This window comes from Physcomitrium patens, chromosome 6 (genome assembly GCF_059467195.1).
Source record: "Physcomitrium patens ecotype Gransden chromosome 6, ASM5946719v1, whole genome shotgun sequence".
NCBI classification, from domain to species: domain Eukaryota; kingdom Viridiplantae; phylum Streptophyta; class Bryopsida; order Funariales; family Funariaceae; genus Physcomitrium; species Physcomitrium patens.
In genome coordinates this window covers 18,988,145-19,117,696 of record NC_143415.1, presented here as the reverse complement: position 1 = coordinate 19,117,696, position 129,552 = coordinate 18,988,145, and the positions used below count along the sequence as shown (strand labels likewise).

Sequence of the window (129,552 nt, the reverse complement as noted above, 5' to 3'; positions counted from 1 at the left end):
GGACTCAACTAATAATTATCCAACTTAAAAATTTTATATTAGAAGAAGAATTGCATAGGTATAATTATACCTTTGTTGGTGAAGAAGTATTATAATATAAAGAACCTTCAATCATAGCAAATATGCTTATAATACCTAAAATCCATGATAAAATATGTATACTACATAGTTAGCTTATTCTGCAAGCTATTAACACATGATAAACTTGTTGACAAAGTTTGTAATCTACAAATCAACTACAATCATAGGTAAAGTCAAAACAACATCTATGAAGCTTCTACAAAGCTTTTCTAAAAAATAATATGAAATAAATTTATTTTTATTTATTTCTACTTAATAATATAGATAAATATTAGAATAAATATATATGTCCATGACATTACATCCCCTTCTAGGGATGAGTTCCATGAGGTGTGGTCTTTATATGTTAAAGAAATCCAAAATATGACGAATTTTGTTTACTACATACTTTGATCTTTGTTATCTTTGAAGATGATTGATAGGTCCTTTCACTTATCAATAATATCTCATATCATGGCAAGAAGACCACTTTGTTATTTTGTCATTATTGAGGCGTTTGTAACTTCCTTCAAATAAAATATTTGAAACAATACTAGAAATTGTTTCTACTTCTAATAAAATCTTTAAACATCAAGAGTTTCTTTTAAGGTTGTGATATCAAACATGTTATATTTGGCCACCTATTTGAAGTACGACATGTCATTCTTGAAGATCTTCATTTCAATTACATCGACTTAAAAGTTGTCACAATCATAATATCTTGTCTAATAAATCAGTAATGAAAGCTCTTGAGTTGAATTTGTTGGTTGTTAGATCTCCATCTCTTAAATTTCATAAACATACAGAAGTTATAAATAAGGATAGAAGGTAGAATGCTATCTTCATTAGATCTTATTTCTTTTATAGTAAAGATTTGGTATGCTTTATCTTGGTTTTGCTGGATGTCATCAATAAAAAGCCTCAACTTTCTTTGCTCTATTTACAAGATTCTTTATTGATTCTCATATATATATTTATTAATATTATATCCATGCTAATGAATAAGATATTTGAAACTATTTTGGCGCCGCCTTGAATCTAAGACTTCTTCTACCTCAAATTCTTGATTATTATCTATTTCTATAGAAAGAGGTGTCATTTGTCTTCTTCCAAAGATATTCATTGTCTTATATGGCTCAAGAAGAGACATGTAAAATATGGAATAGATCTTTATAGACTCCAATAGATGTAATTAATAAGCAACAAGATTGATTTATTTAGAAATAAGAAAAGGTCCAAGCGTACAATAGTCCAACTTGTTATAAGAACAAGTAGTCTTAATATTATAATGGAGTAATCATACCTTGCCATTCACATTGAATTGTGGTTGTTCCTTGTAATAGGCATCCGCATTGATTTTTTGTTGTCCATGAGCTCTCTTTAACTATGCCTTCATTATTGTATGTAAATGTGACAAATAATTTGCCAAATCTTCTATCGCACGATTATCAACTTTTAAAAAGTCAAAAATATCAAGTCATGGATGATAACCATAATTAACAAAGAAAGGTGTTTATTGACTAAAAGAGTGTATTGAATTATTATATGCAAATTCTACCAATGATAAAAGCATTTTCCAATCATCTTGATGAAAATTGATGGTACACCTTAAATACTGCTCCAAAACTTAATTCACCTATTCTATTTGCTTATCAATTTGAAAATGAAAAGCTAAAGAGAACTTTATATCTACCTTTAGAATCTTAAAAAGGATTCTTCAAAATCTTGATATAAATTGAGTCCTCCTATTTGATATAATATTCTTATATAATTTATCATATCAATAGATGTTGTTAAAAAAAAGCTTAGCCATTTTTTTATTTGTAATAGATTTTGTACATGGTACAAAATGTGCCATCTTGAAGAAACAATATACTATCACAAATATAGAATCATATAAATCTAAGACCAAAAGATCCATGATAAAATCTATCATATGGAAGACCATGGTTATTCTATAATAGATAATGGCTGAAAAAGTCTATAAGATGATAGCGAGGAGTTTTGGATCTCGAACAAATTTCATATGATTCTACAAAATTTTTGATTGCCTTCCACATTTGAGGCCACCAAAAATCTCTTGATCTTAGCTCCAAAGTCTTATTGTATCTTAAACATCTGGCTATTAGAAATTCATGATGAATTTGAAGTACATGTAATTATGTCCTACCTTTTAGAATGTATAATTTTCTCTTATAATAGAATGGGTTGTTTTTGAACTTGAACTTGGAAATACCATGAAATTTTAAAAAATTATTTTTGATATCATAGATAAGAAGATCACATGACATACTTGATTAAATTTGCTTAACAAAGATTGAATCAACAATCAATGTTGATTTTATTGTTCAAAGATAAAAATGCTTCAACTTCAAAAAAATCATTCTTTATTGATCAAAAGATGCATCTCTTTCTTTTGGTGTAAAATAAGAATGCCTAAAAATGATATCTAATAAATCTTATTTTTTTCTTGATCAATAAGTGATATTGAAATCAAATCTTAAAAAATTCATACTCTAGCAAGCTTAGCAACAATTCAAAACATGTGCCAATATGAACTAATCAAGGTTTTTTTGATTTATATATACAATGATTAGATTTGTAGTAATTTCTAAATAATGATGCCATTCTTGAAATGAATCTACAATTCTAAAAAGCTCTTTATTTTAGATCTCATAATTGATCTCAGTAGTTGAAAATATTTTGAAATAGAAAGCTATTTGATGGAATTTGTTATTTGCTTCTATTAGTGATAATACTGCACCTAAAGCAAAGTCTGATGCATCTATTTTCATAAAAAATGCCATTGAAGAATCAACACAATATAAGATTAATGCAAAAATAAATTCTTTTTTTAAAGCATCAAAAAATGCTTTGGCTTCTTTTCTCCACTCAAGTTTGTCTTTATAAGTCAAACTTGTAAGTAGAGCTGCAACTTCAAAAAACTTCTGTTTATAAAGATCTGATGGTAATTGACAAAGTCCAAAAATCATTACATATGTCTTACTATTTTTTAAATCTTCTAATCTATGATAGTTTGGACCTTCTTTGGATCCATTAATAGTCCTTTGTTAGAAATGATATATCCTAAGAAGTCAACTTGAATAGTATGGAATACTTACTTTTCTAATTTGGCATATAATCCTGCATCTCTAAGTTTTTGTAACACATAGCAAACATAAATTTCATATTTTTTTGTGTTCTTAGAATAGATAAAGATATTGTTCAAATAATAGACAATAAAATAATCAAGAAATTCATAAAAATCATCATTTATTAGATGTTAAAAAGTAACTAGTGCATTTGTGAGTCCAAAAGGCATGATATTATATTTAAAATACCTATACTTCATTCAAATTGTAACTTTTTATTCATCTCATTTATTAATGCATACCAAATTATATGTTCCTTGTAGATCTATTTTTATATAGATCTTTACTTGATTGAGTTGATAAAAAAGTCCTAAAATTAAATGTAGAAGATATCTATTTTTGAGGGTGATCTTGATGAATTCTCAATAATCTATGTATATAAGGCTTCTTCACTCTTGTCAATCCATGTTAGATAGTATATATGGAGGCAAGAATGAAGGCTTCTTCACTCTTGTCAATGCCTTTCTAGTCTTAGTCTTGTTTCAAGACTTTCTAATCTTCTTGTTTTTCGCAATAGCCATTCTAGTTAATATTACATCACCTTTTGAGTGACTTTTTAGTTTTCTTCAATGATAGAAGAGTGTATTGAGGATTTTCTTTCTTCAAGATTCATGTCCTTGATAGTTTCATAAGAGTATTAATATATTATTTCTATCTTTTTCTAGAAGTGAGTGGATTATTCCACTTCTATTATTGTATTTTGAAGGTTGCGGACTACCCACCTTTAAACAAAAAATCTTATTTTTTAACATTGATCTTTTCCTTAAAGAGAGTGGATTATCCCTCTTTGTAGGATTTTTTTTTAGAGGTTGTAGATTACCCTCCTCTAATTTAACTTTTGAATTCATTTGAGTTGTCTATAGAAGGAAAGATTATGGATGCTACTCTCAATAGAAGTGAGAATAGATTTGCAACTATAGCAGATCTTCATGAATTTGTCAACACTCTAAGAAAGAAAATCTCACGTATTTTCAACGTGAATCATAGAAGTACTATGCCTATATTTATGGAAGAAGTTCAGAGTCTGCAGCAAGAAGTTGTGCAGTTGAAAGAAGCAAGTAGATCAATGTCACAACCAAATCTAGGGAGTTTTGCTCCTACAAGTATGGCAGGGACAAGGATTAATATGCCTGAGAAGTTTGATGGAACAAGATCAAAATTTCAAGGATTTTTGCAATAAGTCAAGCTTTATCTAAGGTTACACCCTTTCCAATATCTTGATGGATTTACCCAAGTCGGATTTATAGGTGCACTACTATCAGGAAGTATTCTCTCTTGGTTTGCACCCTTAATAGAAAAAGATTCATGACTCCTTTATGATTTGAATTCATTCCTAGAAGTGTTTACAACCACATTCAGAGAAAGTAATTGAGAACAAGTAGTAGAGACCAAGCTTTTATTCTTATGGCAAGGATCACAATCAACTACTACATATGCTACCGAATTCCAAAATCTTGCTTATGACGTGGACTGAAATGACAAAGCATTTATCAACCAATTCCGATATGGATTGAAAGATAGCATCAAAGATTTGTTATTGACAATGTCGAAAGTAGAATCTTTGGAAAAATTTAATACTCAAGCCATTGCATGCAACAATTATTTATTTGAAAGGCATCAAGAACAAAGATTTGGTTAGAGAGGAACAAGTCAAGTAATGGTGGCAGCTCCCAAGTTTTTTGAAACGTATCCGTCAAAGCTAGAACCAATGCAAATTGATATGATATGTTTTAAACCTCTCACAAAGCAAGAAAAGACTCGACATTGCCAAGAGGGATTATATTTATATTATGGAGAAGCTAAGCACAGTACTCAATATTATTCAAAGAAGCAACACAATTACAAAATGAGGAGCACAATTACCAAAGAAGATAATGTGTCGGAAAATGAGTTTCTCTAGCTACAATAGGGACCATGCGGCTGAAATCATGTGCAACAACTAGTAAAGGTCCTATCATCTCCTCAAAACCCTAACCTTGTTTTATAATAAAAGTATATTTAGGACTTAATAGTCACAAAGTCTTTGCCTTGTTAGATTCAAGACCCTCAGCATGTTTTATAGATGAAGATTTTGCTAAAAATCAAAAAATACCTTTAATGAAGAAAGTTAAATCCATACATTTAGAAGTCATAGATGGTCGTTTGTTGTCTTCTGGAAATGTTATCCATGAAACTATTCCTTTAGATATAGCAATTAAAGATCATAACAACGTAGTAGTATTTAATGTAATAAAATCTCCCTCTAATCTAGTTATTTTAGGATTATCATGGCTAGAAAAATATAATTCTCAAATAGATTGGATTTCTCGTAACCTTAACTTTCCTGATAGTATAATCCAAAATTGTGTTAGCAAAGTAGAAGTATGTAAGTCGAGTATGCCCAAACCTTTACTAGTAGGTGCAAAAGCTTTCATGCATGCTATAAAAGAAGGATCATCTTTTGCTATATATGCTACACCCATTTTCAATGGTGAAACAACGTCGAGTGGTATTCCTAAGCAATAGCAAGAATTCTAAGATGTTTTTGAAAAGAAGAATGCAGATATTCTCTTCGAGCATTGACCTTATGATTGTTCAATTGATCTGCAAGAAAGAACTTAACCACCATTCGGACCAATCTATAGCTTATCGCAGAATGAGTTGGCTGCATTAAAAGAGTACATTGATGAAAATTTGGCAAAGAACTTCATACGCCATTCTACATCTCTAGCCGGGGCTCCTATCTTATTTGTGAAGAAGAAAGAGGGATCTCTGTGAATGTGTGTGGATTATAGAAGACTCAACAAGATCACTATCAAAAATAGGTATCCTTTATCTTTGATTTGAGGACTTCTTGACCAACTCAATCAAGTGAAGATCTATACAAAAATAGATCTATGAGGAGCTTATAACTTAGTTCGTATCAAAGAAAGAGATGAATGGAAGACTGCTTTTCGAACTAGGTATGGACATTTTGAATATAATGTCATGCCTTTTGGACTCACGAATACACCGGTCGCTTTTTAATATCTTATGAATGATGTTTTTCATAAGTTTTTAGAAGATTTTTTTGTTTGCTATTTCGACGACATTCTAATCTTCTCTAAAAATATAGAAAAATATGAGTTTCATGTTCGTCGTGTGTTACAAAAACTTAGAGATACAGGATTATATGCCAAGTTAGAAAAGTGTGTATTCCTTACTACTCAAGTTGACTTTTTAGGGTACATCATTTCCAACGAAGGCCTTATGATGGATTCCAAGAAGGTTCAAACTATTATAGATTGGAAGATTCCAAAAACAGTACAAGATGTGCAATGCTTTTTGGACTTTGCTAATTACTATCAAATCTTTATGAAGAATTTTTCTCAAGTTGCAGCTCCACTTACATGTTTGACTTGTAAAGACAAACTTGAGTGGAATAAAGAAGCAGAAGCATTATTTGATGCTTTAAAAAAGGAATTTATTTCTACATCAATCTTATATTGCATTGACTTCTCCAAGGTATTTTTTATGGAAACAAATGCATCAGATTTTGCTATAGGCACCATATTGTCTCAAATGGAAACAAATGACAAACTCCATCCAACAGCTTTCTATTCAAGGAAATTTTTAGCAGCTGAGATTAATTATGAGATTCACGACAAAGAGCTCCTTGTAATTGTAGATTCATTTCAAAAATGGCGTCATTATTTAGAAGGCACCTCAAGTCCAGTTATAGTATATACAGACCATAAGAACCTCGAATACTTCATGTCAACACGTGTCTTGAATTGTCATCAAGTCCATTGGAGCATATCTTTATCTAGATTCAATTTCAAGATCACTTATCAACCCGAAAAATAATAAGGTCTATCAGACGTTCTTTCTATATGTTTTTATCTTACACCAAAAGAAGGAGATGCATCTTTTGATCAACAAAGATCAATTTTCTTGAAGCCTGAGCATTTTCATCTTCGAGCTATAAAATCAACATTGATTGTTGATTCATCATTTGTGAAGCAAATTCAATCAAGCATGTCCTCTAATCTTCTTGTTTAGGATATCAATGATACTTCTTCTAAGTCCCATGTTACTTCCAAGTTTGAATTCAAGAATAATCTATTATATTTTGAAGGATGCCTATATGTTATAGAACGTGAAGCTCAATTGAGTATTCTTCAAGCTCGTCATAACTTTCTAGCAGTAGAATATTTTGGATACAATAAAACTTTGGAACTAATATTTAGGGATTTTTGGTGGCCGCAAATGTGAAAGGCAGTCAAAGATTTTGTACAATCTTGTGATGTTTGTTCAAGATCAAAAACTCCTCTTCATCGACCTTACAGACTTCTTCAGCCGTTATCTATCTCAGAACAACCATGGTCTTCTGTTTCTATGGATTTCATCACAGATCTTCCAATTTAAGTTCTTATGACTCTATATTTGTGATAGTAGATCGTTTTACCAAGATGGCATATTTTGTACCATGTAAAAAATCTATCACAGGTGAAGAAATAGCTAAGCTTTTCATTGAAAATATCTATCGTTATTATGGATTACCAAAGGATATTTATATTGGATAGGAGGACTCAATTTGTATCAAGATTTTGGAGAACCCTATTCAAGATTTTAAAGGTGGATATAAAGCTTTCTTCAGCTTTTCATCCTCAAAGTGATGGATAAATGGAATGGGTAAATCAAGTTTTGGAGTAGTATTTGAGATGTAACATCGGCTATCATCAAGATGATTGGACAACTCTTTTACCATTGGCAGAGTTTGTATATAATAATTCCGTACATTCTTCTACTCAATAAACACATTTCTTTGCCAATTATGGTTATCATCCATGTCTTGATACTTTTGACTTTTCAAAAGTTGATAATCATGCGATGGAAGATTTAGCAAATTTCTTGTCAGAGCTACATATAACAATGAAGATACAATTAAAGAAAGCTCAAGAACGACAAAAGACCAATGCGGATGCCTATCGCAAGAAGCAACCATAATATAATATGGGTGACAAGGTATGGTTACTTCATCGTAATATCAAGACTACTCGTCCTTGTAATAAATTAGATTATCGTAGGCTCGGACCTTTTCGTATTTGTAAACAAATCAATCATGTTGCCTATCGATTACATCTACCAAAGTCTATGAAGATCCACTCTATATTTCATGTGTCTCTTCTGGAGCCGTATAAGACAGTGAATATCTTGAGAAGAAGACAAATGCCACCTCCCCTTATAGAAGTGGATAATAACCAAGAGTTTGAAGTAGAAGAAGTCTTAGACTCAAGGTGGCACCAAAATAGGTTGGAATATCTTGTTCATTGGCATAGATATGATATTAATGAACGTACATGGGAGCCATCAAAGAATCTTATAAATGCAGTAAAGAAAGTTGAAGTCTTTCATCAACGACATCCATCAAAACCAAGATAAAGAATAGCAAACTTTTGCTATAAAAGAAACAAGATCAAAGAAAAATAACATTCTACCTTCTATCTTTCATTGTAGCTTCTATGTATTTGTGATGAGATGGAGCACCAACAACCAACAGATTCAAGTCAAGAGCTTTCATTTGCGGACTTACCAGACGAGACATTGCAGTTGTCACAACCTTCAAGACAACAGAATTGAGATGAAGATCCTCAAGAATGACATGTCCTTCCTCAAATACATGGTGAGATACAACGTGTTTGATATCACAACCTTGGAAGAGAATCCCGATGTTTAGTCATTTTATTAGAGTTAGGAATTATTCCTTACGGTGTTCCAAATATTTTATTTGAAGGAAGTTATGAAGGCCTTAACAATGATCAAATAATATGGTAGTCTTTTTGTCCTAAGATGGGATACTTTAGATGGTTAAGAAGACCTATCAACCATCTTCAAAGAGAGCAAAGATTGGAGTATGTAGCAAATATAATTCTTTGTATCTTGGACTTCCTCAACATATGAAAACCGCTCCTCGTGGAACTCATTCCTAGAAGGGAGGAAAATATCACGGACATATATATTTACCTCAATAGTTACTTATATGATTAAGTAAAAGTAGGTAAAATAGAATAATTTCATAAAGTCTTCTAGAAAAGCTTCTTAGAAGCTTTATAGATGCGGTTTTCACTTTAGATGTATTTTTAGGTTAAAAACTTGGTCAAAAAGCTAACCATGTATTGGTAGCTTGTGGAACAAGTTACTTCTATGTAGTAGCTTATAGAATAAGCCAACTATGTGGCACATACATAGATAACTTACCTTACAAGATAAGACATGTGGCTAGCAAAGTCAAGACATGTTGGAGGTCCTATAGGACATCGCCACATAGCTCTTAGTTAGATAGTATATGTGGAGGTAAGAGTGAAGGCTTCTTCACTCTTGTCAACGCCTTTCCAGTCTTAGTCTTGTTTCAAGACTTTCTAATCTTCTTGTTTTTGGCAATAGCCATTCTAGTTAATATTATATCATCTTTTGAGTGACTTTCTAGTTCTCTTCAGTGATAGAAGAGTGTATTGAGGATTCTCTTTCTTCAAGATTCATGTCCTTGACATGTTTGGATATATTAAACTTATATATTTCTACTTGATTAATAAGATTTTGGATTAAATTATCAATAAATTAAAGTTATGAAAAATCCAATCTATCTAAGGATTATATTTTTTTAATAAAGATAATCCTAAAATAATCACATTGGATAGAGATCTTATTATGTTAAATATTATTAAGCTATTATGATCTTTAATTGCTATATATAAAGAAACAATTACATATGTAACATATTTAAAAGATAGCAAATAACCATCTATGACTTCTACATGTATAGGTTTAATTTTCTTGACCAACAATATTTCTTATTTTTTGACAAAATCTTTGTTTATAAAATAGGCTAAGACTCTTAAATCTAACAAAGCTAAGACTTTGTAATTTTTTGGTCCTAAATAAACTTCTATTGTAAAATAAGGTGAAAAATCTATAAAAAAAAATAAGTCCTTTACTAGGAGTTACGGAAGATTCTAGCTGCATGATCTTATTGTAGTTGAAAAAACTCGTTTTTTGACACATTATCTTCTTTGGCAGCCATGCTTCTCAGTTTGTGATTATATTGTTTCTTTATACAATGTTGAACAGTGTATTTAACTTGCCTACAATATAAGCATAAGTCTTCTTCACCTTATCAAATCTTTTCTTGCTTTGTGAAGAATTTAAAATGTACTGTATTAATTTGCATGAGTTTTGGCCTTGATGAATAAGTTTCTGAAAATTTAGGAGTTATTATCATTATTTGACTTGTTCTTCTTCAACCAAGTCTTTATTCTTGACGTCTTTCAAGTAATCAATTGTTGTATATAATAGCTTGAGCAATAAACTGTTCCAAAGATTTTGCCTTTGATATTGTCAATAATAAATCTTTGACATTATCCTTCAATCCATATTAAAATTGATTGATAAGGATTTTGTCATTCCAATCTACATGACAAACAAGGATTTGGAATTTAATAGTATATATAGTGGCTGGCCGTACTTCTTCTTGTAAAGATAAGAAATTGGTTTTTATTATTCTTTTTCAATGACTTTCTCTAAATGTGGCTGTAAAAACTTCTAAAAATGAATTCAAATCATAAAAGAATTATAAATCTTTTTTTTATTAAAAGTTCAAATGAAGAGAGAGCACTTCTTGATAGAAGTATGTATATGAATCAAACTTGAATAAATCTATCAAGGTATTGGAAGAGATAGAATCTTAGATAGAACTTGACTTGTTGCAAAAATCCTTGAAATTTTGATCTTATTCCATCAAACTTCTCATGCATACTAATCCTTGTCTCTGTCATTCTTGAAGAAGCAAATCTCTCTAGATTTGGTCATGAGGTTGATTTACTTGCTTTTTTCAACTGTACAACTTTTCAATGCACATTCTCAACTTCTTTCATAGGAATAGGAATAGTACTTCTATGATTCACTTTGAAAATATGTGAGATTTTTATTCTTAGAATGTTCATAAGTTCAGGAAGATCTACAATAGTTATAAATCTATTTTTACTTTTACTAAGAATAGCATACATAATCTTTCCTTCTATAGATAATTCAAATAAATTTAAAAATTAAATTAAAGGAAGGTAATCTACAATCTCTAAAATCAAATAAAAATTTCTACAAAGAAGAATAATCTACTCTCTTTAAGAAAAAGATCAATGTTAGAAAACAAGATTTTTTGTTTAAAAGTGGATAGTCTGTAACCTTCAAAATACAACAATAAAAGTGACAAGAAGGCTATTATCAAAGACTAAAAAGTCTTGAAACAAGACTAAAGACTAAAAAAGTATTGAAAAGAGTGAAAAAGACTTCACACTTGCTTCCATATATATTCTTAATTAGAAACTATGTGGCAATGTCTTATAAGACCTCTAAAACATATTGACTTTGTAAGATACATATGTTAATTTATAAAGCAAATTTTTTATATATTCACCACATAGTTAGCTTATTTTACAAGCTATAAATATGAAATAAATTTGTTGACCAAGTTTCTAACCTACCAATCAACTATAAACACATATATAGTCAAATCAGTGTCTATAAAGCTTTAAGAAAGTTTTTTTAAAAAATATTATGGAATAAATTTATTTTTATCTAGTTCTATTTAATCATATAGATAAATATTAGAATAAATGAGTATGTCCATGACATGCACTTCAATCTTCTTAATAGATTGCACATACAAAATTAACCATATTAATAAGTTGTTATATGTTATTGTTAGCAATATGTATTGCAATACAACCTCCTTTGTAAGCTTTGCTTCATTGAAAACAATACCATTATCAGATTTATGTAGACTCTCATACAAGTTAAAGATTTGTTTTTTAGCAATGACTTTATAAAAATTTTGATTATAGATGTTGATTTAGCACTAGCCAATGTCATCTCAATTTTCTTTCTTAATTCTTATCACGTGCTCTATCAATGGCACATTAATAAAATTATCCTAATCAAGAAGTATTACTTATCTATAAATATATATATATATATATATATATATATATATATATATATATATATATAAGACATTCATTAGAATGTGGATAGTCAACTTTTGCAAAGACATGTTGGCACAATTTGACAAACTACGAAGAAAAGTTTATTTTAATTTTAAAGATATTTAGATAATTCTTTAATATCTAGAAAAAACTTGACTTTTATTAAAACACAATTTTATCAATGCATAGATTGATAACTTCTTCTACCTCAAAAATACCATGATATTATACAAAGAAGAAACACATTTAATGTTCAAATACTTCTTGAAATTTATATGTTTTATAAAAAACAATTGTGAGCATGCTTATCTATGAAGTTGTTAAAATCAAAGAAACTATGGCCAAAAATCACATAAGTATATTGCACACACTATGCATATTACTTTTTGCTCAACATACAAAATATATATTGTATTTTGCATTGAAGTTATTAGATGTTCAAAGAAAATTGGTGATAATTAATGAATTACTTTTAGCAAGCAAGAATACCTTCAAATTGACGATGGACTTATTTAGTACCTATTGAATTTTCATTTTTTAAGACACATCTATCTTGCTAAATGTTATGCATTCACTCTAACATCTACATAATATTATGAGGTAACAAGTGATATACAACAAAATAAGTGATTATATTTTAAAAAAATTATAGTCATCTTTTCTAGCTTAAAGATTAATACCTTCATTGGTGTCTTATCCAACAAGCTATTGCATGCAAAAAAATTACATAACATTCTATAAGATAGATGTTGAATCTTGAAAATATTATTTTCTTACAACTAAAAGGTATGAGCATTGGCACCAAAAACATGGTAGAATTGTTAATCAATTGTAATACATTTGCCTTGAAATATGCAATGAAAAGAGTACAAAGATGTAGATAATGTAATACTTATAATTACAACAAAAAAACATATTCTTGCTACAAAATAAATCATCCAATACTTATAATGACAAATTCAAAAATGTTTGTTGCTTAAATGTCCATTTCTCTTGAACTTGCTCTTTTAATTGTAAACATTTAGGATATTGTAGCCAATAAGAATAATTGAAAGTTATAGACTAATACAATCAAATTTTGGTAAACTTTGTTTGGTTAAAAAAAGTAGATTGTAGTATAGAACATATGATAGATGATAGATTGTAGTGATAGTAGCAAAAACTAAGATATATTGTGGTAATAATAGTAAAAATTATAATAATATTAATAATATAATATATATATATATATATATATATATATATGATTTGATTATTTAAGTGGATTCAAAAGTATGATATTTTATTTTATTTTATTTTATTTTTTAAAACTTAAAAATTGAGTAATCTATAATTTTTATAATTTTATAAAATCATGTATTAAAAAAATAGAAAATTTGAATTTTATGTTTTTTCATATGAAGAAATAAAAATATGTAATAAAAAAATTAATAATATTTAAGAACTTATATTTTTAAAAGTACTAAAAAATATGTAGAAGGTAAAATCTATTTATTGAATATAACACATTCTATAATGTTGCTAAAGAGAAAATAAATTAAAAAGCTAAATTAAAAAAAAATTGAGCAATGAACAACAAAACTATAAAATAATATGAGCAAAACATAAACTCAAGAAATAAGAATAAAGATTTATTTATTTATTTATTTATCTTTATTTTTATCTTTTCTTGTTTCTATTTATATTACTAAAAATAATTAAAATATTTTATAACAATAATAATATTAAAATTATAATTAAATTATAATTTTATTAGATATTTTTAATATTACAAGTAATATTTTTAGATATATGTGTATGTATATATATATATAATTATCTTACAGCAATTTTAAAGATTTATATTGGATATATTAAAGATATATTTAACCAATAATATTATATATTTTATAAATTACTTATTTACCATTATGTTTTTTTTTTAATCAAATTGAAGATAGTAACTGTGTTTTTAAAGTAAAAAATAAAGTCTAACATCAAAATTTCTAGATTATTTATAAATTTCGATGAAATTGGCATATTCTTCTTTATAGCAAATAATATTTGAAAATTTTCTTATTTTCTTAAGTATAGTTTAAATCATAATTTTAAAATTAGAATTATATATATGTATTATTTAATATAAATTCAATCTTAAAATCATTATTAATAAAAAACCATATTATTTTTTAAAAGATATATAATATAAAATATAAAAGAAGCTTTTTTGAATACTAAAAATCTTATAAATCTTTACAACATCTTGAAGGATCTTGATCTTTTATTATTATTGAATAAAAAGAACTTTGAAGTCACTAATACATAGCATTAGCAAGGTTGTTCACAAAGAGAGTATAGAATAAGATGTCTTTGACTTCCATCATCCATTACTTATAAGTAGTGGCTATTGCCTTAAAAGACAACTTTCATGCTTTGATGACTACATCTATCTAATAATCTATCGAAACTTTTCATAGCTATCTTATCTATTATAAGAATATACTTTTAATATATTCTTTATATCTTTAAGATCCTTTGTCCGTTCATCCTTTTTATCTCTTGGCCTTTTTACATAATAAGAGCCAATCCTTAGATCAATAATAATCTATATCTTATAATATAAATTATTCTACTTTTATTTTTATTTATTTATTTTAACACTTCTACTTTGCTATTAGTCAAAGGCTTTTAATCTTATTGCCTTTGTAAATATGTGATGTCTATCCTTTATTAATACCTTTGTTAACAAATTAGCAAGCATATCTTCCGTTGTATAATACTTCATATTAATTACTCCCATTTCAATCTTTTATCTTATGAAGTAATATTAAATGTCAATGTACTTGGTCCTTGAATGATGCTTTGGATTCTTTGCAAATATAAGACATCCTTGTTTGTTACACACTATTAAATTTATTTTTATTTATACTATTTTAATATCTTTCAAAAGTTGTCTTAGCCATATTGGCTCCATTGCACTATGGCTTGCTATCATATATTCTGCCTCCATTGTTGATCTTACAATTATTGGTTGTTTCTTATAATTCCATAAAATAGCTCCTATTCCAACAAAAAAAACATATCTCATTGATGACTTTCTATCATTTGCATCTCCAACTTAATCCGCATCACAATAACTATGTAATATAATGTTATCACTTCCAAAGCATAATTTGAAATGCAAAGTGCCTTTCAAGTACTCCATGATCTTTTTGATAGTTTTCCAATGGAATGATCTAGCTTTTGATATATGTTGCCTCATAATACTCATTGCATATGTAAGATCTATTCTTATGCCAACCATTGCATATATAAGTGAGTCCAATCATGCCTTGTATAGAACACCTTGCATTTGACCTTGAACCCTAATAAACTCTTCATTTGTAAGCTTCATTAACTTCAAATTGCCTTCCAAAGGTATACCTATAGGCTTACATCCTTTTATATTGAATCATTTTAATACCTCTTCAATGTACTTACTTTGATTCATTATAATGGTTTTCTTAGCATAATCTTTTTCAAACTCCACTCTTAAATAATAGTAAAGCTCTCTCAAATCACTCATGTCATATTCTTTTTATTAACTTGGCTTTCAAGCAATCCATCATTTTCAAGATATTGATTAAGATGGTCAAATCATCAATATAAAGAATGACAATCAATATGAATTCATTTGATTGCACCACATACATAGAATAATTGGCCTTACTTCTTTTAAATCCTTCATTCAAGAAGAATTTTTTAATACATTAATATCATACCCTTAGTAATTGCTTGAGCCTATACAAGGATTTCTTCAACTTATAAAAAAGTCATTTTTTGCCTTCTTCAACAAATCCTTAGAATTAATCCATATATATGTTTTTTTTTTTTTTTTCTAATCTTTCATTTAAAAAAGCCATCTTCACATTTGTTTGATGTATTTTCAAATCGATTGCTGCTCCAATTACTACAATAGTTTTAATAGTATTGAATTTGGCCATAAGAGCAAATGTCTCATTGAAATCAATACCACCAACTTATAAGTAGCCTTCGGCAATTAATCTAACTGTTAGGGACATAATCCTTAGAACCTTCTAGAGACAAGTTTCTAGAACCTTCTAGAAGCTTCTTAGTTGATAGAAGATGTTAGAGACATAGTCCTTAGAACCTTCTAGAGATAAGTTTCTAGAACCTTTTAGAAGCAAGTCTCTGGAACCTTCTAGAAGCTTCCTAGTTGATAGAAGTTGCTTGAAAAGCTTCCTAAATAGGAGTATATATTGGAATCGAGGCTGAAGAGTTCTTCAATCTTGACAACACATCTCTTGGAGCTTTAGTTCACCTCTCTGGTGTTGTTCTCATCTGATTAATCTTGTTCTTGCCAGTTCTTCTTGAACTTCTTGTTAGATCTCGAGCATGTATTTCTATGTCCGTGACAGTTTTTCGAGACTTCACTCACCTCAGATATCAGAGCTAGTTTCTTCTTTGTTAGAGTGTGGATTACTCCTCTGCTTGGAAGTGTAGTAGCATTTTAGAGGTTGCGGATTACCCTCCTCTAAACTGATACTTCTTTTGTTACAATATTGGAGTCTTATTCTTCTTGGAGAGAGTGGATTATCCCTTTTCTTGAAGCTCTTAAGGCATTTTAGAGGTTGCGGAGTACCCTCCTCTAAACCAATATTATCTTCTTCTATAGTCATTTCTGTCCTTCTTTTAGAATGGCCGGAGGCCAATACATTAGTATGACGGAAAGTTCAGAGTCCAAGTTGGATGCTATCATGAATGCCCTCACTACGTTATCGCAAAGAACTGCAGAGATTGAAGGAGTCGTGGCAAGGCTTCATAATGATCGAGCATTTGAGATGGCACAATCTAGGTTGCACAAGCCTCAAACTTCTACACTTGGAGAAGCAACTTTGCCTCAGGTTCGACAAGCACCGCTGGTTCTACAACATAAGGAGCCCCGAGTTAGCCTTCCAAATAAGTTCGATGGTACGCGTTCCAAGTTTTGAGGATTCGTCAACCAAATCAGGTTGATAACAGTTTTATAGCCTGAACGCTATCCAATAGAGGAGTCACATATTGGGCTTGTTGGAACCTTACTTACGGGGAAGTTCTATCATGGTTTGTTCCTTTATTTGAGAAACGATCGTCTATACTAAACAACTTTGAAACCTTTTTGGAGGCGTTTGCGAAAGCATTTGGTGAACACGACAAGGTTCGATGGGCTACAATAAAGATCCGGTCACTATGACAAGGGATGTGTTGTATATCAGTCTATGCATCGGACTTCAAGCAATTAGCATACGACATCAATTGGGATGAAGAAGCGTTGATGAGTCAATTCTATTGGGATTTAAGGGACGATGTGAGGGATTTGCTGTTAACTCTTCCTCATCCACAAACGCTCAACGAAGCTATTAGCCAAGTTGTGAAGTACGATAACCGCCTATTCCAACGTCACCAAGATCAACGTTCAAGTCAACATATGGTTTTTCACGTCCCAACTATGTCGGCAAGCAGCGTGAATTCACATTCAGAGGTAGAAGACATGCAAATTGATGCAATACGTGTCAAATCTCTTATTCTAGAAGAAAAAAAGTGGCGTATGGAAGAAGGTCTATGCTTGTATTGCGGTGAAGAAGGCCACAAAGTTGGAAACTGCCCCAAGAAATAAAATTGACGTATTGTCAAGACTAGGGGCGCATTTATTCAGGAAAACGAGGATGCCCAGCCACAATAGGAACCGTGCGGCTAGACAATGAAATATCGCAACAACAACCAGGTTCCTTTCTTTCCGCTCAACCTGCCCTTTGTTTTACAATCCCTTTGCTTATTGGCCCTCAAAAACTGAGAACCTTAGCATTATTAGATTCAAGAGCATCTGCTTATTTTTTAGATGAAGAATTTGCGAAGCGTCATAAGATCCCTTTAGTACAAAAATCCAAACTTGTTCACGTTGAGGTCATAGATGGCCGACCTTTATTGTCTGGTAGTGTCACCCATGAATCAGAACCTATAAAAGTGACGTTTAAGGGCCATAGTAGTCATATTATTTTCAATATTATTAGAACCCCATCAAATTTTGTTATTCTTAGTCTTTCCTGGTTAGAAAAGCATAACCCATCCATAGATTGGAAGTTGCGAAAGATGACCTTTCCCACAAAACCACCCAAGAGCAAGCCTAGTAGAAAACCCCGAATAGAGAAATCCTTATTTATTGGAGCAAGAGTGTTTATAAGATCGTCCAAGGAAGGCACACTGTTTGTCATTTATGCGGCTCCAACTACCGGAGAGAAGATCTCGACAACAAGTATACCGGAGCAATATAAAGATTTTAAAGACGTATTTCAAAAGAAAAATACCGACATGCTATCAAAACACAGACCATATGCTTGCACCATAGACTTATAGGAAGGAGCACAACCACCTTTTGGCCCAATCTACAATCTATCGCAAATACAGTTGGCGGAGTTGTTGAAGTACATCGATGAGAATCTAGCCAAGAACTTCATCTGTCATTCAAAATCGTCAACTGGAGCATCCATCTTATTTGTGAAGAAGAAAGATGGCTCATTGCGGATGTGCATGAACTATCGAAGCTTCAACAAGGTAACAAAGAAGAATCGTTACTCGTTACCCTTGATTTCTGGTCTCTTAGAACAACTTCGACGTGCAAGGATCTTTACAAAAATTGATCTAAGGGGAGCCTACAACCTCGTACAAATCAAACAAGGAGATGAGTGGAAGATAGCGTTCCGTACAAGGTATGGCCATTTTGAGTATAATATCATGCCCTTTGGTCTTACCAATGCTCCAGCAATCTTTCAACATATGATGAATGACATTTTTTGAGAGTACCTTGATAATTTTATTGTCATCTATTTGGATGATATTTTGATATTCTCCAAAAATGAGGAAGAGCATGAAAAGCATGTTCGTTTGGTCTTGGAGAAATTACGCAAGCGAGGACTATATGCCAAGTTGGAGAAGTGTTTATTTCACTAAATAGAAATGGAATTTTTGGAGTTCATTATGACTATAGAAGGCTTGAAGATGGACCCCAAGAAGGTGGAAGCAATCGTGTCCTGGGAGGTTCCGAAGATGGTGAGAGACGTACAATATTTTCTTGGCTTTGTAAACTTCTATCGGATCTTCACCAAGAATTACTCTCAAGTTGCTGCTCCTCTGACTTGGTTGACATGCAAGGATAAGCTGGAATGGGGACCTCTAGCGGAGAAGGCATTTCAAGACCTGAAGACCTCATTTACTACGGCTCCAATCTTAGTACATCCAGACTTTACAAAGGCCTTTTATTTAAAAACTGATGCTTCGGATTTTGCTTTGGGAGCTGTACTTTCACAAATGGGAGAAGACAAGAAGCTCCATCTGGTTGCATTCTATTCTCGAAAGTTCTCTGCTGTTGAAATCAATTATGAGATCCACGATAAGGAACTTCTTGTTATAGTGGATTCTTTCCAAGAATGGCGTCATTTTCTTGAAGGAGCTGCACACCCAGTGACCGTATACACAAATCACAAGAATTTGGAGTATTTCATGTTGGCTCGAGTTCTAAATCGACGTCAAGTTTAGTGGAGTATGTTGCTATCTAGGTTCAATTTTGTTATCACTTATCGACCTGAAAAGCAGTAAGGACTATCTGATGCCTTATCGAGGAGATCATATCTTGTATCAAAGGCTGGAGAAGCAGCGTTTGATCAACAATGTACGACGTTGTTGAAGCTAGAGCAATTTCGACTTTGTGCTACTATTGTGCCAATTGATGTTGATTTGTTGAATCAGGTACGTGCTGCGACCATTAAAGATTCAGTAACCATTGATATCAAGCAGCATGCTAATGACGACAAATTCAAGGTGGAGGGAGATCTTTTATACTTTGAGGAGTGGTTGTATATCCCAAAAGGACCAGCACGACTCCGAGTTCTTCAATCTCGCCACAATTTTCCAGCTACGGGATATTTTGGATTCAATAAGACCTTAAAGCTTATTTCTCAAGATTTTTGGTGGCCCCAAATGTAGAAGGATGTGAAAGATTTTGTCCTCTCCTGCGACATCTGTTCAAGATCCAAGAATCCTCGACATCGCCCTTATGGACTCCTATAGCCATTGCCGATTCCACGTCGACCATGGTCTTCAGTTTCCATGGACTTCATCACGGACCTTCTATCATGAACTCATTTGACAGCATCTTTGTCGTGGTAGATCGGCTTACAAAGATGGCGCACTTTGTCCCTTGCAAGAAGACATCGTCCAGTGAAGTCATAGCAAGGCTCTTTCTCGATAATGTGTATCGATATTATGGACTATGAAATGATATCATATCAGATCGAGGAACCCAGTTCGTATCAAAGTTTTGGAGATCTCTCTTTAAGATACTAAAGGTGGATATCAAGCTTTCTTCTGCTTTTCATCCTCAAACTGACGGCCAAATGGAACGGGTGAACTAAGTCTTGGAACAATACTTACGATGCAGCATCAACTATCAGCAAGACGATTGGACCACATATCTGTTGCTAGCCAAATTTACATATAACAACACCCTCCATGCGTCGACTCAATATACACCATTCTTTTCCAACTATGGATATCATCCGAAGCTTGATTTATTGAACCCATCAACAAATAACAATTCAGCAGCTGAAGGATTTGCGAAACAACTATCAAAGCTTCAAAATACGTTGAAGCTTCAATTACAATCTCCTCAAGAATCCTACAAGGCGTCTGTAGATAGATTTCGGAATCAAGCACTTACTTTCAAAATTAGAGATAAAGCATGGCTTTTTTGACGGAATATCAAGACCAAGCGACCATGTGATAAGTTGGACTATCGAAGATTGGGATCATTTATCATCGAGAAGCAAATCAATCCAGTGGTGTACCGTCTGGAATTACCGACTTCTATGAAGGTACATCCAGTCTTTCATGTTTCTCTATTAGAGCCTTATTGAGAGTCGTCTTTTCTTGAAAGAGTACAATGTCTGCCACCTAGTATTGAGATCGAGAACCACGAGGAATACGAGGTTGAAAAGGTACTAGATTCATGGCGAAAGTGGGGCAAGTTGGAGTATCTTGTTCATTGGTGCGGCTACGACATTAATGAGTGAACGTGGAAGTCAGGTGAAAATCTCGCCAATGCGCCGCAAAAGGTACAGGAGTTTCATCAACAACATCCTCATAAACCTAAGCCGGTTCGATGATAGCTTCCTTCTGAAGCTTGCTCATCCAAGAATATAAGAAAGGGGGAGAGCACCACCAAAATTTGTAGTTGATGTAGTTATTTTCTCCAAGATAAAATAAAATTTTTTCAGTAGCCATAGTTTGGTCTTCTGATATGGATAACCAAGAAATAGATACTATGCCAGTCAGATTATATCAATCGACTAGCTCACGAAGGCAACCTCGAGATGAAGAACCGCCTACACCACAACGATGACGGAGGATACCGAGTAACCGATCACTGGTGATTGTATTTGAGTCCGAGCCTGCTTACGATGGTTAACCAAAAGGCGTGTTTGCAGGACAATTTTACAATGAGGACACGGAAGTTCATGCTTGGACAGAAGTTGAAGGAGTAGGCCACTACCGTTGGCTTCAAGGGCCGATGAACCACTTGCCTCCTGAACAACAGTTGGAGTTCATGGCAGACGTTATGCGACAGATCTTCATTTTCTTGCATTGGTACTGATTAACAACAACATTGCTTCTCAGAGACCTCGAAGCTAAAAGAGGGGGTGATGTTAGGGACACAATCCTTAGAACCTTCTAGAGACAAGTTTCTAGAACCTTCTAGAAGCAAGTCTTTGAAACCTTCTAAAAGCTTCTTAGTTGGTAGAAGATGTTAGGAACATAGTCCTTAGAACCTTCTAGAAGCAAGTCTCTCGAACCTTCTAGAAGCTTCCTAGTTGGTAGAAGTTACTTCAGAAGCTTCCTAAATAAGAATATATATTGGAATCGAGGCTAAAGAGTTCTTCAGTCTCGACAACACATCTCTTGGAGCTCTAGCTCACCTCTCTAGTGTTGTTCTCATCTAATTAATCTAGTTCTTGCCAGTTCTTCTTGAACTTCTTGTTAGATCTCGAGCCTGTATTTTTGTGTCCGTGACACTAACCTTGTATCTCACAATATTATCTATTGCATTCTTCTTGATTTTAAATACCCACTTATAACTATTTGAAGTTTGATTTGATGGAAGTTGAATCATTTTCCATGTTCCATTGTCTATAAGTGATTTATACTCTTCATCTATGACATTCTCCTACTTCAGAGCATTTGTGGACTTCATTACATCACACAAATTCAATGGATCAGGAAAGAATGCAACATTGATATGTTTTTTACTTACTTAAAGAAAGATGTAATTCATCCACCAATCATCAAGTTGTTTTCTATCTTTCAATGGATATATTCTTTCACTTGATCAAGATTCACGTTCTTGCACTCTAAGGTTACTTCCAACCTTCTTCTTTTTTAAAACTTGTCTCTTCAGAATTAATCGTTGTTAATCCTCATTATCATCATCATCTTCAACATCTTGATTGTCTTCATTGTTAGTTCTAGCAATTATAGACATTTGGATCTATCTTCTTTGATTCTTCATCTTCACTCATAACTTTACTATCTTTATTGTCATCATTTTTTTTTTTTTTTTTTTTTTTTTTTTTTTTGTTGGAATTGAAGATGTGTCTACAAATATACCAATACTCCTACTTAGACACATCTCTAAGTACTCACAAGTATTTTTATGCTCCAAAAATTCTACATCACGACTCTTAATGATGTTTTTGGTTTCTAAATATATAAGCTTATATGCCTTGGTACCTTCACAATATCCAATAAACACATATTTTGTATCTTTTGTATCAATTTGGACCTCATATAATTTGGTAATTTTGGATAAGTAATGCATCTAAAAACCTTTATGTGTGAAACACAAGGTTTCTCATCACTTTAAGCTTCTTGTAAAATCATTGATATGAGTACACTTGTAAGGCATCTATTCTTTGTATACAATGTTGTAACTATAGCTTTTGCCTAATATTTATGTCCAAGGTTTTTTCTTGAAGCATACTCCTTGCCATCTCCACAATAATATAATTTTTTCTTTCATCAATTCTATTTTATTGTAGAGTAAAAAATAGAGGTTTGTCTTACAATACCTTGATTCTTTAATAAATCATCAAAATGCTTTGATATATATATTCACTTCTACTGTTTATGTATAATATTTTGATCTCGGACTCACATTGCATATTCATAAGTGTCTTAAATTCCTTAAATCTTGAAAAACATTCATTCTTGGCTTTAAAGTTATAAATTCAAATATTTCTTGAAAAATCATCAATAAATATGACTAAGTATCTTTCTCTTCCAATTGATGGTATCTTCATTGATCCACAAATATTAGAATATATAAGCTCCAATAATTTGCTAGCATATGTTGCAACTCCTCTTAAAAATAAAAGTCTTTCGTTATTTTCCTTGAATACAACCTTTATAAAGAAGTGTCATGGTATTGTAATTGAATTGACTAAGATCTAAGCTACTTACCATGGATTGGATCTCCTTCATACTTTTATCATTCAAATGACCAAGTCATTGATGCCAAATTCTAAACTTATCTTGATTTTATGGAAATTGAGCAAATGCCGCCACTTCAATTCCATTCACCTTCTTATAATTGATAAAGTAGAGGTTTCCATTTTTTAGGCCTTTGACAACATGTTATCTATTGAATATCTTCACAAAACATCCATTCACATTAAATTCAACCTTACAACCATGTGATACAAGTTTGTTCACCAAAAAGAATTTATTCTTTATTTTTGGGACATGTAATACTTCTATCAATTTGATCTTCTTCATTTGATTCTTTATAATGATTTCTATTACAATAGAGCCAATTTCAATGGCTTGTGCTATGTTGTTGTCTCCCAATCATATATTTGTTGCTAGAATTTCTTCATAAATATCAAATAAATACTTATATGGTATCATGTATTTAGTAGCATCCAAATCTATAATCGACTTGCATATGGCAATCATAGAGGCTCCTTTACTTGCCATAAAAGCATAATCATCTCCACCAAAACTATTACTAGCATTATTTGCATTCTTCTTATCTCTTTTCTTGGCTTTGTAGTAATTTTTAGTAAAGTAATATGATTTTTTTATAAATATAGTAATTTTTTATATTACTTTTTAAATTATCACATTGGTGAAAATAGCTACTTTTGCCTTATCTTGAAAATAGAGCCAAATCATCATTTTGAAGCTCCTTTTTTTTTCTTCTTGGTTACTTCATGGACAAGTCTTGATATGGCATAGATTATGGTAAGCTCTTTCATATTGATAGATTTGAATGCCACAATGAGATAGTTGTAGGACTCAAAATGACTTTTAAACCATTGTTGATGAAATTGATCTTTTATTGATCAATTTTTTTCTACTAGTGGTAGAAATTTTTATCTCTAAATTTCTCAATTACTTTCAAACCATCACCCTTACTTAAAACCATGTCTAATGAAGAGGTATATTAAAAAAAATCAAAAGAAAAAAAAAGATAAAGCTTTTTAAATAAGCAAGAAGGTCTTGTCGCCTTAGAAACCTAGAATGCCTCTTTTATGAGTAAATTAATAATTTCACTCTTTAGTCACTTTCAACTCTCAAAAGAATACTTCTAATCTCACAAATATCTTCTTATGACTTAGAAAACCTCTTAAGAAATTCAGCACACAAAAGCACAATACTAGTGCATCAATGATGTAACTCAACAAAAAAAACACAAGACTAGTATTCTATAACATCATTTTAAGGTAATTGATACCTTCTAAGACAATGAATGCTTTTAATAAGTAAGAAGAAAAGTACATCAACAATTAGATGCAAATGGAAGTTTAAAAGATATCAAATCCTAACATCACCAATAACTATAAGATTTACTCTTCACAATAAGAAAGACTTCAAAGAAATTCAAAACTCACAACTAAAAATGAATGGGTCCATAACATATTGAAGAAAAAGAACTTTGAAGTCACCAATACATAATATCAAGAAGGTTGCTCACAAAAAGAGTATGGAATAAGATGTCTCTTACTTCCAACACACATTACTTATAGGTGGTGGCTCTTGTTTTAATGGACAACTTCTATTTTGTGATGACTACATCCATCCAAAAATCTACCAAGATTATCCATAGATATCTTATCTACTATAAAAATATACTTTTATTATATTTTATATATTCTTAAGATCTTTTTTTTGTTCATCTACTTTATTTCTTGGCCTTCTTATATATTAAGAGCCAACCTTTTGACCGATAGCAACTTACATAAAATAATATTTTCTATAATGTAACTTATTCTACCTTCACTTTTACTTATTTATTTTGATAATTATGACTTAATTAATTCTTTTATTTTAAAATTATTTCAATTATTATATAAAATTTTAAAAAAAGATTATTAAACTTTGTAATCATTTTAAAAATTCATAATTTAATTTATAGTATCTATAAGTTATATAATATATTATGTACTTATAAAACTATGTACCTATTAAAAAATATTAACATATCAGATTATTTTCTAAATATATATTTTTTATTATTATTTAAAAAATAATTTAAGAATAAATATTCAATTTTAATATATCTAAAATAAAATTTTATTACATTAATTCTATTTCTTTTTAAAACTAAATAAATATTTTTAAATTTAAAATTAAATACATATGAATTATAAAAAATAAATTTAAAAGATTATTATAATATAATCTATTATTACTTTTATAAACTATATAATCTATTTTATTAATTTTTTTTTTTTTCTTTTTACTTCTTTTTGTCTTGAATTTTTAAATTTTTCTATCTCTCAAAAGCCAATCTCATAGACATTCACTGCAGACTCTAATCTCCTTTTATTAAGGCAGCATCATTCCACATCCTCATCTTTTACTTTCAACATGAAATGCTTCACCACTTTTAATTTGCAATACTACAAATCTTGCCATGAATCACTCACTCACTCACTCACTCACTCACTCACTCAATTGCAATAACAAACATAAAGTTTTTAAGTTCAAATGAATACAATATCTTGCAAGTGGGCTTAAAATCTAAAACATCACATAGCAATCTGTGAAGCTCAAATTCCATGTCAAATGAATAGCAAGCTAGATCAAGTTCCAACACATGTACAATTAGAAGCATGGTTTTTTCTACAAATAATACACTATCTCTAGCTTTGGAAAGACTTGGCTACATAGTTTAATATTGATGGATTTGTTGAATCTTGGAGCACCATGGCTTATCTTTAATGGCACTGCTTATTTACTACCACCACTTGAGTTTCAAAGTAATTGACTTTCAATTTAGTTAATTACATATAAATACTCTTTAATTGTAATTAAAATATTTTATAGCCTACATATGTATAGACACTCTTCAATAGTGATTAAAATATTTTATTTCCTACATACATATAGACACTCTCTAATTGTAATTAGAGAATGTCTATACAAATATATATATATATATATATATATATATATATGTATATATATTATGTATTGAACTCTAAGGTCACTAGCAAATTGATATAAATTGTGATATGTTATATATAAATGAATAAAGATAAGTTTACAATATTATAATATGTATATATGGAAAGTAAAAGAATTATTTTAGGTTATGGATTCTTCCTTGCAAGTACTTTGTGCAGTATTCTAATTTTTTTTTATCAATCTTTCTCTTTCAGATAGACTTTTGCTTAAAGCTATATATTATTCTTTGATTTCTTTATTATTCATTTCTTTAATTCTTCAAAATTTTATTTTTTAAAAAATTTTAAAACCTATAACAAGTAATTATACTCATCTTTCTAGTAATCTCTATTCTTATTTTCTTCTATAAATTTATAATATTTTTTTATCAATATAGATAAAAAAAGACAAGATTTTTGTTAAAATTTTTGATAGCATTTAGTTCTCTAATTCGAAGTATCATTTAGAAATAGTTTTTTAAGCTAAGAAAAGCTTACAAATTGTTTATGATACTAAAAAATGCCATGTTTTTAATTCATCCTATGCCACTGTTGAAGATCAAGGAAGAATAGATATTTGAAATAAAAAGAATGAAAATTCTAGAATGTTTATTAGCAAATTTATTTCTCGTAGAATTCTTGGAAAATTCACAAGCTATTTAACAGCTACTATAATGTATTAGAAATTGTTTTCATTCCATTTGAAGAAAAAAACTCTTGAAACTATTTTTATTCTTCAAAAAAAATATTCTTTGATTACAAGATGCAAAACATTAAAAATATTCAAAACATTATTGAAATAACAATGATTCTTGTTGATTTTAATTATATAATATCAAATAAAATGATAATATCAAAAATTATCTATAGTTTATTTTGAAGATATAATAATATAATTCCAATTTGGTCAAATGTCTATAAAAATTTCTATACAATTGATAATTTAGAAAAACATCTAATTTGATATGAAAGCTTATGTCAATGACATGGCAGTGGTGACATAAAGGATGATCATGCATTCTTTACTCAAGTAACAACTTTACCACCTTGTCCTCTTAATAAGAAAGAATAGCATCAAAAAGACATGAATTAAATTTGGAATTTGAAAGCTTGTACAAAGTATTATAATTGTCATGAGCTAGGTGATTGGTCTATAGACTATGTCAAAGTAAAAATGACTATATAGAAAAAATCCATAGAAGATTAATAATATACTAAGGAATTCAAATCTTATAGAGAGCTTATATTTATCAAGCACCTTTGATGAAGAATCTAAATCAACTTCTAAAAACTATTTTACATTTTTCATTACATCTTCCATCTCAAATCAAGCTTTAATAGTTGATTCCTCTATGGATATATGTTTTATGGATAGTAGTACAAGTAAAAAAATAAAAAATTATTATAATTGATTTGCAATGATTCAATATATTTTCAAAAGCATACATACTATCTAAATTACAGATGATACTAAGCTTTGGATTCAAGGTCACAAAGATATTCAAATTCATTACTTGATTGATGGAAAATTTTAAAAAGGCATAATTAGAGATATTTTTTATATTATTTGATTGAATTTTTTTTAATAAGACTTATATTAAAAAAAATCTAACTTTCATCACTTTTCTTAGCTAATGAAAATTCTATACTCTCAATAGAAAAAAAAATATTACAAAGAATATGATTATGCAAGTTGTACCAACTTTCTCTTCTAATCATATTTCTAACAACTCTATTACATACTACGGAAGATATTCCTTATATTGCCAATAATCAATCCAAATTAATGTCTTTCTTCTTCATTCACTATCACTTTTGCCTACAACTTAAGTTTTACAACTATAAGTTATGCCCTAACAACTCAAAAATCAAAATTTAGCAATGATATTTGAATATAGGATGAATAAATGGACCATGTAAATGTGTCAACCATTCACTAGATGAATAGTCACAATAGCTTGTTGGATTTTAAACTTCATACATATGATTATTTGAATTATTTTTGCAAAGGCTATATGATGAACAAGCAACATAAATTAACATATAAACATGATTTGGCCAAGCAATATTATACTACTCTTAGTCAATTCATCTATAATAATGTTTCAAGAAAGAAAACTCAAGCTTTCTTTCTTAATGGCTTAATACATTATAATCCATATAAAGATGATGCCACCACTTATCATTTTGTTTATTTTACTAAACAAAAACCTGAAGCATTTTTGTTTTTCAAATGCATTGTGAACTTTATCAAGCATGATACTAAATATTTGGTTTAGACAATCGAAATTGATCAAAAACAAGAATTTTGCAATATTTCTTTTAATTAATTTTTGAACAAGTACCATATGATTTTCAAACCAACACAATATATACATGATAATAAAATGGTTATATTAAACAAGATAATTGCACTATATTTGAAATGGCTTATTATCTCCATGCAAAAATATTTTTTATAAAACTTTGGGTGGAAGTTATTGATAGGGTTGTATATCTTTTCAACAAAACAATCAATTGTTATCTCAATAGTTTTATATCATATAAATGCTCCTTTGAAAAGAATTCTTCAATTTAAAATTATTATATTTTTGGCTCACTATCATAGATTTTCATCAATAATAAAGTTTAAGATAAAATGAATTCTATAAATACATAGGCTTATTTTGTTGAATATTCTATTACCAATTTGTACATATTGTTTCTAAGATCATTTTATAGACAAAGTTATTGAAAATTTAGATTTTAAAATTGACAAAAATTTAGGCAACTATATTCTTAATTTTCCACCATATTCATTGAGATAATTATATATATATTTTTTTATCAATCACACAAAAATTGCAAACGATTCAATTTGAAAGCATTAGATTCTTATACTAGTAAAAGATTCAACCACCAACCAAATTAATTCTTTATACAAATGTCTCCACTTTGATTCTATTCTATTATCCAAAAAATTCTTCTAACAATAGAAGTTATAAAACTTTGTGATAAAATGCAAAATGAACTTGCTAGAGAAACACTCGCAGAAGTATCTCTCTCATACAACCTTGCTAAAACAGTATGAGATCCACCTTCACAAGTTCCTATTGTTCATACTTTCAATGATGTCAATATCTACACATTTAATGAATCAATTTATCATAAATAACTCCCCTGCTTCTCCAAAATTATTGGTTGATACTATAAGTAATTTTTTATTATTTCAGTCATTACTTTTTGTAAAAATTAACTATTTCAATGTTTTTTTGGCATCAAAGAGAGAATCAATTCAAGAACCACAAACATAGCATGAAGTTATATCATCTTTCAATTCAAAATTTAGGGAAGAAGCAATGGATTAGGAGTATATTTCCTTGATGGAGAATAAAACATAGAAATTGATACCTAAGCCACTTCATTGCAAACTCATCCAAAACAAATGGATTTATTAGGTCAAATACAAACTTGACTAGAAAATTAATAAATTCAAAGCTTGATTAGTTACCAAAGATTTCACTCAAAAACAAGATATTGATTTCACAAAAATATATTTTCTAATTATTTGATATGATTGAATATGTGCCATTTTTTCAATTAGAATAGCAAAAGATATGTACATTCAATAGTTTGATATTGGAACAATCTTTTTAAATAGAGATTTATCTAAAGAGATCTATCTAGTTCAATTCTAATATTATGAAGATTCTAAACAACCAATATATTGCCATCAATTGACAAAAAGTATCTATGGACTTTATTAATTTGTCCAACTATAGAACCTTCATATTTCTTCTATTTTTAAGTGATTTTAACTTCTTTCTAGTAAAGTTGACTCCTATGTATACTACAATCACAGTGACCTACATACAATTATTGATATCTATGTCAGCTATGGAATCATCATATTACTTCTTCCAACTTATATTGAAGATATACTACAGTACTTAAAAATCACTTTTAAAGTCACTCAAGATCATATAGACTATTTTGTAGGTTTTCAAATTCAACATTGTCATTCTACAAGATCTATTTTGTTTTATCAGCAACAATATATCGAAGATATTTTTCTTTAATTTGGACTTCAAGATGCTCATGAAGGTTGTACACCGTCCAATATATATGCCAAGTAGTAGAAAAATAATGATTTTAATGATCCTAATATTCATGTGTCCTATTGCTAAGGTGTTGGCTCCTTTATATATATATAACAATAATTACTTGACCAAATATTAGTTATATTGTTAATAATATATCATTCTTTCAAGAGCATCTTTAACAAAGTCATTAGACACTTGTCAAATGTATTATGCAATATCTCAAATAAACTTACAACTATGGTCTATATTACAAAGCTTAATCTATATTGCTGCAATTGATTGGCTATATACATGTGGATTTTGGTGGTGATCTAAACAATAAAAAATCAAATTAGATTTTTTTATATGTTTAGTTCAACTACAATTGCTTGAGCTCATCACAAACAAGGATATATGATAACATCAACCATTGTTGCTAAACTAATTGAATCAATTGAATCATTGGCACTTATTGAATCAATCAAAGAAATAATATGGCTTTATCAATTTTTGCATTCTCTTGATGCAACTCAAGAACTCACCACTATTATATATAATGACAATCAAGTCACCATTGCATTTGTCAAAAATCTAGAATATCTTTGTCAAATAAAATATATTGACACAAAATATTTTATAATTCAAAAATACTATAAAAACAATTCTATAGATTTCTAATATATTCATACTAATGAGCAAATAGATGATATTTTAACAAAACCATTACCACATGATGCTTTTCAATGCCTGTGCTCCTTATTGGACCTCTACACATTCTACAAGAATGAGTGGGAGGATAAAAAGCTTTAGCATTCTTTGTAGAATGTGTTTGGATGAGTAGGAGTGTTGGATGAAACATCCGTTCACATTCTACATCCAAAAGATAGTTCACATATTCATCTATTCTGCCCAGAGTGTTTTGAGTGTTCGTGTTCAAGTTGATCTTTACTGTGTTGTTCTATTGTTAGTAGTAGTTGCAATTAGAGAGAGTATGCACGTAAGAGAAAGAATATATTATGTGTTAAGCTCTGAGGTCACTAGAGAATTGATATGGATTGTGACATATGTGTAAATGAATAAAGATAAGTTTACTACATTACAGTGTGTACATGTAGGAAGTAGAAGAATTCTTTCAGACGGCCTTCGATTGAAGCTGCTGGAAACAAACTACACGAGTATCAAAATATTGCGCTGTATCCTCTACAGCGTCGGCGGAGTCCGGACATAGCCTTTGAAGGTGCTGTTGCAATCCAGATCATGTACTATGCGTCGATTTTACGGACATGAGACGATTTTGGAAAGACCGTGAGAAGCCAAGCTCAAGAGAACAGTATTGGGATTAAAGCACAGAGCACATTAGCTGTGAAGGACACGGTATGCGACATCAAGAAATAGAATTGCTCTCGCTCAAATGGGACCAAGAGCTTCGCCTGCTGGGCTGCTCGCAAAAGGTTCCAACAAGTAACAATGATAGGCACACAAGAATGTGAGTATATAGCAGTCGAAATGAAGGCGTCAAACATATTTTTGTTTATTAGCCGATTTACAACTTTTACCACAAGTACTAGAATTCATCAACTGAGCTTGAGATAAGAAAGGAAGCTGCTAGATGCAAAATCCGACAGACTTGCTCTGGAGGGGCTGGGGTTAGGCTCCCCTACAATTTGTTCCACAACGTCCGCTTTGCATGGAGAGAAATTCATCAACAAACCCCCCAGTGATTGTATTGCATCTGAGAACATTTTTCACTTCATTCTTCGTAGAATTCATCTGATTACGCAAGGATCTGGTTTAGACCTTTATCATACACATGCGGTGTCACATTGCCACAAGTATCCAGAGGCAGGCCCTCATCGATGCCGCACATAGGTTGACGCAAGGCCCTCAGCCTCACCGACTGGCGCAGCATCACATTGGAAATGGAGGAACCGCAAACTGGCGCTAAGCCATATCCATCGTTCCAGTCGCTCATCTCCAAAGGAAGAAGCTGCCACATGAGAGCTCCTGATCCAGCGCCGCGCTTCAGCGCACTTTGGTACACTTGGTCGTAGACTATGCCGAAGAATGCGTCTCGCTTCTGTTCGGTGAATCCAGGCTTCTTGTCTGAGAGGCCGAATTCGGCGAAGATCACTGGCATCCGGAGGACCCTCTCGGCGTCGACGATGTGAGCTCTCACCCAGCGGTCGAAAAAGTCTTGAGTCGCGTCAAAATCTCCAGCTGACAGCCTGGCAGTCAAAATCAATAGTCCTTTTCAATTTCTCTGAGAGGTCAATATCGCTAAGTAGGTTGTGAGGACGTTGACAGTGGAGAAGATTGCATAGTATAATACTATGGGAAGATGCAAAAGATCATACAAAAGAGGCAACGCTCTTACCATTGGTCTGGGTACGCGTGGGCGGTTGCGAAATCAATGTAAGGTAGCTGGTGGTGCCGGATGAAATCAGTGCCTACTGTGCCGCTGTAGCTGTTTGGGTTTGAGCTACGGCAACCAACGCTGTCCGTTGCGTAGTAGCCTTCCGTGCCGACTGTCAGAAGGTGCTTATTGTCCAGAGTCTTCACATGAGCAGACATTTCTCCAATCCATGCCTACGGCAAACAAAACCCACAGGGTGAGATCGGTTGAATTGGTTTCATTCTCAGTGTCCTCGATTAAACCCAGCACGTGCATGCACTTTTGTCCATTGGGAGGATTTTATATCTGTTACTGTGAGAAGTTAATGGGAACCTTGAGCGTGTCTCCTGAAGAATCAGATCTGCACTGGGGTTCATTCATAAGCTCCCAACCAAAGATTGTTGGATCATCGCGGTAGGCCACTCCAGTGATAGTGTTGACTCTCGTTAATACAGCCTGCCAAAACTAAACCAGTCAGAAACATAAAACAATCTTTTTGCCCGCTATTGATTGAATAAGTCAAGGCGAACAATTACATAATGTTGAAACTGCTCTTGGGATCGATTTCGTAAACGTTACACTGATTAGTTCAAGCGAATGTATCACCTTGACATGGTTCCTGTAATACTGCCGGCACTTGGCATTCCGGTAAAAGTCATCCTCGTCGGCAACAGCCTCTCCTTCGGCCTTGGCCCATTCCACGTACTTGGCCTTGCCGCCGAAGTCCTTCCAGTTGTTTACTAGACTCAGCAATAACCTCACTCCATTAATCTGAGCTTGATGTATGACGTAATCCAATCCCTACAACATCCAGCATCCTCTCACAAATAAGTTTTGCGATTAAGTATTACCCACACAAAATCCTATGTCCAATCAATGAGGTTGACAGAGGGATGTTTAGGTGCAATGAATTCTCCGGTGTTTGTTTAGATTGAGGAGATGAAGGTGTTATCATTCGGCAAGAGGCAGACGGTCGAGCATGTCATGGTTGAGAGCAGAAGTCATTGGATTATTGGAGCCGATTGTATGTGGAAACTACATGAAGTGAATGGAAAAATGTCCCAAATTATTGATGACAGGAATCTAGAGCGTTGTTAGAGTGGTAACATCCGTCAAGGAGGGTGGAGAATTAATCGCTGGGGTGTCAGATAATAATCCTTAGAGCCACAATCCATCACATATTCATGACAGGAATGGCTGCTTTACCTACTTCAAGCGGCAAAATACGATCTGGATGAATGTACGATTCTCGCGCCACGCCGTCTGGTTTGATCAGGGCGTGTGCGAAAATCATTTATTCACCTGGCATGACAAACACGTGATGAACCTGCTTCCTTTTGAGTCAGTTTACAGCGCAAGCAGCTCTTTAATTTGCTGCGCTGAAGAGGGAATCGACTTTATTATATCGTGGCAAAAGAGAAAGAAAAATTCAACCCTTTGGATCCAAAATTGACACCCTAAAATCGAAGAACTTCACGAAGAGTTAACTTCCCATCACCCTTGATTGAAAGTAGTGACACTGAGAAGCACCTTGATGGAGATGGGGGAAAATGCAGCACCATGGCCAGAAGCTTGCTCGACCATAAAACCAACAAACAGCCGAAAAGAAGCTTGAACCGTACTAGCAAAGGATTGCAAATCGAAGAGGAAGCTCGAAAACTCACCTTGAAAACCTTCTCGTCGTATGTCCCCGGCAACGTCTGCAAAGCGAGGTAGCTGTCGTCGTTGAAGGCCCAGGTGCGGCACAAGGTGAGCCCGAGCGCCGCTCCGTCGCGCAGAATCGCGTCCACTCTCGGCTGCGTGTCGGCCAGCGCAGCATTCACCATCAACCAGTACGAGTTCCACCCATTTAGGTAGAATGGACGGCCCTCCAGCATGAAGGTGTTGCCGGACCGCATCACAAACTGCTGCATCGCCATGGCGATCCCTTCCTTCCTACAAATCGCCGAACTTACTCCACATTCAGCGGCTGTCACAATCATTCCACGTGATCTCTACGCTACGAGCTCCACAAGCTGAACTTGCCATGGCCACTAGACTGGATCGAACAACTTACAATTGATGTTCCTCCCTCTTCGCTGCTTCACAACAAAGCGAGTAGAGAAAGCGATCGAGCTTGGAATTCGGGGAAGCCTATGTGTGCTTTTCTCATGAAAATCAGTCTGCAGCTGCGACCACAGGTGGGTCAGTACAAGGGATCGAGGTCCAAGCTCCACAGCAACAGTGACACGCACAACACGAAACTAGGCAGGATCAAAGCAAGGTGAAGGATCCAGCGGGTGTGGTATCGGGGCTGGAACGATATCAGGTCCACCTTAGAACGATGTGACTGCTTGGGCGATCTAATCATTGTCGTCGCAGGCACCGTTTTATACCGCAACTAGAAGGATAGTGCCGGTGTCTCGTGAGAAATACGCCATCGCTAGGCTCCTGCACGACTAGATCGTGTTGATTTCAGTCTCCTGGTGCCCTTGACAATGCGTCGATACAACGGGGGGGTGCGGGCGGGGTGCGTCCTTGCGTGGTTTCCTTGCGCTTTGCTTCAGGAATGGCTCACCTTGCTGCAGGCATCCGATCGCTTGCAGTGAAAAAAGGCATGTAGATCTGTGTGTCTGTTCTGTATGTCTGTCAGTATGGTCACATGCTTCGTTCATCACGTGCGTCTCTCCTCCGCCCATTGTATTCCTTACATTCCTGCCATCACCTGATCCTGCTGCTGTTCTTTCAGCTTGCTTTGTGCTTGCTCGGAGCTTGAATGCTGCGCTGCAACTCGCAAGGTCTCATGTCTAGAAACAAGATCTCACTGCTGCATCGCCTTCATTGCTAGCTTTGTGATGTTGCTTTTGTAGGCTTTCTACACATTTGCCTCTTCTTTTGATAACACCTTGGTTGCCTCGGCGGAACCAAACCTTACTCCCACTGTTCCAATTCAATGCTCATATACCATACCATACTATATATATATATATATATATGTAGATATATGTTTCTAGAACAACGAAAAGAAATGAATAGAGTAAAGATGTTCAACTACTCTGGAACCATAGAGTTCCATATGTTGTGTATTGGATATAACATGTGGTTGGGGTCATGTGTTTTGGCCAGGAACCTTCTAGATTTAACTTAATGAGGGAGACTTGTGTAGGTATAGAATTTTGTTTCAGTGTCTGTTTCTTAATAAAGTGTTTTGTGCAATCAAGTTAGGTGGGTGGGAGGCTTGAGTTACCAAAAGTTGCACAATCTGCATAATTTTAACCTTGTTATGTAGTGGTTCAATTCATGCAAAAATGAAGTGTAGTTGTGGGTTTGATGTTGAAGTTCGATATATATATATATATATACATACATACATACATACATACATACATACATATATAATAGTTTTGAAGTAAATTGATGATGTTTTAGTATATTGTCAAAAAAGAAAAAAAGTGTGGTCGTTGGACATATTATATTTATCACTAATATTTAAAACGAAAAATAGAGTTTATTATAATAATAATAAAAAATTTTATTATGTTTCAATTTTGAATAGTGCTATTTAAGCATATCATCTTGGGTTTTACGAAAAAAAATAAAAAATAAAAAATAAAAAGATATTTAATATATGGTTGATATTTTAACATTTTTGTTATATATTGAGTAATTTCTTAGAATTATATACATATATGTAGAAATTATTTTTTATTTTTTATTTCACTCTACTAAAAGATTTCATGATTATATATTTGAGTCTATTAAAAAAATACTTAAGATAAAAATATATACTTAAAGATTTGCAGTTTTATGATAAAAACCTAATTCTTGTGTTTCAAGTGGTGTATTATTTGAATGTTTAATAAATTACTTTATAAATAATACTACTTTAGTAACCTGGTCAGTTTATTCCTCATCTCAAAGCATTTTTTTTATCACCTCAAAGTATCCAAGAGTATTCCTTTCCATTCACTTAAAACCATCCTACATGAGCAACAAAAGAAAAAGAAAAAAAAAAAAAAAAAAAAAAAAGTGTTAAATAAAGCATGGCTTTTCATAATTACAGGATTAAATACAAATGACAGCAAACAAGCACAAAGACACGTTTTGTGGTTGGGTGTGATCAAAACACATTTGTAGACATCAAATAAAGAAGATATTTTGTTAAGAAAATGCAAGACAAAGAAAGAATTAGTTCAACAACAAGAATGAGAGATACCATCCATCCAATGTGAAACTCTATCCCACCACTACTAAACCACTCCATGTTGTTACATTCTCCAAAAAACCAATTATTTTTTTTATTCGTTATTTATTTATTCTCTCAATTCCCTTGTCAAATTAACTGAAACACCATCACCATCAAATGATGGATGAATGAATGAATGAATGAATGAATGAATTCACTGCTTTTTTCACTTTGTATTTTTACCATTTCTACAACAATTTTGCACACCACGTGCATATTGTTGCTGCAATTGCAGCGTAGACTGAACGACAACAGCAACAGAAGCTTCTTTATGGAGGATTCGATCACCGAAGAGAGAGCGAGAGAGAGAGAGAGAGCATCGGAGGAATGGCCGTATCAACAACAACACCCACATGAATCCCGGTGCCGCAAATTGCTGCAAGGTATTTCAACTCACAACAAGACAACAAGACAGACAAAGACAAAAGACGGTGAGATTCTAACTGATCAGGGAAGCAAACCAACAACAAGCGAGTGTGTGAGTGAGAGAGCAAGTGAGTGAGTGAGAAAGTGAAGAGAGGGATTTCTTTGTTGCAAGCAACAAAAAGTGACGCAATCTTGCGCCTTTGAAAGATGGCGGTAATGTGGGGCTTCAAACAGTTGCTGTCTTGTCCATCACATCGACTTTTATTATTTTATGTGTATATTATTACGGACATTCAGTAAGTTTTGTTTTTATTTATTTACTTGTTTAGTGTTTTTGAGGTATAGTGGAGATTTGTTTATATGGAGGAGGAGGAGGAGATCGGTGTGAGATGTGCGCAGTGTGATGATGCCTTGATCGATCCCCACGTCTCCGAAGCCGGTGCCACTGGTGCCTCTGATGCTGCCCACACGCTTCGACTCTACGAAGCGCCTGAAGGAAGGAAGCTAGAGATCCCTGTTCCCTGCGACTAAAGCGCGCTTGTTTTGCTGACAAGGCAAAACGCGGGTCCAGGAGTGAGCGAGAGAGAGAGAGAGAGATTCGCCGAGGCTTGACGGTCAGTCGGTCGGTCGGTCCCAGGGCGTTTCTATCGCCGCAAGTTACTTCAGCCTCGATCCACGCTCACGTGCTCATCGCTTGCTCGGTTTTGAAAGGAACCCAGTTCCGAAGAATAGCGTGCAAAATCGAGTGACGGTGGATCCACTCTGCGAGGTCGTTGCGAGCTCTGCGCGCCATCTGTGGCGGTGGATTTGTGTCGGCATTTCTGAAGCTTGCTAACCCATGTCAGCTTTGTTTAATGTTTCTGTTGCTAAGGGAAACCGTTGACTAATGTGTCTAGAGTCAGCTTATCAAAGCATTGTGTGTCAAGAAACAAATCGACTCTGAGCTTTGCTTTGAAATGTGAGATCGCAACCAATTCGGTGTTTTCTCAGTGTCTGTATTGCAATGAGATGCGTTACGAAGGCTGACTTTGTCGACACGAACTCTTTTTCCTGTTGAAACTTTCATGGCGAAATGAGGAACATGGAAAATTAGAGATGGCATTTTTTAGATTGAACTGAAGCCATGGAGTGTGGTGGACTCATAGTCAGTGTCTTCGGTATCTTTAAATATAGTCATTGTAATTTTGCGTAGTTGTGGGAAGCCTTTTACATGATGTGAGCACAGAAGCTGCAATACAATAAAATGATGATTTGAAATTGCATGAAATCGTGTATTAGGATTTCAAGAACATGTTTTTCATGTATTCTAATTCTTTGAATCTTTCTGGCTATTTTTCATAATCTCGGATTGATGAACAAAATATTGAACTAGAGAATTAATCACGTTCATCTCTTAATCTAAGCCTTATATTTTTAACACTTTTTAAATGGAGTTGATCAATATTAGGAAAACCTGAACAAAAAAAAAATAAAATAAAAAAAATAAATCAAGTAGCAAATTTTACAATGAAATATTAGTCGCGTATAATGTAATCGTACAACCTTAACAAGAACAACAGCTAAGAAAAAAAAAAAAAAAAAAAGGGAAGATGGATCAGCAATAACTCAAAATGTTAATTGAAAAACTATCATGACATCATTTTCAAATTTCAACGTTCTGAAAAAATAATAATTTCTGTTTTGTTCTCATCTTTTACAAAGAAATAAAAATAAATAACAACCTGTTTTGTACCAAAACAAAGTACTCCCATATTGCGACATACCCAATTGTTACAGTTCGATAATATTGTAAACCTAAAATCCCTTGTTTGTGGGCAAACACTTGAAAATGAATACAAAAAATTGAACCGAGCATCTCCCTCATCCACAGTATATGGCTCCCTTACGGCCATGTGCAACGAAGAGCATCGAAACCCAACTCTCCGATGCACTGCATCCCATCTTCCAAACATTAAAAACCCACATAACAATATAAACAAATAACACACAAACACATACACACACACACACACACGCACAATAGGTGACCCGAAAAACTGCAAAAAGATTCCGTCGGTGAGCGGAAGAAAGCTGCTGGGAGATGCACAAACTTTTTGACATCGGGAATGGAATTGAAAGGAGAGTGGCCACAGATAGCGAAACAATCTACAACTCACACAACAGGGAAAAGAAAGCAGCAAACAGAATGGCCACAATTCGGGCACAAAGAAGAGGAGGGAAGCAGGAAAGCAAGCAAAAACAGCAACAACAACAGCAACAGAATTTGGTGCTTCAAAACCATGGGCGGAGCTGTTGTTGTTGCTGCTGCAAAGCGGGGTGGTGCTGTTGTTGTAGGCGCTTGGAGAGGGCGAAGCGGGCCACAGTGACGCCGATGCACGCATCCACGAAGTCGTCAGTGATGAAATCCTCGGAGAAGACCTGGATACGGTCGCCGAGCCCCAGCCGGAACGTCTCGGCTAGAAACAGACGAGCGTAGCCGCGAATGCGGTTCGTGACGGGGAAGACGCACCACACGGGGCCGGAGTGCTGCGGCGTGGCCGTGTTCTCGACGCGGTAGAAGTAGGGCCGGGTTGCATTCGGCGCCTGTTTGTGGAGATATTCCAAGTTGGAAGTGAACTTCGTCAACGGGAGATCGGTGTCGATCCAGCTGTCGAGCAAGTAGTCTGAGCTCCAGAGTGGGCTGCCTGGCGCTGGCGCCGGGGCGATGGAGGGCTTCCAGACGCAGAACACTCGGCCCGGAAGCAGCTTCCGTAGGGGCTTGTCTAAGTTGTGCTCGTCTTGCGGGATTAGGTATTCGCCGAGCTGCGAGATGAGGTATTCGTCGAAATCCAAGGGGTCGAACCACTTCCACTCGGTCCGGAACTCGATGAGGAGAAACTCCAGCGATGTCTCGACCAGGAATCGCTTCACGTCGTTGATGACGGAGTCGGCGCTATACGACAGCATCACGCCATGGCACACCCGCCGGTCTTGCTGCACGCGGATATCGAAGACGCGCACGCCGCTCACCAGCTGCTCGTAGATTGAGAGCTTCTGGCACTGGAAGAAGGGACGGGTGAGGAACGGCATCCCGATCCCGTTCGTGGCCGAGTTGTGAGTTCCTGGCCAGACCACGTCGCGAGCCGTGATGTCATCCACATTCAACGTTGCCATCCATTCTCGGTGGTTCGGGTGTTTGTAATCACAACCAGGAAACGACGTCCCTCGGGATTCTTCCAGGTTTCGGAGCTGGTGCTTCTCTATCACCACCTGAATTTGCCGTGATATCTGCGCTCCCATGATGGTACACGCGACGCGGGGGCACACACTGAATTGTCTCCGAATCCCACGCTATCCCTGCACCGCTCTTCGGGCTGATCCTCTTCCTGCTACCGGTTACCGACACGTTCCTTACAATGCGGGTCATCTTTTTCAACGCGGCAATCTGAAGGCTCCATCCCCTTAACACCACCGACTAAGCCCAAATTTCTTCTACCTATCGAACTTTCGCTCATGGCACTCTCACCGCTCCAGTAACGTTCACGAAACCAAATTCAACGACTAACAATCTCTTTTCCTCCCTCTCAGAAACAAACGATACTTCGGAGCATGGCGTTCGTCAGCATGAAATCCAAACCGAACAACAACAACAACAAAAACAGAATCTCTCATGGCGCATGGACGACCGAATTCGCCGCTCGCAAAAGCTGCGGTCTCTTGACAGGAAGCTTCGGCATCATCCAACGACTCTCCTCCCCAGGAATCCACTCCAACAATCTACGCCTCAATCATCAACCTTTCGAGAAAGACCCATCCATACACCCACTCAGGTTTTGGTTTTCGAGACACGAGGTAAAAAGGCGCACGACAGGAATGAGCACGTGCGACAGCCCGAGGCTACAAACGCCACTCCAGGGTAATGAATGCCGAATCCCGACAATATTATCACGACGCAGAGCGAGCGAGCGAGATTGAAACCCTAATTTGGAAGGGAGCTGGAGCTCGAACAGGCCATCTGACGGCGGAAATGGGGGGTTTGGCAATCATTTACCCGCGAAATGGGTTGTTTTTTCTATGCAAAATGATTGAAATGCAAGCGACCATGACGTCGCTTACAGATTTATAGAAGACGATGATGCCTCCCATTGTCGCATTGTTCCGCCAGCATATCCATTCCTTCCTTCCTTCCTACTCATCAAAAAGCAGTGGTGGGCCCGAAAAAGCAAAAGCAACTCTCCTCCGGGTTGCTTTCGCTTTTCTCATCCGCACATGGATGTGTTTGGTGAGACGAATGTGATTTTGACGGATGGATGGATGGATGGAAGTTATGGAGAGGATAGATGTTTGGAATAGTGGGTGAATATGGGATGGATGTTTGGGATGGCTGATTTTTATTTTTTATTTTTTTCTATATTTTTTTTGTTCATTTTGGTATATTGATTCACATACATCTTCAAATAATCGTCTCTGAAGCTTGATTTGTTGGATAGATCCATTCAATAAAAATTTGGATCACTTCATTATTCTCCTAAATAAAACTTGCAAATCACAATATTTGCACAAGTCAAATTAAAATTTCATAAGATTAAAAATGGCCTTAATATCAAACATTTGTTTATTATTTTTATAAAAAATATCCATTATTAAATTTTTAATTATCAAAAAAAAAAAAAAAAAAAAAAAAACTTTTGGCTACATTTTTCATTTATAATTCAATAATCATAATTTATATCATAAAAAATAATAAAAAAATTCTACATATTTCATTGTAATATATCTATGTTTATAAATATAGATCAATAATTAATATCTTCAATGACATAAAATTAGTGAAATTTATATTAGATGCAAATAGACAAAATATACATCTATAATATCTATTTTTATCAAGTATAATAAATTATTAAAAATAAATATTTAATAATGTGTTTAGTAATATTTATAACTTACATTACAATGGTGAGACAAACAATAGAGCCACATTGGTTGTTAATGTGAACGACCTATTTCTAACAAGAAGGAACTTCGACACCATATCTTGGCTAAAGAGAAAACCACATGTTAAATTTGATATAATAGACCTAAAACAAATTTCTAAATATCTAAGAGTAGAATTCAAATTCCTATCCTTAAATATCTTTCTATCATAATACCAATATTTCTTTCACATTATAAAAGAATTTAGGATGAATGAATCAAAACAAGAATATGTACCTTTAGATCTATGCCTAATATTATTTATGGATATAGAATCTCTATAAGTAGATCCTCACAAATATTGCCAAATAGTTGGAAAGCTTGACAATTAATCTTATCTTGACAACCACTGGATCCAACCTTGTATTTGCAATTATGACAGTTTTAAGATTCATGTCAAAATTACAACAAATATATTTAAAAGTTGTTAAATATATTATAAGATGTATTAAAATAACAATTAATTTTGGCCTACTCTATCAATACAACAACTCCTATGTTGTACATGGCTATACAAATGTAGATTGGGTTTCTTGCCTAGAACTAAAAAGTCTAGTAGCACATATTATTTTATACTATCTAGAACAACTATCACTTGGAAAAATAAAAGGCAAGTCAATTGCAAAATCTTCTACAAAATTAAAATATATGAGTTTCTTAATTAGGACATCTGAAGCTATATGGCTTAAGAAATTACTTACTAAGATTGAAACAATAGATGGTTCATCTTCTTTTCTACTTTTTAGCAATGCCAGCAAAAACATCTTATCAAACATGCAAGCATATTGTTCCTTACTCCTACATTGTCACAATTAATCAGCCATCAAATTTACAAAGAATCTTATATTTCATGCAAGGACCAAACATGTAGAAATATACTACCAATTCATAAGAGACATTATGAATTTTGGAGAAATTAGTTTAGATTACCTAAAGATTTTTAATTCCTAAATATCTTTATAAAACTTCTCTTTTAAATAAAATTTGAGCAATATAGAGCAAAATTAGGACTTATTAGCTCTTTTATTATCCTTTAGCCAAAAATATCCTCTATAGTCACTTCAACAAGTAATAACATAGATACCAACTTCTTCTTTTATAGTACTATTCACAATTCTATAATAAATTCTTCTACTCTATTTGTTACCTTTCACAATATTAAAGCACAACTTTCTTATCTCCTAGAAAATATATAGCCTCCTGATAGGATCTAAAATTCTTATACTTTGTCCCTAAAAATCTTCTTATTATTCTTTTACAATCTTCCTAGCTATTATATATTCTAAGAATCATTTCTCGTCTTACAATATAAATTCTTGGATTGCCCAATCTTAACTTAATATTAACATTCTTTGAGTTAGAAGAAGCATAAATCAAGCATACAACCTTTTGACTTAAATTTGTTGTCGTTTCAACAATTGACATCAAATCTCTATCATCTAGCACTTATTGCAAGTACCTTAAAGACAATTCATCTTATTCTTCTTGTGTTATGCAATACACATTCAGCGATTCAACAAAATTCAAAACTAGAATATCAAGCTATCTATGGTGTATCCAAAATAAGCGTACATATAGAGATATGACACAAAATACTATTAAGATGGAAGAAAGATAAACCTTATCAAAGAATCTTCAAGTAATTTGACACTCTAGAAACTTCAAGCACCACTCATACAATCGCTTCAACAGTAGTATATTAGACTAAAGTAAAAGCAAAATAGCTTCAATCTGCAAACAAATATTTAGCAAAGCATGAATTTGTAAGAAAAAATAAATATACAACAAGTTTTATAAAAAAAAAGTACAATACATACCATTAAAGAATTCTTGCCTATCATGAATAATACTTCTTCTTCCACAACTAATGTAGTTCCTTTATAATTGAAGACCTTACTCCACAATTGATATGCTTTCTTTATCAAAATTAACTATTAAAAAACACAACTAGGATTATTTGATTGAAAATTTGATGGGAGGTATTAGAATATCTCATCTTCTATGGATGGAACTTATTCAAGTAATCCATTTATTGACATTAAAACTCTCTCAATTGGCTTGATTAATAATATAATATAATTATATTAGCATCCTAGTACAAATTATTCTAATCATTTCATATATTATAATATCCTTATATAGAATAATTTTAACAATATTGACAATAAGTATAAAGTAATCATATGCCAATTTTATAAAGTATAAGATATCTATAGATTTTTGGATCTTAGTTATTTGCTATAGACTTTGCAAGTGGATTGTATGTATAGTGGAGATGCATTACTTGTATTTGAACAAAAATACAAAATATGGAGACAAAATATGGTATTAGGTTGCACTTTAAGGATTGAAAGCATAAAATGAAGCCATCACTTACATTACTCTATATGATTGAGATATGTTAATTTACATAAGTTTTATACTTAGCTAGTTGTCATTATTTTTTCTATTCTTTTCTATTTATAATTATTATTGCAATTGACTAGCAATGTAGTATTGTCACAATAAATAATTGTTTTACTAGATAGTAGTCTTTAACCTCAATAATCTTTTTATTTGCTCATGTGTTCAAATAAGTGGATTAACTGATGTATTAAATCTGGTGTGTTCGAACACTCTTCCTTTCATCACATTTATCACTCTCTCCTTGTATCTATGATGTTGTTGATTTTTGATATCAATAAGTTATCTTTTGTCAAATTATTTAGAGTTTTTGAGCAGATATTTTGGTTGCTTTTGTGTTAGCTTCTATATGTTGTATTGGATCTTCTTTTGGTCTTTTTGTTCAAAAAGGCAAAGATTAAAGATATAAAGGTAATAGAAACTAGTTTATTACCAGATTTTCCAAACATATTGGTTAGAGAGAAAATATGGCTGAAGTTGAGAATTGATAGAGATTTGTTTTATTATTGCACGTCGATAGAGTGAATAAGTGATGGCATAAAGAAATTAAATCAATGCTTGACTAGTTAGTAGTAGAATATACAATGCTTGACAAAGTTGGATATTTCCAAAATACGCTTAAGAATGTGATTGTTATAGAATTTGTGCATCACCACTTTTATAACAATTTAACATCTTTTGAATATCTTCTTCATGACGATCTTCTACAATTTTCAAAGTCTAAAAGTATGGATAGTATAAAAAATATAATTAGTAGCCTTGGTGATTTGTGTAATAATATTGATGCTATAGTTTGGAAGGCTTGTGCTGAAGCAAAAGTTGTTTAACTATGATTCTGAATTCAATCTTGTTGACCATATGAAACAATGTTGTTCTTTTAAGAAGCTTTGTAAGAATGTTAGTATGTTGCTCTTTATTTGGAATGTATATAATTTTTATTTCCTTTGATGCAGCCTTCTCTTTCACAAAGTAGTGCTGAATTTTGATATGTTTGGTTTGTGCATACAAAATTAAATTCTTGACTAACTTTGTAGCATTAAGATTATTGTAATAAAGAGCTCTTAATGTTTTATTTTGAAGCTGAGGTCATTTAATAGTATTCTTGTCTAAATAATCTCTTTTACAACTTTTATTAGTCTTTTGAGAGTCAATCAAGGAACATTACCAATAGAATGGTACACATGTAAGTCTATTAACCTAAGTACACTCAAAGTTTTTGGCTATACCGCTTATACTCACATGAAAAAATAATTTAAAATGAATATGATGCCACCATAAAACTTTGGACTTTTGTTAGTTATAATATCCAAACTAAGAGATATCACCTGTATGGATGTCAAGTTTGATGAAAGAACTATAGTAACTTAAGGTTAGATTGGTAGCACGTGGATTCCAACAATGACAAGATCACAATTTTCAAGAAATATTCTCTTTGATTGTCTAGTAGAATATAATCAAAATTATTGTCACCATAGCAAAATAGAAATAATGAGGTAAATTATACCTTGATGTCAAGGCTACATACTTGAATGATGTATTAATAGACAAGATGTATATAATCTAGCTTGAAGATTTTAAAGATAAAAACTACAAAGCTTTGTGTGTAAATTGAAGAAAGTCATTTATAAACTATGTCAATTCAAAAGCATATGGTACAACAACATTGATTCATACATCATAATTCTGGGATTGCGCTACAATAATACTAATCAATGTTTGTATATCAAAGTATCAATCTCTGACCTCTATATACTACTTGTTCTTTATGTTGATGATATAATGTTTACATGTGGTGATATCACTAGAATCTAGAATATCAAGGAAATACTAGAAAAAAAATATAAAATATTAGATTTAAGCAAAATGTGGCTATACATGGCAATATAATTTGTTAAAACTCCAAAAAGTCATTGCAACTCCCTCTGGCCATAGCATATGTGGTAGTTATGAGTTGATTGACATGCTTTTTGTCCAATCAAATTCATGACATCCCAATAAGAACGATAATTTTTTTCTCTCTCTTACTCCATTTTGATATGGAGTATGTAATGCCATAAGTCGGCATATAATACTAACTTGATTATAAAATGTAATAAAGTCATGAAACATCAATTTGCTTTCTCAATTGATTTGCAAGCTTCATATTTTTTTTAAGAATTTTTTCTAAGAAACCTCAATAGATTTCAACCATTAAGAAGGAAGCAATTTGAATTCCAATGCAAAAGGGTTTAAAGCCAATGCAAAGTACTCAAAAACATCCCTCAAGAAATTCCTAATTGTCTTATTATTTGTCTTTTTTTTTATAACTTCTAATTATCTCTCCAAACCCTAATCTTAAGTAGTGAGCTTCAACTAGTTGTAGTTCCTAATTTAACAATCCAATTGGTGCAAAATTTTGCATACTAGTGAAACAATGTCTTCTACTTGCTCAAAAGTTATTACAACGTCTTCAATGTCTTCAATCCAATCCAACTTATAAATTATTTAGTTGGAATGTTTTGGAATGTTTTGCACATCTTCATGCCTTCTAAGCTTACCTCAGTTGTGTCTACTTTTTATAGGGTACTATCTCTGTTCTCTAAAATCCAAAAACCAAGGCCTGAAAGTGCTGCGTTGTTTGACGAGAGAGGCGTGCTTCCTCGACAAGTAGTTTTCCTATTAATTTCTCAAAGTTGGGTAGTTCGTCAAGGACTAGAAGGCCTTGGACAAGTCCCTCATACTCCTGCGGTAGTCCGTTGAGGGCGATATGTACTAGTCTCAATTTTGATACTTCCTCGCCTGATGATCGCAGCTCAGTTGTGATTTTGCTGATTTTTTGTAGATAATCTACCATCGAGCTTCTCTCGTCCATTTTGGTTGAGTGCAACTGGTTGAATAATAGCATGGTACATACCGCATTTTTGTTGTCATGGTTGTGTAGTGCTTGCCATCCTTGCGTTGGGTCGTTAAAGTTCGCAATATGGTGGATGATATTGTCCTTTAAAGACATTATTAGAATGGCCATCGCTCTATACTTGTCATGTCGTTATTGTTGGGATGTCGCAGCATTGGTAGGATTGATGACCTCCGTTGTTTCAGTTGTTTGCTGCGAAGTTGTGTTGTGTGGACAAACAATGTGCCAAAGTTTATCTTTCATGAAAAGTATACGCATCTTTACCTTCCATACCAAAAAATTGTTGGCTCCCTCCAACTTGTGTGGTTTGGTCATCGATGAAGTTGATTCTACACTCATGATGCTTGGAACATGGAGCAGCTCTTCCTTCTACTGCGGACTCGCCTGCTCTTGGCTTGTTGGAGTGCTCTGAAGTTCTATCCCTGGCTTGCTTGAGGTTGTACAATGATACAACTTCAACGGGTCGCCATGACTATTCATTCTTGTATTTCTCTTTCTATTGCGAGCGTTTGGAAATGTTGGCTCGATTTCTGCCATCTGGTGCTTTCTATTTCTCATGGTGGGTGCTAGCACGATTTCTGCCATCTAGTTTCGAAAAAATGCTCTGATACCAAAATATGGAAACAAAAGGTGGTACTAAGTCGCACTTCAAGAATTGAGAGTATGGAATGAAGCAATTGCTTGCATTGCTTTGAATGATTGAGTTATGCTCATTTACATAAGTTCGCCACTTGGCTGGTCCCCATGATTTTCTCTACTCTTTGCAATTTACGGTTGTTACTGCAATCCGCTTGCGGTGTAGTGCCTCCGCAGTAACTGTTCTACTAGTGAGTGGTCCCTAACCTCGATAATCTATATGTCCGCTCATGTGTCCAGATAAGCGGATTAACTGACATGTTAAATGTGATGTGTTCCAACAGTTTGAACATCCCCACTTCAATGACCTGACCTACATGACAGCGGCGAAGAACGAAGTCCTGAGTTTCAACATCCTGGTGGGAGGGTTCTTCAGTCCCAAGCGCTGAGCCGGAGCCATTCCAATGGACGCATGGGTGCCCATGAACGACGTCATCCCCTTGTGCAAAGCCATGCTGGAGACATATCGAGATCTTGGAAGCCGTAGGAATCGACAGAAGACGCGCATGATGTGGTTGACAGACGAGATGGGGATTGAGGAGTTCAGAGCCGAAGTGGAGCGGCGCATGCTTTCATGCTTCCCGCATTGGCTCCGACTCGCATTTGGAAGAGCTCGTCGTGTCTAGGGTGCCAGCCACCAAGTTGTTCCCGGTTGTGCAGGATCTGATGATTGAGCATTTCGGAGCCAAGAGGGAAGCGTGAGCCCGTCGTTTTCTAACAGGGCTGGGGGGAATCCAACTGTGCGCCAGTATGTATACTTCAATAATTAATGGTGCCATGTTGTAGTACTGTATAAGTCAGGTAGAAACACTCGTTCGTCGAATGGTTCAAGCACAAGCATCCGCTGTTGTGAGTGACGGCAATCCCAGTGTACAGGTTGTGGTCGAAAATGGGTCTGCGTAATTTTCATATAGGCGCTTATCGCGCTGCATGTGGTGCTTTTCGAATGAAGCTCTAAAATATCGTGCTCAGCTGTGCTTAGATATCGCCACATCCTGTAAGAAATAGTTAACATTTTTGCATTTTAGACGTTCATTGGAAGTAACATGTAACGAAGATCGGATGGAATTATTAGGTGTTGCTTCCCATGTGACACGAGATCTTCTGTATGACACAGCTTACTTAGCACTTCAAAAAGAGGATTCTCTCATTTTTTTAGCACAACCTTCGAGCTCGCCATTCATGTGTAGAATACACAAAATCAAGTCATTCACGGCGTGGTTTTCAAGCTACTCGCACTTTAAACGAAACCTCCAATTCCCAAACACATTGTACACACACAATCTTTGATAAACGTCTAAATTTGGAATAAAATGAAGAAGAGACCGTTGCGGACAGTTTCAACAGACCGATCGGAAAGCGAGCAAAATCTCAGTTCCTTTCCGCGTATTTCCTTCATGTTTCTTCATGTGTGGCACCCCAAAAGACACATCTCTTTGACGGGGAATTACAGCAACACTGTTTTCGTCGTGTCTCTGAAACCATAGACATTCACAGGCATCGGATGCCCTACTACCTGGTGGCGATCACTTTGAGAGACATTGCGTTTAGAGAAGAATGTATGCCATCCTCCGAAGAATCAGCAGAGTAGCAGCGCTCATGCAACAAGTATCATGTCACAGACTCCATGATCTTCGAATTTCAACCATGAAACCGAGCCACAAGTATTAACACAAGAAATTGGCACACAGAAAAGGTGCACAGCGCTAGTCATGGTCTTGTTAGTGGTATGCCCAACTAAGGCTTTCTGATGACGTCTACGCTTCAGTCTTCCAGGGATTGCCTTTTCCACAATGACCCACATAAAGGAGTAACAATGTTCTCAGTATAAGAGTAATCTACAATGTATGTATCCACAAAGTGAACTGATAAACCTAGTGATCAGTAAGTCACAGCAGGCTTAAATTCTAAGATTGAAAAGAGATCCAAAGAATGAGGCAGACATAGGAAGAACACTGGGTTTGCCATCGCATGTGTTCTCAGTCAAGCCTGCAACTCCCTGCGTTTCCCCGCCAGGTCCTCCTGGTGTTGCAGAACTCGCGGATTTAATGTCGATGGGGTAAACGGCGGTGCCATCAGGGTACAAGAGTCCCCAATTTCGCTCACTTGTCGCCCCAGGCTTAGCGTTTTCATTATACAGCGCGAATATGAAAGTCGGGACGAAAATCCCCGGCCTCATAGGGGTGCCCCGCGTGGGACTGCTGAGGATGTGCGTCACAAGATTCTGATTGTATGTCTGTGCGTTGCTGCGGCTGGCGCCAAGCTCGTTGGAATCCCCAACTGATGGCCACCCAGTTTCGCTAATGGCTATGCGCACATTCGGATACCCTACAGTTGCCATGGCCGCCGCCATGGCGTCCAACTGCGCGTCCAGAAGGTTGGCGTATCCATACTGCCCATCAGTTGTGAAGGTGGTGTTGCGGGTGAACAAGGCATAGTCCAAGGGGATATACTGGGAGTTCGTAGACCAGCCGAAGTAAGGGTAGACATTGACAAAGAGGTACGAGTCTGTGGAGTCGAGGTATTTGAGCAACGGAGTCATCACCGAGGCTGCAACGTCCGGCCGGAATGAGCCCTTGGAAGGTGGAAAGGAGACCGCCAGAATGCTATATTCGACTGCCGTGGAGACGCGGATGGCGGACAAGCTGTGGTTCTGGAGGCTGTCGTGAATGTTCTGAATTGCGGGCACAACTTGGAGCCACGTCGCGGCGAGAGTTTGATCGGCGAAGAGCTCGTTGCCAACCATGATGTAGACAATGTTGGTCGCGGGGTAGTACGGGACGACGTTGGCGGCGACCCATGCGTCTGCAGCGCTGGCGTCCTTTGCGAGGGCAGGAATCTCGTCGTTTCCCATTCCGATTATGAACTCCAGCCCTGACCCTGCAAACGCCTTGATGGTTGGCCCATCGTGGTCGAAAATCCGCACCCTTCCTATTCCTAAGTTCTTAATCAGAGTCACTGTCTCGCTCGCGGTCGGCAAATTGTCACCTAGTCTCCCGTAGTTGATACCAATCGTGCGTGCCTCTGCAAAATAGAGTACACACGACATTATTCGCAACGCTAGCTTACGAAGCGGCCGATGACGGAGATGTAGCAGGCGTATCAATTCGCGGTCGGCAACGAAAATAAATAGTAACGAATTTAGGAACGTGGGCACGTAGAAGTCGCAAACGGATGCAGATAGCACGTTGTGCTGATATATCTAGTTAGTCTGTACTCTCGTGTAGGGTATCGACTGCGGAATAAGTGTAACTGTAGATACTGTGCGACGCCTATGACGCTACCAGCGTGCACATTGTTGTGCGCATTGCTGACCCAACTTCGAGAGGGTATAGTTTTCTACGCGCATTACAGAACAATCTTAACCTATGCTCGGTCGCTAGAGAAAGCAATGGAAATTTGGAAGGGCTCTCGCTCATTCTCCACAAGATCTATGTTAAACTGCATTTGTACAACCTCCTCTCAACTCCCCTTAGAAGCGTTCCGACGGTGACTCGACCGTGAACCTAATCCAACTGTCTAAGCTGTGCAAACTGCAGCTAATTGAGCCCCACTCCAGCCATCTCATGTGGGTGAAGTAAGTGCACATCTCGCACCAATTTATAAATGAGTACAGCTGTTCCGGATCATTGTCGATGATCATTGTGGAGGTTTTTCGGCAACTCTTAGTCGCTACGGACGGCATTCACAGAGAGGAGATGAAGAAGGGAGGCTTTTTCGTACCGGTGGGATAAGTCGCGACTGCAGGTGCAATCCAAGTGCACGAAAGTAAAGTCAAGCAGATGCTAATCGCACTCAAATGAACTCTCGAGGCAAATTCCACCCGAGAGTCTGTGTAATAGTGACGACACCGAGGCCGTCTACTTGCGTGACTGAACCGTGTCAACTTCGAATCCTCATTGCGTTGCATCCTTTCATCCTTTCCTTCTTATTCGAGGATCGAGAGCACGAGATCGACACACCTAGATAGCCACGACACACCCGCCTCCAACGCCGAGTTAGTGGAGGCTGTGCACTGACTGATACCAATGCTCACTAATAGATACCAAACCTTGCAACACCCGCACAAAACCTAAGAAAAGTAATGAATCCTGCTCACCCACTGCTGTACAAAGCAAAAATCTCAAAAACTGCAAAGGCAAGAATAGCCAAGGAGCGTGAGACACAGCAAATACCTACGAGATTGCCTCCAGCAAAAGCTACTCGTAAAATCTCTGAAACCGCTCTGTCTCTCGCATAAGTAAGAGAAGCGAAGCGTAGCACGAAAACGTCCACCCAAAGGACTGACCCAATCAACCCAACCTATTCAGCGTGTCAATCTCGACCACAAACGCCGCTCATGACGCAATCCGCCAATCACTTGCTCCAAGAGGGGGTTACAGAACAGGATCAACTCCAGCAACTCGCGAACCGCTTCATAATTCAGCTCCGAATGCCGCCGTTCAGCTCACCACGACCTCACGCCGCTGTTTCAAGCGACACAAGGGCAGAGAGGGATTTGGATCAGCGATATGCACAGCTGAGGAATGCAATGCAGGAGGCGCACACGGTGTATAATTGATTAATTAATTGACTGGAGACTCACGCTGCGTTGATCCCCCCAACAACAACAACAAAAGCACTTACTTGGCTTTGAGCATGCGTGCGTGCCTCGCCGCGACGCGACGCTCTGGTGGAGCTTGCAGCAGCAGCAGCAATCGAGCCGTACAGTTCCTTGGGATACGGTCCCCTGTATTCATGTGTATGTATGTATGAAACGGACATATGTTTCGTATTTACGATCATAATTGGAGTTACTAGTCAAACTCGGTTGTGGTCATAGGTCCGCCGTTCTCCCCCCAGTTGACCGCGGAGCGCCGCTCGTTTTTGTCCAGCCGCTGAATCCAGTAACCGTGGATGAATGTTCTCGCGATGGGTGAATGTAATTTTGGATGAATAGACGGATGTGTTGGTGAATTTTTGGATGTACTCTGGATTCTGTCCATTGCTCGGACGAGTTTTCCTGAATTAATTTCTTAATTGATTAACTAATGAATTAGGTTGTTTATTTGGTAAATATTTTTTTAATTTAATTAATTTTTAATCGTTCACATACACTAAAATTTCAAGTTTGTTGTAAAAAACATAATTTGAGGGAAAAGTATTGATTGTCTAACTTGGGGTGAAGTTAAAAGTAAGCAGAATGATTTAATTTGATAATTGGTGAACGATTGTTTTGATGTTAGTTTCAACGTTGAGCTGATTATTCTCTTTACGTTTATTTTTATTTTTGTTTTTATTTAAATTTTTGTGGGTGAATTTGGGATTTTTGTTGTGGATTTAAAATGAGCACGATTTTACATCAAAGTTATGGATTTGAGATTGATTTTATGTGTAACTTGAACAATTATGAAATGAAAGTAATTGTGATTGTGAAAATGGGATAATGGAAAGGATTTTGAGGATTGATTGACACATAAGTACATGAAATAAAATAAGTAAATAAATATTTCATTCTTTTCTAGTGTATTAGAAATGATTCAGTTAAAACTATGATTTAAGATATGTCAGTAAAAGTTTTAAACGGGGTTATCAAAATTTCAAAGATAAAATTTCAAAATTACCACAACTGATTTGAAAAATGCTCAATTTCAAATTAGACCTTGTAAACTATATCTTTTAATATTAGTAGCACGAATCACTAACGAATATCTTATTTATGAGATAGATAGTTTTTTTACAAAACATGTAAAAAGAACAATACCAAGTATAGATTAGAGTCCATTCAATTTTTTAAGGGCGAGAAAATTCTAATTGATTGTGAAACATTTGCACAAACTAAAGTTTAATTAATGAATCTAGAGTCACATATAATCACATCTAATTTACATTTTGACAAGGCCAAAGTATCTTGTTGCTCAACCTCTATCATGTAAAACACGTATGCAATCGCAATTTCCAAAAATCATTTATGGATATAAAATAAAACATTCAATATAAAGTTCACAATAAAAAAACCCAATTCTTTGACATATTCCCAGATTGAAGAGATTATTCTGAAAGAATAAAAGGAAAAAAAAATTAAAACACTATGAAAATAACAAAACTTCAAGGAAAATCTGAACTTGAATGTTTGATTTATTTAGTCTTTTATCTTTTTTATATCTTTTTTTGAAAAATAGATACTACTGGTGGTGTTCATGTTATTATTATTATTTTTTTTTGTGTGTCTTTAGATTCTATTTTTTCTTTTTCTTTTCATTCCTTTTGAATAATTTTTCCTCTTCTTCAATTTGAGCCAATTCGCTGGCCTCTGCTAATTTTTTTGCTTCAGCTTCTTCAGCAAATCTGATAATATTTCTGGGGCTCTTTGGATCCATTCTCAATAGAAATACAGCTAATTCTTCTAATGGATCATCTGGTCTTTAATTTTTTGACGTTTATTTCATGTGGTCATGAAAATTTGTATAAGTTATTTATTTATTTTCATATGTAGAAATTTAAATATCAAAATTTCCCAATATATATATATATATATATATATATATATATATTTCTTATAATAAGTTAAATCTTCAATTTGTGGGGTTTTGAAGGAATTTTATATACTATCTCAAAACATATTTTTAATAAATATATATTACTCAATTCTACTTAAATCACTTATAAGAATTACCTCTTTTCTGAAATGAGTTGACAACCTTCCTTTAGAAGCGGTATTAATAATTCTCCCTATTGGTTCCCATCAAATAAGTATCATAGAAAGAAATCTTACATGCAAATAAATGATCTATGAATGAAGATTAAGTCAATATTAAATAAAATAGATAGTATTTTGGAATTGAATTACCAAATAATCTCCAACAAGCATGTCTTTAGCATCTTGAATTGGTAAATCTTCATCAAGTTTGTTCTTTTCCTATTGATAAAAAAATGAATACATTGTAAAGAGAATGAGTTATGAACAGAATAGAAAATTATTGATTCAAAATGAACTTCAAGCTTTTAACTTTCTTGATAAAATAGTCTCTAGGAAAATGTGATACTATTCCGATACAATTTATAAAAATAAAAGCGAGAGTGAACACAATTAAAAGTGTGATGTTCAATTTCTTTTGTTATTTTTCCATTCAGTTAATTTCGATAAATAGAAACACACAATATAAGAAATGAAATTAGAAATGATAAAATTCTATTAATTATTGCAGATATCAGCTAACATGTTTAAAAATATGAACAATGAAAATTACCTCTGTTTTATTTTTGAATTGGAAAGTTTGACCATCAAAGAAATGAACAATCCAACATTAAACTTTCTTTCTTTATGGCTCTTTTATACATCAACATCGAGACTATTATATAAATTTTAAATTTTTTTGATGGCACAAATGAATGGAGATTAAAGAAATTTATTACACCACAAAATTCTACTACGTATTTCTATTTATACTCAATTTATTTAGTGATTAGCGTTAAATAATATTTTCATTTGATGTAATTATAGATTTTAAGTCTTAAAATTACCATCTGATTTGTCACTTTTTTTGCTCTCATTTTTACTCTTTTCTTTAAAAGCCATTATGTTTTAGTAATGCTCTATCAATTTTTTAAATCTTAATTAGTAATTTTGATATATTGTTAAAGTATTAAGAAAATCAAAAACAAAGAGAACAAACAAAGAGATCAGTCTTTTTTTATTTCGTTATTATTTAAAACTTTGTTCTATCAACAATACTCTAATACAAACATCGATCAATTGCTTCAAATTAACTTACGAAAAAGAGATGTAATTACATCATTTAAAGAATATATATATATATATATATATATATGACTATTCGATTTAGATGCCATAAGACATTTTTTTAAAGTTGGATTTTTAAAATGGTTTTACAGAAAAGCATCTTCACACCTATTCAATATCTACTGTGAAGCTTAGTTTCTCCAGAATTATATATATATATATATATATATATTTGTTATTACAGTTAAAATATATGCTTTATCTTTTTCCTATTAAATTAAATGCAATGTCATATTAAAACTAAATCAATAATCAAATTCAAATAAAATAAAATAAAAACGATCTTTCTTATGTTTAGTCTCAACTATTTAATTTCACTACTGATAGTTTATTTCAAATCAAGCTTCTAGCATAATAAGCTTGTCAAGTATGAAAAAACTATTTGATTTGAAATCACATATCAATTTGAAAATTATAATTTATAGTAAGTTATACTATGCTTTTATTGTATCAAGGTTTGTAATTCAACCAATTTTATGTATTATTCTTTGATCGTAACAACATCAAAAAAAAAAAATCATATTATTTTGCACTCTTTGCACCAAAAAACAAAATATACATAGTAAGAATTAATTAGAATATTTCATAATATACATTTATAAATAAAAATTTTACTAGATGGTATCTATTAAACTAATTGATTTTGTTTTGTTCCATAGTATGCAAAGTCGTGATAAAACACTAAATACAATTATCAAAAACATAATATCAATTTATACAATTTTCATAATTTTTAATAATTTTATCAATTTATTAGTAATTAAATTTAATAAATTAAATTTATTATCATATATATATATATATATATATATATATATATATATATATATTGAAAAATTGATACAATTTTCGAAAACATAATTTTTGGTCAATATATGTTTTTATTTTTGATTTTTTTATCACTTGATTAAATTTAAGTTTGTAATACCAATGTTAAAAAATAGATGTAATATAAGAAAATAAAGTATTAAAAATATTTTTATAATTTTAAATTTAGTAAAATATACTACTATTAGTTTTCTTAAGTATATTAATGAAAAGCTTAAGTTATAATAAAAAAAATTAAGCAAATTTTTATAATTAAATAAAATGAAATGATTTTAAATATACACTAAGTTTAGGCAAAAGTATAAATATAAAGGTTTTTTCAAAAACAATTTAAACCGTAATAAATAATTTGCATAAAAAATTTACTTTATTTCTAAAAGAATATATATTTATGTATTTTAAATATTAAAATATCATTTATATTACTTCCAGAAAAATTAAACATAAAATAATATAAAAAAAAATTAATTTTAATTTACTTTTGAAATGAAACTAAAATTATAATAGATGCCAAGTATGCATGCTATGTATTTTTATTTTCTACATGCTTCTATGTATATATATTTTTAACACAAATTTATTACATTTACATTATTTATGTTTATTTATAATTCTTTACACAATATCATTCATGGTCAAATATTTTACTGGTAACATCTTTATAATTTCATTTACTTTTTATTTTTAAAATTATTTAAAGCATGTCTAACTATTTGTTGCATTTTATGCAATTATCTAGTAAGAGTGAAGAGAAATAAAACCAAATAAAGTGAGAAAAATCTAATTAATACAAAAAGTATTGTATGAATACTAATCAAATTAGGTAAAAATTAACCAAAAAAAAATAAATTAAATGAAAAATAATTACTTAAATAAGAAATTAATAGATGCATTTTTTACAAATATAATTTTTTTATAAAATTGAAAATATCTATAAGGATGATTTTCTTACATAAACCAAATTACAATTTTTTTTTGTAATAAAACTTAAACTTAAAAATAAAATAATAAAATAATTATAGATTTATTATTTCTTTTGATTTTAAATTTTAAATTATTTTTTCATGTTGTTTATTAATTCTATGGATAAATTTTCAGATATAAAATATATTTTTAGAAATTAAAATAGTATTAATTTAAAAAAAATATAACATTTTTAAACCAACTTTCACAATGATTTTAGACGTGTAAAAATATCAATATCTTAATCTTTGATGTTTTTTTAATAAGTAAATCCTTTCATCACTATGATTACTAAGTTTGAAATATACTTTAAAATAAAAATATAAAACATTTAAAAATATTTTTATATTTTAAATAAATATACGTGCTTATTTTTTATTTCTTTATTTATTTGTACTTATTTTTTTCAATACAGTAAACTTAAATTAATAAAATAAATAAATTGAAAATAATTCAATCATCTTTTAGTCTTTATAATAAATTCTTAAATTTTTTTATTTAAGAGTTTTCTTAAATCTTCATTAATTATAAGTAACATCAAAATTTTTATTAAGAAAAATACTAAATTTTTTTGTATATCATAATTAAATTTTTTTAAATAAAATAATTTTATAAATCCAAGAAATTATTTTTTTAGTAGATGTAAATTTACTTTAGTTTTTTCAACATTGTTATGAACTTCAGAAAGCTTCTTAAGAAGTTTCCATGTTGCTTGAAGATAAATCAACCTTAAAAAGCTTTTTGGACAACTTCCTTAATTTTTTCATAAATTTTTAGAATATGCTAGAATATTCTTAAATTATTTCTAGAATCTTTAATTAGAATATTTTTAAAATCTTCTAGAACCTCATAATAGAATATTTCAAAAATCTTCTTGTTGAATGTTTGTAACAAATACTTTTTTCAGTACTAATAAAGATCATCAATTGCAAAAAACATATATAAGTTATTATAATTTATCAAATATTAGAAAATAAATTGCTTAGTTTTGACTTATGGTTAAAAAGAATTATTAGTTTTTAGCAAGGAGATATCCACTACTAGGTCTCAAGTAAAAAGTATAAAAAGACAACCATATTCTCTATAAAAATGTATCAATTCAATAATTCAATCTTTTACTCATTAAATCCACCCATCCTTAATTTACTATTTTTTTTTCTCTCTATCCCTCTTATGACAAATGCACATCTATATGTGTAGCTAGATTGTATAAATATTTACCTCCATTAATTAATAAAATTCAATAAAATTAATTAAACTATTAGATGTATGAGATTATTAGTTATGCAATATAAAATAAAGTTGGTTATCAATTATTAAAAAATTATTAGTGTTCAAGGAATTAATTATCAGAGGAGATGATAATTCCAAAATATTATAGGAAAACCTTAAAATATGTTTTTTTTAATTAAATAAACTAATCAATTAATATTGCCAATGGTTGTAATACAAAATTAATATATATATATATATATATATATATATACATATTTATATAACTTCAAAGAAACATTTCAACTAATAATATCATATAAATAAATTATAAAGACCACAAACAACAAATAACAAAAAATATATATATAAAAAAAGATATAAAACTTAAAAAGAAACTAAAATTATCATCATGTAAGTTTACTTGTAAATATTAAAGTATTTTTGGATGTTTCATTTCATTTACAGTAGTATTGATACCAAATTTGTGATTGATATCTTTAATTTTTTGGAAAATCTAGAGTTTAGTTTACTATTACGATTAATGTTAAGAAAAATTTGAATTGAACTGTCTTTCGAAATGCATACAAATGTACAGTAAATTTGTCATCATAAAAAATGTTTTCGTAAGAAAAGAGACCAAAACAATTATTAAATTTTAGCAATAGTGATAATGATTTGTTTTATATATAATCAAAGTTGCAACTATTGAAATTATTATTTTATCTTTATTTTTATTTTTTTGTTTCTGGTATCAAACTTCATTTAAATCCATGAATTTGTTAATCATTTATTTTAGTTTTCTGGTTATTTTGGTCAATATAATAAAAATAAACAAGTTAAAAGAAAACTTCATGAAAAGTACTTTAGCAACAATGGAGAAATGTTTGTCTAATGTTTGACTGTTTTATGCATTAAATTAGTTTTAGAATAGAGAATAGAACAAAGTCTTTGAAATTTTACAATCATTGTTTCATCTTTTATTTTGATTTGTAAATTTTACAATCAGTTTCATCTTAAATCGAATATTTTACAAATCAAAATTTTCGAGATCCGTGGTAAATACATTCGAAATTCTAACATGGATGTATTATATCGTTAAAAAAGACATATCTAATCTTACAAACAGCAATTTCAAAGTACTAGCAGAATCCAATACCATTGGAGTTCTTCTAAGACTCATTCAAAACACCTCAAAAACAATTATAAAGCTACATAAAAGAATCATCCACAAACTAAACCAATAAGTATCTAGCCGTGCAAAACAAACACAAATACATACTTCTCAACAAAGTAATATTACCATTCTCAACTTCTCTTCTATGTCATACTCTGTCCAAACTAATATCACGCATACAATTGAATTGTTTGCATATAACAAACTACAGCAGTTGTTTCAAAGCACAAGAAGCTCACCATTAAAATGCTGCAATGCAATAATTCTCTCCATCTCGCAAATCAGGTCGCAATTTACCTTCCCACGGCGATCCTCCGTGTTTGACTCCTTCCGCTCACCTCATCTCCGAGTTCTTAAAATTATTCAGGTTACGAGTCTCGCGCATCGGCCAGCAACGGAAGACAAGTCAAAAGACCTGAGCAACTCATTGGTCCATGCGTCGAGACTTTTTTTTTTTTCCTCTGTGCAAAAGCGGTACACGATGCATGCAATAAAGAGATGCAAAACTGTTCACGCGTGGAGCGACGCCATAGAAACTGAACGAAAAAAAACTAAACTAAACGAGGCGGAGGCATCCTCCATAATGGACAAGCCTATAAATCCTCCTCGTCTTAAAATGGCAACTGGCCACCGAAACAGGACACAGGCCCGCCGTTATATTGGGACAGGGGAACGCCGCGCGAACTTGTTGCACACACGAGAACACGGAAGCCCCTTGAAAAAGACTCGCCTGGATGGATGAAATACGGATACATGAAGTGTCAATGATGGATGAATTTCATATTTATTCATCTATCCCTGGTGTCGTGTCAGAACTGCCCGTTGCGAGGGGTGGTTCATCCGTAGATGGCCTATGTATCTCAAATCTTATTAAAGGGTACATGAAGTAGTGTAATGTCTGTGGAGGGTACAGTTTCTGATCTTGCGGTCCCGTAGAGTGAATTTCGGCGGGTCCTGCAGCATGCAGAGCCACCCACCGCCTCCTCTTCTTCGCTCCCAGCCGAGATCTCGTGGCATTCATTTCTCTCTCGAGCCGCGTTGCAACACGCCTGACTTCTGAAGCGAGCATTTGAGGCTTTCTCTTATGTGCAATTGAGGTTGTGTAGATAGTTTCTGGAAGGGATTAAGTGGAAGGATCAAAGCGCTTGAGTGGCGCAGAAACCGCCATAGTTGCGGAGTGTTGAGTTACTTGGTTTTTGGAAGAACGAGTGGAAGGATCAAGACACGCCCGGTGCTGTGGGGTGTGATTGTTGGACGATTTGGAGTTTTTAATTCGCTTGGAGTTTTTAATTCTCTCGAACATGTCAAGGCCCATCTGAGGCTCAGCCTACTGCTATCTTGGAACCCCTGATTGCCTCGCTTTGTCGCTCTTGGCGTGCGTTTTCCGTGCCAGCGCTCTGCTTTAGTCCGGTTCACTGGGGGACTGTTTTTGTTTGGCAGAGGCGTACAGATCCACACGGTGCCTTGGGCGGGATTTTGTGCTCGGGACGGTGCATCTGTTTGGCCTTGTCAAGGGAGGGGTGGCAGCTGAAGTGTACCACGCTTTTGGAAGTGCTGACGGCCAAGCCTTGGAAGTGTCTCGACCTACTGGTTTGATTTAGTGTTTCGTTGGAGCACTAGAGCTCGTACCTAAGTTCTTGTGTTTGAGAACTAGACATTGTGTTGAAGCCGTCTTTCTCGGAAGTTTTTGTAAAATGGACTCCGCCGTGTTTCTTGCTGGTCAGCAGTCCGGTTATGGAGTTTTCAGAGAGTTTTCAGTTCCTCAGAAACGGCAGTGGAGAAGTAGCGGCCAAAACTTACGTCCCCGGAAGAGGAACAAGACGTCACATCGCGGGGGCGGGGTTTCTGCAACAGGCAGAAGCTACGATCCCCTGAGGCTGTCGGAGTTGCAGCGTCTTAACAAAATCAGAACGTGCAAGCATTTCCCGAAGCGGAGAAAGAGCGTCGCACGGGTTCCTCCAAGGGCACCATTCAACGACAGCTCCTACTTGATGAGAGTTCGTCAGTCGGGAGGCCTGGCCTCTTCCCCTTCCCCTGCCACTCCTGCTACTCCCGCTTTTGTGTCCACCCCTGTGTTTGCTTCCCCTGCTCCTCAGTTTCAGTTCAGAGAGGGTCCCGAGGGATTTCCTGAAGATTATGGCTATGGTTCGATGGAAGGTCTTATTCACCTTAAAGCAGGCTCTGATGAACCTTCGCATGTCAGTAGCCGTTCTAACAATGATGTCGAGGCGGATGTCAAAGATTATGGCTATGGATCTATGGAAGGTCTTATTCGCCTTAGATCACGTCCTGATGAACCTACGCTCACCAGTAGCCATAGACTCAGTCCAGGTGATTTGCAATCTCGTCCCCATTCAGTTCAGCAAGTAGAGCAGCAACTGGACCATGATGTCAGCCGTTTTGAAATGACTTTGCCTCCAGGGAATGGCCTCGGTCGCAGGAGACAGCTTATGGAGGCCCGGCTTGCAGAGCAGGAGAGCCACATAGCGTATTTGGAGGATGAGAACTTAACATTGAAGGAGCGACTCTTTTTGGCGCATCAAGAAGCTAACGAACTTAGGCTAAGATTTCAGAGAAGTGGTTCTTGTTTCAGTGTCGTTGATGAGCATGACGACGCTTGTTCTGACTATGCCAGTTCAGATTGATCAGGCAATCATGTACATTGATGTTATATCTCGTTTGTGTTGTTGACCGATTGAGGTAGCCATCGCCATGGAGCTGCTGGGAAGGTGTAATGCGCTTGAGCGAGCTTCCGTCGCCAAATGGGAGGCTTGGATTGCAGTGGATGTACACTCACTATTCTCGTAAGTGCGGTTGTTACCATTGCTATTCAAGGAGGACGTAATGGTGCATGTATATGGTTCTAAATCCACACTGGTACAGCTCTGTGTTCTCATGAAACTGTCGCTGAGTGTTCGACACTACGTGTAGCAGGACAGCAGTTGTTTCAAAGGAACTTAACGTGTCGAGGTTGTTTGAGTGTGGAGTTCCGGCATTGTATGGGCTTCAGAAAACCTGGAAGTGCCGCGCATGTGGGCTTTGGATCCGCGGAAGATGGAGCAGCGCAATTGCCATGCAGAGGCCCAGTTGTGTAGAGATTGAATTTCTTAAAGGAGCTCCAGTGAAAGAACGCGGCCCTGAATCACTGTACAGATTCTTTCGTTTCACGATGTGAAACTTGACATTCGAGGACAATGTACTTTTGATTACTTCAGTTGCAATAAAACTTGACGTTCAAATGTGACTGAAGGAGTTCTTGTCTATGATATTCTCTTGTTTGATCCGAGAACTTTGACTTGTACTTCGGAGCCAGCATCTGACGCTGTCGATATTGCATGCTTCTTGAGCAAATCCTTCATGTAATTGCATGTCCCTTGTCATCTTCAAAATGTAGATCCCTGAAGCTTGTCAGTTGCAGTGATGATCTTTCTAGAATGAACCATTCGTGACATCGATCACCACAAACTGAAGATGTGTGAAGCGAAGCTGAAAAGGAACTCCCTGAGTGGAACAAGTTGGTCACTATGGTGCTGCACCACATACCCAACTTGTGACCCACACAGAACTTGCATTACCCTTCCGGAGGGCTGACTAATACGTCCATTTTGTAAAGGGTTGAAGAGAATGCCTGTAAGGCCCAACCACCATTCTCTGAGATTAACTGTTGTGTGATCAGGCTCTTGTTTCTGTTTCTGATATGAGTAGATGAAAGGTCGAAAAGCTTTGTAGTGTGCCCAGCCTTGACTTAAAGTGAGTGGAGGTGTGAGATCCATTCTTTGTAGATTTTTAAAACTGATACCACTTTATGGAATGCTAGTGTTGAGAAATAGTGGGTGTGGCCCTGTAATGTGTCTAAGCTCCCTGGGTGGGAGCTTAGATCATTTATTGGTGCCCCTTGAATCCACCCTGTAAAAGCTGTGGTGATTGAGGTCCATGTCTAATGGTCAAAACATATATCATGGAGAAATATTCATCACACCATCTTTTTTATTCATGGGAGCGAAAGTACACCCCAATAATAAAATTGATGGTGTACTGTTCTCCGTTCTTGTTCCTGAATGTCCCTCAGTAAATCGTGGAAAGAGACATGATTTTGACGTTCTGCCAATAGTAATTGATGTGATGATTTTAATAGTTTGCTCCACATCTCTAAAACACTTCATTGGATTCAATTCTTATTAAATGCATTTGTGGTAGACAAAATGTGCCAGCACATATTAACATTTAAGAGAGGGATAACAAGCTTTAGTTGGAAGCATTGCTAGATTCAAAATCTAATTAGTATTGTTAAATGTCATCAGGATTGTATTTTTTTTAAAATGCTACTGTACTTTAACAAGTCATGACATTCAATCAAGAATTACTGATCTTTTAACATAATTTATATGTGTATATAAGTGTCTGTGTGAAAAAATTAAAACATCAAGAATATATATGGCTACTACTAAAACAGTTTTAAAAGCAAAAATTTAGCAACAAAACACAAGGATAATTTGAATACTTCTCATCCTGTGTCAACAATTTGAGACTGATTTGAATGAATTAATAGCTTAACAAAACAAAAAAAATCCAGTTCTTTACGTTGGTAGTAAATATTTGAATAATATAGATGACGTTTTCAAAGGAAACAAAGATGGAAAACATGAAAATGGAACAAAATAACATATTTTGTGTATTCTAAATTATGATATACATTCATATGTATGTAAATGTTTCCTTTCCTATCTACTAACATTATTAAATATTATATTGTAAGGAAGTTTATTTTCAATCTTTCACAAATATACCTAAATTTACAATACTAATTAGATTTTGAATCTATCAATGCTGCCAACTAATTATTCATTTATATGATTGTCCATCTACTTCATTTCTAAAATCCGTAAAATGGCTATTTTTTCAAATTTACAAAAACTTTTCCTCCTCTTGTTAGATTCTTAAAATAGTCATCTTCACTTTGGGTAGAGCTTCTTCATCTTTTTACCACAATTGAGTTTTGTAGTCTTCTGAAATATTACCTTTGCAATTTATGTTCTACAAACAGCAACTTCATTGTTTACACGAAGCAGTTCCTATAATTATCACATTAATTTTATTTTTTCTTCTATTCATTATAAACCCAATAAAATTGAAATATTTGAAGCCTCAGGATATGAATTGGGGATCTATTCCAATAAACTTTGATTCACAAAATAGTATACATGACCAAACATCCATTAAACTATTTCCATGATTTTAATTTACAAATTCACCCTAAAGTTCTAAAACATAATTGTGTACAAAATTTCTCCACTCCTCATCAATGCACTTAAAATCAAAAGTACAAACCCAAGAAATTACAAAAAATAAAATAAAAATAAAATAAAAAGCCAAAGAGTTCCCACAAAATAAAGATACCCGGCATAACGCAAGAACCAGCGACTGGACCGCCAGCTACCAGGGCATCAATCTCAATCGCACATGACTGGATTGAGAACCGGACATACCACGCGGGAGAATGAATGTCATCCAAATACTGAAAACGAACAGAGGTGTGACTCTCCACCGAGTTGCTGGAGAGTCATCCTTGGTGGCTTGCTCACTTCGCGTTGCTCCCTCACTCTCTGGAAAGGGGAGCTCTGCTGCGGCGAATGCATATTCTGCACACGCAGCGAGCGAGCGTAGAGTAGAGTGTAGGTGTGCGAATGAATGGATATTTTGCGAGAGGGTCGAGCAGCTCTTTGCCGTGTCTCGCAAGTCGATGAAAACTCCTGGAGCTAGGATTGCGAGTCATCGGATTTTCGAATTTTACGAGGGAGGGAGGAAATCGGGTGTGGCGATTTTGTCTCCGGTGGCGGACAGGGATTATGTGCTAGAGCAGGTGTTGCGTTTGATGTAGTGAAGGCGACTGCAGTCAGCCACAATGCTCATTAGGGTGATAATTCGGGGAACTGTTGTTGTGTCGAGTGCTGCTGGAGTTTGACGTGTGGTTATGTAGCCTAGTGAGAGAAACCCTAGAAAAGATGAAGTTGGGCCCTCAGGGTCACTATAACCTGAACGGGGAGACTTTAGTAGGGAATGCTCTTCACGACTTGAATACGATTGATTCCAGAAACCCTGAGATTGATGGGATAACGGACACCGACCGGGATGCCCCGACTGGTGATGAACTGGACAACGACGATGATTCTACGTCCAACGGGGTATTTCCCTTCTCTAACCTTCCAATTTTTTATTTTTATTATTTATTATTATTATTATTATTATTATTTTTTCCCCCGTCTCAAGTCACGCGCGTTGCGTTTTATTTTTTTTATTGTGTATATTCATGTATTAGCTAGATCGGTGTCTTTACTTGCTGTATTTCTGAGATTCACCAAGAGCTTTTATTGTATTTAGCCCGCTTTCGGTAAGTCTTGTGATATATTGAACTTAAGATTGTGGACTGCAGGACTATGGCAACCTTGCCCTGCAAAGAACAGGACAGAATTTGGAGCAATCTTTGACTATGGACAATGAAGGATCGCGTTCACCTTATGGTGTGCTCACACTAAACGGTCAGACTTGCTAAATTCGCCTCTAATGTATTTTACACAATGCTACCTGTCTTGGTGTTGGTTGCTTCATATTCTAGTCTGGATTGCACTAGCTGAGATGTGAAACTTGTTTTTCTCTTCGATTTCCACGCGTTAGGTTAGGGTTACAATGGCGTTGGCTCTTGGTCTGTTAGTCTTCTCCTTCAGTAGGCAGATTGCTATCTCACATTACCCCAATCAACACTATTGGGGTTACTACACAATATATATGTCCTGTATTATGTTTGTGAGATGTATTAACACTTTTAGTTGATATGAACAGACGTCATTCCCATCGAATCAACAAGAGCTCGCTTCTTGCAGCTCATCATTGACTACTTCATAAGGTATCATGTTGTTCCGGCCACGGAGGCACCTGAAGGTAACTCTTACAGTCCAAATGGGAAGGATAAATCGAAGAAGCGAAAGTCGAGAGATGTTCAATACGAAGGTGACCCTCGATACTTGCTACCTTTGACCTTCGTGGCCAATCTGTATGAAACATTGATTCGCGAAATAAATCAGCGATTGGCAACTATTGAGGGCCTCCAAGAGAAAACTTTTGGAGTGGCACTTGAAGCTGCTGGTGGACTGTACAGGAGACTCGTGAAGAAGTTTCCCAAATCAGGTATTCCCCTTACTCGCAAAGCAGTATGCATTTTATGTATGTGGCACTCGCACTCACATGGATTCATTTGAGATTATGCCTTTGGCCGAATGAAGTCGCACATTTGTTTTGATTGTGAGAATGCGTGAACCTTGTTAGCTAGGTACTCTAGCTGGATGTTTACGGTGAAGCATGTCGTGCTGTACATGGGCCATGGTTTTGAGAGCGATTTGAGGGCAAACTTGCGAGTCCTTTGAAGAATCGCGTATTTTTGAACCTCTTGGGTCATGTTTCAGCTCTTCGGCAAATCGACTGCGTTTCTTTGTCTACTTTTTCTCATTTTCTAGAATTTTAAGGCTTGGTGATCATTTGCACCCGGAAAAGAGACCCGACTTCTCGCCTATTACCAGGATTTGCAGTAGCTCTCCTCCTAAACTACCCAAAGCAAACTTCGCTAGGCCGTCTGTAGTCTCGTAGCATAACTTTTTCTACCTCAGGGAGCGTAGGGCTAACTTAAGGGAAAACGATAAAGCGTCGGTGGTTGAAGAGGCCGATTCAGGGGAATATTTACTACGTGAGGAAGAGTCGAAATGGAGAAACTTAGCAAGATAGCAGTTTTTATATAGATCCGATACTGAAAATCAACTATACATCCAAAGGCCATCACAATCTTCTTGTCCTGATGGCTGTCATAGAGGTTGCGTATTCATGGGGAGCTGGATTTGATAGTGAAGCACCCTGCTTGTGTGGTGGTGGCTCTATATGGACGAATCGTTCTCTGTATCATAGGTCGTTGATTTGACGCCTGTTCTCTAATTTGACCCTGTATGATACAGAGTCCGAGGAGTCAATGCAGGGATCAAACTGCTTCCCTACATCCCCAAACACATGTAGAGTTGGAAATGGTGCCGTCGGTATGACTTTCCTCTCTATTCCTCTGCTTAACCGTAGGTTTGTTGGGATCACCCAGAGTCTACAACCAAGCAGTCTGAACTGGAACTAGTTGATGGTTGCACGATTTCGGGCTTAACGTTGTGGCGTCGGTCGTTGACGTGGAGATGTCGGATCCTAAATGAATTTCATTAGTTCAATTTGGGCATTAATGTAGATTTTGGGTGTGACTGCAGGAGCGACAATGACCTTTAAGAGGCGCGAGATGGCATCTGCGTTGGAGGCCCGCACAAAATTTCCTCAGTTAGTGACTGGCGAGGAGAAGCGCGTGCGTTTTGTTGTCGTGCATGGTTTAGAGCTGGTGGAGCGACCTAATCTATCCCCGGAAGATGCAGAATGGTGAGCATTCTTGACACAGCAGCGAAGTTTAGCGAGTGATGCTCTGGGCTGTACGCGTTCAGCGTTCTCATCAGTTATGTGTCTTGCAACACAGTTGCTCCAGGTTAACATCCTCATCAGGTGCGTCCATTTTAGAGGATTTAACCAAACCGCTTGAAACGGCATGGCTGCAGGTTCAAGAGATTGACAGGAAGGCACGAAGCACAGATTTATGAGTCGGATTACAAGTATTTTGCTGCCAGAGTGAAGCACCGCCGTGCTCCTCACCATACTTTGTCGTCTATGACACTGCTACAGGTATGTTGTTTGGATACGACTTTTAGAAGCATCTGCGATCTATTTCAGCCACTTGTTTTGTTTATAGTGAAGCAACATTGTGAGATATCGCCGATGGTGTAGCTGTCTCTGTGTTCAAGGATTGTGTCCATGGTGTACTTTTACATGTAGAATGTAGTATCCTTACCGTGAATTGGTGGTGTATGTTGCTCTACAGCCTTATCCAGGTAATGAGCCTCCAACGACTTTGTCCTCTCCCACATTACGTCAGCAGGTAAGACCAGACAAACTCATTAAACCAGTTAGTATTGATACAGCAGTGTGAATCTGCATTTGATTGGGTTCAAGGAAGATATAGATCCTTCTTCTCTAAGACTAGGAGCAACCTTTTAGAAAAGAAAAAATTTGTACGACGTGAACTGCATGGACAATAAATGGACTTGTTTGTTGATGCTGAATCATCTTGTGGCAGGGATTTGAAACCCATGGGATGGAGTGTCAGCCCTATCCGGCTAGAGATCCTGGAGTTTTACCACCGCACGTGGTAAGTGGTAGTTAATGGTAACCATATGAATGTTGATCGCTGTGCATTTCTATAGTCTTTACATTTGGCATTGGACCGAAAGTCCCTGAGTTGCTGCTTGGAATTTTTGGGAGCAGCATTGTTTTGTTTTTATCCATGCTTTTATGTTCAGTCGATTGAACCTTTCTTACAGCTAGTAGCTCTCTGTGGTAAAATTACTGTTGTTGAAGGCCTTTGTTGAGAAGTTGAAACGTATGATACTGAATAGGTGTCATCATGGGCATTTGAACAGCTTCAGCAACAACATCAACTGCAACATCAGCAGCATCAACATTCTCCACACGTTCAACATCAACAGCTTACACAGCATACAGTACATACGCCGCCTCATGTGCCACGAGATTTGGATGCACCCGGAATGCATGGCTCGGTCGTTCAGGTGGGTTTGAACAATTTGTGGTTGGCTCCTATTATACCTTGTTCCGTAGTTTGCAACTGGTTACCTTGCTTTAGTTGTTTCATAAACATTGCTAGAATATGGAAAAGCTTCTATGTAATATGGTTCAGATTGTGAGAACTACATTGTGACACCTTTATCATGGATCAGCATCAGGCGACAGGCCCTTCGAAGTATTGCGACGAATGCGGTTCGGCGTACATTCGGGAGACGTCGAAGTTCTGCTCAGAATGCGGCACCAAGCGACTTGGTGTGATGTAGGCCACATTTCTACATCCGAGGGATGATGTAGCTTTTCATATTCTCACCAGCGTTCTCGTGAGGAAATTAGCTTTCGGGAGGTTAAAAATTTGTACAGTGCACTGTTCTCAGTGCCCATCAGCACTCTGCTTGGGCAATTTTAGACTCATTTGTCATCTTTCGAATGGAGACTTCACTCCTTGCCCTTGAACATCCTGAGAAGTTCCAGATTAGTATGGTTCATTCTGAAGATTTGTCCACGCAGCAGACAGGGCTGCTTTCCAACATGTGTTTGAAGTTGGTAGCAGCAGGTAGGAGTAGTAGCTTCTTCTCATCTAGGACAGATTGAATCATGTATTATAAGGTTTGCTCAAATCTTCGAGCACTTCATTGTACTGTTACATGCAGTCTTCTCAGAGCAAGAGTATTTTGCAGCTCCTCACTGCCATTAGTGTGAAATGCCCTTCGCAAATAGTGTGCTATTGCCTGATATTTTTGTTTTGAATATTTTAGCAATATGTGAACTTTCTTTGCATCGGGTTGGGGATATTTCTTGATGATTGATGTTCCTAGGGATCATTACATTGTCAGGAAAATCTTCTTGGAAGACTGTCATCTGTGTCTTCTAGGTGAGACATATTTTGAATGAGACTTTTAAACAGGGCTTGCAAGATGACAACTCAAAATTTGACATGATAGAAAGGCACTTTGGTTGTGTATGGTCGGTGTTGGGAAATAAAAAAGGATTTATTAAGTCCAATTAGAAGTAACATTTTGACAGTATCATGGGGAACTTCTCCACTTAAAGATTTTACTATATAAAAAATTACAATATCTCTTATTGTTACCAAAGTTTGCACTTGGGGTTGTTTTACTTGGACTCATGCCTAAAGATGTCCTCCAATCCCTACATTCATGTGCTTATTAAAATCTTGAACTTGTAGTGTTGCTCCAATAGCAATTCCCACTTTTGCTCCTAAAGCAAGTTTTGGAGTTAATCATGGGTTCTCCAAGTCCTGTTATGTAGCTCCTACTTTCACGATAGGCATTGAATTTTGATGACGGTTCCTGAATCCTACGTTTCTCAGCAATATTTATGTGACATAAATTTTCTTGTAATATTAAATTGGTGGATAAAATTGGATTTGTTCATGTACAGTCAAGATAAACATCCATTAGTAATGCTTTCGACACATTCATAATTGGTGATAAATATTTGATAAATTGAATATTATTTATTTATTTATTGTTAACTTTTTTATACAGATATAATTAATATTTAAGATTAGAATTTCCAAGTGCTCTACATGATGCATTAACTTAAAAAAGATTTACAATGAAACATATTGCTGCAAATTGTGAGGTTCCACAATCAGAATAAGTTGAAGATCCCTTCATGGATCCTTGCCAACGACACGAGAAGACTGAGCACGAAATAGATTGTTACAGGTTAGAATCAGATAAGGTGGCTTATTGCTCACCTAAGGAAGACAATGTGAAGCATTCCTTGGGAGAATGCCATGACAATAATTAAAATACCATGAACAGTCCATCTTATTGTGGTGTAAACAGGACCTTTCGGAAACACTCCAACTGCATACAGTACAAACATGTAGGTGGACAATGATGCATGAGTACTGTTTATAAGTTACATTAAGAGACATACCTCAAATACGGTTCAGATTCTGTATGCTGCTTTATAGTACACTTCACAAGTACTTGCTCACAATCTACTTGTGTTTCCTGGCACATTGGGATCACCACTTTAATCCTTCAGCTGTAACCACGAGGAATAACTGCCACACCAAAGTACCTGCACGAACGTAGTTGTAATGAATGTGAAGTCATAAGACTACCACAAATGGCAATTAAGACTTACTTTGAGCTAGGTTGGTGTCATGGTCATCTGTGCAACGTAAGAATGAAGACAAGCTCTTGAAAGTTTACAGTTTTCCAAGGCGAAAAGAAACGGATCTGTCGATGCTGATATGTCTCATAAGCAATCTGCCTTAAATTGATTTTTGCTCTAAGCGTAGCATTTTCCTACAAAATTGCATTATCCCGTTCTTCTTTTTCTTGAACCCTGCAGCGTTGTCTAAGATCGGCTTCTTCCATTGTGAAGACGTTGGTCGACAGGCTTGACAGAACGCTAAGTCAACTCCAGGGTTGCCCTGCACAATGATCCCCAAATTTCGGCCGCATGAAGCACAGTCCAGCGTTTTTGGCACTCCACACATACTGTCTGCGTAAACCTGTGCCATCTCCATCACAGCGTCTGCGTGTGCACCACCCTCTCGCATCGAGATGGCCTTTTTCAGCATTGAGTTTGGTGCCGTTTCATTTTGATGGGTGCCGGAATTGTTGTCAATCACATCAAATAGGGGACTAGGGTCAGGTTTCTGGCCTGATAAGCGGCCGTATCTGTGTGATTGCGTTCGCTGCACTCGGCCTCCCAGTGCAGAGTGTAACTTGGGAATCTGCGAATCGCTAAATTGTTTGAAAGAAGTAGAGTTTGAACTGCACCCAGTGTTTGATGCCTTGTTCTTGACCTGCGGAATACAATTTTCAGGAACATGGTCGATAGAAGCTCTTCCTTGTCGGACTTCATACCCATTGTCGCTGAGAATACTTCGCTTCAATGTTTCCAAAGGAGAATCCGCATTTTCCGTTTTTGTCACAGTCTTTGCGCCTCGACCTGGGGTGCCCCCACGATTTTTTTTTCCATCTCTTTTCGGCACCGCTCCATCAACCAATGAGTTTTTCCGCGCATCAAAATCAACAGTGTCATTTCCTTCAATCGTGGTATCTATCTGCGACGTAGGGATCTCTCTATGTACCGACGGCCCAGGATAATAATTCCAATAATTCAAGGAAGCCGCGTGGGCATTGCTCTTTCTCGCACTGGATGTGAGATGTGCATCTAGACTTGTCACAGGTGCTGACCTATAAATGTCAGTCCCGATGCCATACCATCGTTCACTTCGTGTGCCTGCACCTGAATGGCGAAGAGACTGCACCTTCATCAGTGCATCAGCCCAATGCTTTTGCCACGTCTGCCTTTCAATGTCATCCAAGTCCTCCAATGCCGTTCCCAAGAAGTGCTCAGGCATAGACACATCAGCGGAATGCTTGTCCATCAATTGACCCTCCCGAAGTCTTTTGACAGATATGCCTGATGCAGAATTTCCTCTTCGGTGCCGGGGAACACCGTTGTAGATGTTTCCATTCCCTGTGCTGTGGCAAGACTTTTTCTCTCGAACACCTTCCAGCTTGAAGGTTGCCTGAGCCGAGTTCGATGGCGTGTAACGAACTCTTTCCTCTGAGGTGCCAGAACCTACTGTTGGTAATCTTGAGTACCGAGACATTGCTTGGGAGAAATTGCAATTGTTGAAGAAACCTTTGCACTCTGTCATATTCCAACCACTTAGATTATGCGTAGTGCATGATATTACTAAATTCGAACATTTTTCTTGGCTTCGAATGTGGAATTGTCCAGTAAAATGTTAAAAGTGCCTAGCTTTGTTATTGCTTAGCTCAATGCTCAAACCAGGATTTGGTAATACTACCGCTTCATAAATTGAATTCAAACATGACACGTGTACATATCTAGATATTATGTGTCTTTCTTCTCTCTTAATTTGAGCACCGAACGCGAAAGAGATTCTGCAGATGTGATTTAATTTTCCTCAAGTTAAGTGAAGGAATCAATTTATAGGAGAAGAGTTGAGACTTACATTTGATCTGTAATATCGGTGCGCCGATCAAGGCCTAAGAGTCTGCAGGGACTGGCCGACCTCAGCAAGTTATTACCATCAAACATTTCCACCTCATCTCAACATCAAAGCACCGACTTCCTAGATTTTTCCTGTTCCAATGCTTCGTCCAGTAGAGGGTTCCATCAAACTGATTAGCTTTAAGTATTTCGCCAACAATAGAATCTAGCTGAAGTACATCTGTTTTTGAGCCCGTAGCCATAAAGGAAATCCTCTCCGCAACATCCCACGATCACGATGTAGTTTGCGCACATCTGAGAGGAGAAATGATAAATGTCTTCCACGCCCTCTCAAAGAGTCCAAGAATTTCAATGATTTTACAGAACTTGATACTATCCAAGATCGCTCTCCGCGAATGCAGGAAGTACTCCGGCAACATGTTCCGACTCTCCGCAAGTAATACAGACAAGCAGAGAGACGCGGAATGATAGCACTAGATCGCTGCTCTTAATATCTCCAGAAAAACAAACAAAAAAAAAAAAGTATAATCAAGAGAGTTTGTGAGGTCGCACAAAAAGTGGCGATCAAATCCCTCTTACTGATAACTTACGTCCAATCCTAAGTTAGAAGCTAAAAGGGTTTACATATCCATCATCACACGGGTCTCTACAAACAAACAGATTGAAAAGCCTTTTGTTCAGAAAAAGCATATTTCCGAGGACTGTAAAGACTTTCTATTGAAATATCGAATGTCGTCTCCTACCACAACCACATTCTAAGCAGTCGCGATGAACTAACTTCAGACCGCAAACTTCGAAAAGTGATCACTGAGCAGGAACACTCACCGTCACGAATTGTTCTACCTGCAGCTAGTCCATTCCAGTCGTTGCCACACTGCACTTAATCATCGATGACACCGATTCAACACCCGTTGCCTCAGAGGTTTACAAAAATTCACCACACCTCATCCTCTGTCCTCTCCTTTCGCTTCCTCGCCATCGCTGCTCAACTACCGCTGTCATACACCACTCTCGAGTTTTCACACCTTCTTGAACTTCCTTTGTCAACTCAATTTCTACTCGCATTTTCACGTGTGTTCCGATACAGACCATATCAATATATGAAAAAAGAATAGAAAGAAAAATGCTACACAGAAGCAGACAATTTGAAACCAACTACAATCAAGAACTCGGCACACAAGGGGCTCCACCACTCTCTCCCGACGCCACAAGTGCGCCAAGTACACTCGCACAAACGCAGAAATTCCACCAACATCTCTAAAAAAAATCGAAAAAAATCGAAATAAAAAAAAAGGATCTAGAAAAATATTCCTAATCTAAACCTTAGCGCGCGTGAAATTGCGAAGACCTGCTATCACAACCAAGGTGGCGAGGAGCTAAAAACAAAACAAAAAAATCTCGACAACGGGTTCAAGCAGCATTGCGGCAGAAACCAGCACAAACACCGCTCGAGACACGGAACGGGGCTTAAATCGACCCGGACATACCCTTACCCGGATGATCCCGGTTCTAAACTAAAGGTAGGTATCGACGACGACGAGGCTGAAGCGTATTCAATGGGATAAGTCGTGGATCACTGTCCGTTAGTAAAGGAGAGACACTTCTGCGGTACTGCTGCAATTTCTCTCTCTTAACATCATGGCCTTTACTTAAATAACTGTTGCACCTAATGAATGACTAAGCTCTGCTTTTGGTTCAGAATTTACTGTGGCTTGTTGAATTTCTATTGGAGACTCTTTGAAGGTAGGTTGGTTTTCTAAAGATGAATCGTTTCTTTTCTTACCAAAATTAGTGGTTGGTTTACAAAAATTAGGAATAAATGATTTTTTAAAGAAATGCTCATTGACTTGTAAATGGACTAAAACCTTGTTTAAAGGTAGAGGAAAACGATTTCTGAGTTTGTAACATTTGAATGAAGCAATACTAGTGAGAAAAATAACTATAAAGCTTATGTTTTAGAATCAATTAAATATGTTATATTACTTTACCTTTTCAATTGTTTAGAGTGAATCGGAGCTGAATAGGTGTCTTTGGCTAACATGGATTTTGTACAAACATAGATTTTCCAAGTTGATGGTTTTATTTATGTTTTTATCCATGTGCTTGATGTTGGTGCTTGTAATGACCTCTCTTGATACAAGAGAGACTTATACTAATGAATAATCCCAATCTTAATTCTAATCCATTAAGTCACCTTAGGTCAACAATATTTGTATTGGCAAGCATTGCTTTGGCTTAACCTTCTTCCATTGCTCCTTAGGCTATATAGTTTAACATGTAAGAGGTTACAATCATCAATTAGAAACTACATGGTATCAAAACAAGATTAGCATTAAATCTAGTTAGTCAAGGATAAAAAATTGCTTCTCTATGTATTTAAAATGACACAACTAAGTGAGCCTTTGATCTTTGGTTGCTTAGATGTCTACAATAAGAAAAATAGTCTTAAAAAGAAAGTTTATTTTAGAATTTCTACATCACAAGAAAATTAAGAAGATGATTGATTTAAAAATTGCTAAATAATTTAAAAACAAAAAAAATTAGATAGGTGAAGCCAAGAAGTTAGTAGAAGCTGTTAATTTTTACTTGTTAAAAATTAAAATGAAAGCCTTGTTCAAGAAAGAAGGTTTGTGGAAAATATATGTGAACAAAATTGTACCTAATTCATATCCATAGGAGAAGTGAATCTAAGCAAAGTAAAACTTTAGTTGATGAATATTAATGCATATTTAGCTATTATCTTGTAGATAAAAAATAAACTTCTAAAATAGGTAGCTAATATAAACAATCTTGCAGAGCAACTATCTCAAGTATTAATTAAGTTTTAATTATGTAACATATTATAACTTTTGATGATTTAAAAAAATTGCACTAAAGCAAAATGAATAAATGAGAGAAACTCAAGGATTACTTCAATACCATCAAAGATTTGAATGATAAAATGTCTTGCATAAGATAAGATCTTTTATATTTAATTCTTGTTTAATTTGTATTCAATAAACTACCCCATAGCTATGGCACCATAATCTCTACCATTTCCAACATAGAAGAGCTTTCTTTTTTTTGACATCCTAAGCACTAGATTGGTCCTTATTTTTCATCAAATGAGTCTCAAGAGCTTGAAGCTTGAAAAAGAAGACTTAAAGGCACTAGTCACTCAATTTCAGAAACTTAATGTTAGCAAGATATTATGTTGGACTTTTAAAAAGGATAATGAAAAATCACTAAAAAAATTCCATATTGCTAAAAATCATCTAGACAACAAGTATTGTCTCAGTGAAAAATCCAAAAAAAAAGACATAAATAAGTTAAAAGAAGATAATAATAGTTAGTATGTCTTTCTTAATGAGATGACAATGTTGCTGGACCAAGATGAATGGCTCTTAGACTCTGGTGCTTTTGAGCATATTATTAGTGATGAACAAATCAGACCTAGTTTGTAGAAACAATTCATGAGGGAAAATTTGCACAACTAGAAATAATCCCATTTGATTAAAGCTATAGGAAACATTGTTATTTTTACCAAAAATAAAAGAATAAAACTTACAAATGTTTTCTATATTCCATATATTATTTGAAGTTTTATATTTATAAATGGATTAATTGATGGAAAGAATACTATTGTATTTACAAAATGTCAATGCTTGATATAAAACAACCTATAATAACTAAACGAGTTAACCTAGAAATAAGACAAATGATAAAAAGAAATCTACAAAATTGTATCAAAAAGTGAAGCAAATGTAATATTGATACAAAATTAAGTATAATTATAGCATATGAAATTTAGATACTTCAACTACAGAGCAATTTCTTAACTTTTACACATACAAAAAGTCCACAATATGCCTTACTTACCTTTTTATTATGAAGTTTGTAAGATTTGTCAATTATGTTAGAGAGTATAGGAGAAACTTTCTAAATGCTTTCTACATTAAGCAAAAAAAATATTGGAGTTGATTCACTCCAATCTTGTCAATTCACTTACAAGATTAAAATATATGTTAGTATTTATAAATGATCATTCTAAAAAATCATAGATATATTTTTTGAAGGCCAAATCGAAGACCTTATCTAAATTTTACTTTTTTAGAAAGTTAGTTGAGAACAAAACAAGGAAAATAAAATTCTTAAATTTTACACTAATAAAGAAGAACTCACATGTAAAGCATTCTTTGATTATTATAATCAATACGAGATTATAAGACAACTATTACAAGCCAAGATTCTATAGCAAATAGAGTTGGTAAACATTGCAATTGCTTATTAGTAAAAAAAAAAAAAAATGAGTTATTTGATGTATGATAGTAGGATCTTGTGATTCCTGTAATATGAGGCTATAAATACCAAAAATTATTTAGTTGATAGAGGTGATACTTGTGCAAATTTAGGAGCCATATCAAAAATTATTTGGTTAATAGAGGTCACACTTTTACAAATTTAGGAATCACACCAAAAATTATTTGGTTGATAGAGGTCATTTTTTTACAAATTTAGGAGTCAAACTAAAATCTTAGCAAATCAAATTAGTTTCAAAAGTAGATTATGTAAAAAATCAGAGATATATGGCATATCTTCATATTTCTAAAAAAAATTACAAGCAAGTCCATAAAAGACATATTTATAGAATATAATGAATTATCTAAAGCAAAAAAGATCTATTTATCCACTTCAAAGTTTTTTTTTGCAAATTGTGCTATTACCTTCAATGAATCTATTCTTAGGCTTAAATAATTTTGAACCTCAAAGACTTTTAAAAGTATTTCTAAAGACTCATAATTTTTGTTTTATTTGAATACCTCTATTTGATTTAAATCCTGTATTAATTCAATTCTTGTCTATGTTGATGGAAGAAGAGATAAATGTGGAACAAAAAGTAGATACAGTAAGAGAAATAAATGAAAGTGAGCATACAAATATTAAAACATAGTCACCTGATTGCTATTCACCAATGTACGAATTATTCTACTCAAAGATTTCTTTGGAAACTCATGAGGAACTTAAGTCTCCAATTCCATATCTAAACACTATTATATCAATTATTTTGACAAAATTAATGTAAAGCCAAACACATATCAAATAGTTATTCAAGTTTGCAATTAGATATCAACTATAGATAAAAATAAAAATAAAAATAAAAATAAAAATTCAATATGGAAACCTAAGAATATGTCTTGTTATTTATGGGTTGCACTTCTATGTTATTTCTATTGCAATTAGTTTTTAAAATCTATTTGATAAAAACTAATTGCAATAGAAATAGTTTAAAAAATTTTAAAAATAGTTAGTTGTTTAAAGAAAAAAAATGAAGGAATTGATTATTTTGCTACTTATGCACCAATTGTACAATAGAAAACTATTGAAATAACTTTTGCACTTATAGCTTCAAAAGATTGGAATATTTATTATTTTGATGTAAAAATACCTTTTTAAAATAAAAATCTAAATGAAATTTTTTATATAATGATGACACTTGGCTTTTTATCTTTCAAAAATTATGGCACAATGTATTTTCTTTGTAAAGCCTTCTTTTTGCTAAAACAAACTTTATAATCTTAATATATTAAAATAGATGGGATATTTTTTATTCTAAAATTGATCAAAATCATAGTAGATTATAACATGTATACCTTAGAAAGAGATGGCATATAGATGTATCAAAAAAGGTACATTGTTTAAATAGTAAAAAGATTTGGCATAAATGATTGCAAACCTTCAAATATTCTTATAAAACTAAAAAAGATACTCTTAGCCAATATGAACTCACTTGATTGTGATCCTTATAAGTATTGGATCTTAGTCAAAAGCCTTTGCTAAATTACAACAATGTGATATAATGTCCAAATTTGTAGTTGGAAGTTGTTCCAAATTTGATGCTACTCTTCAATAAACATATTTGGATACAATAAAGAACATCTTACATTACTTAAAAGATATACTAGATTATAATATTTTATTTCTTAAACACAACATTCTAAATCTCACTACTTTTTTAGATGCAAATTATGAGAGGAATAAAGATATCAGATACTCAATAAACAATATTGTGAATAAAATTAGAGTTGCTACTATTGGTGCTTCAAACAAATTACAAACCACCCTATTACAATTCACCTCCAAAGTTGAATATAGAATCACTTTTCCTGATGCAAGCAATGTTAAGTACTTGTAAAAAATGGTACAAGAATTGGACATATTAATCAATCAACCTATTAAGATTTTTAGCTACAATCAAATAAGTATAAAGATGATTTATAACTCAAGTGTGCATAAAAATACAAATCACATTGAAATTCATTATCAATTTGTTTAAAAATTATAGATGTAATGATACATTGATGTTAAATACATTTCAACACATGATCAAATAGAAAATTTTCACCAAATCTATAGGGTTTCACAAACTAGCTAAATTGAGAGAGAAATTATGCATTCTGCTGATGCTTGCTACAAGCTAACTACTTCTTCTTAACTATTCTTACCTTCTACTAAATTCAAAGGTAGCATTGGATCTCTAAAAAAGTTCCTCCATCAATATACTCAAACTTATATCCATTAACTCTTAACCACCACCTAACGACATTAGGGTAGTATGTAAGTTGCAATAGTAAGAGAGAGAGCCCAAAAAGAGTATTGGTGCTCATAATGGACTTTTTCAATAAATAAGAGATTTTTATTGATGAACAATTCTAATTCCAATCCTAATTCCAATCTATTAAGTCACCCTAGGTCAATAATATTAATATTGAGAGGCGTTGCTTTGGCTCAGCCTTCCATGGATGCTCCTTAGACTATATACTTCAACCTGTGAAAGGTTACAATTATCAATTAGAAACTATACTTTAAATATTTATGGGTTCAAGCATTGCAAGTTTAACAGTATATTTGATAAATATATAATTCTAAAAAATTCAAGATAATATTCTCAATTATTTTTTAAAAAAAATAAAAGAACCTAGGTACATTTTAGAGTAGTATTGTAAAAATTACCTAAATAGATGTTATTCTAAAATAGCATTAATGTGGCTTTTCAAAACATAGATATAACTTTTTTGAAGTGTAAGGTTTTAATTGAAGGCATTCAAACAGTACAGAAAAAATTGGATCAATTATAAGATAGCCAATGCTTACACATACCACAAATGTTAATTAGTCAGATTGTTTTTCTTTTCCTTTTTCTCTTATTAAAATTTTTCTTACTGGAAATTCACACATTATTATAAATATTTGGCCACACTATTAATCAAAACTCTAATTAATAATTTAATGTTTGACTAGTGAACTAAATAGAACCAAACAATCACATGGAAAACCTAAATGTTTGCAATAAACCTAAACATTTAATACTATATATTTGTTTAGATATCCGCCATTATGATATGTGTGTGTGTGATATTAATAATAACGTTGCATTATCAAGAAATTTAATAAATTCATAAATATTTTTAAACACTGAAGCTTGCAAATTAGTTTTAAAAAATATAAAATCCTTTGTTTCCAAGATTTTCTCATTTATCTGTACTAAAAATTAATCATTTTGTTGTTTATTTATTTATTTATTTATTTATCTTTTTTAATTCATTTTGTACAACCTCCACCAATTTCTATCAACAAGCATGAAGAGCATGAACTGACCAAGCTATTGCAATGCACTTATTCAATTGAGGTTGAAAATAAAGAAATATATATAATATAAAGTTTTTTAAAACATTTATCTCTTGGACATCTTCTAAATTGAAGCAAACTATACATTACTTTTTTAAAAATAAAAAGTGTATTGTATGCAATTGGCAAACAACTCTACTAGCTCTTGTTTGTTTACTTTCAGGTGGAGGGCATGGCTAAAGTAATCAAAATTTGTAGATTGTATTGGATCAAACCCACTGTTACTCAAGAATCAGAGTGTGGAACAACATGAACAATGGAGGAAAAAAAAAAAAAAAAAAAAAAAAAAATCATATATAAGAACACACTCACACACATACATCAAGTAGATGAGATTTGTTACACAGTTGCAACAAAAACCATGTGAAGGCATTCATTGTGTAATTCAACTACCCATGTGGAGTTTGCTTCAAAGTGTACCAAAATAGAAAAAAATTACTTACTGTGTAATTTATACCATGTAATTTATACTTATATTAATATAAGTACTAGAGGAAACCCATACCATGGCCATGAAAAAGCCAACGTGATATCTTTTTTGAGGCAGAAGTGAATCATATGTGTTGTTAAGGCCATGTAAATCTATAAACGTGGTTCTATTAATTCCATGTGAATTGCTGCACAACTCAACTTTTGCTTCACTTTTGATGAAAATAATGAGATATGCAGCAAATTAGAGATGATTTTTGTCTCCTCTAATTTATCCCCCTAAACTGTTATATATACATATAATTATTTAGTCCTCTACTATAGTCTACCTCTAGTCCCATTCTAGAATGTTCCCACCCACAAGCCAAGCTTTCCAGAGATCTTTCTGTTTGCATTTTTGTATTTTTCTCCAGCCACCTCGTGTATGGTGATTTTCGAGCGTTCTGGAACTGACGTGTCAGCCAGTCTGGCATGTGTGGCTCTTGGGAATCGGTGGCCGGTTCCAGGTGGCAGGGCGGGACATCCTAGTTGGCAGGAGTGGGGTCCGTCAGTCAGGGGTGTCATCCTATCAGAGGTTCTTCCCCACCTGGGGTTTGCTGCACAGTTGGCAGGCAGGCAGGCTTGGAAGGTGCTGAGAGGGACATAGTTCAACTGCCAGAAATCACAAGGGAGAACACGTTCCCCACTTGTGTGAACCTCGTGCACGACGATGGTGCAGAGGAGATGTCACTGCTGCCCACCAAGCATGGCCACTGGGAGCTTGTGGACCAATATCCATGGCTTGTTTAGGATTATAGTGTTTGGGGGGAAACAATATAAGTACAAGTTTAATCAAAACAAAAAACAAAAAACATGTATATATATATATATATATATATAAATATAAAATGTTGTAAAGCAATTGGTTTTATGTGTAAAAGTTGGAAACTTGATGTTGTACATGGTTTGAAATGTACTACCCACAATTAGATTCCTTGTGTAGATATATGTATGTATATGTGGGGAGAGGTACATCTTGGATGAACATAAAGAGTTTTGACTTTTTTTTTTTATTCTTTCCATGTCCCAAACCTTTTCTACATGTTCATTGTGGAAATAGTGTATTGAAGTAACATGAAAACCATTTCAATTTTCAAATAGGAAAAGTGTTGAAGAATTAGAAATTGATTCAATCCAATGGTTAAGCAATTGACACCACCACCCTACTTTGTGGGTTAGGGATGGTATGAGAAGGTTGGAAATTTAGTCTTAAAAATTGGGAGTATGAATCCCCAAACCTCCCTCACTTTTTGAGTTACAAATCTTAGCTACTTGATTCTGCACTTTTAGTATCAGAAAAACATTGAAGATGTTTAGCTGAAAAGTCAAAATCTCACTTTAATTCTCAGCTAGTTATACCTATCAGTCATTCAAAATTATTGTGTGCTTTGTAACATTTCTGGTTTCCAAGTGTATTTTCATTGAAATTCTTTGACTTAGTTTACAAATGAAATATTGAAGGATAAAACACATGGAGCAGATTCACTAATAATTATTGAAGTTAGTAAAAGAAGAAGAAGAAGAATCTAATAAGACATTTTAATGTATGTTTTCAGAATATGTAATTACCTTTCCTTCAGCGGCTTAACTTGGAGGAACAAGCTATTTTTTTGTTTCTCTCTTTCTTGTGCTCTTTTCATCAGTACTCACACCTTGGCACACAAAAAAACACAAACTAACTTTGTGTGTTTATGGTAAAAACATCTCTCAACAATCCATGCAGAAGAATGTTAAAGGCCAGCTTTGAATGTACATCATTTTCATTATTTTGAAATGTGTACGTAACAGTTGTCTGCAGTTATCCTTCTAACAGAGTGAATTTAAGTTTTGTCTCCCTCTTTCAAATCATTTGTTAAAGAATTGAAAGTGGTACAACCCTGACAATTCACTGAGCCCATTTATGACTAAGGTTCTGTGACAAGCTTCGGTAACAGGTTACGTGATCACACTCACACTTACAACCAGAAAACCACACAAACTGACAATTGGTCCACACTGCAAAGCTAGAATGCATAGGAAAGCTCACAAAACTGGGTTTTCTGAAGCTGCACTCCCACAGCACTGCATCGCAAGCCAAGTAACTTAACTTACACACCCAGATTTTGCAGAGTCCACTTGAAGCTTTTTGGGTGGGTGCACACCAATTGGCAGCAACAATTTTGTGGCTTCATCACCACCCAATGATTGTCCAGACAGACTAATTTGGACAGTAAAACTGCACCCAGCATAACAGGCAGTTAAGGCCCTGGTTAGTGCAGTAAACAGGGTGTAGTGTAGTTTAGATTGCACTGGCCACAATAGTTGAGCAGATTATGCCTCTTTAATATGCAATGGGAATGGACTTCTGCACATAGAGTTATGGAGACGCCAGAAAAGTCTGTAGATATGGGGTTTGAAACTCCATACTTGTCAGTTAGTGCAGCCCATGAATCCCATGTAATAGCAAATTTTCACCTTTTTCTCTAGAACAGCACAAACACAAAGTGTTGTCATTCATCCTACAGATTCAAAATTGTGAGGTAGGCTAATACTACAAACAATTTGGTGTGAAGACATCTACAAATGATTGAAAGTGCTGGCTACAGGGAGGACAGAAATGGCAGTGAAGGAATTCAGAATTTGCTAACTTCAAATAAACCTTATAAATCTCCCCTGTTTTGGCTCTAATCATGTGGCAAATTGGAAGGAGGATGGCATTTGGAAACTCTTAATTGGAAACTCGCTAATTGATGTTTGCCACTAATTGATGTTTGCCACTTGTACTCATTTGTGGTTGGTGCTTTGCATAATTTAGATACCAATCAAAGCAAAAATTATGGAGTTGTGAGGATAGAAAAGAGTAGTTTTTATAAAGTGGGTAAATAAAAATACAATGTATATTTGCAAGTGAAACAATAGAAGTGCTACACATCAATTTAGCTTTCAAATACTAAAGAGATGTATAAAAGAAGTTGGCATCATGTGCATCAATGACATAAGATAACACATCAATTAAAAGACATGACAATATTATGATAGAAGGAAGACTAAAGTAGCTTACCAATACTACTTATTAATCTCACAACAAAAACCTTAGAAAAAACTAACAACCATATTTTTTAAAAGATATAGAAGTTTTTTTATTTTGCAATTCTAATCATATTTTTATCATTTATAAAAATATATAACTATATTTCTAAGAAGTTACAATTTTAAAGTTTCTTATAAAAACAATATTAGAATTTTTATCATGAAAGGACAAATCCTTGATTTTTATACTTATACTTACAACATGTGACAAATCCAAGCTAGAATTCCAACTTGAATCAAATCCAATGAATTCTATGAAAAAATTATAGAAGTAGTAGATAGTGCTATAGCAAAAAAATTAGAGATTTTTCTTACAAAAGAAGATAACAACATTGTTAATTTGGATTTTTTTTATTATTATTTTTGAATTTATTTAGAACTTAAAGGAGATTTAAAATATTTTTATCAAGAATTTAATCAAACCATAAAAAACTTAAAATTATATTGGTAGAATCGAATTTCTTTCTATTCTAATATAAATATTATTTAAATATAATTTAAAGAAATAAAAATTAAAAGACACTAAAGATAGAAAAAATTGACACATTGACCATATTAAACTATGATTATTAGTCTTAGGAATATATATATATATATATATATTTTTAATGTATTTAATTATATGTTACATTGAGGTAAATATACCATTAATTTTGGTTTTAGTTAGTATTTGCACTTTTTACTTGCTAGACTTTGATCTTATGTTAAAACAAGCTTTATGAGTGTCTAAGTACTAAACAAGTGAATATAACATTATAATTGATGTTATTTTTATTTATTATATGATGCACATTTTATTTTAATGCTCTTAGTTTATTATTATTATTTTTTTATATTTCTAAGATATTAACATGTCTAGAAGATTTTTATGTTATATATATATATATATATATATATATATATATATATATAAAGTTTTTATTTTTTTATAATTATATAATAAAAATCTTATAGTCTTGTCTTGCTTGTTTAATTTATTATATTTATATTCAATGGTTGTTGTATTTCAAAAGGAAGACTAATTTTTAACCTAAATTATTTTATTTAAATTTAAATATTTTATTTTAGAAGCATGTTATTGTGTTTATGCAACTAATTTATACCAAATGTACAAACAAGGCAATAAGATAAAGACTCTATTATCTATTAAATGCAATTACATCAGAACAAAAAATTATGTATTAGATTTTGATTTTAATATTAAATTTAATTAATAAAATAAAATAAAATAAAATAAAATAAACTAATATAATAGATTTTTTTTTTCATAACATTCATGTTTATTCCTAATAAAAGTTGTAAGATATAATTTCTTTTATATTATTTTTCTACAACAAATATTGATTATAGCACACAAATAGATTTTTAATAGAAATAAAATATTATATTTATGTATTAAAGTTTATTTATACTAAATAATTAAAATAAATATAATAGATTAAAAATATTAATAAGCATAATTTTTATTTGTTTAAAGCAATCTAATAGATGTATATTTTAGACCTTAAAAATCCAAGTACAATGCAATAGACTTAATCAAAGAGTAACAAAGATAGCAAGTAGTGTGATCAAAGAAGATAATAGCTACTACAACAAGGTGTATAAAATATTGTCACAAAAGGCTCAAATTTATATATTAAGAGACCTTCATACCTTATGCTTAAGAAATGAGACCTTTCAAGTATAGAAAAGCCACATTACCTTCAACTTTGTTTAAAATTCTATAATTAAACATACTATTTTTTAATGTAAGAAGATCCAATAATTTTTTTTAAAGATTTCATAATTTTTAAAAAAAATTATAAATATTTAAATTTCCATGTGACTTCTTTTTTTTTTTTATAAAAGAAAAATTAAGTGGCATCAATGCAAAATAATATGGCCATAAATTAGAGAAGGAAGTAAAATACTCTATATTAAAAGTAGTGTTTGGATACAACTATATAAAAGATGAGACAAAAAAAAAAAAAAAAAAAAAAAAAAAGAAAAAGAAAAAGAAAAGAAAAGAAAAGAAAAAAGAAAGTATGTATACTTATAAACTTATCTTATATATATATATATATATATAGATAGATAGATAAATATATATATATATATATATATATATAAGAATGTTAAATAGACTTAAATTTTTAATAAATTAACATATCCATGATGAAGAATATGGTAATCATGATGAATAAATTAGTATAGATGGATAAATTTAGTAAAAGCTTGGATCTATTTAACATTCCTCTCTCTCTCTCTCTCTCTCTCTCTCGATATATATATATATATATATATATATATCACATAAGATCTTTATAGATAATTATGAACAATACTACTATAGGGAAAATTATATTTATAAAAATATATGCATCTAATATATACCAAAATAAAATATTTGTAAGAAGAACTACATCTTATCTTTCAAAAAAATAATAATATTGGCTAAATTTATATAATAAAAAGAATGGAGCAAAGAGAATTAGAACTGACGATATACACAACGTTGTTCTCACTCCTGCGTGGTTCCTTCCAAATCGACAATTTCAGAAGTTCCTTGATTTTTAATATAAAAACCGCAAGAGTGCAACAAACATATGTGATCAAGGTATTCAGATGGTTCATGACCTCGAGACAATCGTTTGTGCCATACTAGTGATTACCAACCCACAGTTTCTCGACTACAGTTTCTGTTACAATGAATTGTGTTTTTTCAGCTCAACGAGGTCTAGCAGGAATATCAACGACGAAACATTATCTTCTGTGAAAGAAGACTGCAAAATTTACAGCGAGGAATATTCATGTATGAACATTTGAACTGTATTACTCCTGGTTGTAGCTCGGTTTTTCTTTCCTATCCATGTTTGTTTCTTTCCTTCCTTGGCTTGCAGTCCATCCATGCTGCTTTTGCAACCTCGGTGATGCAAGCGGTCGAAGTAATTTACGTTCTTGTCTTCACTCTTCCAGCTTCCACTTTCATTAAGTCAAGAATCACCAATCGCCACTTTGCAGCTGGATGTTAGTTGTTTCAACACCTTCTCCGCTTGGTCAATAATAATAGAAAATCCCTGTCGATTTGCAGAAGTCGTGCATCCATGATAATAGAAACACCCGCTCCATTCACAAAGATGGGCATAAGCGCACATCTTGAATGACATAGCTATGCTCTGCGTAGCCAGCCAACAGTTCATGGTGGTTGATGATGGCAGCATGGATAGAATTTTCAAACCAACTGATGTAATGTAGCTAAGGAAAAGCCTCTGGAACAGAACATCCTCAAGAAAACGGAAACTTTATATTATAGGAGCCAATTGGAGTCATAGCGACATCGGCAGAGGCTATTTATCATCTTGACCTGCAGAGGTGCAACATTAACAAGATACAATAGACAGCTGAACAATGAAAAGGCTGTAAAGAACATCATGGTGAAATAAATAAACAATTAGATAGACTACGTTCCAGACACCTCGGAACACATACATAGTATTTGAGTATTTTGATCCATACCGATTTGTTCAAGCTTGTCTACTTTCATTGCTATCATGAAGAGAGTGATGGATATTTTGAAGAGGAACAGACAAGATTGATCACAAAAAAATCACCGACCCCGCTGATCACAACCTTGGGAACAACCATGAGCTCCTTTTCAGGAGTATATTTAACCTTGTCAATGATTACTACGGACCTGAGAACAAGCTAGTCAAACGACAATACGTCTTCGTTAACTCTATCTATACTCATCAGTAAGCAGGAAATTCACAGAAGCCTCAAAGATTTTTTCAGGATAATTAGGAAGTATCAAGTGACTGGTTCAATTCAAGCAATAAAATAGTCATTTTCCTGGAAGATTGAACTCTCTCCAAGACAATCACATTGTTGATCGGTCTTGAAGCGTCTTGTATTAACATGTTATAAAATTCCAGCACTTTTTACTCTGATCCAATAGTTGGTGTCGAGCCCAGGGACATAGCCTGCATTAGTAAACCCTGGAATACAAGTGTACCGCCATTTGATCAAAGGCTAGTCTGTTTAATAAGAAAGAAGAAGAGGAAGACACTTGCACAAACTTTCTAGGCAAAGTTGATCGCAACCTCTATTGTGAACCTGATCAAACCCTACATCAAGACAATCTTAAATAGCTCTTATCAAAGCCATGATCAGCTCAAAGAGCAACCACAAGAAACAAGTCATTGCCTATAAGAACAATAGAGTTTCCCTTGCCATAGCTTTAGTTGATCTTTGCCTCTGTCCCCAAACTTTGGATGTTCAAAGATAAAGACACACTATCTTGAGGTAGGGTCTAAATACCATAGTTATCAGATTGAGGTACAGTCTAAATACCATAGTTATTAGATTGAGACAAAGTAGCATAAACTTAGAAACTAATATAGGCTCTCATCTAAAATAAACTTGGTTCAATACTTTGTTCTTATACATTAATGTACAAGGTTTTGATGTCTTTTTCTAATATTTTTTCTGTCACATAATGGTCATACAACTTGATGTGTTTGATCTTGTATAAAACATTAGAATTTTGGCAAACTTAATTATACTAATATTATTGCATCTCGCATGTTGGTCCATCTTAGTTGGAATGACTATAGCTATAAGATTGAATGTTGCTTTGTGATTGGAGCATGATATGTTGATATTGTTGGTTGAAACATTAAAAAGTTATAATTTGTGAAGAATCCTTTATAAATGAATTACTTCTTTGGTTCCTTCTACTATGATATAATATTCAACTTTAGTATTAACTGTTGTGAATATATTTCATAGCAAACTAGTAAATCTTTTGGAGATTAAACATAAATAAATAATAAAAATATATAATAATCTATTTTTAGATAAATATTTATTAAATTAAATAATTAACTATTAATATAAAAATAAATTTCTTGATTGAAATTTGATGATTAAGATTTCCCAAAAAATTAAAGACCTTTAAGAAAAAGGTATAAATGCTTCTTTATAGTTAGTCATTTGGGCATCAATCAAGATATGTGCTATATATGCATGTTAGTAAATAAGTATGCCTTTTAAGAAGAATAGAACCTTTATATCTAAATATTGCTTGATAAATCCTATTTTTTTTATTTTATATTAAATGTAAGCTGAATCCATATCTTAGCAATTTAAAAAGAAAAATTCTTATTGAGTAGCATATCATCAATATATAATAATATAATGACAAATAAAGTAATATTTTAAATATATATAAATTATAATTGGTTGTGGTGTGTTGTCAATTGTAAGCAAGAAGATAGGAATTTATTTTTTTATATCATAAACAAGAGCTTTGCTTATATCTTAGATAGAACAATTTAGTTTGTACAAAAAATGACTATTACTGAGAGTCATGAGTCCTTATATTTGATGCATGCAAACCATCTCTTAGAGCTTTCTATTGAAAAAAATAATGATAATATCTAAATGAAAGATGTCACAACCAAATGTAGTTGCAACAACAATAATAGTGTATAGCATAGAGCAATTTATTATATGAGCAATGGTCTCTAATTAATCTAAGTTAAGTCTTTATACATAATCTTTAGCAATCAATTATGCCATAAGCCTTATATGACAAGGACAAAGATTAGGTTTGATCTAAAGCATTTATATATAAAACAATATTTGCTTGTTATTTAACAAGATCTCAAGTGCTATTCTTATAGTGAGATTTTGATTTTGCAATTATAGTTGTTCTACAACATGGATTTTTTAGAGCTTCGTTAATACTAATATTTTTGTCTAAAGATTCAAAAGTATCATTAGAATATATAAATAGATCAAAAGAAGTGAGATAAATATAAAAATCTTGATACTTGGAAGAAGAAAAAAATTCATTCTTGGTTGTATTAAAGCCAATGGAATGGAGTGAGTTGAAAGAAATTGCAGAGATTTAGGTGATGGTAATAAGCTAAAAAAAGATATTATATGTTTATCATCTTCAGAATATAAATCCAAAATTGATGCAATAGGTGAAAAGTCAAATAGGTAGTCGATGCTTGAATCAATTGTAGAGAGGTTAAGAGTTACTTTGACTATAGAATCTTAAGTTGCTTTATCAATAATAAGAAGCAAGTTAGTAAAAACATATAGAATTGAGGTAATAGAATCTTTGGTGTAATTACCAAGTTGATGTTTGTTGACTAAAATATTAATAGTGATAAATAAATTTTTTAAAATTACATCAAAATATCTCAATATTTTTAAATTGATCATCATATCTAACAAGAATATAAGGAATAACTTTAATTCCAAGTTTTTGTCAATATTCTTTGAGAATGTATGCAAAAGCTTGTACTCCTAAAACAAGAAGGTGAGACAAATTTAATTTCTATTTGTAAACCTTCTTGTAGAAAGTTAATAATAAGAATGCCTTAATTGAGCTTCAATTTTTCAGATGTTTTCCTACTCTACAACACCAATCTATTAGAAAGAATAAGTAATTGTGATTTTTTTTTAAATACCATGATTTTCTAAGAAGTAAGTAAAATTTATAAAGAAATACTTATTGTCTCTATTGATTCTTAAAAAAGCTATCTTTTCTTTGAGTTCTATTTCTAAATGATACTTGAAGTGTGCAAAGCAATTAAAAGTTTCAAAAAAAATTGAAAAAATATATTTGGATATATTTCAAAAAATTATTAATGAAAGTCAAGAAATATCTTATAATTTTTAGAAAAGACATAAAAAGAGGTCTATATAAGTTACAATGTATAAGCTAAAATAATTGAGTATTGCAAAAAAAAGAAGTCTATAGGATCTTGACTTAATATAGCTTATTAGCAGTGCATGAGTTATAAAAATGTAACTTTGATGTTAAACTTGGAAGACTTAAAAAAATATTTTGTTTGACCATATTTTGAATTGTATTGTAGCTTATGTGTGTCAAATTATAATACCATAATAATTTTAGAATGACTTTATTAGAATAATTATAAAGAATGCAAGAACTCTTGTGCTTATGATGTTTAAAAGTATAAAACATATTTTTAAGGTCATGCTTAGTTAAATTAACAATTTTGGATAGATTATCCTTGTTAAAAACTAAACACTGGTATGACCTTTATTTGTATGCTTTCAATATAAAAAAAAATAGTTCTAATAGATGGCACATATTAAATATTAGAGATAGATTTATTCTTAGAAAGAAACATATGTCTTTTTTTGAAAAGAAATTTGATTTTTCCAATTGTATTCATATTAAAAGAACTTATAGCTATAAAATTTGAAAGTTTTTTCTTATCATTAGAAAAATAAGAACTTGCTCTAAAGTCTATAGTTCATTTATTATCTATCCTTGATATCATGACTAAAAGATTGATTTTTACTAGAGCTATTTGATTGTTGGCTATCAAAATTGTTGACTATTAGATAGTTAATTATAAGATTTGACAACTTCATTACTAGCCTTCTAAGTTAGATTGTTGACTTTATTCTTAATATTTTTGATATATTGCTTAATTTCTTGATGTTGGAAAAAAATAAAAAAAATTCATTTAGAAGTAAACTTATTTGATAACATAATTTTTTTTGTAATAATCACATCTATTTTACAATGACTCAAAAAATTGTTTCAATATTGACATATTTTGCAAAGAATGGTGTATTACAGATAAATTGTAGTGAATAATGACATGTGGTTTGTATAGCAAATAAAGTACTCCTTTATAGCTATTAAATAAGTCCATATAAAAAAGAATCCATTAGATAATTGCGGAGCTATGACCAATCTAATTTGGATTGACTGTAGTGTCTAATTTTTGTATTCCATCAATTATTTAATATTACATCATTCTATCATCATGAAAATTACTATGACAATATTATTACTAATCTAATGATAATATTATTGCTTACTAGCAGCTATATAAGCACCATTCTTAATCACAATTCCTAGTATGGATATATTCTAAATTGCTACATGTTAGGACCTTCTAAAATCTTCTATAAATTTTAAGAATCTTTTGAATACTTGTAAAATCTTCTACAATTCCTTGAACAACTATGAGACCCATTCTTTGCTCTTTCCTAGACAATATCATCTTTGCTCTTCTTCATTCTCAAAACTCTTATGGCCAAATTGCTTCTGAATTTGGCTACAGTAAAGCTACTATCTCTAGACTAGCAAAAAATATCACTTTTAATAGGAAGAATCTTAAATTAGGCAAACCAAAGAAGCTTATTATAATAGATGAAAGAACAATTATTTGCCAAATCAACATTGGGAAGGCTGAAAATGTTATTGAGGTTGCTAAAAATCTTAACAATATTATCAATAATCTTATGTCAATCCAAACTATTTGAAATATTCTCAAGAAATGGAATATGAAAGCCATGGTGAAGAAGAAAAAGCCACTACTATCTACCTGCTATTGGAAATAATGCTTGGATTTTGCTTTGAAGTATAAATAATAGACTATGAAGAATTGGAAGAAGGCTATTTGGTTAGATGAGAAAAAAATCAATAGATTTGGATCAGATAGCAGAAAGTGGATATGAAAACAAAAAGTTTAGTCCTTACTTGACAAGAAGATCCAAGAAACAAGTAAGCATGGAAGTAGAAATATAATGGTATGGGGTTGTATGGAATGGAATGGAGTTGGAAAGATGATAGAGGTTGAGGGGAGGATGGATATTGAGCAATTTGTGGAAATTCTTGAAAAAACCCTACTTCCTAGCATTGAAGGAGGTGACTTTCTAGCAAGATAACGATTCCAAATACAACTCAAAATTAACATGAAAGTAGTTTGATTATTATAGAATTAAAATTATGGATTGGCTTGCTGAATCTTTTAATCTTAAATCATTGAACATCTTTGGTAGTACTTCAAATGTCAGCTCAACACTTGGAAGATAAAACCAAATGGAGTTTGAGAATCATGGAAAAGAATAGGTGTAGAATAGAATAATATTGAAGCAATTTTGTACCAAAAGTTAATAGAAAGTATGCCTAAGAGGTTGGAAGTAGTTATCAAGGCCAAAGGAGGTCCTACTAAGTACTGATATGTAATTGGATACCACACTCAAAAAAATGTTTCAATACTATTCCTAATTGGATTAGTCATAGCTCTACAATTACTTGATGGATTTTTTTCAACCTGGGCTTATTTAATAGCTGTAAAAGAGTAATTTATTTGCTATATAAATCATATGTGATTATTCTCTATAATTTATTTATAATATACCATTCTTTTCAAAATATGTCAATATTAAAATAGTTTTTTGAATCATTGTAATAGATATAAATTAATACTCTATTTTTATTTGAAGTTCTTTTCAACTTCTTTTAATTTTCTTTTGTCTTTGTTACTACCATAGATTCTTCCATTGGTTTTTTAGACATGTGATTATGTTCTTCTATTTGCAAGTAATTTTAAAAATCAGAGAATGATATGTTAGAATTTGCAGTAAGAATATTAATAAACATATTTTTAAAGAGATCCATATCATGGGCAAACTTACCAATATCAATTAGATGAGTGTGTTGTCCTCTAGATTGTTATCAACTTTAGCCATGTTTGTAACTATTACTTCTACCTCAAGTAGGAAGCCTTTGATTTCTATGTCATAAGACATCATCAAAGATTTTAGCTTTTTCTTAAGAATAATGTCTCTTTGTAGTGCAGTATTTTTGAACTTCTTCTTAAACAAGATTTAAAGATTTGCATGTGAATTCTTATTATATTCTAAAAATAGATATAAATTTAATTAAATTAAAATAATAATTATTACAATAAAAATATTAATGGGCTTCTAAAGTATGTCACTTGAGCTAGTTGTAATTGTAGTAATAAAAGAAGAAATTACTCTCAAACTAGAGCTATTGGTCAAACTCACAAAAGTAAGATCCTATACATTGTATGATTTTGAGATTTGTTTAACCATGAAGATGTTAAGCATAAGAACTCAAAAAATGAAAATAAAAAATAAGATATATATCAAGAGAGATAAAAATAAAATAAAATAAAATAAAATAAAATAAAATAAGAAAGTATATATATTCAAGAAGAAACTAAAATGACTATTATCAAGGATTAAAAATCAGAGACTTTCAAAACCAGATAAGAAGCAAGAAGAGAGTTGATAAGAATGAAGAAGATCTCACTCTTGCTTCTATAAATACTATTTAACTAGGAGCTATATAGCAACATTCTATTGGACCTCTAACACATGTCTAACTTGCAAAACAAGTTTTTAATATGTATACTACATGGCCAACTTGTTGGCCAAGTTTTCATCTTATCAATTACCTAAAAACACATATAAAGTCAAATTTGCATCTATAATATTTTAAATATTTTTTTCTATTGGATATTATCAAATTTATTTACTTCTACTTAACTCCTATAATGTAGGTAAATATGTATATCTATAATATTAACTTTTCTCCTTTGCTAAAGATAAGTTTCACAAGGAATAATAATTACATGTGTGGTATGCTTGAAATCTTTGATGGAACAAATGAAACAAACATTATGAGTTATATAATCCAAGAGACAAATAAAATGGACTCTTAAGTGAGTCCATAATACAATATGAACTGCATTGACCAAAGGTGTATGGTTAGGCATCTAAAGAGTATATTATAAGGGGTCCAATTCATTATCATACTCCAAAGTCTTGTTTTAAGAACTGGTGAAAACATCTCACCCCAACATCAAAATGGTCAGCACAAACAAAGTTCTCAGTTGTCGAGGTGACATCAGAATGTAATAGTGGGATGTTCTTTTAAGAAGCAGATGAAATGGAAACTATTTTGTTTCTTTTGTCTATTATAATAGTGTTTTGATCCTAACATTTGTTAATGCCTTACAATGACAGAATACAAAAAAAATAAAACAAATAAATAAATAAATATATATCAATAATATTTATTTATTTATTTATATTTTATTAATATTAATTTTAAATTTTAATTAATTAATAACATTTTAAATCAAATATTTATGTTTTAAGATATTTTTTGAACTTTCTATTAATGATCCAATATTTGAAGTTGATAAAGCTAGTACTAAAATATTTTAATTTGTCATGATGAAGCAGCAAAAATTATTTGAATATGATTCGAACTACATTATCATTGTAAATTTAAAGTTGAAATAAATATATAACTAAATAGTCATATTATTAGAATTTCAATTTAATAGGATGCATCATCTTTAATTTAAGTTTATGAAAAATGAATTTTTTAGTTTTAATATGAAATTTCTAAACTATAATAATGATAAATATTTATGGTTCATTGCCTATAAATAAATAAATAAATAAATAAAACAAAACCAAGATTAATCCATTGTATTTCAAAAAGCACAATTGGATCTTGAAATCTGTTGTTGAATTCAAGTATTATTGAATAATAAGTATTCTTAAAGTAGCCATTTCAAAATTTTAAAATTGTTCACATAAATTGCTTAGTTAAGTGTTATCTTATTGCCAAAAAACTTTAAGTTTGTAAAGTAGTTATTCACACATTAACATATCATCCATAACACATCTAAAATTTCAATTTATGTTAGAAAAAATAATCAAATAAATTGTTCACATCTAAACAAGTTATGGCAGTTTGAGATTATACCCAAAAGTATATCTTGACTTCAGCAATAGGAAGTAGGAATCTCAATCAAAATTTAAAAACCAAAATTACTAGTTACTGATTATATGTTCAGGTTCTAAATATAATTCCGACAAATATAAATTTACTTACAGTCTTTTAAAACTATTGTCAAATATAACCTTTTTGGTAGCAAGACTTACTTACACATATTTCTAAAAATATCCAAAATTGCACTATCTAAGAGTCGAACTCTCAAGGTTTTCATTTTATTTTATTTCATTGAATATGTTATAGATTTTTATTGGAGGTAAAGGAACAGGCATGGGAACACGTTCAAACAACCATTTGCGTGGGAACGAGGCATGAAGCGTGGGCAAGTGTGAACGCGCAGAACGATAATGGTTCGAAATAGTTTTCGTATGAGTCGAGTTGGACCTGTCATCTGTGGACGTGGCGTCCACGTCGGTCATCCGACGTGGATCGTTTCGTCCCGCGCGGCAGGCGGATGCTATGAACCAGATGCACCCTGGCGTCAATACCATAGTTTTTGTTTGCTTTGCTTGCGTGCGTGCTTGCTTGCTTGCCTGGATCGCTCTCTACTTCCACGCTGCATAATGATCCAGGTTCTGGCCAACGTCGTCTTGCTTCGTGAATTCTATGTCTACATACTCATCTGCTAGGGAGGACTGTTACGTTGCTTCTAGCTTCCGAGCCTTTCTTTTCTCGGGTTGGACGAGCCTGTGCGAAGGACGCAGAACTCGCCTCCGCCAGATAGGGTTTGGATCGCGTCACCTTCTGTTGCTTGGATTGGACCCCTGGCTTCGTGCGAGGTCAAGATTCTGGTTATGGGAATGGTGTTTGCGTGTTGGTCGGTGTATCTATGTGGATCTGATTCTGAATTGTAAACTTTAGCTTTTTTGCTGCAATGTGGGGTGCAATTGGTGTTCCAGTGAGGTTGGGCTCAGTCAGATTAGGTTGATGATGCATGAAGTTGTTCGTAACTATGCGTGTATGCTTGTTGCTGCGGCGTCTTGGTAGAGGAGAAGGGGCTGAGTTGAGATGTGACTTATGCGAATTTTCTTTTGGCAGAGTCTCCCTGGAAGTAGGGGATGAGGAATATGTTATGAGTTTGGGAAAGAGAGTGGGTCGTCCTTTTGGTATCTTTCGATGGTACTCGTACTGAGGTCGGTTGAGCTTGGAGCCGGTATAATTATTTTCTTCGCCTTACGATGTCGTAACGTACATGCACATCTTATGAGTGATCAGGGGTGGTCAGGTATGAGTCGTCAGATGCTTTAGTGATTCTGGATGCGGTTGTAGTCTAGATTTTGCGCATTATTGAAGGAAGGTGACAAATTAGCCTCGTCTTGATTATTTGTCTCACTTTCCTTGCGCGTGCAATTATGCTCTCTGGAGTGGACAGCTTTAGAGAAAAGTTGTTTATTCCATTGAGTATTTTTTGTTTCCAGCTGAGCGAAATTCATTGCTGAATTGACAGAATCACTTGAGTTTATGTTTATTACTGGTTCATTCACTTGAAAATTTAGGTTTAGGTTTGTCAATTGGTTCCTCCTTACTATCGGCTATTTGCAGGGTTATCTGTGCAAGTCTTTGGAAATATTTATCAATTTCTATCCGCAATGCTCTTGAGTTTTGCTGTAGTTTGTAACGAGACTCTGATGCTTCTCTTAACATATCTGTTTTGGAGCAAAAATTGTGTGTTCAGCCAGTTCAGTGCTAATTGTGCGTTGAACGTGTGTTTATCAGAAAAGCATCGAATAATATAATTATCCGAGATTGGACGTTACCCAGTTTCATCACTGAATGGCTCTTTCATCACCTCCTCTTCCAGTGCCGCCATCAGCACTGAATAAAGGCCCATACCCTAGTCAGGATTCTATGCCTTCTTCACCGACTTCGAATAACTCAACCGTAGCTTCTCCCCAAGCCTCTCCGCGGGTGGAGGCTCAACAATTGTCTACTCAACAGAATGCTTTGCTTTCTGTTGCCTTCAATCAAGACTATGGATGCTTTTCATGTGGCACGCAGACAGGATTTCGTGTCTATAACTGCGATCCCTTCAAGGAAGCATTCTATAAAGATCTAGATGGCGCGGGAATTTCTATTGTCGAAATGCTGTTTAGGTTCGATACTACTCCAGTTTTGAATTGATAGGGTTTATTTTATCTCCGAGTTCTCTTTCTCCGTTTATTCGCTTCGTAGTTTGATGTGAACCTTTTCACATTCTTGGGGTCATTGTGTCTGGTTATTATTTCTATCTATTTCTTACCTGTGAATTTAAAACTGCCGGAGACCTGTCAGGTTACACATTTTAGCTTTGGTTGGTGGAGGCAAATCACCGAGGTACTCCCCCAATAAGGTCATGATTTGGGATCATCATCAGAGCCGGTGTATTGGGGAACTGTCATTTAGAAGTGAAGTTCGAGGTGTTCGCCTTCGAAGGGATAAGATTGTTGTTGTCCTGGAATCTAAAATATACGTGTACAACTTTGCTGATTTGAAGCTGCTTCATCAAATCGAGACTTGGTCCAACACCAAAGGAATTTGTGCACTCTCTCCCGCGCCAAAAACATGTGTTCTTGCATGCCCTGGTCAGCAGAAGGGTGAAGTGCGGGTTGAGCTATACAGTTCAAAGAAAACAAAGTTTATACAGGCACACGATTCCTCATTGGCTTGCCTGTCACTTTCTCTTGATGGATCTCTCTTGGCCACTGCAAGTAACAAGGGCACTCTTGTTCGGATATTCAATACTGCTGATGGCACGAAGTTGCAAGAGGTATATCACATATTTCCACCATCTATAGGACAAAGGTATCAAACAATGGTCTACTATGGGCCATTGAGAATATTTGGAAACTTACAATCATTATTAATTGCCTTCGATTTCAACTGTAAGTGAAAGTAACTAACTCATAATTGTATGTCCATGAACAAATGGGTCATTCACAAATGAAGTTTCTAAAAAGACTGCTTGTTTTGTGGTTGCAGCTTCGACGTGGAGCAGAACATGCAGAAATATATAGTATTGCTTTTCATCCGAATCTTCGTTGGCTTGCCGTTTCTAGTGCCAAAGGCACAGTGCATGTGTTTACAGTCAAACCAACCACTGAAGAAGCTCAAACCGAGGCAATTACGAATGCGTTCTCACCCTCTACAGGATCAGCTTCATCTCCTAGCAAGACTAATGATAGCCCTTCAAAAGGCAGTTCTTCGTCATTGCTGTCTTCCGCGTCCGCAAACGCTGGTTCATCACTTTCTTTCATGAAGGGTTGGCTTTTATTCCTTCGGCTCTGAAGTTTTTGCTGGATACTCGTGTTGAAATATCTTATTTGACATGCTTCGTGTTTTTGGTTTCGTTTAATTTAAGTATAGAGCAGGCTGGTATGTAATGCGCATTCTTTCTTCTATAGGACCCGGACACTGTCGGGATATTGTGGTTCTATTGGTTGTTACATTTTTTTTGAAAACCAAGGATTTTACTGTTTATTGATTATACTTTTTAGCATTAGTGGTTTAAATTGTCTGAACGCATGCATATGCTGTACAACTCATATCTATTCATTTTGACAGTTGTGCTGCCCAAGTACTTTAGTTCAGAGTGGTCCTTTGCACAGTTCCGTGTGCGTGAGGAGACCAAGGCGATAGTAGCTTTTGGAACTCAGAAGAACACGATTGTCATAGTCTGTTCGAATGGAAGGTAATGTTTCTTTTTACATTCATTGAAAATTCTTTTGTGAAATCTCGTAGTTTATTTTAATTTTACAAGTTACATTGTTCAACAACGAGGTTTTATCTTTAGTTTATTTGTTGATGATGATCTGGGACACGGATAAATTGCATTACCAGACACCCTTGGAAGGTTGCTTATGCGTGAATGCTTGAACCTTCTGGTTGAAGAATGTGTGGAGATCAAATTTTGAGAATATTGTCCAACTTGCGTGGATCGTGTGTTCGCTGCAGTTTCTACAGGTGTTCATTTGATGGAAAGAAAGGTGGAGAAATGGTACAACTTGAATACGAACGTTTCATGAAGCCCGAAAGAAGCGATGAGGAAACCGTGCCCACATAGGTTGCTGAGCTGATCTGTACTCTTGTAATTCCTCTCAAGGAAAAAAAGAATCCAATGATTGCCTTGTAGCCACACTTGGGAAGACTCAACTATTTGATCATACTCTGGTGTGTAAAACCCTGCTTCCGCTTTATCCACGACGTCGAAAGCTTCATCATTCATTCTTGATTGAAATCGAGAGCGATGGATAGGTGGCTTTGTTAACAGAACAGGGGTATACTCGCATAAAGAGGCTGGACTTCAAGCTTGTCTTCACCTGTTGCTGTGTTATGTATATAGCACCAAATGAGATTTTATGTTTTGATTGTACAGTGATGGAACGTGGCTTATGGAAATTGTACAGTATCATAGCGGAGTCTCCAATCTGGCCCTCACTGCTCTTGACAAATGATTAGGTTTGCATGTTGATCTAGAATCAACTCAGCTTTCTAAGTTGTGCAGGGTTACATTAGCTTCTAGAACACGTTGAATGGCATGTGCAGATTTGAGTGTGGTTTATATTTAACCTAGAGCTTGAGACCATATTGTTAAATCTATTCTTCTTTCAAATTGGTGCACTTCAATCTTGCGAGGTAGCACTCTGGCGAACTTAAAGACTATTGTGTGCCAATTCATTTCACATCTGTATGACTTCTTTTCATTCCCAATTTACCGCAAGTCTCTACCACAACAAAGTAAGCAATGTGAATACAGAACCTGCTGAAATCCTAGGAACCCTCAGAATGTCACCGCGCTAATTACATTAGCGCAAATCTTTCAACATTCAATAATCAAAATCAATGACGCAGCAGTGAGACCGACGTTATCGTATGAATCACGACAATCATAAGGTCAGACCAAGTTGCCCATGAGGTCTTGCAGGAAATGAAAGTTGAAGTGTAAAATAGAAATCGCATTCGTCGGCTTTGCCTGTTATGTTGTGTCTCCGGCCTTAGTGCTCTTATCCAGTTCATTGAAACGGAAGGCAGCAGGAAAGGGAAGAAACGAAAGAAGCATCGACTTGTGTATCGTTCGCTTAAATCCCCGCGGGGGATCGTCTTCTCTTCCGCGAGTTCTCTCTCGTCATGTTTTAGCTCACAACTCTTCAGCTATTAGGATTTCGTTCCGTTTTCCACAGGTAGGCGTCTTTTCATGCCACAGCACCATTTACCGCCGGATGTGTTCGAGCTTCTATTCGCGCTGCGGCGGAAATTTGAGCTCATCCCAAGAATGGAGGAATGAAAATTTCTTTTAGCTTCCACTGCTCGCCAGGGAATCGATGGAGCTGGAACGATTATGAGCTTCAGAATTCGTAGTAGAGTTTTTGTCGTGTGAGTGTTCGTCTGAAGGAGTATGATTTCGACGCGAAAAGAAAACGCTATTGCGATTGTTGATTTTGTTCAGTGCAGCGGAATTTCCAACGTCCGTGACCAATTCTGGGGTTGCCAAATGACGTTGATGTCTGCGACAGTAAAAAAAAATATTCGCTAGGTTTATTCCTAGGTGTTGGTGCCTTGCTCTCTCCGTGATGCAACACATTCTTTACTCAAACATTGTGACAGGAAACTGCGCAGTTGAATCCGCTATTTGGACCCGACAGAGCATCGCGTAAGTTGCTGCTTCGTGTGATAGCATTAGGTTATACATAATAAATTGAAGGATCACTTCGGTGATGGAATTGAGTGATGGTTTTGCTTTGTAGCGACATACGCCAAGACGACGGCTGTCCAATATTTCGTGCCTGCTGCACAAGCTTCGGCATGACCTGAAGCTCTGTTTTGTATTAAGGAGGACCAGCCATGTCTTCGATGGCAACACTTCTGGTTGCTTCTTCAGCCACTTGCACGATTCTCAGGTACCTTACTTCTTTGCTATTGCTATGAATTTTTCGACTGCAAAGAGACTTGAATTTTGCTGTCTGATTGAATAAAGAGGGAATGCACCGATTGAACCTTATATGTGACTCTTGATTATGAGGTTCAAAAAATAGTAGTATGCCTTCTCAAGAATAGGATTCCTATAAGCTTTAACTTCTGACGTATATCTTTGTTTTTTTGGTTTTGTTTTATTTTTATTTTTATTTTTCTTGTAATCTGATGGTACATTTTGTAACTAATTTGAGGTGGTGGTAAACAGAACCATTTCAAACTTGGGAGCAACATGTAGTCATACATCTTCAGAGAGATGTGGGTGGAGCACACTAGATATCCAGACGACAATATCAGCTGCTAAACCTATCGAGCAAACTGGTTATGATGCTGAAAGCTCTAGGTTCAGCCATAAAACTGCAAGTAAAGGTAGTCAGTAATTACGGCTGTTAAGCTCCTCATTGTGTAGTTTATGGAGTCTTTCTTTTATGAAGTCTTGAATTTTCTGCTTTCAAGATTTGAACGGATGATTGAAGCATTATTTTCAGTTCCGATCAGGAGAGGGAGAGGCTGGGGTAACACGCCGCAAAGTAGGAGTGATCGAGCACCACCTGTTTTGAGTCCTGGCGCTGCTGCCTTAACGCGGAGTATTTTGACACAAAAAAGTCCTCAGGATGTATGGGATGCGCTTGATGCTCTTCCTCGTTGTGTCGGTTCATGGGAAGATCTCATGGAGACAGTTGCCGAGTTCAGACGGCAGCGAAAGTGGCGAAGTGCTATAGTGGTATGGGCTCTGTATACAATCTTTAAACTTGACTTTAAAAGTTAATTTTGTTCTTAGTCAACGACGCATTTAAGACGTAGGCGGTGTGAGTGCACGCTTTGAGTGTTTCACAGCCTATATTGTAGTGTCCTCCTTTCATGGATAAACCTAGTTACTTGGGATCACTACATGAATAGGACATTAAACTTATTCCTGTGATGTTTCACTTGAGCTTTTTTCTTGTCTAACTGTTCTGACTATTCAAGTTAATGTTGTGAGAGTATCATTTGATTTCACCCAATAGTTCTTGTTCCTTTATTAGTATGTCATCTCATTCGGAATGTACAAGGACTTTCTCTTCATGCGGCTTTGCAAGAGATTATCTTGTTGACGTTGTTCTATGACTTGCTTTTCGCTTTCTTAGTTAAAATTTTTAGTATATGTGTGCAGATTTATGAATGGATCCTACAGGGATCAATGTTCAAGCCAGACGTGGGCTGCTTTAACATGCTAATGGACGCTTACGGGAGGACCAAGCAGTGGACAGAAGCGGAGAATACTTTTCATCTCATGAAAAAGTTTCAATGTTTGCCTACAGAAACCTCCTTCAATGTCCTCATGGCTGCCTATTCTCGTGGGGGTCAGCTTGAGCGAGCTGAGAGGGTGTTGCATGAAATGAAGGAGTCAAACTGTTCTCCTGGTATAGACCATGCTGATTTCTTCCAAAAAACCGCTTTTCTCCCGTCTTTCATTTGGTTTTTGTACCCTACACTTGATTTTGACGTGTTTCGTAACACAGATAATACAGTTTGAGTATAATAAATGTTTTTAAGATGTATTCCTGCAATTTTATAGATATAATGGGCGATGTTGCCAGGCTTAGTGACGTACAACACTTATCTGGAGGTTTTGAACAAGTCTGGAAGCTGGCAGCTAGCAGAGGATGTCTTTAGGGAGATGCAAAATAGAGGGGTTCCTCCAGCAGTCAACACGTTCACTCTCATGATAAACATATATGGTAAAGTAAGTCACTTTCCATTTCAAATTTGAAACTACTCATAATCAGTTTAAAGTTACACACTTGTCTCCAGGATTTTGTATTTTTTTGAATGCTGCAAGTAGAGAGTAGTCAATGTCTTGATGTGTTTATCATGGTTATCATAGTTGGCGTGGTGGACAGAAATTTAGCTTGCACTGTTGAAACCATGAACGTCCTAATAATTTCTTTTTCATTTAATCAGGCTCACCATTCAGCTAAAGCTGAACATCTTTTTCAAAGTATGCGCAAGGCATTGTGTCCTCCCAGTCTCTTTACCTACACTGCACTGATAAATGCGCATGCAAGGGAGGGAAACTGTGTGAGGGCTGAAGAGATATTTGCGGAGCTACAATCAGTTGGTTTTGTTCCTGACATCTACACTTACAACGCTTTGTTGGAAGCATACAGGTTTGTTGATGTATCTCCAATGATCACTTTATCTCTTGCAGTTACAAATGTAGAACACAAACAGTAGGTCGTACTTTAAATACGTGCGTGGTGGCTTCTTTTTCTTGTGTTTCTTGCACGTTCTGGTCTAAACACGGTTTATTTCATCGGCTGATAGGCGTGGTCCACGTAATTAAATATTTGCAGACATGTAAAGGGAAAAGATATGTACATTGAATGAACTACTACCCAAATATTAAATAAATGACGCTAAATGTATTTGAAGTCGACAAACTCAACACAATATTAATTCAACTCCAACGAAATGTCTTGCTTTCGAAAGTATGCTTCGGTTGAAGACAGACTTACTTCAGCATAATGAATGAGATGTGCGATGTGCAATTGCAGTCGGGGAGGACATCCTGCTGGTGCGAAGGAAGTGTTTGAGACAATGTTGGAAGCAGGCGTGAAAGCTGATCATGTCTCTTACAATATACTCATCGACGCATTTGGTCGTGCAGGGTTGATTTCTGGTAAAATTCAAATCTTATTATTTATCTGATCACTGATGAGCTTCCAAATCTATAGCCATTCAACCTTCCATAAGAAGCATGCATAGCCTGCCTAATCTTTTCATTTATCACCTGGTCTCTGAAGCTTTGTGCCAATTGTAGATACATAAAATATCATGTACCAAGATCAAATAGTTTTACATGAGTAATAACATTAGAGAGAATCTGCGGCTTGGAGAGTTTCTGCGTCTGTAGCCTACTTTGCATGTAAACGGTGGACTGGGCTGTGTCGAGCATGTTCACAGTGAGCCTGTGGGATGGCAGATGCACAAGCTATCTACGATTCCATGAAGAAAGTAGGATTTAAACCCACTATGAAGTCGCACATACTTCTACTAAGCGCTTTTGTTAAAGCAGGAAGAGTCACTGATGCTGAGAATTTTGTACGAAGATTAGAGAGTATGGGAGTGGAGCCCGATACTTTTATGTTCAATTCCCTTTTAGGCGCGTATGGGAATTCAGGGAGGTAAATAAGCACAACTAGCACTTCTTTCAAAACATATCGATGTCTATAATGCAACCAGTTAAGCGTTGGAAGTTTGGACTCGCTTTGTCCAGGTTTAGCCTGCTGGAAATCGTGAAAACATTTAAGTAGTTCAGGCTCTTAGAATGGAGTGAAGGGGCCCGACATTACCATCATGGTTCCTTAATGACTGATGTCCTTGTATTTCATGGTGATGTTTGGCAGAATGGATAAAATGGAAAGCTTGTACGAATCTATGCAAGGTAGTGTATGCAAGCCTGACATCATCACACTGAACACCCTCATAAACGTCTATGCTCAAGGTGGCTACATTGAAAGAGCTGAGGAAATCTTCAATTCGCTGGAGTCAAAAGGCTTTACTCCCGATGTAATGTCATGGACCTCACTCATGGGTGCCTACTCAAAACGGAAGTTGTACAGGAAATGTGTTTCAGTATACCAAAAGATGCTCATTGCCGGTTGTATCCCGGATAGAGCTACTGCTAAAGTTTTGCTTTCTTCTTGTCGTGGTCCGGAGCAGGTAAAGGAGGTCACAGACATGATTGAGACACAAAGATAACTCATAGGCTGGTCATATTGCGTCTAGGAGTGATGTAGGCTAAACATCCTCTGTAGTTTGAAAGACTCAGGAAGCGGTTGACGAAGATGTGCACAAAATCTCCCAAAGGATTATCTGTGTCTTGAAGCAAATTCTCCAAGACCACGCACTCCATGTTCGCATAACTGAATGCCAGGTCTCTCAATCGCACGATCTCAACTTTGTTTCTCACTCCTCACTTTGCTTCTCAACAACTATTAGGAGCAGTTGTTACGATGGGAATGAAATGAAACCATCTTAACGAAAAGTATCTTCCATCATTCTAATTTGTGTTGACGAAAGTTTTGGGAGTTAATGCGCGTGCTAACGTCGTTGAGTCCAACTGATGCATCGTGTTCGTGGTGACAGACAACACCTCGCCGCATTAACCCCTAAAATCCGATCCGTCGCCGTCTGGTGATCACCTTGAACGAGACTATCGCACTGCCCGTGTCAGATCCATCTACGAAAACCGTCAGGCTTAGATCTTTACTCACATGCCATACATCTCCACTCCCGTTGTCCGCAGATCCTCGTCGCAACTTCTTCGTCTGGACCTTATGATCCTGCTGTGGTCGGGATAGCGACCGGGATCGCTTCGGGCACTGCTGTTGGTTCCGCGAATTCGGATTCCTCGACAGCCAGGGCTTTTGCAGAGCGTGCTGCTCTTGTTTTCACCGCTTGCGCCAAGAAAGTATGCATGGATACTTCCTGTTTGCAAGACCCAAAGTCTATTATTCAATTATAATAAATTACATCAAATATACTAATTTCTATATTAAAGATATTTGCTCAAGCAAGTAAAGCATGATGATGCAAGTCAATATATTAAACAAAGTGTTGATGAAGTATGGTACCAATGGTAGCAATGAAGTACCATACTTGTGAGACATGTGTCTAATTTGCAAGGCAAGTTTTCTACATGTGTATGAAATAACCAACTTATATCATAAGTGGCCAACATGTGCAATATGTGACCAACTTATAAAATAAATGATCAATATATGCGACTCAATGGCCAACTTATTGGTCAAGTTTTTAACCTATTAATCACCTACAAATACTTATAAAGTCAAATCCTTATTTACAAAGCTTCTAGCAAGCTTTACTACAAGATATTATCAAATTTGCTTACTTTTACTTCTACAGAACTCCTCTTATTTTTCTAATTATTAATGCCAATGTTGATGTTTATGAAAATAATGTAAAACTTATTGTTTGAATGATTTAATTAATATATAATTGCATATTATGTAACATAATATAATGGTCTAATTTTATATTAAATTAAGAAGTACTTTATACCTATTTGCCTACTTTGAAAGGTTATAATTCACAATATTTATAAAGGTCTATTGCTTGGTGAAAAAATCCTTCTTTTAGAAGTCTTGTCCTTTGGATATAATTTAAAGTAAGAAGATGTCATGAAATAGACCAAATCAATCTTTTATTACAAGTTTAAATATATCAATTTATATCTTGATTGAAATAGTTATAAAAAATATAATATTTTTTTAAATGGTCATTTTAAGCATTTATTGACACAAATTCTTGATTTTTTTTAAAAACCATATTTTTAAGATAGAGCCAATAGGAATTCTAAAAGACAACACTATTTGTGTCATGGAAGAAAAAGAATGCATTCCATCATATTGTTTCTTTTATAGGCCTTTAGATTGGATTTTCTAATTATAAAGACAACTTAAAGAGACTTTTTGATTTTAACCAATCAAAACATTTAAAAGCTAAAACCTCTCACCTTATTCCCTAAGTGCATTTTCAATCCTTGTTTCAATATTGGACTCTATGAACTTGAGGCATGGACAATCCATTTATTCATTTTCCGACATTGTATAGAAACATGACTATATGGTGAAAGAAAAAAGAAAAGATTATATTATAGACAAGCTTAAATAAAAATATTTTAGCAAATTATTTTAGAAATATAGATGATAGATAAGAAGGTAGTAAAAATTAATAAGTTTTAATATTGTCTTCTTAAAGAAGAGACTTCTACTTACTTTCTAAGAACATATGTGAATCAAATCAAAATAAATGAGATAAATAATCGATATAGGTATTTTTAAGAACGAATTAAGAATAGGTTTAAGCAAAAATCACCTCAAAATATGAAGAATTGATACCCAAAAAGGTTCACAATCAATGTCGAAATCATATCCTAAGACACAAAATTGCATACTTATAGTAATTCTAAGGATCTTTGGTTGATCAAAGAGCAAAGTTTGGAAAAAGACTTGTGAGAGGATTTTTGAGAGTTTATTTCATGTGATTTGAAGGTGTATTGAGGTTTTGAGGGCTTTTCAAAATGAAAGATGTATTCAATGGATTTAGATTTTGAGAAATAAAATAAGTTTATAAATTTGATGATTTTTTGAATGTTATAGTACATTTACAAGTAAAAATTTGTTAATTTGTCATTATGCTTGTTTTAAATGTATATGAAAAATTGGATATCAATTGAATAGTTAAATTGAATGTTGTGAGAGTTTTTATGGATTATAGTCTCAAATAATTGAAATTTAGGGTCAGTGAAGGTTTTTGTCATCTTGGGAAATTTGTCAATTTGATTAAAGCAAAAATTTGTAAGAATCATTTAGACTTAGAAATCTACACACTAATCAAATTTTTGAGCAAGTGAATAGTTCAGCAAAGAAAAATTTATGTTGGAAGATCAATATTCAAGTTAGAGAAGGAGGGTGGCCAACATCCAAGGAGTTTTGGGAATTTTTCTTTCAATTAGTGAGTTCAATTCATCTCAAATTTTATATGCTTGTTAATTGCATGTGGATTGAAATTTGAGTGATATTTGAGTCAAGATCAATAGTTCAATTAATATTTATTGAGGTTTTAAAACACCTATAGTAATTGATTAATATTTATTTAGGATTTTCTTGGAATTGTTTAGGATTTCATTAAGATTTGGTCTAGGATTTGATTAGAGTTTTATTAAGGTTTAGATAGGATTTTATTAAGATTTCAATAGAGTTTGATCTAAGATTTAGGATTTGGTTAGGATTTTGTTAAGATTGTTAAAGTTTCATTAAGATTTGTTTAACACTACATTAAGATTTAATTAGGATTTATCTTAGATTTATTTAGGATTTATTTAAGGTTTCTATTTTACTATTTTTTAGGATCCTTTATTATTTCTTTAAATATTTTTATTTTTAGTATTTTAAAAGGTTATTGTTATTTCATTAAGGTTTTTATTTTTGTATTTCTTTAGAGTTTCTTTATTATTTTTCTTTGAGATTAATTTATATCTTCTTTATGTTTCTTTTGTAATTGTTTTAAAAATTCTTTTGGATTAGTTAAAGTTTGTTTAAGGTTGTTGACGATTATTTAGAATTTATTTAAGATTCTATTAGACTTGATAGGATCTTGTTGTTGTATTTTCTATTTACCTTCCATAGTTAGGTGTCCGATGCATTCTCAAGCAAGAATTCATGTTATACGACACTGGTAAATACACTATATCAAAAAATAAAAAACATAACTAAACAAAACAAAACAAAAAAACAATTAAGTGTTTATTTTAACATTCTAGTTCTACAATTTGCAACTCAAGGTTGGGAGTTTATGGTTGATATCTGACAAAATTAAACTAGTTTTCTCAGCTCACATCTTTTTGCATTCCCAGCTTCAGTGAAGATCTCTTTCCTCACATTTCTTCTTCAGCCCTCACAGTTCTAATACATTGTTTTGACCACATTAGCTGGAACAATGGAACACAATGAATCTACAAGGAAAAACAGTAGAGGCAAAGTTTTAGAATCCTTTTTATTAATGGAACCCAGAGTTGACTTGGGAAGAAGAACCTTCATTCCATGATTGGGTGCTGACCTAAATGAAGGGAACTTTCTATGGTTGGCCTTCTTCTGGTCTAGGCAACATGTATCAAAATATCTACTATTTAAGACAATGCAGAAAATTGCAATAAAGTTTTGGTTAATTTCCCTAGTTTCTCTCCTTTAACTCATTGCATGTGTTCGTATGTAGCAAGTTGTGCTGTTATATCCCTTGTGTTCTCCCTCCTTGTTTTCTAAATTTCACATTTGTTGTGTTGTAGAAAACTTCATGTTACAACTTGTAAACAATAGTTCTTTCTTCTTATGGAGGTTTAATCTCAGAGATAGGGGGATGCTATTTGGAATAACAGAAACATTGTGCAGCTGACCCATTGAAAGTTGAAATGAAGAATATTTTGAAAAGGTTCCAAGGCAGATGAAACATTTTCAAAAAAAACAAATATATATTAAAAAAATGATATTTTATTTTTTTAAATAATTTTATAAATTCCTATTATTTTCATTTGTTGTAAAGCTTATGCACATCAACACCATATTGACCTAATTGTTTTAACTATTTAACAGTATTTGAATGATTTGATTTTTATTTTTAGAATCTGATATTTATCAAGAAAAGAAGAAGATACTAGTAAATAATTCTACACAAATCAATTTTTAATTACATATATATTACATCCAAATGCTCATATTTGGTTATTACAAAACTCCCTAATATTCACATTTTTTTTAAATACTAAATTTGAAGTAGTGCTAAGTATGATTATTGTTCAAGTTTGGATCTCATTTAACACTATAAATAGTCAACAAGTATGTTATTCAATCGTCGTCTCTCAGCTAATCAGCTCTTGGATCCACTTCTTCGAGGTTTTAGGATCGACTCCCGTCGCGTGCGAGGAGCCCCTCGCAAGGCAATTGATTCGACAATCACCGCCTGCTACGCCGCTCAAGGACGACAGAAAATCGAGAGCTCGCGGAGCCCGATCGAACATACCAATCTGGTCCACTTTGACTTCGCCAGCCCTTCAAGACGAGCATCGATGAGCTCAACATGAGGTCAACAGAGATAACCCGATCGGTGGGCACGTGTGGGATCGGCTCATGCAGAAAGACAGACGAAACAAAAAAACTAATAAAGAAACCCAATCCCCTAGTCTGATCCGATGCAGCGCACGCCGCGCTTGTTGCGATCGAGATGCAGCGGATGCACGAGTGCATGCATGAGTTTTAATGGTGGTTGGGAGATTCGGCGAGAGCTCTCAACCACGGGTGTGGCATGGGAGGAGGCGCCGTGGCCCACCGACGACTGCTCTCGCCAATCTGCAGCCTTGACAGCATCCTCCGGCGCATCGGTCCCTCTGAATGCGAGATATGTCCCATTGGCGAGCTCCGAAGACAAAGCGGATTGTGTCTTATCGCTGCGGTGCCCACTTTCGCACGGGAGCTCGTCTTATAAGCCGACGGAATCGCTCGCTTCTGTCTATGACTTTCGTTTGGTTGACTTTCTCGTTTGTCTTACGGTTTTGTTCGGGTTCGCCAGTGTCTGCTGTGCATTGGTTTGTGGATTGTATGGTGGTCAGTAGTGGGAGCGAGCGTCCATGTCTTTCTGATATTGATCGTGTAGTGTGGTGGTGAGCTGCTGCACTATCCAGGTGGCCGTTCTGAAGTCACACAGGTATCGATCAGCGTAGAATCATGTTCGATTTCATCGGCCGTCGCGTTGCGGTAGAATTTAGCCCTCTGAGTTGTAGACGGCATTGTTGCCGTCACGGGAATCGACCGCCTTGTTAAAACAGCACGCAGAGTAGACTATCGAAACTTAGCGGCAAGCACAGTGGAAACATATGATCTGCTGGAGAGAACTTCGTGAAGCTTTCTTCGTTCTTGAGATGTCATTTGCCTTGCAGAAGGACTTGCAGGGTCATCTCCGATGAATGTTCAACTACGAGAAGATGGACTTGAAATTTTTCGACAATAATTCTGCTTCTAAAAGTTTGTAGATTAGCTTTTCGCAGAATCTTAGAACAGTTTCAACTCTAGATGCTGTAGGGGTGATGAAAGAGAATTGATAGGGACGCAATGTACATTGAGCTAGAAAGAAACGAAAGTCATCTCACATGATAGTAAGATTAGGCATCGCGGTCACAGCCTCAGTAGCGGCCGTAACATTTGGAAGGCAGCGCAAGAAGCTTGAGGAAGAGGTCGGCAAACAAGGTTTGTAAATCCTCGTTGAATTGGACATAAATCTCCTCTTTTCAGTACTCAATGCTTCATTTCGAGAGCTACTCGCACAAGTTGCAGTTTTCAATTTGTGTCTAGACGAATAGATCACAAAAAAAAAAACGCATTGTGCTGAAGTCAAGGAAGCTTTCTATCACATTTTGCTCAGGCTGTGATCGGAGGCGTGAATAGGAAGGTGGTCACTTGCTTCTTTTCAAACAAGCTTGTGAGAGGTCCTCAACGCATTGGTTGGTTTGTGTAGAATATGGAGGCAATTCAAGGGAGGAAGAAAATGAGGATTTCGACGTGGAAATTTATGATACTCGGCAGAAAACGCCGGTACGACAGTCATTGTACTTCACCTCAACAGCCGTTGCTACGTTTCCGCTGAGTTCATTTTGCTGTCACATAATTCGATGGTTTGATCTGTTCAGAAATTTGTAAGCCGTTAGAAGAGTTTGGTTTGTATCATGAATTTAGGTGTCAGAAGAATATGACGGAGGTGAAGATTTGAATGGGGCGTGATTGTGAATGTTTCTAGCAGGTGGAAGAGGTGAAACGAGTAAATTCAAGTTCACCAGCCAGAATCCGTGGAGGCAGTGAGTACGGTGAGAAAGACCTGCTGCTGCCTGAATTTGATGATCTCTTGCATTCAGCAAGGCTAGGAGATCTGAGTCCGAGCGGGAATGACTCCTATGGCGCCGACGTTGGAATCACCGACGCAGATTTAGAAACGTTCAAAACTGTCTCACATGGGAATGGGAAAGAAGAGGTGCGTGTTGAGGCTGTCAGGAATAAGGGAGGAAGTAGAGCGGGAAGCAGGAGATCTCCTAGCCCCGGAAGAAGTTCTAACTATGGCGAAGCATGCAGCAATGATGGAGATGAGCAGAACATGTCGTGTGCAGCATCGGAGACCTCAGAATTGTTTCCATGCGGCTCGGATTATATACTCAGCGAGTATGTTGACAGCCTCGCAAATGACGCTGCTGAGCTTCATGCATTGAGAGAGACCGTGAAGGTGCTCAAGCAGAAGGAGTCAAGAATGGAGATGGAGCTCATGGAGTATTACGCACTCGAAGATCAGGAATATGAGCGTCAGAAATTAGAGGGAGAGGTTGTATTGAAGACCGCTCAAATTGCAAAATTAGAGAGGAGTCTGGAAGAAAATAACCTAGAATTGGACAGACAGAAAATGCAATTGAAAAGCATGGAAGAAGAAAAGCATACCCAAATCGTCAATTTAGTGGCGCAAATCGGAGATATGGACGTTAGGTCGGTAGCTTTGGCCGACGTAAAGGATAACCAAATCGCTAGGTTGAAGGAACGAATTGGGGCCCTGGAAGAGAGGTCGATGCAGGTGGCTGATGAAGCTGCAAGCGTAACCATCCTGACAAAGGATCTCGAGGAGGCACAGGCACGGATTAGAGAGCTTCAGATAGAGATGGAAACCAAATTTGCACACGACGAAAGAGAATCCCTGATGTTGAAGCAAATGCTGGCTTCATTGGAAGCAGAAAATGAAGACCTTCGTAAACGGGACTTCGAAACAGAAAAGAAACTGCAATCTCTGAGGGAAATGGAGGTCGAAGTCCTTGAGTTGAGGCGCACGAACAAGGACTTGCAGTTTCAGAAACGGGAGCTTACCGTTCAACTGGATGCTGCAGACATGGACATTGAGTACCTGCAGAACAGAACAGATGAGTATAGATTAGCTGAGGCAGACGCGGATAATGCGTCCCTTCGACATACAAATGAGGATTTAGCACGGCAGGTTGAAGGTTTACAAAATGATCGGTTCACTGATGTAGAGGAGCTGGTGTATCTTCGGTGGGTCAATGCGTGTCTTCGATTCGAGCTTCGCAGCCATCTGGCACCTGATGGTCGATTCAGCGCCATAAATTTGAATAAAAACTTGAGCCCGCGCTCACAGGAGAGGGCCAAATATCTGATGCTTCAGTACGCTTCCCCCGATGTATCTGCCAGAATGGACAGTGACTACGAAAGCACCGAGTCGTCCGAGAATTCGAACTTCATTGAGGAGTACAGTGACATTACATCAGAAGTGGGGTCGGTATCTGGCCGCTTTTCCAAGAAAAGCAGCCTGATCAAGCGACTGAAGAATTGGAGGGGAAAAAAAGACGAGGGAGCTGATCATTTAGCCGAGAGAAGTCTGAGCTCCAGAAGCGACCTCAGCAGCAAATTCACTCGTCGTGGCAGAAAGTCATTACCGGGACCTCTAGAAGCTTTGATCATTCGGGACGCGAGCGGCGTGGTTCCAATCGCCGAATACGGGACCGGCAATGACGAAAAAGAACAGTCTCAAGGGACGGGTTCTCCGACGAGCACTCTCGCTAATCTGTCCCCACCAAGTAGGCGGTCCTCAGTTGGAGGGTCCGCCAGGTTCCACCCTGATTCTCCCAGTTTAAGCTCAAACACGATTCCTATCAGAACATCCGCACCATCAATTGCTGCCTCTTTCCAGTTGATTGCAAAATCTGTGTCACCAGAAATTTCTGAAAAGTATCCTGCCTTCAAGGATCGACACAAGGCAGCCGTGGAGAGAGAGCAAGCCATCAAGGAGAAGGCGCAGGCAGCAAGAGAGAAGGCGCAAGCCGAGAAAGAAAGCTTGGCTCAGGTCTCCAAGTCCGATACGAGGATGAAATGGTTAGAACAGAATCATCAATGCGTAGGCCATCAACAGCAGTTCCTTGACGCAATGCCGCCACTGAAACGTGCCGAAAGCATCTCGAAACCTCTAACGCCAGTTGAGATTGCCAAGCGGGAAGTGAGAAAGGCAAACCCTCCTCCCAAACTCAATCCCCCACACCCAAGTCAAGCTGTTCCTTCACCAGGAGGAGCTCCAGGTGGATTTGTAATCCCACCGCCGCCACCTCGCGGGCCTGGCGCACTTCTTCCTCCTCCTCCTCCTCCGTCACTCAAGGGATCACTATCGAGAACGCAAGGCAATCATTCTGACGATGTGCACAGAGCTCCGGAGGTGGTCGAGTTCTACCATTCCCTCATGAAACGTGATTCTAAAAGCGCTGTATCCAATTCAGGTGGAGGAACTGATCCGACAGCACGTAATAACATGATTGGAGAGATTGAGAATCGGTCTGCACATTTACTAGCGGTAAGCGTCTTGAACCCAACTTCTCTACCTTCGTGACTGTTGTGCAAGTATACTTAAAGCTGTGCACCTATATTGATTGATGAGCTCAACATGATTGTCGGAGCCAATCTTCTGTTATGGTCGTGCTTGACACTATCGAATTGAGACGTACGGAGTGATATTGAATGTAGATCAAGGCTGATGTGGAGACACAAGGGGATTTTGTCATGTCACTAGCGGTTGAAGTGAGAGCTGCTGAATTCACCGACATTGAAGATGTTGTCAATTTTGTGCGTTGGCTGGATGATGAGCTCTCTTATTTGGTACGTACACTTCAACCGAGTACCCAAAAATCGTTGCACAGCCTGTTCATGTCATGACCTGTAAGTTTCCATCTTTACTAGCAGTGTAGTCATTCGAAAGGGAGATTCATAGATGCCTTCGTTTCGGCAGGTCGACGAAAGAGCAGTGTTGAAACACTTCGATTGGCCAGAAGGGAAGGCCGACGCTATGCGTGAAGCTTCTTTTGAGTTTCAGGATCTGACGAAGCTACTGGCTGAAGTTTCTCATTTTGAAGATAGGCCCGAAATTCCATGCGATAAGGCCCTACAGAAACTTCTGGCTACACTGGAGAAGTAAGTGTCTTCTGATTGTTGAATCTTAGGTCTCGTCCAGAGTTTGTTGGGTCCTGGCAGCATATTGGATCGTCTCGATTGCTCTTTGATAGTTTGAAACAAGCTTTGCATCTAGGCTACAGAATTATCGCAGTTTGATTAGATTTTCGGTCCCCATCTTCACAAACTGTGCTCCGACTAACAGTGAAGGAGGATGGCAACTGCAGAGTTGAGGAGAGTGTGTATGGTCTGTTGCGAACAAGGGACATGGCAATCGCCCGTTACAGAGAATTTGGCATCCCCATTCAATGGATGCTTGATTCTGGCATTGTTGGCAAGGTACAATTATTAACTTTCATTCCCATAGTTTCGCTAGGTTAAATTCCTAGTGATCGTTACGGATTACTAACGATACATCCAGTGCTTCAGGTCGATGTTGTCTTTCCCACATTTACTTATGAGTGCCATCAGAATTGATCGCCCATATCAGAGAAGTAGGGTGAAACTAATGACCTTGGAGTGACATTGCAGATCAAGCTCGCTTCCGTCACTCTTGCCCGTCTTTATGTGAAACGGGTTGCATCACAACTTAACCAAACTCTCCCCATCAAGGAGACTGTGCGTGAGTTTTTGTTGCTGCAGGGTGTTCGGTTTGCATTTCGTGTTCATCAGGTAATTTTTTGCCCTAAATTGATGGTTATAGTGTCGAATTCTGAATTAAAATCAAAGTATCCAATTCGTCGAAGAGAAGGTGCAAGTGTCCAACGCTGTGACCTATGTGCAACTTCGCTACTTATTTGACATGGTCATTATCACATTTCTGCACAGGCTCACAGCAAGGAAGTTGACAGTATATTATTTTAACAACACACTTTTGTGGACTGTCACAGTTTGCAGGAGGGTTCGATCCTGAAAGTATGCATGCATTCATGGCATTGCGGGCGTCCTCCGACGGACCGATTGTTTCACCACCCCCAGGAATATAGTTTGATATAAAGGAGAAGGAGAAGTGTACAATTCTCTGATCAGAAATATGTGGCAGAGGAGTTAAGAAAACATCAGGTTAACTAGAAGTTGGTGTGACTAAGTACCACAACTACTGCTGGTTACATGATATTTAGTCAATTTGTAAGCTAAATTTCATTTCCATCGATGCATTTGTAGCAAGACGATTGTGCGAGTGTTCACTGCACTGTTCATCGTAGAGATGACACAATTGACTGAGAATTGTTGCTACATATCTTCTGGATCAATAAATTGCTCAATCTGCTACCACCTGATGATCTGCAGCGTGTTTGAGGAAAATGATTAATTATGTTCAGTTCGTCCTATAAGCTGGATTTATTCTCTTCGATCATTTTGTATGAGTTTATCTTTTTTCGGATGTGTTTCAACTTCTATTAGAAAATGTGAGTTTCATGTCCAGATAGTGATACTGTTATTGAAGAATTTAATTCACTGAAGTACTAAAAATATCATTTTGCACAGCAATATGTCAATCACAAAATAGCTTAAGTAGCAAGTGTACCGAGATACCAGAATGTTAACACCTCCAATATTTCCGGCAAACAATTTCACGGGATATTAACATTCCAAATTGACATTGCTCACTTTTTCCCGAACAATCAATATTTTCTTCATCTGATGCATACACAAAAATTCCTGACATGTGTGACAAAAGTCGTGAGAAGATGTCATCACCGTAAATGGCGCCAATATGCAACAGCCTTCACGGCATGCACTTGGCTTCCTATCGAGAAGTGAAAAGAAATCTACGCCCAACCCTGGTCGAATTATGGGTCATAGTTCAAACTACCCATTTCGTGGCAGGTTGGCGACAATCAATTGACTTAAAGGGAAGACCTCAGTCAGCCAGTTCTCAGCATTCAGATTTGAGTAAAACCTTCAGCCGGTAATTCCAAATAAAGATCCTCACTGGTCTTCCAGACTGACTCCAATCTACTCCACTCACATTCTGGACAGGCATCAGTTCTCCAAGGTGTTTTGCATCACAGAGATCAGGCGCAAATTACCCATGCAAATTTGTTTCATCACATGCCTTAAGTAATTCATATACACTCTACGCTAAAAAGAGCACTCAGAATGAGTAGAAGGTTTGGTTTCAATCAGCGAGCAAGCTCTCAACCAAATTCATTTCCTCATAGTGCGTACCAACGAAAATTCCACAATTTAAAACCGCGCTGTATCTTCGTTAGCACACCGAATAGATAGAGAAGAAACGACAGAAGATCTCAGCTAAAGGCTTCTACCACATGAAATAATAAGGAAGGGGCACGCTGAAACCCTAACCCTACAAAAAAAAACGGACTATGGATAGACATCAGTTCTCCAAGGTGTTTTGCATCACAGAATTCAGGCGCAAATTACCCATGCAAACGTGTTTCATCAACTGTCTTGATTATTCTGGACACACGCAGTAACGAAAGTGGCATTCAGAACGAGTAGGAGGTTTGGATCCATCAATGAGCAGGCTCTCAACCAAAAGTAGATATCCTCACAGTGTACACTACACACATCAAAACAAAAGCCCACAATATCTAGTCACACAACTGAACCCTAACTAATAACTACACAGAGAGAGGGAGGAGGAATCTCACAGATGAAGTTCGATTTCAGAGTGAAGGTGAGACCGACTTTATAAGTATACATGGTGAACAAAAGTTTAGGGTTTCCAATTAGGGTTTCAATGTGTCATTGACGATGGCGGCGCAGATCCTGCTCTGACCCAAGTGACTGAAACAGATTTTGTCAATATTTCTGACTGAATCTCGCATGCATTCGGAGGGATTACATTATGACCCTCTAACTTCATGCATCACAGTTAGCAGTGTAACAACGAGTTTAATATCAATTTCAGTTTCAGGATCACGCAAAAATATAAGGATATTACAACTTTTACCACCCAACTGTGCATGATTTCCATTGCAAAACACGGTGTGTTGCGGAGACAGGAGACGGTCTCAAGCTATGTTACAACTAGCGCGATCCTGCACAATTGCTCTTCCCTCTGTTCCATTCATCTCACATTGCTGGTATTTTAGTACATAAATTCTAGAGCAATCCAATGGATTTGTAAATATTTTTGAGGCATTCATAGAAGAATGGGCTTTTATTGGATGTAGTCTATTAGCTTGCAACAACAATAATAATACAATTTGTCAATGTTATGCTCATAACTTACTAATGTCACACAAAACTTTCTTAACATAAAGTTGTTTGTTTAATCCATCAATCGCCATAATCCCAGTTTCACATGTTTATGCATATGATAGATAAATAAGACTTGAGAAAAAGTACATAAACTCATCGGTTTTAAATTTGCAAGCATCAATTGTAGTAACTATAACGTTGGGCTTAATTTTTAATAATTTGAAGAATTATAAATATATCAAGAGCTATTTTTAAGTTTTATCTAATGTGTACATCAGTAAAAATTTACTAAAATAAAATACACCTAGTATTAAACAAAGATTGATAGAATGTTTTGTAACAAAAGCCCACTACAAGGTCATGTTTCGTCAATAGGCATTATTCAACATACTTTACAAAGCTAATGTGGAGATACAAAGTTTGTGGTTTATGTGAGTTTGTGTATATATACAAATACATATTATTCACTCTATGAATGCAATGGCTAATCTTTCAACACTACTCACTCCGCTTTCAGTATTTCAACACTGGATCAATAGCGAATTAATTTGGTGACGGAGGGTTCCAGCTTGTGAAGGGGAACCTGCAGCAAGAAAGAGAACAAGCAAGCACGACGCCATCGAAATAAGCAAAAGCAAAGACTGACGTATATTTTTAGTTCAACAAAGTACACCCTTGAGTAAAATCCGAAATTGGAACCGTTCATTCCTCGAGCTTAAGCTGACAAAAATATACATCGCGCAAACTACAACCGCCTGGTCTCAGCAGTAACTTCAAAATTTACATGAGGGCAGGGTCCTAAAAATCGAGTGATGAGCACAGCAGTAGCAGCGAAGCTTTTAGAAAATTAACTGCTGAAGCGTGGCTTTGGAGTGGGATCAAACGTCATTCAACATCTTTCGCTAATGTATTCTCTTAAAAGGATCAATTTTGAGAGAGCCTACCCACAAAGAAAAGGAGGAATGATCACTTGTTAATGTCGTGGTTGCTTGAAGCCTGTGTTCAATTTGTCATGTACTTCAGCTTCCAGGTTACTGAAGGCAATAACAGCTTGGAAGAGCTGTGGCAAACCAGCTTGCAGACTGTTAAGAGTGTAAGCTCGAGTATCCATATGCGCTTTCCTTTCAGATTCAAGCTCATCTTCAAGCTTTCTCCTCGTAGCTTCCATTTTGAGCCGCTTCTCAGCAACTTCAGCTCGCTCTGAGTAAACCTCCCGTGGAACAATATCATAACGGCTATCAGTTCGACTATCAGAACGGCCGTCGTCCATATCACTGCCTGAAGTGGTGGAAGGCGTCTGTGGCACTGGAGGTGGCATGGAGCCTGGATCTCGCATAGCAGCACTCATAAGAGCGGCCTCTCTTTTCTCCAGTTCCTTGTGATGAGCTTCCGCCCGTTTCTTAATCCTCAGTTCCTCCCACTGCAAACTCAGCATCTCACGCACCACCGCTGCAAATGACCCTATTGCTTCCAGCACCACTCTATCAGCTAGCTGATCTAATGCGTCTTGCCATCGTTGGCAGAGGCTATAAACAGGACTTGCCCCTGTGTTTTGTAAGGGAGACCCGGGCGACCGTAAAGGCGATCTAGATCCACTCCTCTCCAGCTCCTCATTCCCAAATTGCATGAGACTCAATCGTAACCATGCGGTTAAATTCTTCAGATAATCTCGTTGGGACTGTACAAACCTGCCCAGCCCCTCTGACCACCTAAAACAATAGTTTTAAACCAAGATTAGTAACATTATCTAGTGCATATATACAGCATCACAATAGTATTCTTTGTGGCCTTCATTTCGGCCACATTCGAACAAAATTTAAAACACAACTGCATAAAAATTTCATTGTCATTTGATCGACGTCTCAACAACTTCTAATTTAAATGAAAGGATTTGCAATTCGCAATATGGTATATGATTGCAAAAAGAGTAGGGAAAAAATGAAGGTTTACTTATTAAGTGCGAGTTCAAGTTGTGCGGTTGAATGGCGATGAGAACTTGTAGTTGGTGCACAGGCAGCAGAATAATCAAGTTTTTTCATAGCCACTACTGCTTTCAACTGGGCTTGATGACACAAAGACATGTCCCTCCACATGGTTCCCAACCTGCATTATATCCAACGAGGCAGCAATGAATGTCTTCGAAAGTTTCTTGAAAAAATTGAATTTATATCATTTTACATGCTAAAATCTATCAAAACTCAACAATGCTCAACTTGGCGTATCTAGTTTGACATTTTCAAGTTCCCTAAACATTAACCAACAAAGACGATACTACACGCCACTCACCCTTCGAGTAACTCCAGAAGTTGTGGGTACAGTTCATCATCCTTTAGCTTCTGAACCTGCTGTGCAGCACTGTCTACAGCTTGAATAGCTACTACCATACGAGTTTGGAGAGACTTGATACTGGCGCGAGTTTTATCAATGTTAGTTTGATCTTCATTCTTGGCATCCTGATTCCTAAATAAATGGTACTTCCTCTCCAACTCGATCCTTATAGCCTCTGCCTCCTGATTAAAGAAATCCCACATATTTCACCTTCGGGTCAGTTCCATAACCATCCCATGAAGGAATTCAAATGTCAATCAGAACTCCCAACCAAAAAAATCACATTCCAAGCATTTTTTTCTTCTCACTATGGTATAATACGCACCTTGACTTCTAAGTAAAGTTTCTTTTCCCAGGCATTCAATTTATCAAGAGTTCCTGCATGGCTGCCTGTCAGTCCACATTCTTCTGACCACCTTGCGACACTCATGTTGCTAACAGATCGCATGCTCGTTACACTCGCAGAGTCGTCAGTTAAAACACTTGTGTTACTGCTGGTCCTAGAATGTTGAGCACCCGTTGGCCCAGATTTTCCAGATAGCTTTAAGAAGTTTATCCTTGCAGATTCACCCACCACTGCACATTCACGAAGTAAGAGTATGATTATATAGACTAAAACATTAACAAATAATATTTAAAATACCAAATGTACATATCTATATATATAGATATATATAGATATTTGTCATTGATTTATAAAATATAAATGAATCTTGTAGGTTTGGTTTCGTCGGAAGCACCTTTTAAACCATCTGAAAAACTGGAATGATAGTGTGCTTTCTTTGTCTCCAGCATGCGTGCAACATTCTCTCCACTTTCCGCAGCTTTCAAAAAGTAATCATCAACCTCCTTCAGAACGTCGAGCAGATCCCGGTCGTCCTTTTCGGCCCTGATGACAGCCAAATTGGTGTTGAACTTCGCTGTTGCATATTCTCGTTGTTCAGGTTTCGGAGGTTTCGAAGTACTCTTCCCCAGCGTGGGCGACTTCGCTTCCTTCACTGCTTTCGCTACTTTCGATGGTTTTAGTGATTGCTCTTGAACCTGTGGCGAGCCTCTTCGCGGGGTCTCAGGTTCCGGTTCTGGTCCCTCGACAAATTTATCAACCTTCTCGTCATTTGTATCCTAAAACCATCACTCACAAAAATCCGAGACATTAAAAATAATGTAATTGTACATTCAAAACTTCAGCTCCGACTCAGATTGCACTCATTTATCAATCTATAGATCTGTCCATCAACAATGATGCCACTGAAAGGTCAATTTGTCACAACCAAAAGACGCAGAAGCCTAATGCTAGGAGATACCATGCAGTACCATGTCTATCTAAGCATTCCGTGATTATAATAAGTGAAAAGAAAGGTTTGAAAAGCAAGTTTTAAAATGTAAAATGATTCCAATGCATGTGCACAAATATCTACATCCTATCCAGAGCCCCACAAACAAGCTCTCAGAACATCAGCTGCATTCTAAAGTCGACACAAACGTCGAACATAGAAATGAACATTGTTTATACAAGCCTGCAGCCAAAACATGCAAACTACAAAATTCTAATAATCTGAAAGTGAAAGGTGCATAAGATGAAAAGCGCTAAATCACTCCACAAGTATCGGCAATTCAGGCTACTAACCTTAGCAGGTTGCCAAATAACCTCATCTACATCCTCAAGGTCAGGTACATCTGCTTCCTCCAGCTCTGGATAGGATGTAGATACTTGGTCCAGAAACTTCTGATTCGAATCCAGCACTGCTTCAAGGCATTCAACCTCAACAGATGACGATCTGTGCGGGATAATTTCTAGAGGTTGTTTAGGAGGGATCGCCTCAGCTCTGCTTTTCTCCATCTCTTCAACTTTCATCTGCTTTCGCTCCCAAATCCTCGAATCCTCCAACTCCTTGGCCTTCCTCTGTTTCTCATCAAACCTCCTCTGTTCGACCTCATTCTTTCTCCTCTGTTCCGCCTCCTGGATCCTTCGCTGCTCGGATTCCTGTTCACGCCTTCGCTCTTCCATCTTCTGAGACTGTTTCTCCTCCGATTCCTGATTCCTTCTGCTTTGCATGTAGTTGAAAGTCGGAGGTGAAGGTCGGAATGGATCCATAAATAAGTCCTGCCAACTGCCCCTACTGATGGTCGGTGTGGGAGGAGGACTACTCTTTCTAGCTATTCGCGATACAGGAAGATTTTGAGTAGAGTATCTCCAATCATCATCTAATTGTACAGGCTGAATCAGAGGTGGCGGAGGGGGGGACTCTTCTAATTTATATAGCTCTGGCATGTAAGAATTAGGAGATTCTTCAAACCTGTAAATTTTAGTTGGTACAACAGAGAGCGTATGCTCCATGCGATACTCCTTAGCAATTATGGGAGGTGGAGGCGGTAAAAAATCCATGCTTGAGCTGTCTGGTGAACTAGCTGCTCTTGAGTTAGGCGACCGTAGTTCTACATGGTTCACTTGTGGAGGTGAGTGAGGAAGAGGACGTGGTAAAAACATGGAAGATAAACCGGAGGAAAATGATCGTGGTGATAATAAGGGAGGAGGAGGAGGACCAAGTGATAGGGAGGGCGTCCTCGGAGTCCTTGGTGTTTCCGGAGGACAAATCATGTGAGTTTCTACGTCCTTTACCTCTCCCTCTGCAAATTGTCGGAAAGCTGAGCCAACCCCTTTAAGAGAAACAACAAACTGCGCATGCGAAGCTGCGAGGTTGTGTCGAGAAGCAACGGTCTGCTTCATGAGGCGCTTCCTCTGGTTGCATCTTGCAACTCCCTCCTCATTGTCTACTTTCGAGTTGGCGCACCCCATTACGAAGACTCTCTACCCAGAATCGACTTTCGTGATACAAAGTCAACTATAATGTCGAGAGGGAAACCTCTGAAGTCAATTAATAAAGATTCGAACTTGAAGACGAGAATAATCCACAACGTTTCATGCATTCCAAGTGTGTCCAGTTACAGCTTTCAAGTTGGGTTGGCTTCTGAGCTGCCACTGCACTTCTTCCACCTTGACTACGCAACGGTGGCTCCGTGAGTTTGAAAGAACCCACACACGCAGTTCGGAACGTTTACGCTGGGTAGCAACAGATCTTCCATACTTGAGATTCATTCCAATAGCCGATCGGCACAACTTGATCACATAAACGTTCAAAGATCCTCACTTCCTGTGTGCTGCGTAAACTTGCAAAAATCATCTAACAATATTCACACCAAAAACTGGCGTAAATACAGGTTTCGAAACTGCATCTAGTTCACTCCTGTACGATCAGAGTTAAATGTACCACTCTCTGATTATGAGCTCTATCTCATGCCACTGAAATAGCGACGTCCCATTTTCCTACTTTGCGATATGAAGAGTATGCAGTGATGCAAGCCGACTCTCTTCCAGTCACTGAGAGAATAATCTTTAGCTTAAGGTTCCTCCACTTGATAATGTGGACATCAGTATAAATTTTGTGCAATCTACTGTCTGGTGATTCAAATTGCACGCGCGTACAAAACTAGAGGGCGAAAACTTGCTCAGTCACAATAAGCTAACATCGAGCAGTGCCAAAAAGAAAAAAGCGACGGCAGATTGACGGACACATATTTCACTCAACGGTACGTCGTTGATACAAACAGAAAAGGGTCTCCACTTACACGGCAAATTTTACCAACACTCTGCCGCTCACTGCAGGCTGCTAACACCACAAACCGTCCGACCCATCCACCACAAGTTCCACCTCACACAGCACACATTGACGCAGAACACCACATCACTTGTACACTACCAAAACTACAATTATTGCTCAAAAGCTGAAGCCCTTCAGCGCCGGAGCTGATCCAAGAAAACAGCACAGACTACATCAAGAAAGAGACTTCAAATCATCGCCCCTCGGTCTGGAGCTCCTCATAATTCCTGCTGTCAAGAAGATTAGTCCCTTCCTCCCCTCTTTGGTAGCGTTCAAGACGTATGACTGGACAAGGAGGGGAAGAAGAAGAGTGAGAAAAACTACATCGCTACGCATCGCGTTTGCACAATCAAAACACTGCCACTCCGCAGCAAGCACACAACGACCATGGCGCCTCCTGGGTCGGAATTGCCCGCGCGAGCATCGTCGTATTCATTCGCATGCGCTTGCGTATATGTATAGGCCCCGATCGGAGACATGAGGGCGGCGGAGGGTCCCATTCATTCTCTCTATGTTCTGGCCCTTTTTGAATGAATTCAATGGGAATAGGACGTCGTGGTCTGATTGGCCCGTACCCGTCGGCTTCAAGCGCGAGCGGGTGAATTCGGTGACGCGTCCGCGGCTTCCGTCGGACGAATGACATGCCTTCATGGATGATCGTACAACATGGTTTCGTCGCGGACGGTTGGTTGGATGATTTTTCTGCGATGACGTGTCATCCTCATTAATGAAGCGAGTTCACATTTTCATCCATGAGGGGGAGTTTGAGCGGGAATATACCTACGTGGTAGATTCGCTACCTGCCATGGTGGCATTTAGCTTCGGCGTCCCCGAAGCTAGGGTTCTGACGAAGCGGTTCCAACTGCGCTATGAGGATTTTAACAGTAGCTGGTTCCCAATCATCTTCGACGTTCCCACTCTTCAACTGCTTCCATTTAAGCCCTGAGTGTCAGTTCTTAGAAATGGCTCCAGAGGAAAATCTTTAAGTGAGTAAGCGTTGACCTAATTAAAAAAACGCTCAGGAAACTTTGGTTTTCTCTATGGACCCAAAAACTGTATCCATAGATCTAGAATACATTGGATGAGTTTTGAGGGATCAAACAATTAACTACATGTCCTTGCAGTACTTATTCAAACTTTAGAATAAAATGTTTTCATCTGAACAAGATTCTCGAGAGCTTTATTTGAATATTCACAACATTGTCTGTTTTTTCATTTAGATACAGTAACAAGAACACAACAAATCTAATGAACTCCAAACTAACTTTTGTGAGATAAATTATTTGATTCTCATCCATTATGTAAGTAAGCACAACACATGTTCCACTAATCACACATGCAGATAGGTGTTAAAGTATTCTGTCAAGGAAAGAGTTTTAAGTTACAGTTTGCTTTTTCTTTTCTTTTTGTATGTGTTCATAACATACAGCTCTTTTCATCAACTCCATGGACTATCAATTTTGGGAGGACAGCATGGTATCAATCTATATATATATATATGTATACATACATTGACATGCATATTTTTCCATACCATGTGATTTTGGGGACTTGTTGAACATGGAGAGTCAACAAATGTGAGAGCACTTAAAGTATCCAATTCACTTATTCAAAGACTATTCAAAACCCACCTCCTGTTAGTACCTTCTGCAAATACTGCCTCACTGATGGGCAAGGACCCAAAACCCTAAAACTGAACCCTAAAACCTGGTGCTTGCCTGGGCAAGCTGCTACAAGGGCAACCCAAGATGCAGTCCACAAGCCTCAAACCCTAAAACTTGATGCTTTTCTCACTCTGATTTCAGCACCTCCTCCTCCTGTTGATGGCATATACAATCCCATGGAAGGCCATGTAATGCATTCACACCTGATCCAATCTTCACTCCTAGACCCATCCACAAACATGTTGCAAAATCTTAGGGGCACACTCATCAACATGAATGCAACCTCCCATCTGACAAGAATTTCCTCCTTTGATTGGTACTGGATTGGAGCATTCATCATTTATATTAATCAATGACATTGGAAGGTCAATTATGAAGTTATGAATCTGAAGTGTTGTATCATATATTTCTTTTCTTTTCTTGAATGCTTGATTGTATCAAAAAAAGGTACAAGACTTGTTAACTTCCATCAACTTTATATATACATATTTATATTCATTCATTCATTTGTGTGTGAGTGTGTGTGTGTTTTTGTTAAATGTTAAAAGGTTTTATGAGTGCACTACAAATCAATAAAGATGTATACAGGAATGATTAATTAATTATGTAGTTAACTATACACAGGAATGAGTTGTGATGTACCTTGACCAGAATTTGGATGTTGAAGCTATTGTCATTTAAAGACACAATAGTTTTGGACAACAAACTGTAGCTAAACCATTGCAATTACTATTAGAGGTGGCCTTTTATGATATAAAGATGAGAGAGAAAGTAGAAAGTATTGCATCCAATATCAAGAATTATGATGCAATCTAGATGGAATGGGAATTGCAGTAATCAAGATTCTTGGACAGTCATAAATAATTTTTACAGTTTTATTCATTTAGAGATAGTACATGTTTTGATTTGTAATAAATAGTATTAAAATGAAGACATACTGTTATATTGTATAATACTATGTGCATATATACATATATACATGTATATATGTATAAATACTATCTACCAAGATAACTTATTTTTGAGAAAATCAAAAGTCCCCTGGGGGTGTGAATATATATGTATATATATATATATATATATATATAACACAAGGTAGTATGTGTTCTAAACTATCACCAAATTTGATTAAGTTATAATATTGTTAAATATAATATTATACTTAAAGTACTAGTATTAATGGATGAAGTTCATGTAATCAATGTAGAATTCAAATTGATCTAATATAAATAAGCATGTCATATGAAACAGACAAACGCATTAATGCTAAATGGTTAATTTAGTTTTTACTGTTTACTTTGCTTAATACAAGGTGTTGTGTTAGTTAATCTAGTGATGTTAAAAGAAAACACTTAATAATATAATTCTCTGGAAAGAATTATTAATTCTTTTCTTTTCTTTTCATTTTTGTATGATACATTTCAAGAAAATCCAGGTGTTGATTTTCATCACATATTTTTCTACTGATTAAGAATTTGAAGTTTTAAATATGACAACATTTCATCCAATCTCACCCAAGATACATTATTTTAATTGAATCTACTACACAGATATACTAAACACAATCAACAAACTATACCATAAATTATTAATATTATAATTAGATTGCAAAGAGCATGCAACACTCAGTCACCATCATTCCGTTGATTCAGCACTGCTGTTTTCTAATAAAATACATGGAGGTAAAAAATAAATAAATAGAAATAAAAAGAATATATGTATTCTAGAATTCAGGCCTCTCCATGCATCTTCACATAAGTTTCTTTACTATGGGTAGAATGTTTTTATATATATAAAAAAAATGTTAGAGCCTTTCCTATTGCCTTGTATGGAGGTCCAAAATCTTGTCATGGATACATGCATACATTCCAGGAGGAGCCTATGTACATTGTTCCCATTTCTTCATGTACATGGTTCCCAAGTCCCTGTTCCCATGCCTGGGTTCCTGATCAGTTGGATTTGGTGGGTTATGGTCACTTCAACACTTAAGTAGTAGGATTGTTTTGACTGTGGCTGGTGTCCCTTCCTAGATCAGAGCTCTCAACTGACAGCTCCATTTCATAAACCCTAGGACAAACCCTAAAACCCACATGAGCAAGGCAAGCGAGGCAAGCCACAGAGGAAGAGGAAGAAGAACAAAGAA

At 35.2% G+C, this 129,552-nt stretch overlaps 10 protein-coding genes, 4 long non-coding RNA genes and 3 other non-coding genes across 42 annotated transcripts; 6 read left to right on the top strand and 11 right to left on the bottom strand.

Annotated features, from left to right (window-relative positions):
* Positions 1-32,295: 32,295 nt before the first annotated feature.
* LOC112283376 (mannan endo-1,4-beta-mannosidase 1) lies at positions 32,296-35,634 on the bottom strand. 2 transcript variants are annotated; one of them, XM_024521990.3, is made up of 7 exons: positions 35,495-35,634; positions 35,237-35,348; positions 34,845-35,115; positions 33,787-33,981; positions 33,514-33,636; positions 33,163-33,374; positions 32,296-33,013 (listed from the first exon to the last, which is right to left on the bottom strand). In XM_024521990.3, the coding sequence occupies exons 3-7, from the start codon at positions 35,097-35,099 to the stop codon at positions 32,563-32,565; spliced, it is 1,236 nt and encodes a 411-aa protein (XP_024377758.1). In that variant the 5' UTR covers positions 35,100-35,115; positions 35,237-35,348; positions 35,495-35,634; the 3' UTR covers positions 32,296-32,562. The 2 variants fall into 2 exon arrangements, with proteins under 2 accessions (XP_024377758.1, XP_024377759.1); XM_024521991.3 differs by having other exon boundaries at positions 35,237-35,342; positions 35,495-35,628.
* Positions 35,635-37,637: 2,003 nt separating this feature from the next.
* On the top strand, positions 37,638-38,740 carry LOC149989194 (uncharacterized). Its single transcript, XR_016503474.1, has 2 exons — positions 37,638-37,836; positions 38,117-38,740. It is a non-coding gene; the product is annotated as an uncharacterized LOC149989194 (long non-coding RNA).
* Positions 38,741-39,410: 670 nt separating this feature from the next.
* LOC112284068 (uncharacterized) lies at positions 39,411-41,821 on the bottom strand. The gene has a single exon (XM_024523588.3). It carries the CDS (start codon positions 41,048-41,050, stop codon positions 40,043-40,045), a length of 1,008 nt encoding a protein of 335 aa, XP_024379356.1. The 5' UTR covers positions 41,051-41,821; the 3' UTR covers positions 39,411-40,042.
* Positions 41,822-50,259: 8,438 nt separating this feature from the next.
* Positions 50,260-53,250, bottom strand: LOC112283292 (glucan endo-1,3-beta-glucosidase). Of its 3 annotated transcripts, none has more exons than XM_024521822.3 (3): positions 52,835-53,250; positions 52,383-52,621; positions 50,260-51,683 (listed from the first exon to the last, which is right to left on the bottom strand). In XM_024521822.3, exons 2-3 carry the CDS (start codon positions 52,567-52,569, stop codon positions 50,560-50,562), a joined length of 1,311 nt encoding a protein of 436 aa, XP_024377590.1. In that variant the 5' UTR covers positions 52,570-52,621; positions 52,835-53,250; the 3' UTR covers positions 50,260-50,559. The 3 variants fall into 3 exon arrangements, with proteins under 3 accessions (XP_024377590.1, XP_024377591.1, XP_090107618.1); XM_024521823.2 differs by having other exon boundaries at positions 52,839-52,979; XM_090251492.1 differs by lacking the exon at positions 52,835-53,250 and having other exon boundaries at positions 52,383-52,704.
* Positions 53,251-54,422: 1,172 nt separating this feature from the next.
* On the bottom strand, positions 54,423-56,786 carry LOC112284005 (uncharacterized). 4 transcript variants are annotated; one of them, XR_016503472.1, is made up of 5 exons: positions 56,551-56,786; positions 55,889-56,234; positions 55,489-55,557; positions 55,315-55,370; positions 54,423-55,061 (listed from the first exon to the last, which is right to left on the bottom strand). It is a non-coding gene; the product is annotated as an uncharacterized LOC112284005 (long non-coding RNA). The 4 variants fall into 4 exon arrangements; XR_016503471.1 differs by having other exon boundaries at positions 56,414-56,556; XR_016503473.1 differs by lacking the exon at positions 56,551-56,786 and adding an exon at positions 56,433-56,450.
* Positions 56,787-61,650: 4,864 nt separating this feature from the next.
* Positions 61,651-63,866, top strand: LOC112283492 (uncharacterized). 6 transcript variants are annotated; one of them, XM_090251491.1, is made up of 3 exons: positions 61,651-62,953; positions 63,044-63,426; positions 63,633-63,866. In XM_090251491.1, the coding sequence occupies exons 1-2, from the start codon at positions 62,317-62,319 to the stop codon at positions 63,265-63,267; spliced, it is 861 nt and encodes a 286-aa protein (XP_090107617.1). In that variant the 5' UTR covers positions 61,651-62,316; the 3' UTR covers positions 63,268-63,426; positions 63,633-63,866. The 6 variants fall into 6 exon arrangements, with proteins under 6 accessions (XP_090107617.1, XP_024377977.1, XP_024377978.1 ...); XM_024522209.3 differs by having other exon boundaries at positions 63,557-63,866; XM_024522210.3 differs by having other exon boundaries at positions 63,554-63,866.
* A 2,758-nt stretch (positions 63,867-66,624) lies between these two features.
* On the top strand, positions 66,625-71,028 carry LOC112283812 (uncharacterized protein At2g02148). 7 transcript variants are annotated; one of them, XM_090251487.1, is made up of 10 exons: positions 66,625-66,804; positions 67,053-67,158; positions 67,460-67,804; positions 68,620-68,697; positions 68,911-69,073; positions 69,247-69,370; positions 69,567-69,623; positions 69,822-69,893; positions 70,165-70,311; positions 70,486-71,028. In XM_090251487.1, exons 1-10 carry the CDS (start codon positions 66,625-66,627, stop codon positions 70,588-70,590), a joined length of 1,377 nt encoding a protein of 458 aa, XP_090107613.1. In that variant the 3' UTR covers positions 70,591-71,028. The 7 variants fall into 7 exon arrangements, with proteins under 7 accessions (XP_090107613.1, XP_024378787.1, XP_024378786.1 ...); XM_024523019.3 differs by having other exon boundaries at positions 70,480-71,028; XM_024523018.3 differs by having other exon boundaries at positions 70,141-70,311.
* Positions 71,029-72,182: 1,154 nt separating this feature from the next.
* Positions 72,183-74,445, bottom strand: LOC112283813 (uncharacterized). Of its 3 annotated transcripts, none has more exons than XR_016503470.1 (3): positions 74,304-74,445; positions 72,449-73,975; positions 72,183-72,312 (listed from the first exon to the last, which is right to left on the bottom strand). XR_016503470.1 is itself a non-coding variant. In XM_024523022.2 (2 exons), the coding sequence occupies exon 2, from the start codon at positions 73,932-73,934 to the stop codon at positions 72,579-72,581; it is 1,356 nt and encodes a 451-aa protein (XP_024378790.1). In that variant the 5' UTR covers positions 73,935-73,975; positions 74,304-74,445; the 3' UTR covers positions 72,183-72,578. The 3 variants fall into 3 exon arrangements, 1 of the variants encoding a protein (XP_024378790.1); XR_002970203.2 differs by having other exon boundaries at positions 72,183-72,382; positions 72,517-73,975; XM_024523022.2 differs by having other exon boundaries at positions 72,183-73,975.
* A 23,162-nt stretch (positions 74,446-97,607) lies between these two features.
* LOC112283452 (autophagy-related protein 18c) lies at positions 97,608-101,742 on the top strand. 4 transcript variants are annotated; one of them, XM_024522102.3, is made up of 7 exons: positions 97,608-97,831; positions 98,145-98,259; positions 98,823-99,199; positions 99,378-99,852; positions 100,065-100,344; positions 100,647-100,773; positions 101,037-101,742. In XM_024522102.3, the coding sequence occupies exons 3-7, from the start codon at positions 98,880-98,882 to the stop codon at positions 101,143-101,145; spliced, it is 1,311 nt and encodes a 436-aa protein (XP_024377870.1). In that variant the 5' UTR covers positions 97,608-97,831; positions 98,145-98,259; positions 98,823-98,879; the 3' UTR covers positions 101,146-101,742. The 4 variants fall into 4 exon arrangements, with proteins under 4 accessions (XP_024377870.1, XP_090107612.1, XP_024377871.1 ...); XM_090251486.1 differs by having other exon boundaries at positions 98,145-98,331; XM_024522103.3 differs by lacking the exon at positions 98,145-98,259 and having other exon boundaries at positions 97,608-97,678.
* A 275-nt stretch (positions 101,743-102,017) lies between these two features.
* On the top strand, positions 102,018-106,944 carry LOC112283451 (uncharacterized). 2 transcript variants are annotated; one of them, XM_024522097.3, is made up of 10 exons: positions 102,018-102,262; positions 102,827-102,979; positions 103,261-103,421; positions 103,541-103,776; positions 104,206-104,455; positions 104,633-104,778; positions 104,997-105,202; positions 105,590-105,714; positions 106,018-106,219; positions 106,442-106,944. In XM_024522097.3, exons 2-10 carry the CDS (start codon positions 102,924-102,926, stop codon positions 106,794-106,796), a joined length of 1,737 nt encoding a protein of 578 aa, XP_024377865.1. In that variant the 5' UTR covers positions 102,018-102,262; positions 102,827-102,923; the 3' UTR covers positions 106,797-106,944. The 2 variants fall into 2 exon arrangements, with proteins under 2 accessions (XP_024377865.1, XP_024377867.1); XM_024522099.3 differs by having other exon boundaries at positions 102,205-102,979; positions 106,111-106,219.
* A 5,190-nt stretch (positions 106,945-112,134) lies between these two features.
* LOC112283550 (protein CHUP1, chloroplastic) lies at positions 112,135-117,862 on the top strand. 2 transcript variants are annotated; one of them, XM_024522376.3, is made up of 8 exons: positions 112,135-112,855; positions 113,124-113,200; positions 113,406-115,994; positions 116,165-116,296; positions 116,427-116,608; positions 116,815-116,926; positions 117,119-117,259; positions 117,478-117,862. In XM_024522376.3, exons 1-8 carry the CDS (start codon positions 112,759-112,761, stop codon positions 117,571-117,573), a joined length of 3,426 nt encoding a protein of 1,141 aa, XP_024378144.1. In that variant the 5' UTR covers positions 112,135-112,758; the 3' UTR covers positions 117,574-117,862. The 2 variants fall into 2 exon arrangements, with proteins under 2 accessions (XP_024378144.1, XP_024378143.1); XM_024522375.3 differs by having other exon boundaries at positions 112,202-112,855; positions 113,403-115,994.
* LOC112283551 (uncharacterized) lies at positions 117,524-118,408 on the bottom strand. Its single transcript, XR_002970135.3, has 2 exons — positions 118,116-118,408; positions 117,524-117,871 (listed from the first exon to the last, which is right to left on the bottom strand). It is a non-coding gene; the product is annotated as an uncharacterized LOC112283551 (long non-coding RNA).
* Positions 118,409-118,443: 35 nt separating this feature from the next.
* On the bottom strand, positions 118,444-118,529 carry LOC112284144 (small nucleolar RNA snoR77Y). Its single transcript, XR_002970316.1, has one exon. It is a non-coding gene; the product is annotated as a small nucleolar RNA snoR77Y (small nucleolar RNA).
* Positions 118,530-118,565: 36 nt separating this feature from the next.
* Positions 118,566-118,651, bottom strand: LOC112284148 (small nucleolar RNA Z101). Its single transcript, XR_002970322.1, has one exon. It is a non-coding gene; the product is annotated as a small nucleolar RNA Z101 (small nucleolar RNA).
* Positions 118,652-118,691: 40 nt separating this feature from the next.
* Positions 118,692-119,414, bottom strand: LOC149989193 (uncharacterized). The gene is made up of 2 exons (XR_016503469.1): positions 119,206-119,414; positions 118,692-119,011 (listed from the first exon to the last, which is right to left on the bottom strand). It is a non-coding gene; the product is annotated as an uncharacterized LOC149989193 (long non-coding RNA).
* Positions 118,921-119,006, bottom strand: LOC112284149 (small nucleolar RNA Z101). Its single transcript, XR_002970323.1, has one exon. It is a non-coding gene; the product is annotated as a small nucleolar RNA Z101 (small nucleolar RNA).
* Positions 119,415-120,132: 718 nt separating the features above from the next.
* On the bottom strand, positions 120,133-125,030 carry LOC112283306 (nitrate regulatory gene2 protein). Of its 2 annotated transcripts, XM_024521850.3 has the most exons (7): positions 123,714-125,030; positions 122,827-123,208; positions 122,412-122,662; positions 122,045-122,268; positions 121,709-121,861; positions 120,703-121,467; positions 120,133-120,341 (listed from the first exon to the last, which is right to left on the bottom strand). In XM_024521850.3, the coding sequence occupies exons 1-6, from the start codon at positions 124,881-124,883 to the stop codon at positions 120,732-120,734; spliced, it is 2,916 nt and encodes a 971-aa protein (XP_024377618.1). In that variant the 5' UTR covers positions 124,884-125,030; the 3' UTR covers positions 120,133-120,341; positions 120,703-120,731. The 2 variants fall into 2 exon arrangements, with proteins under 2 accessions (XP_024377618.1, XP_024377617.1); XM_024521849.3 differs by lacking the exon at positions 120,133-120,341 and having other exon boundaries at positions 120,384-121,467.
* Positions 125,031-129,552: the final 4,522 nt, after the last annotated feature.

Bases quoted from the DNA above. Each gene is read 5' to 3' on its own strand.
- LOC112284068 (XM_024523588.3), bottom strand. From the start codon at position 41,050: ATGGGAGCGCAGATATCACGGCAAATTCAGGTGGTGATAGAGAAGCAC.
- LOC112283812 (XM_024523017.3), top strand. From the start codon at position 66,625: ATGAAGTTGGGCCCTCAGGGTCACTATAACCTGAACGGGGAGACTTTA. The intron at 69,371-69,566 runs GTATGTTGTTTG...GTTGCTCTACAG, and splicing joins CGTCTATGACACTGCTACAG to CCTTATCCAGGTAATGAGCC. The intron at 70,312-70,479 runs GTGGGTTTGAAC...ATCATGGATCAG, and splicing joins TGCATGGCTCGGTCGTTCAG to CATCAGGCGACAGGCCCTTC.
- LOC112283813 (XM_024523022.2), bottom strand. From the start codon at position 73,934: ATGTCTCGGTACTCAAGATTACCAACAGTAGGTTCTGGCACCTCAGAG.
- LOC112283452 (XM_024522103.3), top strand. From the start codon at position 98,880: ATGGCTCTTTCATCACCTCCTCTTCCAGTGCCGCCATCAGCACTGAAT. The intron at 99,853-100,064 runs GTATATCACATA...TTGTGGTTGCAG, and splicing joins ATGGCACGAAGTTGCAAGAG to CTTCGACGTGGAGCAGAACA. The intron at 100,345-100,646 runs GTTGGCTTTTAT...TCATTTTGACAG, and splicing joins ATCACTTTCTTTCATGAAGG to TTGTGCTGCCCAAGTACTTT.
- LOC112283292 (XM_024521822.3), bottom strand. From the start codon at position 52,569: ATGCAACGCAATGAGGATTCGAAGTTGACACGGTTCAGTCACGCAAGT. The intron at 51,684-52,382 runs GTACGAAAAAGC...TCTATTTTGCAG, and splicing joins AGTCGCGACTTATCCCACCG to AGGCACGCACGATTGGTATC.
- LOC112283306 (XM_024521850.3), bottom strand. From the start codon at position 124,883: ATGGGGTGCGCCAACTCGAAAGTAGACAATGAGGAGGGAGTTGCAAGA. The intron at 123,209-123,713 runs GTTAGTAGCCTG...TGATGGTTTTAG, and splicing joins TTATTTGGCAACCTGCTAAG to GATACAAATGACGAGAAGGT. The intron at 121,468-121,708 runs GTAAACCTTCAT...CTATTGTTTTAG, and splicing joins CTTGAACTCGCACTTAATAA to GTGGTCAGAGGGGCTGGGCA.
- LOC112283451 (XM_024522097.3), top strand. From the start codon at position 102,924: ATGTCTTCGATGGCAACACTTCTGGTTGCTTCTTCAGCCACTTGCACG. The intron at 105,203-105,589 runs GTTTGTTGATGT...GTGCAATTGCAG, and splicing joins GCTTTGTTGGAAGCATACAG to TCGGGGAGGACATCCTGCTG. The intron at 106,220-106,441 runs GTAAATAAGCAC...GATGTTTGGCAG, and splicing joins GCGTATGGGAATTCAGGGAG to AATGGATAAAATGGAAAGCT.
- LOC112283376 (XM_024521990.3), bottom strand. From the start codon at position 35,099: ATGGCGATGCAGCAGTTTGTGATGCGGTCCGGCAACACCTTCATGCTG. The intron at 33,637-33,786 runs GTGATACATTCG...TAGTTTTGGCAG, and splicing joins ATTACAGGAACCATGTCAAG to GCTGTATTAACGAGAGTCAA. The intron at 33,014-33,162 runs GTAAGAGCGTTG...TTTGACTGCCAG, and splicing joins CACGCGTACCCAGACCAATG to GCTGTCAGCTGGAGATTTTG.
- LOC112283550 (XM_024522375.3), top strand. From the start codon at position 112,759: ATGATAGTAAGATTAGGCATCGCGGTCACAGCCTCAGTAGCGGCCGTA. The intron at 112,856-113,123 runs GTTTGTAAATCC...TGGTTTGTGTAG, and splicing joins GGAAGAGGTCGGCAAACAAG to AATATGGAGGCAATTCAAGG. The intron at 116,927-117,118 runs GTACAATTATTA...GTGACATTGCAG, and splicing joins ATTCTGGCATTGTTGGCAAG to ATCAAGCTCGCTTCCGTCAC.
- LOC112283492 (XM_090251490.1), top strand. From the start codon at position 62,317: ATGGACTCCGCCGTGTTTCTTGCTGGTCAGCAGTCCGGTTATGGAGTT.